This window comes from Myodes glareolus, chromosome 6 (genome assembly GCF_982192425.1).
Source record: "Myodes glareolus chromosome 6, mMyoGla1.1, whole genome shotgun sequence".
Taxonomy (NCBI): Eukaryota; Metazoa; Chordata; class Mammalia; order Rodentia; family Cricetidae; genus Myodes; species Myodes glareolus.
This window is the reverse complement of record NC_142031.1, coordinates 47,570,288-47,695,414: the sequence shown is the minus strand read 5'-3', so window position 1 is coordinate 47,695,414 and position 125,127 is coordinate 47,570,288. Positions and strand designations below refer to the sequence as shown.

The 125,127-nt window shown below is 44.3% G+C and overlaps 1 protein-coding gene and 1 long non-coding RNA gene across 3 annotated transcripts; one reads left to right on the top strand and one right to left on the bottom strand.

The window, feature by feature from the left end:
- Nucleotides 1-6,474: 6,474 nt before the first annotated feature.
- Gadd45a (growth arrest and DNA damage inducible alpha) lies at nucleotides 6,475-11,524 on the bottom strand. Of its 2 annotated transcripts, XM_048439975.3 has the most exons (5): nucleotides 11,336-11,524; nucleotides 8,599-8,784; nucleotides 8,412-8,513; nucleotides 8,087-8,324; nucleotides 6,475-7,158 (listed from the first exon to the last, which is right to left on the bottom strand). In XM_048439975.3, the coding sequence occupies exons 2-5, from the start codon at nucleotides 8,640-8,642 to the stop codon at nucleotides 7,045-7,047; spliced, it is 498 nt and encodes a 165-aa protein (XP_048295932.1). In that variant the 5' UTR covers nucleotides 8,643-8,784; nucleotides 11,336-11,524; the 3' UTR covers nucleotides 6,475-7,044. The 2 variants fall into 2 exon arrangements, with proteins under 2 accessions (XP_048295932.1, XP_085546851.1); XM_085690725.2 differs by lacking the exon at nucleotides 8,599-8,784.
- Nucleotides 8,257-70,009, top strand: LOC125404174 (uncharacterized). The gene is made up of 7 exons (XR_015002300.2): nucleotides 8,257-8,343; nucleotides 26,988-27,745; nucleotides 48,862-48,973; nucleotides 49,812-50,022; nucleotides 51,955-52,028; nucleotides 61,239-61,312; nucleotides 68,953-70,009. It is a non-coding gene; the product is annotated as an uncharacterized LOC125404174 (long non-coding RNA).
- The last annotated feature ends 55,118 nt before the right edge of the window (nucleotides 70,010-125,127 follow it).

Genomic DNA, 125,127 nt, shown 5'->3' with positions numbered 1-125,127 from the left:
GGCTTAGGTATGTGCCACCATGTCTGCCCTACGGGACATTTTTTTTTTAAAGATTTACTTATTTTTAGTTTATGTGTATAAGAGTTTTACTTGGATGTAAGTGTGTGCAGTGCCCATAGAGTCCAAAAGAAGGTGTTGAACTGCCTAGGACTGGAGTTTCAAATGGTTATGAGCTAACAATGTGGTGCTGGAAACAAGAGCAGCCAGTGCTCTTCACAACTGAGCCATATTGACAGCCCTCTACTGGACATTTTCGACACTAGGACCGGATATATTAATCCAAGGCTAAACTCTCCCCTCCCCAAAGTTCAGTGGGTAGCACTGTTACCACTAAGTTGTCTTAACTGAAAGCGCAAGAGGCATTCAGGAACTACCTCCCGTTCCTCAAACTGGGAACCAACTTATGGCTGCTTGAGTCCCCGATTGGTCTGAGACCCGTCTCCTAGTTCCTCAGTTGTTTTTTTTTTTTTTTTTTTAACATTCCTGCACTGGATGGACATTGGGGTTTGTCTTGATTTCTCCTACTTTTAGCTGCAAATGAAACTGGTTCAAGGACATCACTGAGCATCCCTGGGCTCACCCTCAGTCTAGCTAAGCTCGGCTCTGCTCTCCAGCTTCATCTCTGCCCTAGACATAAACAACCTCCATCTCTGGAGTCAGCAGCAACGAACGATGCATGTGTCTATCCTCCGAATAGCACCAGAAGAGATTCTTCTCTGGAATAAAGGTGTTGGGAAAAGCTCTGATTGGCTGGGGAGTTACATTCACTATCCCCAGTCAGAAGGATAGGTCCCATGGACATGACAAAGTCCACCCTGAGACTGGATGACTGATTCCAGAGGGTGATAAAGTGCAGGACAGGGAACAAGGCAGACAGGAGTGGTAATCAGACTACTCACTGCCTAGCAAGCCAGTCAGATCCTTGCAGCTTGTTATGGCCTAGGCACCTGCCTCGAAAAATCAAAGAGAGAGAGAGAACAAGAAAACATTCTGATTTGAACTTTGTGTGTGTGTGGTTGGAGGGAGGGGCAAGTATAAAAATCCTCAAGCCAAATGTGATAGAATGTACCTGTAATCCCAACACTTGGCAGGTGAGACAGCAGGATTAGGAGTTCAAGGCTAGCCTTGGCTACAATATTAAATTCAAGGTTTACTCAAGATCCTGTCAATAAACAAACAAATAAATAATCCCAAGTCTCCTCATTGTCTGCCTGAGAGAGCAAAGTCTACGCTGCTGTGACAGGCCTACAAAGCCCTGGATGTGTCTCTGCCTTTCCACCTTGCCAATCTCTCCTCCCTAACAACTAAGCCTGGGTCAACAGAACAGAGGGAGATCCGTGAGTACCACACCCTCTTCTCTAAGAGAATCCTAATGAGGCTTCCTGACTCAGGTCAGGCATCACCCTTTCCTGGAAGGCTTTCTGACCATCACACTGCACAGGCAAAGGGGTGCGGTTGGGAGTGTTTGCCAAGCTTGCCTTGGTGCCACACTGATCTGAAAGTTGTCTGTGTGTGTCTGGTGGCTGCAGGCAGAAACCACATGCAATCAACCTTATAGAGCAAAGACTAGCACAGTGTTGAGCACACAGCTTGTGCTCCGTCCTGGATGTTTGTCTGGTTATGCAGCAATCCTCCTGCCTCAATCTCTAGAATGCTGGGGTCATAGGTAGCAACCCTGGACTTTGAACAAAAGTGTTCTGATAGCCCAAATGAAAGGAGAAGGACTAAGGTGAGCTCTTATATAGAGACAGATAAGATGAGTGCTTCCAGGAGCTCCCCTGCTGAGGAGGAAGCAGATTAGGGAAGCACTGAGTGCATCCGGAAACTGAATGTCTGCCACATTGTTGCCTTTATTTTGACTAATTTATCTAATGGATTTTTGGGTCACTCTAGACAGTAAAGTTTCAAAAAAAACGATAGAAATTTGCCCATGTTCAAGTGTATTCCACCTGATAGATTGATTGATTGATTTATATTTGGTTTTTCAAGACAGTGTTTCTCTGTGTAGCTTAGGAATCTTTCCTGGAACTAGCTCTCGTTGACCAAGCTGACCTCGAACTCACAGAGATCCACCTGACTCTGCCTCCTGAGTGCTGGGATTAAAGGCGTGTGCCACCACCACTCGGCTTTCCACCTGATTTTTTAATTGTTAAATATTGTGTGCCCAAAATTTCAGTTGGCTGTGCTTTCTAACCTCTCAGGACCTTGCGAACGCTGTCGTCATCTTTTCCAGGCTCTCATGGTGTAATAGCGTCCTATCTCTTCTCTCAGTTGTGCCACATTAATATGTGTATATTTTGTATGTGTGTAGATGTCCGTTTTCCCATTGCACTGTACTACTGAGCTACAGCCCCACTGTCCCTGGAGTTGCTCTGATCCCAACAAGCTAGATTTAGCCACCCAGCCTCAATAGGAAATTAAAGAGACAATAGTGAAATGCGGAGAAAGGAGATTCGCATTGGGAAAAGGAGCAAATAAGAGGTTTAGTGACCTCCCCCCTGAAGTCCTGGCATGCGGTTTCGATTTAAATTGAGAGCAAGAAATGTGTAGTCCTGGTCAAGGGGTAGCCCTCCCCATCCTGGCCACATCATTCATTGTGTTGGCTCCTGCCTCCAGGTCTTTCCTGCAAGTGTTCCACAGTGTGTGACAAATCTTCCCTGCTGACTGGCGCTGCCAGCCCTTTTCTTCTCAGCATGAGACTCCTGGGGGAATTCCAGCTCCTTGGGGTCCATTGTCTGAACAGTCTGATAGCCCAAGGGAAGGGCAGTCTTACATGAGAATGTCTTCATTCCTCCCAGAATAGTTACACAACCCAACTCTATTAGTTATCTTTAAAGAGTTTCCATCACCAGATTGGAAAAAGCTTGCCTTTCAACAAAACCATGGTTTGGTGCCTTCCATCTTTCCTGCCTAGTTACCTGTCATCATGGACGTGGTACATCTTGGCTTTGCCGCTCGCTAACAATATGATCTGGGCCGTTTGGTCTCCTTTCACCTCAAGCACAGGACAGTAACAGAGCCTACTGCCACGGGACTGCTAGTGAGCTGCAATTGGTAAAGTCCTTGGCATGAGGCTGTGGTAGCATGCCCCAGGAGCTAGCCCCGAACATACCATGAGCTGTGCTTCCTCTTCCAGGAATAACAACCCCACCACCTGAGCTCCTCCTGCAGCAAACTGCTTCAGTTTCCCTGGAAAATGGTTCAACCTTAGTGTCACTGGACCTGTCTCCCCTAACCTGAGGAACCCTTAGGATGGGTACCTCACACATCACCCAGGGTTAAGGCAGCAGTCACACACACACACACACACACACACACACACACACACACACACACACACACACACTTTTATAGCCAAGTGTCTGATAGGCATTCAATAAATCCATTATAGGAATGTGCTTGACTTCCTTACAGATTATAGACTTCTCAGTGCCAAGAGCCCCCATAGGCCACATCTCTGCAGCATCTAGCAGAGGTATATCCCATCTGTCAGTCAAGCATTTTTATGCTGTTGGCAAAATACAGAGCTAACTCTGATCAAAGGATTTACAGCCTTTTCCTCCGGTCTATTCTATTTGCCCTGAGGAAACTTCTACCCTCCACACTACCACAATAGTCCTCTGTGCCTCCCCTTGCTGGGCTCTGCTTTAGGCCACATCAATGGACTTTCTGTTTCACTGGACTGTGAGCTGCCTGAGGCCAAATGTCTCTTCAGTCAAGGCTAACGATGTAGTGAACACTCACTAAATAATTCTTGATACTTTAATTCAAACAACTTTTCCCTCGAGTTCTTATGCTTACATAGGAATTGTTTAAAAGGAACAAAAAACACTAAGATTCAGCGCCTAGTTTGAGGGACCCTGACTTGGTGGTGTGTCAGTCTCATTACATTTTGTTCATTTGAAGAAAGCAGACCTTTTACTGGCAAAGACTAAAACACCTAGGATTGAAGGGAAAGGACACAATTATTTCATAAGTTACTATAGGGTCGTAAAAGCACACTCTAGAAGTTTCTAGTTAGGAGCTCTTTCCTGCAAACAACTCCTTTTTACTTTAGTTTGGGGCATAGTTTATTATAAAAGATTAATTACTTTCACGGACTCTTTTAATTACAAAGTTTTAACTTATGGAAGACCTTGGTTAATCAGACAAGGACAGAAGCAACAATGACTCTTTGGTGAAGTCACCTGTGGAAAAATAGGTATTTTCCACCTTTCAACAAATAGCACATCCTAGGCAGGTATATAAAGTTTTTGTTCATTTATAGAAGGAGACCAGGTAACTTGTTTGCTTTGGTTTTTAAGAGCGTACCAAGTTGGGTTGGTACTATGTAGCCCAATGGCCTTAAACTCAAAGTAATCCTCCTGCCCCAATCTTGTTTAATAGTTTTTAAAGAAATTTACTAAATTGACAGAAGTTAGAGGCATATTGTATACATATACTTGTGTACTTATTTACAATTAGCTCATAGATTTTTTTATGAATTTTATTAATGTGACATGCACACGCACTTGTGTGTGTGTGCGTGTGTGCATGTGCATGTGTGTGTAGATAGGTGTGTACATGTCACAGCACTCATGTGGTCAGAGATAAACTTTCAGAAGTCAATTTTCTTCTTCCTTGGGTTTCAGAGATCAAATCCAGGATGTCAGGCGTGGGTGACAAGCGCCTATTGAGCCACCACTGACTCATAATTGGATTTTTTTTCAAGCCATGTTTAAATTATGTTATAAAAGAACAACTAAGCAAAAATCAAAAGAATACCTGACTGCAGTTATTACTGAGGTCTTCAACAAATGGCGCAATTTTAAGATTGTGTCCGGCTACTTCATATCGCTAAGCACTGTGATTTAAGTGACTCAGACTCCCTCTTAAAGAATATGTGTGATAAGTAACAGATCTCTCTGAGGCCTTAAATGTTTTCCCCGATGCTATCATCTGAGCAAATACCATGTACCAGGTAGTAATTATTTTTCCTAGTGCCGGAGACTGTCAATGCTCGATCACTAAACCACAGCCCCGGGTTTATAATCACTATTTCTAACCATTTACTTATTTAACAAATATCAACCTAACACCCACTGTATGGATATGGACCAGATATTAGTTCATCCTTCTAATAGATTATAAACTATAAAAGGCACCTCTGTAGGATGGGTAATGGCCTTTATTTTACAGATGAAGGAATTGAGGCCTAATGGAGACACGGCTGTCATCAATGCTCTTTCCAGCAAACAGCTGCCTTTCTCCACTCTTCCCACTTGGTTTAACTTACTCATCTCATTTCATGAACTACAACAGTTGTGAAAACAGATTGAAAGAGCCTGTAGTGGGAAGGCTAAAGGTCTTGCTTAAAAGTCACTGCTCTCAAATCTTCTGCTAATATAAAAAGCAAATGTTACTATTCCAGTTGTTTGGGATTAGAAGAAAGAGGCCTGGAAATGCACATATCTAAGAGGAGGAAAGCAGAAGGCTCATAAGCCTGTGAGATGTGCAGCTTGAGGGATTTGTTGCTTCTCCTGCTGATCGTCATAGGAAGGGGAGCAGACAGTAGGGGAGAGCTTTGCCAGACCTTGTCTTCAGCATGCACCTTTGCTTTCTTTGGCTCTGCCTGCACAGGACTGCTGCAGTTAATTATGAGGTGTAGTTCTGAACCAACACAGAAAGATGGCAACTGCACCCTTCCTTTTGCTTCCTTCTTCTCAGCTATTTCTTCCACCTGACAAGACGGGATTCCTCACAGCAGTAGTGGAAATACAGCTAAAGGCACAACACCCCAGGAAGAGACTAAGGGCAGCACCTAACTGGTCCTTTGTCATGGTTCTACAAAATGCGTTGCTTTACACTAGCGTTGTACAGCCAGCCATTCACACTATTAACTACCCCTTACAGCCCTATGTTATCTTCCTAAAGCACTGACCAATGTCTCTTCCTTCTGCAGACTGAAGGCCTCTGCAGACTGTAGAGTTTACAGAGGGAAGCTCAAATACCTAAGATACAAGAATGCCTGTCAGTCTGAACCTAACCCCACCTACTCCTTCCAGCTCTTATCTTTCTACACCAGAGGCAGCCATAAGTCCCTGTGCAGGCTGTGATCTTGCAGACCTCCACACCTCTGCACAAACTCCTGTGCTGTTAAGCAATATCCCTTCCCTCTTTCTAGCTACAGAAAGTAAGCTCATTTATTAAGACCCCAAGAAAATGATTTCTCCTCAGCAAAAGCTCCACTCCTCTTTCAAACGGTCTTGGTAGCCCTCCTGTTTCCACATTTGCATGCATTTTTTTTAATAGTATTAAAATAACGAATTGTAGTTATTCAGACTTTGCAAGGTGAATCTCTAAACGTTATTTTTTTCCCTTACACAAGCCCCTCTAAAATCGCCCATCTTCCTGGCTGGTATAAAGCAAGGCTTCAGTAAAATGTCTCTTACCAGAGTCAGTGCTGTAGAGCAGAAACCACACATTGATAAGTGATGCAATTATTTCATACTAGTTTATTTTAGATATTGTGCTTCAAAAACTTTATCATAAATAACTTTTCATATCATAAAATAACTTAGTACGATTTATAATAAAACTTCTGAGAATTTAACCTCTCATCAAAATACATTAACCTGTGGCTTTAAAATACAATTAATCCTTTTCACTTTCCTTTTACTCGAGGGCATAAAGACAAAGAGAAAACAAACAAACAAACAAAACACCAAACTACTGCTACACATTTAAGGTTTCAACAAAGCAATATTTGGCTTATTTCAATGTAACTCGGCCATCCTAAATTAATAGTTTTCTTTCTTGCACAGTTCTTTGTAGTTTTTGTCCCTTTTGACGTAGAGTTCTGCTTCAACACAGCTTCCTTCTTTATTTTCACCTCTGTCCATCTGCAGAGTCATCTCCTAGCCCCCATGTAGTTGAACTCACTCAGTCCCTTGACATCAGTTTCTGTAATCCTTGCATCAGCGTAGGGAGTAACTGCTTGAGTAACTACAAAGGTATTTCAAAACTTCAGTGCAATTTGGTTCAGTTATTTCCATTCAGATGCCATCACCGTTCCGGGAGGTTAATCACTGGAACCCACTGATCCATGTAGCGACTTTCCCGGCAAAAGCAAATAAGTTGACTTAAGGCAGGATCCTTCCATTGTGATGAATGTGGGTTCTGAGAACAAACAAAGAAAAATTATTTCCCCATAAAAATGATCAGCTTATGCTACTAATAGTACTACTTTTGAAAGGGTCAAAACCTGAACATTGTTAAACAGCATTTGGCAAAGTCCAAACACCTTTATAATACACACTGAGCCACACAGAGTTTTGCATAATTATCTGTACCACTCTGCAAGAGGTTATCATTCACAAGTCCGCCCTAACCAAGCATGCACGCCAGTGGGGACATAAGTAAAATAGTTCTGAAAAACATTCTGTGAGCACAGCTGGGAGAGCACCAGGGAAGGCAGCTAAACACCAGTTCTTATCTTCCCTGACGGTGCAGGGCACTTTTCACTGGTAGCAAAAGTAATCAGGCTGCCACTTCCCTACAACACCGGCACCGGTCAAAACAGAGAAAAGGACAAAAAAAAAAAAAAAAAAAAAAAAACCAAAACGGAAGAAGACCAGGACAGCACATTTCTCTCTGAAAACACTATTCATCCCAGACATTTTTAAAGGGGTAGATGAGTGAAGAGGGACCATCTAAACAAGCACAAAGGTGCAGAGAAAAGAATTCCACTCTGTACACTCCAGAGTATCTCTAGGGAATTAATAAGGTCTGTCTGTCTCCTACACTCTTTCTATATTTAGCTTTGACAGCAAATGAAGAATGAAACTGACTTCTTAATGAAGGGTGAGCCGGGAATTTATTTGGCTTTATCTAATCTGTCCTGCTCAAAGAATTAGTCACGCGAGGTAGTGCAGAGGTAGGCAGGGGTAGCCGGGCAGCCTGCTGACTCACAGGGATATCTTCCGCCGCTGGAGGCCACCCACGAGCTTAGACACGCTCGGTACCATCAGAACCCCCGCGAGATCAGCGTCCAGCACGGCCGAGGTCCACCCCAGTAAATTCCGGGCTGCAGTCCCGAGTCCCTTACCGTCACCAGCACGCAGTGCAGGTCAGGGGGCTGCGCCGCACCCCCGTTCTCCGCCTGACTCGTATCGGTCTCCAGCAGTAGTAGCTCAGCCAGCCGGCCCGGGTTGCTGACCCGCAGGATGTTGATGTCGTTCTCGCAGCAGAACGCCTGGATGAGGGTGAAGTGGATCTGCAGAGCCACGTCCCTGTCGTCGTCCTCGTCCGCGGCCAGCAGGCACAGTACCACGTTGTCGGGGTCGCTAGGGGCAGGAGGCAGCGGTGAGTGCACACGCTCCAGGGAGCGAGAGATAGAGGCGGCGGGCGGACGGGAGGCGGGGGTCACTTACACATTGAGCAGCTTGGCGGCCTCGTACACGCCGACGGTGATGGTGCGCTGACTCCGCGCCTTGCTGAGCACTTCCTCCAGGGCATCTCCTACCGTGTCCATCCTGCAGATGGACGGGGCGAGAGCGGGTCAGCCGGGTCCCCGGCCACGGGAGGGGCAGCGGTCCCCGAGTCCGCAGGCACACTTACCTTTCGGTCTTCTGCTCTGCCGCCGAGAATTCCTCCAAAGTCATATTGCAAGTGCGAGTCCCTCACGTGGCGCGCGGGCTGCTCCTGCCCCCCCAGTGCGCGGCGCCGGCTCTGCGCTTGCTCCCACCCGCCCGCTTCGCTCGCTAAGTCTCCGCAGCTGACGACCGCACTGCTGCCTCTGGGCCACTGGAGGACAAAGGGCCCGATTCCCCAGTTATGGGGCTACCCCTCAGCCAATCACGGCCGGCCTCATTTGCATGCCACACAGCCATTGGCTTATGCAAATTAGCAGACTTTGACTCTCAGACCCCGGCTCCCCTAGCCGAGGCCGAGTGGAGCGGAAGAGGGCGGAGCTACGCGGGAGGGAAGCCCACGGGACGAGAGTGGTGCAGAAACCGGGTTGGTGGGGTCCTGAGCCAGCTCGGGGAGTTGGTGGAGCCATCTGGTGCGGAGGGCTTTGCAGGGGTTCAAGTGTCCTCAGCTCGGACTGGAACAGCCTGCCTATTGTTTTTCTAGTTGTGGACATCTTTTGATTGACGTTTCGTGTCGTTTGTGTGAAGGGGCTGCTTTTAAATTGTTTCCAGGGTCAATGCACCCGGGGCCTAGCCATCATTAGTAAGCGGATTATATTTTAAAAAATGTCCAGATGTGCCAGGCAGCGTTTGCTTCAGAGGTGGTGTTTCTATGTAAGTTTCAGGCAATGCTTATTCACAGTAGTATTCTTTTGGTGCCCTGATGGCTGGCTTGATTTATTTTTAGTGGGTCGCAAGAATTTGAAGCACCAAAGAGAAAACCCAGCACATTGGTGTGTAGTGATGGCACAGTCTCAAGTTGGAATCTTTGCCGCAAAAAAAAAAAAAAAAAAAAAAAAAAAAAATAGCTGGAAAAATTTCTGCCCACTCCATGTAAGGTGGGGGCAAGTTGGTGACCTCAAACCTTATGAGCCAAATTCACCTGATTCTGAAAATCTTTCCCAAAGGTGCCTTCTGATCCAGTCAGAGCTGAGACAAATGATGGTACTCACAGGAGCCACAGTCTAAATTCAAAGTGCTGATGCCATTCCCTGAGCTTCCCTTCAGAGGCAGGAGAGGATGACAGACAGTGCCTTCCTTCCACTGCCTATGATCTCACTCTGAATTACTGACGCTGAATCATGAAACTGTAACCATAGAACATTTTAGCCATGTGCTAAAATTTCACCTTTGAGATAATGGCAACTTGTAGGTTGGAAGGCAGACCTTCATAACTGCAAACAGGAGTCACACATTAAAAGCAATTCTTAATGCAGACTTTTACTGAGTAGTTCAAAAGTCCCTTTGTTTTATGAGCTTATTCGATAAATAGATAAGCTTTGCCTGAACCTACTGAAGTAGCCAAAAGTGGTGAAATTGGGTCCCATATGCTGGCATTCATAACAGCGCAGCTTACAGTTACAGAAGGAAATTTTACAGGGGTGCATGTGAGTTTTGCATCCTTAAGTTTTTATTCTTGTGGACAAAATATTTTCCAATTTTCTTGATCTTAACTTAATGGAAAAGTGATAGACTGGTTCACTTAGAGGAGATGGAATCTTGTATTCAGTCCGTAAGGGCTTTGTCACCAAGAGACAAGGTTGAGTAAAGGAACAAGTGTCAGTGTATGTCTCCTCCTAGGGTGTTTGTCTACCACATGCCTGTGCCTTAAGTCTTTACATAGGAGTTGCTTGTTGCATCATCAGGCCTGAGAGTCTATCTCAATGATAGAGACATTGCCTAGCATGCTCCAGGCCCAAGCTCAAACTTTGAGCCCTAGCCCTGCAAAATAACAAAAGGGACAAAATTTCAACATTGAAGTTTAGGCTTCAAAATAGTGGTTGTCATCTTAATGGCGATCTAGAATAACCACTAACAGAAGCCTCTGGGCATGTCTGTGATGGGTCATCTAGATTAGGTTAGCTCAAGTGGGAAGACCTCCCCTCTTAATGGACAGCACCATTCCATGGACTGGGGGGTCCTCGCTGCATGTGAAAATGAAAGTCATTCTTGACTCGTTCCTGGCTGGGGATGCCAGGTGAACCAGCCACTTCCAGCTCTTGCTGTCAAGCCTTTCCATGACGGTCTGTACCCAGGAACTGTGAACCACAATAAACCCTTCCTCAAGCCGCCTCCGTCACAGACTTTGTTCCAGCAACAAGACAAGTATCTAACATAGGCGAGCACTAAAGCATTTTCAACTTTGCAAAACTAAAATTGCACAAAACGATCTGAGTCATCATTTAGAGATAGGTGAACTGTGTTCCCTAGACTCCAAGGTTCTACCCATTAGAGATTTCTTAGAAGTTCTCTGGAAAGAATTGTGATTGCAAGCTGACAGAGAATTAGAGGATCGTGTGACAATAGAGACTATGATTTCATTAATTTTGTGTCCTCAACACCCAGCACAAGTCCTACATTCAGTAGTACAGTGAGTTGAAAAGAATCTGAAAATTAACCAAGATCTTACGATCCCACAGTCCTGTGCTTGTTCTCAGATAACCCACTTTAACATTACTTCAACAACACAAGCACTGAACAATTCCTAGTCTTTGGCCTACAAAGGCCCCATGATCTAATTGTTATACACCTTGTTTTATTCAGGATTCCTTAGAGTTGCAGAACTTATAAGATGAATGAGTGCATGGGTGTGTGTGTGTGTGTGTGTGTGTGTGTGTGTGTGTGTGTGTGTATAAAGGTAAAGGGGATTTATTAGAATGACTTACAGGCAGGCTATGGTCCATTTAGTCCAACAGTAACTGGCTGTGAATGGGAAGTCCAAGAATCCAGAAGCTGCTCAGTCCATGAGGTCAAATGTCACAGTTGGTCTTCGGTAGATGTTGGAATCTCGGAGAAGTAGGCTCTAATGCCAGTGAAGGAAGGGACTTGCTAGTAAGGCTAGAGTAAACAGTCAAAGAGCAAACACTTCCTTCTTCCACATCTTTATATAGACTTCCGGCACAAAGGTGCGGCCCAGATACGAGGTGTGTCTTCCTGCCTCAAGACCTACATTAAAGGTGTGTGCCTTGCCACCTCAAGATTCACATTAAAGGCAAGGGTCTTCTTGCCTCAGTATCTGGATTAGAAGTGACTCTTTCTACTTCAAATTAAGAAAAAAGAATCCCTCACCGGTGTGCCCCCCCATTTTCGAAGTTTAAATATAGTCAAGGTGACAAGCAATAATAGCTTCACACTCATGCTTTGACTGGATTTTTGAGACAAAATGGTGTATTCACTGTCCTCAGCCAGCTATGCTAGAACTTTCTCTTTTGAATGGAAACTGTGGGACAGCAGAACCATGGCCTGTTTACACCAGTTCAGATGGAATATAGTGCAATAGTACCCCAGCAAAATCAGCTATGCTAGCTTCAAAGTGTGTATAAAATAGTAAGATATGATATTAATCCATCAAAATTATTCTCCATGCTATGTTTATCCCTATAAAAGAAAAGCATATTCTCCAAGTCTTGAAGGAGTCTTCTGGTCTTCAGAAATAACCATGCCATGTGACTCAGCTCGTGTCATGCTTCCTCATTGCTGAGTCCACATGGAGTGTTTCATCAGGGATTTTGTCTTCTGTCCCTGCTAGAGGTGGAGGAAATGGGAGCTGCATTCAGCTTCCCTCTAGACTGCAGCTGTATATTAGAGACCTGGATTATCGTCGTAGATGTTTATAATCATTGTAGTTCCAATATGCAAAGATACTGCATTCGTTAGGGTTTCTTTTGCTGTGGTAAAACACCAGGACTGAAGGCTTTGGGGTGGAAAGGGCTTGCTGGGTATACACATCCTGAATCACAGTCCGTTGAGGGACTCCAAGACAGGAACTCAAACTAGGCAGGAGCTTGGAGACAGAGGCTGGTGCAGAGGCAATGGAGGAATGCTGCTTACTGACTTGCTCCTCATGACCTGCTCAACTGCTTTTTTATAAAACCCATGGACAGCCCAGGGGTCGTACCACTTACAATGAGATGGGCTCCCTCCAAAATAAGTCACGAATTTAAAAAATGCACTACAGACTTGCCTATAGCTCAATCTTTTTTTTATTAAAAAAAAAACCTATCTTTTCTCATTTTACATACCAATCCCAGTTCCCACCCTCTCCCCTCTTCCCGCTTCCTCCACCTTTCCCACCATTCCACCCCCATCCACTCCTCAGAGAGGGTAAGGCTACCCTTGGGGAGTCAACAAAGTCTAGTGCATTGCTTTAAGGCAGAACCAAGGCCCTCCCCACTATATCTAGGCTGAGCAAGCTATCCCACCAAAGAGAATAGATTCCAAAAGACTTGTACAAACAATAGGGATAAATTCTGGTCTCACTGCCAGTGGCCCCACAGTCTGCCCCACCCACATTCAGAGGGCCTAGTTTGGTCCTATGCTGGTTCCCTCACTGTCAGGCCAGAGTTGGTGAGCTCCCATTAGCTCAGGTAAGCTGTTTCAGTGGGTGTACCCATCATGGTCTTCACCTCTTTGCTTGTGTTCTCATTCCTCCCACTCTTTGGGAGCTTAGCTCAGTGCTCCGCTATGGATCTCTGCCTCTGTTTCCATCAGTTGTTGGATGGAGGTTCTACAGTGATATTTAAGATAGTCATCAATCTGACTACCGGGCAAGGCCAGTTCAGGCACCCTCTCCACTATTGCTTAGGGTCTCAGCTGGGGTCATCCTTGTGGATTCCTGGGAATTTATCTAGTGCCAGGTTTCTTGCTAACCCCATAATGGCTCCCTCAACCAAGATAGTCCTTTCCTTGCTCTCCATCATCTCGACCATCCCATTCCCATTTCCTCAAGTTCTCCTCCCCCTCCCCTTACCCTCTCCTCCATGCCTTCTACCTTCCCTCTTCCCACCACCCCCAGGCTCCCAATTTTCTCAGATCTTGTCTATTTCCCCTTCCCAGGGAGATCTATATATGTTTCCCTTCGGGTTCTCCTTGTTACATAGCTTCTCTGGGGTCATACGTACTCACTCATGAGTGTACTAGCTGTGCAGCTCAATCTTGTGAAAGCATTTTCTCAGTTAAAGTTCCGTCCTCTCAGATGATTCTAGCTTGTGTCAAGCTAACTAGGCAGCACAGTTGCGATTTTGTGACAGGGCCCAAGCTCCCAATCCTCCTGCCTCAGCATCCTGAGTGCTGAAGTTCTAGGTATGTACCATCACCATCATACCCCCCTAATGTTATTTTTAGACTATTCCAGGTAGTCCCAGACATTGAAGTACAGACGACTAGAGTGACATTTTAATTATATCTATAAAAATTCTAGGTGGTTATATCTGGGAGTTACATGTACTGAAGACTTATTAAGTTGTTTTGCTGTTTTGCATATTAAAATCTTTGTGACATCATCCTCAATCTTATCCTATGTGCATTTCTATTACTGGTTCTATAATAGAGGATTAGAATGTTTCCTTCTTTCAAAGAGTAACCAGTACCACTGAAAGGAAAGTGCTTGTTATTTCAGAGTAAGACAGGTCACTATCCACTGCTCTGAACTGAAAATCGTAAGTTAGAAAATCATAAAGCTCCGGCTTTTTGTTGCTCTTTTTTATCTGCATAGGATTGATTAGGTTTCCTTTCAAAGTAAGTCTCTGAGTTTGCCTCTGCTTCTCTTACAGAAGGATATTTAGACATGATTTACTGTCACCTAAAACTGTGTCTTTCCTTAGACTCATCATTTCCCCTTGAATTTGTTGTGGCTTAGATATGAAAGGTGCCCCTCCATCCCAAAGCTCAGGCATCGAAGGCTTGGTCTAAAGTTGGGGGTGCTACTTTAGAAGGCAGCAGAAACTTTAGGAGCTTGGGGCTAAATGAAGAAGTAGGTAATTGGGGACATGCTTCTGGAGGACATATCTAGTTCCTGGTCCCTTCCCCTCTCTTGCCTCCTTTCTACGAGGAGGTAAGTAAGCAGCCTCTGCCTCATGTTCCCATGCCATGATGGTCTCAGAACTGGCTGCAGTCATCAGAGTCTTAAAAACTCTGAGCTGTACCAAGTCTTTCCCTCCTTCTTAATGTTAGGTGTTCTGTTTTCTCTAGAGCAAAGATAAGTGTGTCTAAAATAGAATGTAACATGAAGGTTTTGTTTCTTGGACCATCACAGTGATGGGAAAAAGTCCAAGATGGTCATGACAATCTCTACCCTCCCTTGAGCATGAGTAAAACTTGTGACTTGATTAACTGATAAAATATGACAATAGGGTTTTACATTCCATTGCGAAGAGGAAAGGACTTTGTAGGTATAATTAAGGTCCCTAATCAGTTGTCTTTGGATGAAAGAAAGGGTAATTCTCCTGAACAGCCCTGACTCAGACAGATAAACTGTGTGGGTGCATGTTCATGTGTGTACATGTGTGTGCCTGTCTATGTTGTATTCAGGGAACAACCTGAGGATCCGGACACCTTGTTTTTTGGGATAGCTGTCTCCTTGGCCCAGACCACTTAGGGGAGGTTGGCCAGCCTGTAAGCCACAACAGACTGACTGGCTTGCCCTCCCCTATGCTGAGATTATTATGTATACACCACTGTACTCAGCGTTTATCTGACTCCTAGAAGACCAAGCTCAGGTTCTCATGCTTGCATCAGTGAAGTTCTCTCTCCAACCCCAGCTGAGGTCTTTAGAAGAGAACTAGACCTTCTCTAAAGAGAGATTGAACATCCTTTTCCATCCCTGACTTGAAAGAAACTAACTGCAGTAACAAGAAAGTTAATTGTTCTTAATAGCTTATGAAGCTTAGAAACACATCCTTCCCCGTCAAGCTTCTAGGTGAGAATATAGCCTGACCTGTACTGATTTAATCATGCTGTGACTCAGAAAGGGAGACCCAGTGATCTCTGTGGCTAGACCACTAGTACTGCTACATACTGTTAATATTAATCGATTAATTAATTTGTTTTAGACAGTTTCACACATACACAAAATACATATCGACCACTCTCTTTCCCTGCTTCCCAACCACCCCATCAACACCTGTTGTGGAATATTAGTTTAAGATGTGTTATGTTTGTTATGCTATGGAATTTTTTTTTTTGATGATGCCAAGATGTGTTGCGTTCGTTTATGTTGCATTTGTCTAACTCTGTGAAACTGTGTTGCTTTGCCTGTCAAAGTGCCTGATTGGTCTAATAAAGAGGTGAACAGCCAATAGCCAGGCAGGAGAGAGGAAATCGGTGGGGCTGCCACGCAGAGTGAATAAATAGGAGAAGAAAGAGAAGGACCCAGGAAAGTAGCAGAGGAGGACGCCAGGGGCTAGCCATCCAGCTACACAACCAGCCACAGGGTAATAAGGAAAGAAAGGTATATACCATAGAGAAAGATAAAAGCCCAGAGGCAAAAAGTAGATGGGATAATTTAAGTTAAGAAAAGCTGGCTAGAAATAAGCCAAGCTAAGGCCTGGCATTCATAAGAATAAGTCTACCTGTATTTATTTGGGAATGGGTGGCAGGCCCCCAAAGAGTAAAGAGTTTTAAAAAAAACTACAAATATTCTTCCCCACAAATCTCTGTCTTGCTCTCATGACTATTCACTTTGTTTTGTAACCCGCTGAGATTAACCAAAGCTGTCCGTATAATCATGAATTTGAAGGCTAGTGGTCTCAGCAGTGGGGACACAGCTAAAGACAGATTCCCCATCTCCCAGAGTCTATCAATAGCCAACAGTTCAGAGCTAAAGGTGGGGTCCAGGGAGCCCTCCTCTCTCCCTGTTCTTTGACTTATTGTTTCTAGAGCTGATCTTCTCTGGGTCCAGTGCAGGTAACTGTAGTTGTTGAGAGTTAGTAATTGCGTTAGTTGTATCTAGAGATTGAATTGTATTGTACTCAATTGTATTGAATCTAGAGAATGGTGTTTCGTAGCCTTGACTCTGTCTTCTGGCTCTTACTTTCCACCTCCTCTGCAATATTCCTGAGGCCTAGGTGGTGTACCTGTCTTGCTTAGGACTGGACCCATAACCACTGCTTGCATATCTTCTGTTTCTTGGATAGCCATGAGTGTCTGTACTCACCACTGTCCTTTATATATGGAGAGGCTTCCCTTGTTGAAATTCACAGTCACTCTTGTCTACATGGATAAGCAAAGATATTTAAAAGGTGGTTCTTGCTTTGTCAATCTAAACATCAGTAATAGATTCCCTGCCTACCTGAGCCTATGAACTCCCAAACCTGAGTTGTTAGCCAGGCTTACAGAAGCACCCCCTGTTCTCCTGCTTCTTTCCCATGGAGTTGCTGTGCCCAGATTTCTAACAATCAGAAGTTCTGCAATAGCAAATAGATGTAGTTTTCTAACATAATAATTTGGGGTGGGGGAATGGAGAGATGGCACTGTGGTTAAGAGAGATACTACTCTTGCAGAAGACCCAAGGGTCTGATGCCTCTGGATTCCTGGGGCACCTGGACTCACATACATATATCCATCCCCAAACACATAATTAAAAGTAAATAATAGATTTATGTAGAAATCCTTAAATTTTTTATACTTATTTGTTTTACTCTGTGTGTATGTATGTGTGTGATATGTGTGTATATGTGTCTTTGTGTATGTGTGTGTATGATATGTCTGTATGATGTCTGTATGATATGTTTGTATGTGTGATATCTCTGTGTGTATATTCTGTGTATGTATGATATGTGTGGTATGTGTAATATGTGTATGTTGTATGTGCACACACAGGCACACATGTGTGGAGATCAGAAGACAACTTTCAGGAATTCTATCCTTCCACCACATGGGTCCTAGGGATCAAATTCAGATTTTCAGGCTTGCTGGCAAGTGCTCTTACCTACTGAGCCATCTTGCTCTAGGTTCTTTTAAGACAGTAAATGTGGTAATTTGTTACCATGTACAAGCTAAGACAGTTTCCCAAGTTCTACCATTTTCTGGTTTAGGAAATACACATGACAACTCTCTTCTGCTATAAAGAACCATGGTAGCACTGGGCAGTGGTGGTGCACGCCTTTAATCCCAGCACTTAGGAGGCAGAGGCAGGTGGATCGATGTGAGTTCAAGGTCAGATTTATAATCTCATACTCAGGAGGCAGAAATAGGAGGATCACTGCTTCTGAGTCAATCTAGGCTACATTGGGCAGGAGGCAGGGTGGAGTGTGTGTATAAATGGAGTCATGGTGTTGTGAGGAGTTTGGGCCAGCTGCCCTGTGTTGCCTCCAGATGCTCAAATTTCACCAGCCAGTCAAGGGTCAAAATAAGAGTACTAGCGTCCTTCAAGAGGCATTTTTATGCCATGTCCCTACCTACCTCTTAACTAGAGAGTTTGTCTCAGAAGGCTTCAAGCCCAGGAGGAACTTTTTTTTTTTTTTTTCAAGACAGGGTTTCTCTTTGTAGCTTTAGAGCCTGTCCTGGAACTTGCTCTGTAGACCAGGCTGTCCTCAAACTTACAGAGATCCACCTGCCTTTGCCTCCTGAGTGCTGGGATTAAAGGCATGCACTCCACTGCCCAGCTCCCAGAAGGAATTTTTGAGAGGCTCTGTGAAATAGGCTTGTCCTTGGAATGAAAGGTGAGTGTTTGGAGTTGGTAGCCAACTACTGCAGGTCTGTCCCTGCTCCTTTCACAGGCCCAGAGCTTCCTTTCTGTCCCTGTTCCTCATCCAGGCTCAGAGTTTCCTCTCTGGAACCTAGGGGATGATCCTCTTTGCACATCAACTTCACTTGCAAAGTTTTCTTCTTCCTCTTAAAAGCTCCGTCCTTGAACCACTTTTCTCTCTGTCTTCGTGGTCTGGATGACCTCATCTGGTCTCCTGGCCTCTTTGCACTCCAGTGACTGTCAAATGTACCTGCAATCTGATGAGCCTTGCTGCTTACTCACCGTTATCAGTCAGCATCTCAAGCTGCAAATGACAAAAGTGGCCCTGCTGCTTGTTCTTCCAAATCTGTTCCTGCTATAGGTTGGCAGTACCGCTCCTCACACTGAGTCCTTTCTCTCTCAGCCTAGTGCCACTCTACCAGGAAGTACACTTGGTTCTACTTCAAACTGTAAAACCACGCAACCTTTTCTTTCTGTTGCTGCTAAGTCCCACTCAGATGAATGTCCCCGCGGGTCTCTGCCCCACCTCTAGAAGCCAAAGTGTAATAGTCTTGACACCTCTGTGCCCTCCATCCATGGATCTGTGAGGGCAGATCTGGCTTTTACAGCACTTCACCGCTCGTTCTCTGACACATCCATATTGCTTAAAAAGTTGGACTACCTGATTTTCCTGTCTCAGCTATCCTGGTCCTCGAGTATAAGCTCAGTGGTTAGAATTTTGTTTTGTTCACTGACTAATCTCCGAGTGACCACAGCAGACCATTAAACACTTGTTAAATCAAATCCTGTGCTGGAAAAGGATATCTCTATGGACTTAAAGTTGCAGTGATTAAACTAGAAGACAGGGCTGTAAACCCGCTCTCTCTGTTCATAGCAGGATGGAAGCTGCCTCGCTGGAACACAGCTTTGCTTGTGGTCTTGTTTAGGCACAGATGTTTGTGGGCCTAATCTGCATGTTGTTGTTCATACTCCCTCCATGCCGCACTAGTGTTTTTGTTGCATGGGTTATATTGTAAAATGTTTTCAAAGTCATCAACTGGTATGTTTTGTAAACTAAGAATTAGTGATCTCTACTAACCTACCCTGAACTCGAATAAAACTTAATAGGTAAAAAGCTGATTAATTGCCAAGTTCAAGGCTTGTTCTTTCAGTGTAGCATAAGCAGATTTTAATGATGAGGAAAGCAATCTTTAAAGTTAGTTGGGGGGTTGTTGGTTTTTATGCGGAGGACTAAATCCTTATTATGTTCTATGACTGAGTGAAATCCCCAAATTCTGAAAAGACTTTTTTGGTTGGGAGATTTTTAAAGAGCAAAGCTGGAGTACAAACTAGGAAACAAAAACAAATTAGGAGATTGAAAACTAAAGAGATGAAGAGTAAAGGGAAATTAGATCAGGGTTTACTACAATTTCAGTTTTTACCCTTCTACCTCCAAGGCTTTTAAGCAGGCAGTGAACGCTATACTGTGAGATGCCATCAGCAAACTGCAACAGTCTGGACTTCAGGAACACTGCTGTGCTTCGTGGGCCTTATCAGTGTGCAGCAAGCGATGGGCTGTGTGTAACAGTCCCATGTTCACATATATGACTTTTACTATATGTTTTGGTTCATCTCCTTAAGACCCAGGAATGAGAAACTGTCTTGTTAATACCGCTGGCCACTAAACACAAATGAGCCATGCATGTTCTCAGAGGGCGAGCAAGCTGTCCTCACTCACTATCGTAGGCAGCGTCACTAGAAATACAAGAAGAGCTGCTTGAAGACTTATTTGAGTGTTCATATCTTATGCCTGGTTTGTATTTAGGGAATTTTTGAAGTAATGCTACACATTAAGATTTGAATAGCTACTTTGTGCAAGTAACCAACTATGATCAATCTAATTTGATGTTCGTCCAAGGATGTGCATTGGATAATGCCATATAAGAAAGATTGTTTATGGCTCCATTCCTCAGTTTTTTCATTTGTCAAATAGTTAGGAAACTTTAAAAAAAAATAGAATTCTCTTTTCCCCCAAAACATAATGGGCATCATCCTCACACAGACAGAAGTGAAGATGTGGCTGTAGCAGTCTAAAGGGAATGGGATGAGGGGTGGGCATAGGCTTCTGCTCAGCCCCACTCACGCGCCCATACATTCAGCCCAGTTATAGCCCTTGAGATGCACTTAGATCACAGCTGGAAAGAAGAAGGTCGTTCTCCAAGTCCATTCCAGCTCTAACATTCTGTACTTATTAATTTTGTTTTTCTAGAATTTTCAGCAGTCACTGAAACATCTGTCTTATCACTACCAAGGGGGACACAGACAGACAGAAAGACACAGAAACAGACACACAGTGTTTTGGTTTTAAAAATCCAGTCACCACAGAATGTGTGCAAGAATTCAAAACACATTTTCCACAGCTTTGATATTATTTTTCAAAATTTCCATTCCACCTCCAGAGTTCAGTCGAAGCTCTCTGACAACGTGCTGTATTAACATCAACATATTGTCTGGTTACCAAATGCTGTGGTGTATAGTTTGGCACTGTGTCCTAATAATCAGGCCACACCTGGGAGCTGGTGGGAACTCGCGCATCAGAGAACATCCACAACAGATGGTAAAACGACCTAAGCCAGGTGGGGCTCTTGTTTAATGACCGTCTGAATTAAGTTTGGTTAATTTGGCGTGTCTCTAATTATCCCTAGCAACTGGACCCTCTACTCCATTTGAGAAGTTTGGATTTATATATGACATATAAACTATCAGCACAAGCCCATCTGTGACCCTATAGCTATACACATGTGGCCTTGGATCCAGCCAGAGCTCTCATCTCTTTGCTCTTAGCTCTAAGGAACCTTCAAAGCAGGCCTCTCCCGTGCTCCGTAGCCTACTTTTCTCAGATTGGTTGTCACCCATGACGTGAGTATTTCCCTTCACTCTTTGCTAACCTTTTTATTAAGAAAGCTTCTTCCAAACTAATATATTATTAGCACACTATTAAAAAGTCTAGACCCATGTGGTGGCACATGCTTATAATTTCAGCACTTGAAATACAGAGCATTCCTTTTCCAGGGATAAAAAGACATACAGATGAAATTTAAGGACAGGATTAACTGAGATAACATGTATTTGTCCATCACGTGTAGTAAGTACATGGCATATAGCAAAAAGCCATACATTGTTGGTGAAAAGACACCGTCTTTACATTCTAACTATAATTTGTTCTGATTTCTTTCATCTAAATAAAGTACTATGTTTATTTTTCATTTTCTCTAACATTTGGACTATCTTTGATGGTAACAAAAATACTGGGCTTCTCAGTCTTCCCACTGTAGTGAAAACATTTCTGAATTTCAGTCTGAATTTCAATATAGCCTCAGCTACAGTCAGTCTACATGGACCTTCTTGGATGAAGTAAGCCTTCTTCTTTAGAAGAGTTTTGACAATATGAATGATGTATTTCTGTGTGCTAAAGAGCACGCCTTGATGTTATGCAAATATTTCTCATCTGTGTCCCTTTAAATGTCAAACAATTTAATTTCCCAAACCCACTCTAGAGTGCCCCTACATTTTCTTTCATTCTCTTAAGCTTCCTGTTTTTATGAACTTTCAAATCGGTAGCTGCAGCCTCACCATCTGGACCCTCCCCACCTTAAGAGGCATTAATTAGCTGACAGTATCCAGTAACTAAGACAGGCCCGTGCTCAGGGAACGAAAGGGCAGGCTGAAATTGTTTAGGAATGTAGCAGCTGGCCAGCAGGCAGAACCTCAGAACAGGCTGTGGCTGACATGGATAACACTGTTGCTCTCAGAATCGGGCTGCAGTGCCAGGAACACCACCTCCCCCCAACACACACCACCCCTGGCCACTACTCTGCGGGTGCTGGAGGGCTGGGGACCATTATCAACTCCCAGTAGTCATTTGATCTCCATCTGGCTTTGTCGTTAGAGATGCCTTTTATCACTTGCCAGAAGTGTAAGCTGAAGACATTTCTGTTTCTCACAGATCTTTGCTTCTGCTCCTTGCTTTTCTACTTTTCAAATGAGTCTGTATGCATGTTTCCCATCATTGGAAACAAAGAACTCACCAGAGTATTTACCCACGAACTAGCTCATCTTAGTGGACCACACTTAGCAACAGACTTTTTTTTTTTTTCAAATCATCATGTGTGTGAGTACAGATGCATGTGGGGCCCAGAGAGCACATTGGCGTCAATCCCCTGCCATCTTTTTAGAGACAGCATCTCTTGTTTGCCACTGCATATGCCAGGCTCGCTGGCCCATGAGTTCTGTGGATTGCCTGCCTCCTTTCTCAGGGCTTAGTGGTGCTTGCTATAACATCTGGCTTTACAGGGGATCGGAAGATTTGAACTCAAGAGCTTACACTTGAACACTCACCCACTGAGCCATTTTCCCAGTACGGGCCATAGATCTTTTTAAAATAGGAGTTCTAGAGGTAGTCCTGGCTTTGTTGACTTCAAATATTGTTTTCAGTTTAGTGTGATTTTGAATTTCCTACATAGAGTGAGCTTCGCTTGTATGAACCCATGCTATGGCATGTTGTTGAGGTCCTACTCCACAACAGCCTAACCACATAACGATGTGGGTCTCCACAAATTAAACAATAAATATAACAGTAACGCGCCCTGGCCTGGGTCTTCTGACAGTGTAACCATCCAAAAGTGACAGAAAAATGAATTCTGAAGTGATATTCCATGAACTTCGTCAGCTAGAATGCTCTGCTCTCAGCCTAGTGACTCACTGTTGTGGTCATCTGTGAGCTAGGAATCAGGTCTCAGTTACGGAAGTTCTTTAGGAAGTGACTTCACATTCCACACATGCGGCTGCAGAGAATGCCAGGTATCATAGGCTGCACACATCTCCAAACAAACACAGAACCCTGGTTTAATGTAGCAAATTAATCCTTTAAGAGATAACTAGAATACCCTGACAGTGACCTATTCCACTAAGTTATATAATGCTTCTCATAACCTTTCTGTATGTTCTTAGTACACAGTTTATTTTTAAAAATTAAAAGATCAACTTTCTGTACAACTCCATTTACATATGTGTGTAGAAATAATTTGGAAGGCCACATGTTAAAATCTAAAATGTGTTCCTCCGTGAGTGTAAGATCACAAGTCATGCTGGTTTTTTTCTTCCCAATCTTTATTCATGTATTCTTAATAAGCATATTTAACCTAAGACATTTTAAAGTGAGGCTGGAGAGATGGTTCAGCAATTAAGAGCACTGGTTGCTCTTGTAGAGGACTCGGGTTCAATTCCCAGCCCTGATGAAGTGTCTCACAACTGTCTGTAATGCCAGTTTCAGGGACCATGACACCCTCTTCTGGCCTCTGTGGACACTGCACACTCTTGGTTTGTTTTTGAGATGAATTTATCTTTAGTGAAGCACAAGATGCTTGTGTAACCCAGTAAAGAGATAAGGGCAAATCAAGCTTTGACCCTAACAGAGATTTATTTCAATAAGATATATAATGCTTGGCTCATGCCAGAAGACATCCTCCTGTCTGGTACACTCAATCGCTACATCACATAAGCAACTTCTGTTTTTATTCAATCAGAACAATTAACTCAGGTCATTTTTTCCAATATATTAATGTGTGCATGCATGTACACACACACTATGTTGTTTGGTTAGTTGTTTTTGAGACAAGGTCTTACTGTACAGCTTAGGGCCCAAGCTTGTCTCAAATTCTCAATCTTTGTGCTTAAACTTCCTGAATCTTAGAATTTCAGGTAATCTTCTAGCTCACAACATGTGTGTGCGTGTTTGTGTGTGTGTGTGTGTGTGTGTGTGTGTGTGTGTGTGTGTATACACATGAGTGAAAAATAGCGTCAAATGGAGGTCAGAGGACAGCTTTATAGAATCAGCTATCTCTTGCCTCTTTTATTTTCTAGGAATGGATTCAAGTCACCAGGCTTAAGTGGCAAGTGCCTTTATGTGCTGAACCATCTTTGTGACCCTCAAAATCATTTGTTACAAGAAGTTTTTATACAGACTTCCATAAAACACACACACACACACACACACACACACACACATACCATATTTCTGCTTTTGAGGATTTCACCTTGCCAGTTAGGAAATAAGAACAATAGAAAGAAAGCTTAGACGAGAATATTTAAAAATTAAGACATACGGTTCAAGAGACCTCAGAGGACATAGAAATAATCTTAAGATGTTGTGAAATCTATTATCTTATTGCAGTAGAAAAATGGAAGAAGATGCTAGACTATGTGTTCGAGATCAGGACTAACTTATCTTTCCCTCTGTGTTCTTGTTGACATTGTGTACCATCAGGCACTGACTCAGAAAATAACTATGAACGATACCCATTAGTCAACAGACCTTTATTTGTCCTTGGGTTGTTACTTCTTATTGTGTCATGGATTTGCTCATCTCTGGATATATAATAGACAAATGATAGGCATGGTCCCTAACCTCATCAGGGGATCTTGTGGGAAAGGTTGATACTGCTTAATAACAGGCAAAATCTCACTCAGTGAGATCAAAGAGGCAGGAGAGGGGCAAACCTGAAAAAAACAGCAAGAATCATACTTTGGCTAATGACTAATTATAATGAATAAAGAATATATATCAAACGTGACTCTGGATTATATAAGCAACTGGGTTAATTAATTTTATTTTAATCATAGATAATACAAAAGAAATCAGTGGCTTCAGGGTCAACTGTGATGGGATCAGACCTGTAGCGTGCACTGGAGAGGCAAAAATGAATTGACAGCTATTGTTCAGGGTAAAATAAGAATTGAAAGGAACTGGGCTTAGTGAACACCAGCTCTGCTCTTGGGTTTCTGTTCTTCCTCTTGCCCGTTCTCTTCAACTGTGGCTCATATCCTTTCTGAGTATCTACTGTCTCATCCCTGCTGAGGTGATGGCAGCTCCTCGTGGCTCTGAAATGGGTTTTCTTTTCTCTTCTCATAACTTCATATACTGGAGTCTTTGTATTTTAAATGGAAAGGATGTTAGGAGGGTAAGATGGGTCGAAGACCCAGTTTTTAGAATTAGAGTTACTTAGCGAAAAAAAGAGCTTTTCAGGCTTGTGTGTGCGAGACCCACTTTACCTATCCTATCTCTCTTGCTCCCACATATTTTTCCTTGCCTTTCCGTGTGTGTGTGTGTGTGTGTGTGTGTGTGTGTAGTGACCTTTTTACTGATCAGTTGTTTCTGTTTGAGATTCTTGCTCTGTGGTTTAGAAAATTTGTGTATTATAACCAAATCTCAGCTTAAGTACCTTTGGTGGATTATATGAGTGTTGATGGGTTTGGTGTCTTGCATATGATGGTTACTCATCTTTGGATCTATCGCTGAGATCCTAGACTCAGAAACTCACTCTCAGACACAGTTACCTCCACAGGTAGACTTTATATACTACAACATGTATCTCTTTCCTGGTCTGTGGGGCGTGACATCTATGAGAGATGGCCATTAGTCCCATTGAGTTGTAAGTGAGGCTGTATTTTCATAGGTCATCCCCACCCTGATAAAAGCACTTCAGTGCTTATACTATGTATGTTGATTGGTATTCGCAAGAGTCTTTATGTATGGATGATGAGATTCATATACTTATGAATGAAATAATCTTCTCAATTTATTTATATCCAAGAGTAATATACATGTTTACACAAATCACTTATTAATAGCCCGACATTCATTCGTTTACTCACATACTGCTTTTACGTACCTACTGTATACAGGGAGTGATGTTAAGTACTTACTGTATTCAGGGCAATGCATCAGGTGCTATGTTTATAGTGAGGAACAAGATGGTGTTCCAAAGGAGTTGATGAGAAAAAAAAATTCAGGATTAGTTGTGGAAATTTATGTTATGTAACAACTGGAACCAAGTGGTTTGGTCAAGGTCGAGGGAGACTCCTGAGGAAATAGCAGAAGCCCTGACAGAAGAACCAAACATAGCTTGTAGGAAGGGAAAGAGGAGAGTGCCTTGCTGTCTGTAGGATGAAGTTGCTGTATCTCTGGATCGGACCCAGGGCAGTCAGTTTCAGGCCCCAGAAGTATGATGGGGTCTGGAAGTGGGGACCGCTCGAGGGTTGCTAGCAAAAGCAAAGAAACCCACTCAGGCCTCAGAAACTAACCAGCTAATTAACTTTTGTGACAGCATAATAAAGATACTAAATATTTCCCTTACCAAAATATACACAGGCTATCCAGGTGTCCAGCTTTATTGGCGGTCTAGCTCAGCACAGCTACTTTACACATCAGTGAGTTTATTCATTCTGCTACCCTTACAGTGCAGCTGTACACTCCACTGTACACCAGTAAAATGAAAGTGAGGGAGGCTGAATAGCTCATCCAACGTCATATCGGTGCCCTCCCCCATCTGAGTTGAAAGGTCATGATCTTTCTGCCGTACTCAGCAGCCCTTTGTCTAAAGAATACTGTCTAAAGAAGGACATGTAAAATATTGGATGTGTATGGTTGGGGGCACTAGCAACCGAAGGAGAATGGGAACATTACATTTAAAATGTGATGGTTGTCCCTGGAGGCAGGAAGCAAGCTGTAGAGTCAGCTGCCCTTCTTGTTTTGAGAGATTGTTTAATACAGTTATGAATTCTGTGCAGATATCTTGACCATTTCAATGTGTGAATTGACATCATAGCTTCTAAAGTTTTTTCTCAGATAAGTAAAAGGACAGTCAGGATGGTCAGGTCCCACGAATGAACTGAACCGTGAAAAGGAGAGGTAAACCAGAAGAATTTAGTTGTGAAAACCACTTTCAGCCTTCGGGAAGCTCGGCATTTGCTCTCCACACCAGTGAGTTGATATTGCCAAAGTTCTGAGCTGCTGTGTTGTTCTTACTTTGCAGATCAGACAAATAAGGTTAGTACAGCAGAGAGAATGCAGGGAGCTTCCTGAGAACAGCTTGGCACTGGAGACATCTCACTGAAAGGTATGAGCATCAGTTCAATCTCGTGGGGAACTCTGGTGACTCCCAGAGGCTATTTGGATGGAAGACAATACTAAGTAAGTAGGTTCTTCACCCATTCGTGAAAGTTATAGAGAAGGAGATCTGCACAGCTGCTTCCTTTCTTGCATTTTATGCCTTCCCTAGGTTGGGCTCCCCTAATGAAAATGATAGGATGGTGCTCAATAACTAGAAAAAAAACTGCAACATTTTTTCTAACTTGTCTAACAGAACAAAGCAAAAATGGTGTTGTTTTTTCTTGAACTTCATGACCTCTGCCCGCCCTGGCCCATGCTTCTTTCCTTGTGGCCACTTTGTGCACCTCAAGTACTAACTCTGCAAGCCACCTTCTTAGTCATTCCTCAGGACTACGTTTCTTGGACATCCCTGGTACAAAGACAAAGTTCCAGGCTGGAGCCTCTCTGGTCCTTACAATCACCACTGCTACTGAGCCAGCCTGGATGTCTTCTCTTAGCTGCCAGTCTTCTCCTGGCAGGACCACCAGAAGACTCTGCAAAGTAATCTAATCAGATTACATCACTGCTGAGAAACCTGCTGCGCCTTCTTGTTAGTTGTTGGACAGACTCCGGCCTCCTTTCATGATCTGGCCTCTACGGACCTTGCCAGGATCATTTCCTGCCTCGTAAAGTCCTGCTCAGGTACTCCTTGTTCCAGCAGTTCTGAAGCAGTTATGGTATCTCTCAGGGCTGGCTTGATGGGTGTGACACCTGCTCGGTTGCACAAAACTTGGAAGCACTTCCTGTTTGATTTAATAGCCTGCTATAACTGCTGTGAAATTGCTAATAATGTGTGCCCAAGGGTGCCCACACTTCATTTTGTGTTGGGCTGGCACTGGCACCCAAAACATGTGGTTTCATTCCTCTGTGCTGCTTAGACTTTTGTCTCTGCCTTGTGTGTCTTTCCCTTCACTTCAGTCGGAATGGTTTTTCTTTAAGACCCTGTTAGAACACGGCCTCTTAGAGGAGTCCCCAGAAACATGGACTTCCACCTCTTGTATCCTTCACTCCCCCGTTCTCTTCTGCCCCTTTATGTTGGACATACATCTCGAAGAAGAACCCTGCGTGGTGATTAATCTTCTACCTGCCTGTCTTCTTTCATGAGACTTTGAACTCCTTAGGGACAGGGTTCATGCAAGGTCTGGGCAGTAGAGTATCATGTTAAGGACTGTAGAAAATAACTGCCTGGCTGGTGTAACCCTGGAGAAACTACTCAGCCTCTCCGTTTCTTAGTTTCTTTTTTAGTGGTAAAAACATGATCAAAGAATCTACCTTGAATGGATAATTCCTGTCGAATATTCAAAAAAAAGGCTCATCATTTAGTAGGTGACAGAATAAGAATTACCTCTTCCTGGACATTGTTCTTGTCCTATTCCTTTGACTTAGTATACCCTACAATCAGCAGAACATTTATTTTTTACAAGCTAAATACGCACTGTGAATCAGGCTCTGTGTTAGCTCCATGGACTACAAAGTAAAGAAAGTCCTGGCTTTTGTCCTTGGAGAGTCGACTTTTATCAGGGAGAGGAATGAGCAGGGAAGAAACGTGGTCTGATGTGATAAAGCGCTAAATGCAGAATATTGTAGAACATGGGGCAGGGCATTCAAAACAGCCTGGGGAGAGGAAACTCAATTGAAATTGTATAGAATGAGCAAGAGTCAGCTAAACGTGGAAAGGGAGATTATTATAGGGACGGAGATTTTCTGCAGAAGCACAGGTGCACGGTTTCAGATCTGCATGGCCTTCTGTTTGACCGGAGCAAGTGAACCAAGTCATAGTCTGCAGGGGCGAGAGAAAGTGAGTCAGGCAGGAGGCATGGATGGGTTCCTATGCTGGCCTGCAGGTGGAGGTTGCCTGGAATGCCTTTCAAAGGGTTTGAAACGTGCTCTGAGTCATTCTCACTCTCCAACTGGGTGTGGAGACCTCACTGTAAGCTACTATGCTAGACATCAAGGAGACCAAGATGTAAGGATACAGTTTCTATGCACGAGAAATCTACTATGACATCACTAGAATTTTACTTCACTATAAAAATTTTATTTTATTATTTAATATGTGTTTACGTGTGTCTGCTATATGTATATGGGTGCCCATGGAAGCCAGAAGAAGGTATCAAATCCGCTGAAGCTGGAGTTACTGGTGGTTGTGAGCTGCCCAGTGTAGGTGTTGGAAATCAAACTCTGGTCCTCTCAAGAGCAGCAAGTGTTTTTAACTACTGAGTCATATCTACAGCCCTTCATTATAATTTTCATAAAGGACAAGTATGCTTGCTCTTAAGTATGTGGAATCTTCCAAAATTAATAGTGATTCATGTCACTATTGCATTTCCGGGTCCTGTATAGAAATCCTTCTCTGAGTATCTGGGCTTAACATGCTAGAATAAAGATGCTTCTTACCTTGTAGATGCATGAGTTGGTTTCTGCTTAGAAAACCTCACCAAGTTCTGGAACCCTGGCCATTGAAGCAATCCTGGAAACTCTCAAGACCACTCTCATAACTGTTAGAAAGTTATATCATCTAAAGTGTGCTTTCCAAAGCCTAGGAAACATAGACAAGACTCAAAGTCTGGCTTCTTCAGCTACTATCATGTATACTGTCTTTTTGTACAGCTATTCCTAAACCTTAAATTTTTATTTGTAAAATTGAGATAATAATATATTTGATTATCTGTTCAGTCATCCAAAGACCTCGTCTTCTTACAAATGTTTACTTGTATACCAAACATTGAACTAGGCACTAAATAAACACTGATCCATGAGAATCATGCCACTACAACTCTAATAAACATTTAACTCGAGAAGGGAGGAGCAATAAATGATCTTGGTACTATGATGAAAAATAAAGGGGAAACATATAAATCAAACATTCATTGTTTCAGTGAAATGCTGGAAGCAGGTTCACCATCCTGAAGGTACAAGGTCTAAGGAACATTGTGTGTGTTCTTATTAAGGCCTGAGCTACAGCATACGTGATAGAAGTACTTGTGTATCTCTTTGTGGTCTGTCTTCCCCCTTATGAAAAAAACACCAGGACCCAATCATAGGGCTCCACCTGAATGACCTAACCTAATCACTCCACAATGAACATAAGCCTTAATTGCTATAGTTGGTTCAGGGATTAGATTTAGGTGACTTTAATCAACTGCATTTCAGTTAAAGCAACAGTCAATCCTGGTGGGAAGTCAAAGGAGGCTTCCCTGCAAAGATCACAGCCTGTAGAGGGCAAGCTTTGTAAGTGAAGATGGGGAAAGGGTTTTAGGGGAGGAAAATGGTTTGTGTGAAGGCTCTGAGCTGGTTGAGGAGGGGCCTGTGATGGAAGAACAGAAAGTAGCCAAGTACACTGAAAACTGGAAAGGAGGGCATGCAAGAATGTTTCTTACACGAAACCTCAGCACGTTCACTCCTGTGAGTGTCCTATGGGGAATTGCTGCTGTGTGTCCACCAGAGATTGTGTGAGAATACTTTCGGGAGCGTTGGCCGTTGTTTGTGTTGGCATAAATCTAAAGTAAGACAAGCACAGAAAGAAGAAAAAGTTTTTTCATTTTTTTGAAACAGGGTTTCTCTTTGGAGCCTGTCCTGAAACTTGCTCTTTAGACTAGACTGGCCTTGAACGCACAGAGACCTGCCTACCTCTACCTCCCCAGTGTTGGGATTAAGGGTGTGCATCACTGTTGCCCAGCTAAGAAAAATTCTTATACACTCACATAATAAAAGGTTATTCAAATGCTAAATGGGGAGAGGCTCACCAAGTCCCACCCCTAGCTGAGTAGTTATTGACTACTGATAGTTCGGGGTGGGGTGGGGGGTCAGTTTTCTTCGGGGATGAGGCCCCTGCTAGGCTGCCAGTGTTCTGTTGGGTGGACCTGCACCCGTGCACATGCTGGTGGGCAGCACTGTGAGGACTGAAGGAGTACTCTGCGCAGTTTTGTTTTGTTGTTGTTGGGTTGTTGTTGTTGTTTATTTGTTTGGTTTTTGAGACAGGGCTTTTCTGTAGCTTTGGAGCCTATCCTGGAACTAGCTTTTGTAGACCAGGCTGGCCTTGAACTCACAGAGTTCCGCCTGCCTCTGTCTCCCTGAATGCTGGGGTTAAAGGTGTGTGCCTCCACCACCTCCTGGCTGAGTTTTTAAAGACTGTGTGCTGTTGGGAGGGAAAAGTGGCAGCAGAGGGGGAGTTGGAGGTAGGTGGTGTGAGGGTGGATTTGACCAAAGCACATTATATTTGTGCATGAATTTCTCTTTTTTCTTTTTGGTTTTTCTGATTGTTTGTTTGTTTGTTTGTGCGTGCGTAGTGATGTGTTTCTTTTGAGATCGTTTCTTTGTGTAGGTCTTCGTTGTCCTAGAACTCTCTCTGTAGATTAAGCTGACCTCAAACTCACAGAGGTCTGCCTGCCTCTGCCCCCAACTCCTAGGATTAAAAGTGTGCACCACCACCACCCAGCCATGAATGAATTTCTCAAACAAATAAAAAACAGAGTAAAGGGGTATGCCAGAGTGAAAATGAGTGAAATATAGTTATTTAAACCAACGTATTGAAATAGTGTAAATTAGTACTTTGCCTGGAGAAAACACACTGTTAAAAACCAGCTTATTATATTATATACAATCTTATTATATCTAATCTTTTAAAATTGTGGAATCTATCTTTGAAGTACTTCTAAAAGACAAGGAAAATAAACTCCTGGCAGGATCTTGGAACAAATGATAAATTTACCCTTTGTTAAACAACTAGAAAATGTGTGAACAATATTTTCAGAAAATGGGTAAACAGCAGCAGGTCTCTCCAAGTGACATTCAAAGAAAGGGGCCTTCCAAACAGAGTCCATCTGTCTCTTCTGTGGGAGGGAACAGAATGTGGAGTTAGAGAATAAGGTGGCCACAACTTACGCACAGACTTACAGAGTTTTCAGGGTGGGCAGCCAGATTAGAGCCCTAAGAATCTACAGGAGGATTCACTTCGTGTCTTTAGTGACGTGCTAACCCTTGGTAGAGTGACAGGGACTATCTGAAACCACGGAAAGACTTTTCAGAAATGAGAAAGCAGAGTAATTCCCAGACCTCACAACGACTGAGAGATGTTTTTGTTCCCATAATTCAAAACAGAAAGACCTCATAATGGTTGAAGTATCAGAAGGAACCTTAGACAGAGTATACCCTGGTTGTAGACTTAAATGGCTGAAATGCCCCCCCCAAATAGTAAGGCTTAACAGAAAGCTAGAAAAACCCCAACTGCGATCCAGATAGCCTGGCTATGTGCCAGAAGGAAATATATCAATGTCCAAAGAACACAAGGGAATCTAGAGATCAGCAACAAAATTACATACTGCCCAACATAATGATTTAAAAATAAAGAACTATAAATCATAATAACTATAAATAAGTAATGAGTAAAAGCGCCGTCTAGAATATGGATAAAAGTACAACAACAGAAACAGAAACAGAAATGATATCAATGGTGGACTCGTGGACAGGAGTGTTCAAACAGTCATTATATATGTATTCCTTGTGTCTCCAGAAGGCAGAAAAATATCACCATAATGAGGAAAGAATTTGAAAATGTAAAGAACACCCAAGTGGAACTTCTAGAGATGAAAACTACCATATTGAAAGTGAAAAATTCATTGGATGAGGTGTTCCTTTGATTGTGGGAGCCGTGTGCTGTCTCTCCCTTTCTATCTGGCTTTGATTGAAGTGTTTGGTTCATTCACATTGAATGTAACTGAGTAAGTGTTGAGTAAGTTGGCCTGTTTGCTCTTTTTCCCCTCTTCATTTCTACTTTTCCTTTCTTTTGTCTATCCCTCCTTTACCTTGTTGTGTGTTAAGAGTTGTTTTTTTTTGTATTCCAATTTAATTCATCTTTTGACTTGGTAGCTGTGTGTTAGCCTTATTTTCAAGTAGTCCTCTAAAACCAGAGTGCTTCTTTAGCTTATCCCACTGTAGAGTAAGTAAATGCTAGTGCATTTCTGCTACTACGTAAGAGCTTCTGGCCAGCTGAGTAGCATTCCTCTCCCCCGGTGTCATTATTGGTACACACACAATGTGATACCCTGTTAAAAGATTTGTTTCAGAGAATCGGATACCCAGGGTTGGGGAGGTGGCTCAGGGAGTAAAGTGCTTAGTGCTTACAGCACAAGTGTGAGGACCTGAGCTTGGATTCCAGTGTCCAGATAAAATCTGGGCGTGACAGTGCGTGCCTGCAATCCTAGTGTGGGGGGTGGGGTGGGGCAACCACAGGAAGATCCCAGGGGCATAGTACTCAGCCAGTCTAGCTAAACTGACAGCTTCCAGTTCACTGAACTAGCACGTCTCAAAAGATAAGGTGGAGAGCAAAAGTGGAAGACACCAGAAGTTGACTTTTGGCCTCCATAAGTGCACACAGGTGAATACACCTACCCATATAAGTGCACACACACTCCAGCACCACACATGCATACAAAACACGTGCCAGAAATGTAAGAAGTCGTATACCTTTAAAGTGATTGAGAGAAATTATATACTGTGTACATGATTTTGTATTTGTGTCAATGTTGCAATGCTAGTGTTTTATTTCCTCTTGTCAGTCCCTGTTCTCACCTGCATCCCATTCCTGTAGCCTTCCTTAATTCTGGCAGATATGGAATCGTCATCACTTGTCTATAGCATATTTATTTTATTTTAATTATTTCCCAAAAGTGTTTTAGATATATAATGATATACATTTCTTTGTTCTTGGGGTTTTATATTGCTTTGCCCCTGGATATGCCAATTCACTGTTTCCTAGTGGCCATTGTCTTTTGTGAGGTATCATTAACTGTAGAGTTTTCAGTCTTTAATCAGGTATTTTTTTCCCATGTATGTGTGTGTGTTGTATATGTATGCATTGCGTGCATGTTCATGTGTATGTGTATGTATGTGTGCTTGCATATGAGGTGTGCATACACACATTTTGTGCATGGTCACATGTGCATGTATGTATGCATACATGCGTGCTTGCGTGCCATTGTGTGTGAAGCCCAAGACTGATATCAAGAGTCTTTCTAGATGAATCTTTACCTTATTCATTGAGGCCAGGTCTATGGATTGCACTCAGAGGTCACTGATCTGGCTGGCGTGACTGACCACTTGACTGCAGGGATCCCCTGTCTCTCTTTTCCTAGCGGGGGAAATGCAAGCGACCCCCCCCCCCAACTCCTACTTACACGGTTTCTAGGGTACCTGGATTCTGGTCCCTGTGCTTACGCAGCAAGCCCTTTACCCAAAGAGCCATGTGCTAGGCCCCTCAACTCAGGAATCTCTGTTGTTCTTTCTGCTTTCCTTCTTTGGGGGATTTCAGTTAAAAGCAAGATAGACTATTCCATGTGACTTGACACAGGGCTCCAAAGTTCTGTTCAATTTACATTTTTCTCTTTTCTTTAGATTTACAGTTGGTGTAGATCCATCCTTAAATTCGCCGACACTCTTATGGCAGGGCCAACCTGTGGAACTCATCTAATACGTTCCTCATTTCGGTGACGTTCTTTGCAGCTGGGGGACTTCTGCTGCCTCTTTTTTTTTTTAACCAGGTCCTTCTGTCTCATGAGGGTCCCCCAACTGTTTTCACTCACTGTCAGCACCCAGACCTTGCTCATTTGAACATACACATTTTAAATTCCTTATACATTAGCTGACGTGGAGGTGCTCACCTTTAATCCCAACTCTTGATGGGCAGAAACAGATGAATCTCTATGAGTTTGAGCTCAACTTGGTCTATGTGATGAATTCTAGGCTCCCCAGTGCTACACAGTGAGATTTTGTTGTCTCAATTAATTAATTAAACATGAAATTTATATGTGTGTGTGTGTGTGTGTGTGTGTGTGTGTGTGTGTGTGTGTACACATGTCTATGTGATGTCTTGGTATATTATTTTCTTGAATTCAATATCTGGAGTCTTTTGGAATCAATTTTTATTAATTAGTTTTTATTTCCTGAGTATGAGGAAATAATAATCGTTTGGAAAATATAATCATTTCTGATTATTTTTTTGTGTTTAAAAAGCAAACATTGAAACAGTATACTTAAGTGATTTATGTTTTATTTATTCTACTTACAATTGTTGTTTTCTCATTAGGTATCTGACTTGTCTGCACTCAGATCTCAAAACCTGTCCCTCCCAGAGTCTGTCACCAGTCATCTCTGCCCTGCTCCCCCCGGGAGTAAGTGTACTGGCCCACTAGCGATTGGCCTATTGATGAACAAATGATGGGGTCATAGGTTAGGCTCAGTTGCTTAAGCCATGAGACTTTCACTCTCTGCTAGGTGTGTGGGTTGAAGTACGTTGAAAGGCTCAGAATTCCTCAAGTCTCTGCAGACATGCCATTTTCACTGGGTTCTTGGGGATGCACAAATAACTCAGTCCTTAGCCTGTGCTGTGTGAATTTCTTTTTATCATACCAGCCCTTCTATGACTCTCACCTGGTTTGGGCACCCTTCCCAAACCAAATCCCCTACTGCCAGCTGGTAAGGCTGTAGAGTTCACTACTCAGCATAGGGATATGTGTAGAATAAGTCTCCTGTATAGTGATATTTTTTTTTGTGTTCAATAAATAAAGCTTGCCTGAAGATCAGAGTGTGAAGCTAGTAACACTCGTCAGCCATACAGGCCAGGCAGTGGTGGCACACACCTTTAATCCCAGCAGCCACTCTAGTCAGCCATAGAAGCCAGGCAGTGGTGGTGCATGCCTTTATTTCCAGCCCTAGGGAGGACTATCAGATGGGAGGAGACAGGAACTCAGATTCTCAGTCTGAGGTTTATTGGAGAGCAGTCTACAGTAATGCTGACGATATAGGTAAGGTGGCTTGGCTGCTTTGCTTCTCTGATCTTCAGCTTGACCCCAATATCTGTCTCTGGGTTTTTATTATTCTATTTATTCTACTTATAATTACTGCTTTTTTATATTTATTATAGACAAAGAACAGCCACGCCTGTCCCTTGTCTAAAATGAAGGCCACATATGCATTTTTTATATGGCAGCGTTTTCATGAGTTTAAATTCTTAGTCTTATCACCCGTCTTTGGTCATTTTTCCAGTCCTCTAAAATAATGGTTCTTAATAATTGTGTCCAAAATTATACTCATTTGCTGTGGAAGTGAATCTCTGACCACTCTTTGTACTAAAATTATAGGAAGTAGAATATCCAATCATGTTTTTTTATTTTGTTGGTTTTTTTTCCTTTACTTTTCTTTTTGTAGAACATGCTGATGTCAGATTTGCCACATAACCAAGACCAGTCTTGAATTATTCGTTCTCCTGCCTGTACTTCCCAAGTGCTGGCATTACAGGTGTGTTTCTCTGTGTCCAGCAATTACAGTGCATGGCAACTGTAGTGGCTGAAGGCAAATAAACTTTACCAGGTGCCGACGAGGGTGTGCAGTAACTGGAAGTGTCATGCATTCGTGAGGGAGGTGGAAAACAAAACAACATAATCTGTTCAACCACTTGGAGAATGTTGACAGTGTCTTAAAAGCTAAGCACATACTTTACACGCCATCCAGCCATCTCATACCTGGGTATTCATTCAAGAAAAGTGAAAAGACATGCTCATAAATAGATTTGTACTTGAACTCTCACAGTAGTGTTAGTCATAATAGCCTAAAACAGCTAATATCTCAAATATTTCTCAGCTGATTATACAGACAATACAGTATAAATTGGGAAATAAAATTCAAAAGTATTGTTCTCTCTGGAAGAGATAAAATGGGGAAGAGCATGTCCTGTACGATTCCATTCATATAAAATGCTAGGAAAGGCAAGACGATGCTTTCAGGAATCAGTGCTTCCTAGAGGCTGGGGTAGGAGTGGAGACTGAGCATAGGCAAATGAAAGCTTTTCAGTCGTGATTGGTCATTGTTACTGATTTGCTAGCAAAATTTACTGTGTTGTGTTTTTTAACGTGTGAGTTTATTACATATGTTATAATAAGTCTGGTGTTCTTAAAACAAGTGATACCTTTCAGAGTGTTCATATGAGGGCCGCTAGGGGAAAATGGTTGTCAACAATCTTTCTTAGCCGTAGACCCTGTATGCTATCCTGCTGACCAGCTAGGCAAGATGTACCCACTGGGGTAATTGTCACATGATTGGTAAGGTGGTAACAACTTCTCATTGAACTTGAAACTTTCTCCACAAGAGGAAATTCACATGTGGTATCTGGGAAGGTCATAGACCCTAGTGGGTAACCGCACAGTTTTGCTACATAAACAGGATGTACCTGTCAAATGGCCTTCGAAATATTTATGTTGCTGCTGTCATCTTTGGTCAGAAAAGCTTCTTTTTCAAGTAGGTATCAGTTACCGCAGAGACTCAATAAGTGACTCTTGAGTGCTCAGTCCTAAACTGAACCATTATATCATTCCCCCACACCCCACCCCCAAAAGTTCAAAAAATGTCAAAGAAGAGGGGACAGAGAAATGGGAGAGGCAAAGGGAGAGTGTGGTAGAACATTGTCGTCTGGGCAAGATGTAGGCAGGGGACTACTGAACTCTTGGCATCTATGATTACTTCCAGACAATCTGGACAAGTAGGGGGCCTGTTGACCTGCCACCACAGATGGAGAAGGTCTACGGAGACCCACTATTCCTGGGGGTTTTAAGGCAGCTAATGGTTGCTAGTGTAGGAAGAGAGATTTTCTTCAGTGATGTAGCCACGGGTAAGCTGCCTGTACTCCTGACAATAACCTGAACTAAAGCCATTGGATCACACCTATCCACAGACATGAAGGTCGAAGAATGACTAACTGGGAAGAGGTTCAGTTGGAGTGGGAAGGGACAAGATGAAGTAATGGAGTTAATGTGATCAAAATAGATACATGTCGGGAGACATCATAATTAAATCCATTATTATCTAGAATTAATATATGCTGCTAAAATATTTAAAAAGAAAAAATCAAGGAAATAATTTTAAATGATATTCACAACTGTGATTTTTGTTATAGTTATAGGGAGGTGAAATCTGATGGGTGTATATAAAAAGTTTGAATATTGGTAATGTTTTCTATAATTTTTCTATATTTTAAATTAAGATGTAAAATAATGGGAGGACTGAATAAAAAAAGAAGAAATGTGAACATACATGGGAAATCTTAGAAAGTGAAGATAGCAGCCAGAGCAGAATGTGATGGCAAGATATTTTGTGTGTGTGTGTGTGTGTGTGTGTGTGTACTTAAATGTATATTTTTATTTTATTTTTAGTTGAAAATAAAGTTATTTTTATATAATATTTTCTGATCATGATTTCCCCTTCTCCTCCTCCCATATCCTTTCCACCTCCGAACAACTCCATGCCTTTTTTCTCTCTCTCTTAAAAAATCAAACAGGCAAATAAAAAAAGACAAATAACGAGGATACAACAAAATGAACAAACTAAAAAACAACAACAAAAAAGAAAGCATAAGAAGTGCATAGATACATACGCAGGTGTGTGTGTATGTGCACAGTTGCACACACAAAACACACGTATGCACAAAACACTCAAATAAATCAATACAAGACAAAAAAACTCCACAAACACCTTTGAGTTTGCTTTGTGTTGGCCATCTATGCGTGGACATGGGGCCCATCCTTAAGTGTGGTTTGTATACCCAGCTAGACTCCCTTGGAACAACTAATATTTTGTTTGTGAGCAGTTGCTAACTGGAGACAGTTTTCGTGTTAGGGCCAGGGGCTTGTGCCCACTTCCCCATCTCAGCGCTGGGACCCTGTCTGGTTTGGATCTGTGCGTGCCCTGTGCATGCTGCACGATATGTGTCAGTTCATTCATGCATCAGTCCTGTTGTATCTAGAAGGACTTTCTTCCAACCCTCTGGCTCTTAGCATCTTTTTGCCTCCTCTTCCACAAAGTTTTCTGAGCCCTGAGAGGAGGATTTGATATAAACATCCTATTTAGGACTGAGTGTTCCAAGGTCTCTCACTGTATGCACATTGTCTAACTTTGGGTCTGTGTTTTATTTCCCATCTATTGTAGGAGGGAGCTTCCCTGATGATGACCAAGTGAGAAATTATCTATGAGTAGAGTAGAATGTCATTAGAAGTCATTTTATTGCTATGCTCCTTTAGCAGAACAATAGCAACAGTGTTAGGTTTTCCCCTAGGCCCATGATCCTTATAGTCTCATATAGACCAGAGCAGTGTCATGGAGTGGGCCTTAAATCTAATCAGGTGGTGGCTGGTTACTCCCACAACCTTTGTGTCACTATTGTGCCAGCATATCATGCAAGCAGGACACCACTGTAGATCAAAGGGTTTGTAGCAAGTCTGGCATTTACCTTTCTCCTCCAGTAGTGTGAACGCCAGTAAGAAGGGGTGGAATCGTTAGCTAAGCACCAGCTCAGCTTCTCAATTTTCAGTGAGATATGTAAGTGTGGTCTTCAGCAATAAGGCCTTACCATCAGTTTGCGGAGATTAACCAGTAGCATTGGCAATAGCCATGGGGTCTCTTTGGCCAACAACTTGATTAGATGTAACCCATTCCTGGTACTGGAGGTTTCACTTGGTGTCGAGAGATGTCTAGTTTGGGCTTTTTCTCCTGTTATTTAGTGATTCCATTTAGAATTCTTTCATGTATGTGTGTAGTTTAAGAAACTGTAGTAGGTTTCTGTATGACCTCTCAAATTGTCCTTAGTGTTAGCCATCCCTCCCCATGTTCCTTCCTTTACTCCCCTCTTTCCTCCTTCTCTCCATCTAAGCCTCTTCTTTATATCTCTTTATACTATTTATTTTTCTTGGAAGATCCTTCTGATCCCTCTAGTTCCTTACTCTATACCTAACTTCTGTGATTAGGATGGTAACATGTATATTAAAAGCTTAAAAGTTAAGCCACATACAGGAGAACACATACAATATTTGTTTTTTCAGGTCTGAGTTACCTCATTTTTTTCTAGTTACATCCATTTACCTGTGAATTATACAATTTCATTTTTTTTAATGGGCATCTAGGCTGTTTCCAGTTTCTGGCTATTATAAATAGAGCAGCAATGAACGTGGATGATCCCCTACTGTACCCCTACTGTAGGATGTAGAGTCCTCTGACTGTATGCCCAAGAGTGGTTTATCTGGATCTTGAGATCCATCTGTTCCAGCTTCCTGAGGAACCACCACACTGATTGCTTCTTGTGTCCATTTTCTTGGAATACCTTTTTCCATCCTTTTACCCTGAGATAATATCTATTCTTGCTGGTAAGGTGTTTTTCTGGGATGCAAAGGAAAGATTGGTCCTATATTCTAATCCAATCAGTTAGTCTATGTCTTTCTTTTCTGAGGCAGGGTTTCTCTTTGTAACCCCAGCTGTCCTTGAACTCGTTCTGTAGACCAGGCTGTTCTCAAACACAGTTCTGCCTGCCTCTGCCTCCCGAGTGTGCACCACCAGAGCCCAGAACAGGAGGGGAACAGCAGTATGTATGGATGGGATCTGTGTCTTTTTATTGTGGAATTGAGAACATTAATATTGAGAGTTATCAATGAGCAGTGTTTTTTGAGTCCTTTTATTTTTTTGTTGTTGTGTGGGTTTTTTCCATCTTCTTTTGGTTTGCTGGTTGCAGGAGCTGGAGCATGCCATTCTACCAATGGTAATGACATCCTACGGAAAGTAAGTAGTGACGGAGAGGAAGGAACCATGCAGGAGGACAGAAACAGGTGGCTTCTGGAATCATGTGGCAGCATCAGTCTGTGATTGTGAGCGTACCCCTTCCCTCATGAAAGAAGAGAACATAAAGAGATGGGCCCAGACTTAGGAAAGTGTAGGGATTTGGTATAGGGATATGAAGCAAGTCCTTCTGGAAACATTTCTGAGTGAATTTTTTTCGGGCAAGCAGCAGAAACAGTAAGGGGTAGGTTTGAGAAGATTATTAGACATGGCTATGTGCGGACTTTAGTGGGGACTAGAGGAGCCCTGTGTTCACTGCCTGGCAGATTGACCAGCACTCCTTTCTCCTATCTTACGTGTTTACTTAGCCAGTTCAGGGGGGTCGGGGTGTTTTGTGGAGAGCTAGCGATGCTGTGACTGTGGCCTGGAGGAGTAGAACTCTGTCCATTGGCCAGAGTAAGAGTCAGCAGAGCAGGCAGCTGCCTTCAGGCAGTCTTCTTGTGGTAGATCTGCTGTGTAAACACGGTGGGAGAGCTGTTTGCAGCACTGTACAATCCTCAAGAGGTGAGGGACTCCATCCACTAAGGTTTGCGTGGCGTATTCCGGTACCTAGAGCTTTCTTGGGAAGGTTTTGTTTGGGGTATTTGCATGTGGTTGATTCGCTCTGCACTGAGCTTATTCACCTGTTGTACCCTTGGCTGCGCTTCCACTCTTTGTGTTGTGTATAGAATATACGATGTGGGGTAGACGTGTGCCCTGGAGCGTATGCTGGACTGCAATAGAAGGTTCTGCTTAGGACGCAACTCCTGCTTTACTTTTTTGTCTGAGTAACATTGCGGGAGCTCAATCAATGTGGAAAAACTAATTAACCCAGCAAAATCACACGAGTGAGTATTTACTGCAGTGCTTAGGAGACAGGCATTAGCAGCAGTTGCAGATAAACTCTGTCCTCCGTCACCCACAAGCAGACTGGTAAGACATGCAAGGTCTTATTAAGGAGACAGTGGAGTGTAATGTCAATGTAGAGAATGAGTTCCATTTGAAGTCTACAGAAGTGAGTAGATTTGGGCGTTAAGACAAGTTGTCTTACTCTCTCAGCCTATCTCCTTGATTTTAGAAAATAGATAAGGTGACTAACATAGTGCCAGGACATAGAGTGCAATAAAATTAATTCACTGCATGAAAACACCTTTTACATTCTATGTCTCCTTTGACAGCAGAGTGGTGGTCTCATCTGCTAATGCAGGTTGTATGACACATACCTGTAGTTTGCATAGCAATTTTTCCACGACTGTTATGTGCATTAATTTTTATTATTTTTCTTGATCCTCACAAGTAACTCTCAGATGTGGGAGCTTGTGTCTACTTTGCAGAAGAGGAAGCTAAAATATAGAAAGATCCGTATTCTATTCTCTCTCTCTCTGTCTATCTGGAGCAAGCATTCCCCTAGTTGTTGCTGCTGCTATTTTTTTTGGTCATGGTTTTGTCTTTTGAGCCAGGGCCTCACTATGTAGATCTTGCTGGCCTGGAACTTGCTATCTAGACCAGGTTTGACCTCAGATTCACAGAAAATTGTCTGCTTCTGCCTCTGAGTGCTGGGATTAAAAGCACTTAAAGGCACATGCTACCAGGCCCAGCCAAGATCCATTTTCTTAATGCCTGGCAACTAGTAAATGGTAGAATGAAGGTATGCAAACGTAGCCTGGCGGCTGGGTATGTGTTAGTAATGCTAGCAGATCTGTAGCACTTAGCATCAGTAGCATAGTATGAGTACAGGGAGCTTGTATTAACCGGGAATGGTGGTTCGTGCTACAGTTCCTGTACATAGGCAGTGGAGGCATGAGAACCAAGAGGTTTAGTCAGCCTAGGCTATATAGTGAGATTGTCTTTCAAGAGAGAGGGAGAGGTTACTTTGGTGACCACAAGGTTTTGTTGATCTTCAAATATGTAGTAGTAAGCTGCTTGTTTGTCCTGGCCGTCCAGAACCAAAATAACCACACAGAAACTGTATTAATTAAATCACTGCTTGGCCCATTAGCTCTAACTTTTTATCGGCTAGCTCTTACATATTTAACCCATTTCTATCAATCTGTTTATCACCACAAGGTTGTGGCCTACCAGCAAGGTTGTGGCACATCTGTCTCCAGTGTCAGCTCCATGGCTTCTCCCTCTAACTCTTTTTTCTTTCTCCCAGCATTCAGTTTAGTTTTCCCCGCCTACCTAAGTTCTACCCTATCACAGGCTCAAGAGAGGTTTTTTTTTTAATTTATTAATGGTAATCACAGCATACAGAGGGAAATCCCACATCAGGAATACAGTAAGATTTCACTAGGGGAAGAAGGATGACTCCTTTCTAATGCAGGGGGTGACTGTAAGCAAAAGCTCAGAGTCTGGACCAAGTCAGCCAGTGTTGCTCCCAACACTGGCCCTGTCTGACCCTGCGAGGTGCAGGTGTGGGTTTCCCAGGGAAGCAGTATAAAATGAGGCATCAGAAGATAGACTGCCTTGCCTATGTCAGAATTAAATACTGCAGCATGCTGCTGCTTACACATTTATCAGCATCCGGTGTGCCTGTCTGTACCTAGGGACAGAAGCTGGGTTAGAAATAAAGATTTGGGATTTGTGTTGCAGATGGTGTTAAAAAATACATGTTGTGAGTCTAGGGGATGACTCAGTAGATAAAACAGTTGCTGCACAGTTGTGAGAACCAGAGTAAGGATCCTCAGCACCTATGCCAATGCCTGGTAGGTGTTGTGACTCTCTTAGAATCCCAGTGCTTGGCATCCAGAGATGAGATCCTCGAAGCAAGCTAACTAGCTAGACTAGACAAACTTCAGGTTCAAGTGAGAAACCGTGTCTTAATAATAAGACAATAAGTAAAGAGGAATCAAGGAAGACACATGATATCATCTTTGGGCCTCCACACCCATGTGTCCACACACATGCAAATACTCATACATGTATACATACACACATAAACATGCAAAACAATTATAATGGACATTTTTACAGAGCTTTAGAGTCTGTGCATTGTTTCATATCCAAAGCTTTTTGCTGATTCTCATGATAAGCTTATCATTGGGCAAGTCAAACATGCCTACTTCAGAATGGGTACTTAGTCAGTGATCATACCACCCTGAACACTTCCAATAGCATCAGAGTGGGCACTGAATCATGGTTGCCTCCTCTTGTACAGTCTAAGCAGTGCAGGTCAGCAGTACTCCTCAGGGACCTGTCCTGTTCACGAAGCCAGTGTGTGCCGTGGCTAGAACTGTGATGAGTTCCTTGCTCCCAGCTCACCCAGCTTGGCATGTTCTTGCAGTCAGCCCAGTAGTCTTTCCTATGTAACTCTTCCAAGGAATGACTACTGGGTGCCTACTACCTTACACATCATTTGTATCTGGCTGCAGCAATGCAAAGACAAGAGTGTGTACAAAGCCCACCAATCGCTGGGGAAACTATACTTTCACATCTTTTAGATAGATAGATAGATAGATAGATAGATAGATAGATAGATAGATAGATAAAACAAAGTAGAAGAAAGTGTGGCAAGGCCAGAAGCAGTAGTGAGTGTGCAAGCAGTAAGGGCCAGGGTGAGCAAGAGAGCAGCTTCACAGAGAAGGCAGTGTGAACATGTTCAAATCATATTCTCACAGATGGCCTGGGTCTCACCCTTGAACACTCCCAGGATATCAAGTGTTAGTGGACACCCTGGAACTAATGAGCCTCATAAAGGGACAAGCGGTACCAATGAGTGCAAGCCAGTACAGGTGTGCCAGCGTGGGAGCATGCGGAGATCTTCCAGGGAACAGCTGGCAAGGGTATGGTCGCTGACAGCCAACAGCTGCTGTCTCCCTGCAGCCCACTGCAGTATTCACACAGGGGTGACACTCCCTGTGAGTCCCAGATCAGAGTCAGAGGATGACGAAGGCACCAGAGCAGGGCCATTGCTGTCCAGCCTAGGAGTTCCAGTACCCATAAGCCTGCTAACACCTTCTCAGAGGTGCCCTGCCTCCTGGTATTTCCCATCCCGTCCCTTTCTTCATTTTCCTTCCATATCACTGTGCCTTGTGTGCCCTCCCTACCACTCTTGATTCCTCTTCTTTGTGAACTGGGGAAGCAGAATGGAGAAGAAGGGAGGGAGGGAAGTAGAGGGAAGGGGGGTGCAGCAAGAGTAGATATTTTGGGCAATGCCTTTGTTTTGTAAGTGAGGAAAAACGGAGAATGAAGGACAGAGGGCATGGTGGGGGTGAAGTACCAGGATGCCATGCAATCGTGATGTAGGGAGAGTAAATTCCAGGAGGACAATCCTCTCCTGGATTCTAAAGAGAAATAAAAAGTGGTGAAAATTATTCAGCCACATGTTTGGTTTTGGAAAAACCAACAACAAAAAATGTTAAGCGAATGTATAAACAGAGACAGGGAACCATTCAGGAAAAAAAACAAACTAGTTCTCAAGCATTTTATCCCAGCAAAAGTAAGTTTCTTTATTTGTCCAGTTATTTACTTGCTTTTTGATACAGAATCTCCCTATGTGGTACAAACTGACCTCAAATTTTCTATGTGTGCAGACTGGCCCCAGCCTCCCTAAAACTGAAATGACAAGTGTGTGCCTCCATGCCTGGTGAAGCTTAGTGTTCACTCACTGCAAAACCAGTCATGCAGGTCTTTTCCTTACGGTTTGACCATCTAGAGCAAGCGTTTCCGTGGGTGCCAGGGAAGGGCATGATGTCCACGGGGGCAAAGGGGAGCAGAGGAGAAGGAAGCGAAGGATTTTTTCATCTTGATTTTTTTTAAGTTACAATAAAATAATGGGTTTAGTTAAGCCATTTTCATACAAATTTGACCTCATCTCATTTATTGCTCGCACCCACTGTCCTCGGGGATTTTTTTCTGAAAAGCTCTGACTGACAAGACTGTGATGTCCATGACTTCTCACACCTCACTTTGGAATCTAGGTATTTGGGCAGTGAGGGATGGGGAATAGGACTGCTCCTGAGAGTGTGGAAGAGGAAAATGGCATGAAACAAGACTGGGTAACTCAGAAGACTTTCTCTGCCATGTGGCAGTTAGGAGCCCTGGGTAAATCTTCAAAGGGAGGGGCAGGAACAGGACCTACGCCTCTCCAATGGTTGAACTTTGTAGCGAATTATAATGAGGGAAAAGAAGCAGGTGTGGACCACTGGAGGAGACTGACCTCAGAGCTGCTTTAGGGATCCTGCCCTCTGACCCAGGAGTCAGGTCACCCGACTCCCTTGAGTCCTTCGCCTTTACTAGCCTTGCTAAGTGCGTGTGGAGTCTATGCTGCTGTCTTATCTGGGCTATGAGCCCTTTCAGGATGGCCTGCCATGTGGTTAATATCGGAATCCCTGACTCCAGCATGGTGTCTGGCACTAAGCCACCGTCTGTTGGAAGCAAAAAAACAAAAACATTCAACACTCTGGAAATTTTGATCTAAACATTCGGGTGAGGAAAAAGAACCTATTATATTTTTTAAAAGAAAAATCTTTATTTCTAACCCTTTTAAAGTATATAATTCAGTGGTATGAACGTGCTCACCACCCACCCACCCACAGAACATCTCCCACCAGGAAAATCTTCCTTAAACACTAGCTCTCCATTCACATTCTCCCCATTCTCCCCCAGCCCACAACAGTCCCTGCTGTGCTTCTTGTCCCTATGACTTGACCAGTGAAGGTGCCCTTATGACTGGGCCGGTTCTCGAAGACTTTATGTGGCTCATCCATGATGTAGCATAAATCACAACTTTTTCCTATTTCTTACTTATTCATTTATTTATGATGCATGCCTGTGTTTGCGTGTGTGTGTGCGTGCGTGTGTGCGTGCGTGCGTGCATGTGTGTGTGTGTGTGTGTGTGTGTGTGTGTGTGTGTGTACATGCCCAGAGGCCAGAGGAGAATGTAAGATGTTTTGGTTTATTCCCTGAAGAGACTCTCACAGGGCCTGGAACTAGGCTGGTGGCCAGCAAGTCCTAATCAGCCTTCTATCTCTCCCACCCCCAACATTGGTAAGGTTGCAGTCATGTGACCACACTCGGGGTTTTGTTGCTGTGTTCATTTGTTAGTTTGGTGAGTTTTTTTATGCAGGTACTGGGAATTCAAACTCGGTTCCTTCTGTTTGAATAGCAAGTTCTCACCCTCTGAGGTGAAGAACTTGTCTTCCCAGGCCCTTTCTTTCCTCTTTAATAATATCCCCCAATAGAGTTATACCATATTTTGTTTATCTCTCAGTCAGTGGAATTTGGGTTGTTTCTACATGTTGGCTATAAATAATGCTCCTGTGAATGCAGATTGCAAACATATCTTAAAGATCCTGTTTTGAATTCTTTTGGGAGTATCTAGACTTCCCCCTCCCCCGCAGCTCTTGGAGTAAAAACATAAAAACACAGTCAGATCTGAAACCCTCTGTCCTGCAGAGGAGACAGTATGGTGAAGAATGCGGGCTTTGGGGAAGGCACAGGTTCAGGAGGAAGATGAAAAAAGACATAAGATGACCTGATTCCTTAAGTAGAGGGGGCTTCATCTGCAGACCAGAGCAGTGGCAGGAGAGAGTTGAGTCTGGGCTTGAGGGAAGGGAGGAGGCATAGCAGCTGCTGAGGGGACTGCCGCTGGAAGATGGCAAGATTTGGGGTCAGACTTTAAGGACAAGCCAAGAGCCCACTGTCTGTATGTGTTGGAGGAGATGGGGTGAAAGCATAAGAACCCCCTTTTTTGTATCCTCGCTGGCCTCAAACCTGCTGTGCTGTCTAGAATAACTTTGATCTTCTGGTCCTCCAGCCCCCACTTCCCAAGTGTTGGGATCACAGGCCTGCCCCACCATGCCTTGTTTCTGGGTTGCTAAGGATAGAGCCTAGGGCTTTGTGCATGCTAGGCAAGTCGTCTACCAACTGTACTATAGCCCAAGCCAACTTAAAATCCAGCCCTTTGTGGGTAGGGAGTAAAGAAAGCTTGTGGTAAGTGTGCTTAGAAATGATCCTTACAGAAGGCTGTGAAAGTCTGCCAGGACCCAGGCCGAATTGACAAGTGGTGGGCTGGGTCACAAGGTAGGTTCAAGAGTTGTAGAGGAAGGTGGGAAAAACGTGGATACTGAAAATGATCCAGCTTTAGAAGTGGGCCAGTGGCAGAAGGCCAAGGGAGGAAAGGGAGCTAAAAGCCTCAGAAGTGCTGAGTGTGGCATCCCTAAACAAACCCCTAAACAAACGTAGGTCCCTACAGAGACTCCCTGAGAAACCAGGAGGGGCACTGCCACAGCCATCAGATCATTATCTGTTCTACCAAACCACTCCCATTGCCTCCTGTGAGCCCACCTTCCCATGCTGCTTCGCTACTCCCAGACTGCCCATCTTCCTAGACACGAGGAACTTCCCTCACCATAGAGATCTCCTTACTGAGCTGCCCCCTTTACGCTGGCCTCATTGCTTCATCCCTGCAGTCACTGTCTGGCTCAAGGTCTGCCAATAACAGACATCTAAGACCTCAGAGAGTCCTGCTGGTGACTGCATGGGCTGACGGCACTTCTAAAAGTCCTCTACAGTCCCAGGTCATTGTGTAGCTGTGAGCTGAAGGGAAAGTTTCCAGGAATCTCTTCCTGAGCTCACTTTTGATCTTTTATTGTGAAGGAGGTGAGAAAGGGAAGGAAGAAGGAGGAAGAAGAGAAGGAAGAAAATGAGGAGGAGGAGGATGGGGGAGGAGAAAGAGAAGAAGAAATTGTTTTTAAAGCTATTGTCTTGAAACATCCACTTCCTCCATCATCTTCTCTTCCTCCTAGATAACCAACATGTCTTATGAACTGAAACTTCCTCTGTCTAATGGCAAAACTCCGTTCTTTTCCCCCTGGGATGTCCTGTTCTGCCTTGGTCCCTTCAGTGTTGTTCTTCTCTTCCCATTGCTCCGTGGGTCTCTGCTTTATTGGGGACATTGTTCTGTCTACTTCCTGCCCTCTCAAGGACATCTGTCAGTTGCAACCTGCTCTTTGCTATCTATCATCCCTTTTCCTTGCTTCTCTGGGCTTTAGGCTGCCCCCACCCCTGTACATTGCTGATGCTGTAACACTATATAGGGACCTGTTTGTTTTCCTAGGCAGCCTCTTACACTAGCATTTGCTGAGCACTTTTTATGGTCTTCCTCGCCCCCTTTTCTCTCCTTGCAGACATGTTAGAGACTCTCCCACAGACTGTCCACTTCAGAAAACCACTGCTTTCCTGAGGCCTTGAGCATCCAAATGAATAGTGTCGCACACTTGCAAATGTGCTGACAGCCAGGTAAACAGGCAGATTTCTGGGGCAGTGGGGCAGTGCTCAGAGGGTGTGGAGGGAACTAACTGTGTAGTAAGTCAAGTAGACAGTGAGCTGCAAAAGATGGGCTAAGGAAAGAAAGCAGTTATAAAAGAAGATGTCCTCTCAGTTTTCCCTCGGTCTGGAGGCGAGGCAACCATAGGCTGTGCTCAGAACCCTGCTGGCTCCGTTTCCAGTCTTCTACTTTAGTCAGTTCCTGCCAAGCCCATGCCTCCTGTTTGTCTCTGTAAACTCGTGAGATTTGCTGGCTTCCTGTGTTTGCACTCTCAGAAATCCCTGGGGACCTAGATTGTTTTGACTCTTGCCTGCCCCACATAGAACACCCCTTGCTAGCCTTGGTCCCGTCTGAGACTCACCAACAGGAGGCATGGTAGCCAGGCCTTCCCTCTCTGTGCAGCCCTTCATAAGTGGTCCTATTGAACAGGGCAAAGGGAAAGTCGAGCAGAGTTCCCAGGAAACATTTGAAGGATGCTTGTCCTTATGTGGCAGAAACAGGAGGATGGAGACTCTCCAAGAAAGGAGTGGAAAGATTTAGAATCAGTTCTTTGCAACACGAGCAAAAGAAGTAGGAGAGTTAACATGAACCCCAGTCGAGTAGTTAAGGACCCTGTGGCGTGTGCCTTCCAAGCTGACCCACTTGTTAAGAAACAAAGATAAAGCTTGGAGTCAAATACTGGAGCAAAGCCTAAAAGTGTGGGTGACTTGGTGGCCACCTAGACCCTCAGTTCACCGCTGGTTTTAATGTCACTCTCTAAACAGGAGTGCCCGTCTCACACTGTCATTCTTTTACTGACGTGTTGTACAGATATTTTTGACTTCAACTCCATGCCTGCTTGGTGCTAGATGCCACGGGGGTTGCCAAGCAGCCCAACCCAAGGACCTCCTTCGGATAGCTGCAGTCATCACAGAAGTCAGGACTCTGCTCCAGAAGGCACTGCACAGGAGCACCGGCTCCCACAGCTACTCTCCAGCTAAGACTCCAGAATCATAACTTCAAGATCTATCTGAGTTCCAAAGTGAGTTCAAGGCCAGCCTGGGTAATTCAGTGAGGTCCTGTCTCAAAATAAAGGCAGAATAGTTCTGGAGCCCTGTCTCGGCGGTAGGGTGCTTGTCTGTAACACACAAGGCCCCATATACCCAGGATCACAAGATGAAGGAAGGATGTGACCGAGTATGAAAAAAGTTAGTGTATCTTGGGGAGTCCCAGGCAGGTGGAGGGATTGCGGAGGGTATGTGACAATAGGCCTCAAAAGGAGCATGGTGGTAAGAAGACAAAGGAAGAGACAGTCCTCAGTGTGTGAGTCACTGAGTTCTAATCACAGTGACAAACTACACTTTTTTGTCTCCAGTTAAAATCAAAGGGTAGAGCATTTGCTATCTCTGGTGACCACCAGAGACGACAGCAGTTTCAACAACAACAAAAAACACAAAAAACCTGGTTTCTGGTTACTAGGCCAGGGCTAGGTGTGGTGGGGTGTATATACCATCCTTACCATAGTACACTTTTATTCTGAAAAACCTATTGGTTATAATCCATGAGATTAGTGAGTGAGGAGCTGAAAAGATGGCTCATAGGTTAAAGGTACATTGGAGTGCATTTTTGTTCCCAGCATCCACATTTGGTAACTCACAACTGCCTGTAACTCTAGCTTCAGGGCATCTGGACTCTCCTGACCACCATACGGGCCCACATGTATGTACACAGAAATAAATAATGCACATAATATAACATAAATAAAAGCAAAATAGATCTTTTTTTTATTAATTTTTAACAGAATCTCACTATAAATACTTGTCTGCCTGACTGGACTAGAACTCTCTATGTAGTCCAAGCTAGTCTTGAACTCCCAGAGATCTGCGTGCCTACTGGGACTAACGATCATAAATCACACTTGGCAAGATAAATATTTTTTAAAAAATTGGTAAATGAATGTTTCTTTATGTAGAAAGATTATTTATATTAGATACCATTTTTTTTTGTCTCCTCTCCTGAACTAAAGTTAACCTACAAATGTCTGGTCCCTGCTGTTTTTAACAAGAATACTTCTTTTAATTGTTGGTTTCTTTCCTGCAGGCCCTGTTTGGTTGAAATCTCAAGGGCAGGGTTTTGTGTTCCCTTTTAAGCTCTCGGACGTGGGGGCAGGGGTCTACAGTAGCCATGAGCCATGTGCACTCACTGAGATGAGTACATAACTCATGTACGGGATACATGAGTTAAACTTTTAATCTTGTTAAGTTTTAACTTATTTAAATTTAAATTTTTATTCAATCTTAACTACGCTTATAATAATTCAGATATGTGAATCTACTCTTCGGCCACTGTGAAACCTTAAATGTAGTTCAATCTGCACAATGAAGGTAGACTAAGTTGGCTGAGATTATCATACGTGTAAAACTATCAAATCCTGAATACCTGTGTGGAAAACAATTAAAAAGATCAATCTGTATAAAGGTTATTTGTTGAAATGGCAACATTTTAAATATACTTGGTCTATAAAATATATTAAAAATAATTTTACTTGTCTTTATTGGTTTGTTTTTTTGATTGTTTTTTGGGGTTTTTTTGTTTTTGTTTGTTTGGTTTTTTTTGTTTTGTTTTGTTTTGACCAGGTCTCTCTATGTAATCCTGGCTAGCCTGGACCTTGTGTAGACTAGGCTGGCATCAAACTTACAGAAATTTGCTGGCCTCTACTTCCTGAATGCCATGATTAAAGGCATTCACACAACCATGCCTGGCTTCTTCACTGGCTTTTAGAGGTGGTCAATAGAAAATGATAAATCAGTCACACATGTGGCTTATTTCTCTTTCTCTTGGGAAGCACTGCCAGAATACAAATGGGTCACTGCAAATGTTTGTGAAATAAATGCATGACTCTGTCACATAAACTCCAGACTGAATCACAGAATTCCTGATTTCTGTGTCCCTTCTTTCCCATCATTCCTTGCAGCCCCTGATGTCGCATGTTAGCTTCCTGGTTATACGGGCATATTCATCTACAAGACAGGAACTTTGCTTCTAGGGGTAAGCTTTGAAAATTCTCGGAGAGGGGCGAAGGAAGTGGGGTGCTGGAGTCTGGGGAGACGTGCCTGTGTTGAAGGCCTATAAAAGGCAGGACTTGCGGGAAACTGAACATTTTGCTGGAGCAAAGTCAGGAGGTTAATTCTCGGGTAACCCTTGGTTTCAGAGTTTGCTGTTTCTGGTGACCACGGTGACAGCTGCAGTCAGCTCCTTGGATGTGCTCATTCTAATAAGTGTGTGTTTCATAAAAGGGTGGGGACTGTATTTCTGGGCAGATTCTTGCTCTTGTTCCGCACTGTCCCCAAAGCAGACGAACCACCTTGGCTGTGTGACTACATGTAGAGAACAGAGAAATGTCACCACACAGCCTGGGCACCACGAGGTGTTTCCTGGGAAGATCTGCTCTGTCTGAGCCTGCAGAGGTCACACGCCAGCATCCAGGGTCAGAGCAAGCCACTGTTCCCGATATGTGGAAAAAGGATACTATTGAAATGCTAATAGTGAGTCACTGTTGGTGAGGCTAGGCATGGCTTTATTGTCGTCTTTATACTGTATATTGTAGTCTTAAGATGTGTAATTGTTTACTATTTCTAAAACAAAATTTTAGGAGATATTTGTGCAGGTGCACCATTTCCCTTCATGGAGCTAATTTTGAGGTGTTCTTAACCCAGCCCCCCATTCAGCCTCTCTAGATTTCCTTACTCATTTTAACTTTGACACAGTTGACTCCATCTCAAAATGTGAGCCAGTTTATAGCTGTTTAGGAGCTACTGGATGGGCACTTGGTTCCTGGTGTCACGTGGATAGAGGATGTTCCTCCCCTCCCAAGCTATTGGGAAGATGTGTAGGGAGCCTGGGTGTGTGCTAGACCATGCATCAATGGGGTTGTTCACTCTGGACTTAACCCTCACAACTCTCTGCCTTATGTAGTGTTGTTGCTTAATATAATTAATTTAATGTGTTAATTATTTTATTTTATGTGCGCATGTACAGGTGTGTACACTGCACACCATACCTCTGGTGGTCAGAGAATAGCTTTGGGAGTCGGTTCTGTCCTTCCACTGTGGGTTCCAGGCTCAGACTCCAGCTGTCAAGTTTGTATGTCAGGAGCCTTTAGCTCCTGAGCCATATTGCCATCAACATTTCTTTTAAAAAAAAAAAACTTTATTGTGTATGTTCATTGGACCCATATGGCACTGTGTTACAAAGGATGCTCTCATACAAGTATACATGCTATATTTGGGTGTACTTCCTTCCCCCCTCCATTTCTGGTTCATCCCCTTCATTAGTCTCCCCTGGATGGTTGCTCTCCTCCTTTCATGTCATATGTCCACATATGAACATTTCCTTTTTAATTATAATAAACTATGTGTACCATTAAATGCCTGTAATCCTAGCACTCCAGAGGTGTTGTGCAGGAGAACAATGGTCAGAAGTTCAAGGTCATCCCTGAGATACCTGATATTTGGTTTCAGTAATGATAATAATAACCATTTTCGTGATTTAACTGTACATTGACTCAATGGCATTAAGTATACATACATTGCAACCATCACTACCCATTTTCAGAACCGTCTCTGTCTACTGAAATATAACTCTCTATGCTGTGCTCCTCCCCCAGCACCTGGTGACTACCATCTTTCTTCCTGTGAAATGTATCTACTCTAGGTCCCTCAAATGAGTGGAATCAGTGTCCTGTAGCTGGCTTGTTGCCTCTCAGGGTCGTCAAGGTCCATCTGTAGCCTCTGCCGGAAGTGCCTTTCTGCCAGCCACTGAGCACTGGTGTACAGTTCTTGTCTGCCCACTGGGTGGAGGAGTACTTGGGCGGCTTCCACCTTTTTGGCTTCTGTAAACCGTGGTACTCTGAACATGGATATATAAATATCTGTTTGAGAAATTCTTTTTCTCAAAGCAGACTCGCTGGGTCATATGATTCTATTTTTCTAACTTTTGAAGACTCATCATATTATTTTCCATAGAAGCTGCATAATTTTCCCCACGTGGTGTTATTTTAATTAACACTTCTTATTTCGATTGCCGTCTTCCTGAGATCAAGCAGCCTTCTACATTCACTTCTCAATCTCTAAAGTGCTGTGAATGTTCATGTGTCTGTGAATGAAAACCATTCTTCCCAGGCTCCTTGGATGGTAGTTCAGTCTCAACCCTCTGGGGGTTGAACGGCCTTTTCACAGGAGTTGCCTAAGACCAGCAGAAAACACAGATATTTGTTTACATTACAATTCATATCAGCAACAGAATTACAGTTAGGAAGTAGGAACGAAAACAATTTTATGGTCGGGGGTCACCACAACATGAGGACCTGTAAGGTTCTGAAGATTAGCAGGGGTGTAAATCAGAGGATCTGAGTGCTGAGCCCAAAGATGAGCTCCTGGATAGTGGTTCTCCCCTTCCTAACGCTGCAGCCCTTTAATTCAGTTCCTCATGTTGTGGTGCCCCAACCATAAAATTGAAGAAGATATCATAAAATAGAATGATCTCCCATGCTTATTGACCATTAGAATTAATAATGGGAAAATTACCGTTCTACTATAGGCAGATTCAACACAATCAAAGGCAGTCTTCAGATTCAAAGCAATCCCTAGCAAAATTCAATTCTTAATTCAATTCAATTCTTCACAGACATTGAAAAAAAATAGTTTTCAGATTCATATGGAAACATGAAAAAAGCTAAGATAGCTAAAGCAATCCTGAATGGTAAAAGAACAGCCCAGGAGAGGGATCGCTGTCATAAATTTTAACTTGTGTGATAGAGCTATAGGAATAAAAACAGCATAGTATTGGCATAAAAACAGACACACTGATTAGTGGAATTGAACACCCAGATGTAAGTCCACACACCTACAAGACATCTGATTTTTGACAAAGAAGCCCGAAATACACACGGGAAAAAGACAGCATTGTCAACAAATGGTACTAACCAAACTGGATGGCTGCATGTGGAAGAATGCAGATACATCCATGTTTGTTTGAACAAAACTTAACTCCAAGTGCATCAAAGACCTCACCGTAAGGTCAGGTACGCTGAACCTGAAAGGAGAGGAAGTGGGGAACAGCCTTGAATGCATTGGCACAGAAGACTTTCTGCACTGAACACCATTAGCACAGGCACTAAGACCAACAATAAATGGAACCTCTTGAAACTGAGAAGCTTCTCCATGGCAAAAAATACTACCACTGGATAAAGTGGCAGGCCACAGAGTAGGAAAATATCTTTACCAATTATATATCCAATAGAGTGTTAGTATCTAGAATATGTAAAAAAACTAAAAAAAAAACCACTGAACGTCATGAAAATAAATAACCCAATTTAAAAATGGTGTATATAACTAAGCAGAGAGTTCTCAAAAGATGAAACACAAGTGGCCAAAAAAGGCTTTTTAAGATGGGAAATGCCGATTAAAACTAATTTGAGATTTAATTTTATAACCAACACCATGCAAAATGTAAGAGCTAGCCCAATGGGCTCAAGGAATTCTAATGAATAATGAAACAGTCAATGTTTCAAGCTCCAAAGTTCTTCAATGTTTTGTTATTCAAAGTATTAGTCAGAATTCTCTAGAGAAATGTAACCAATAGATGAAAGAATATATAAGTATATATTTATATGATATTTATTAAAGTGTCTTACAGGCTATGGTCCAACTAGTCTAACAAGGGTCATCTACCAATGGAGAGTCTAAGAATCCAGTAATTGTTTAGTTCGGGAGTCTTAATGTTTCAACTGGTCTTCAGTATGTGTTGTGATCCCAAAGAACTAGGCTCTAATGCCAGTGAGGAAATGGACTTGGCAGTGGGAGGAAGAGCTAAGAGACAAAGAGCAAATGCTTCCTTCTTCCATGTCCTTATGCAGGCTGTCTCCAGAAAGTGTGACCCAGATTCAAGGTGGATCTTCCCACCTCAAAGGATCCAGAATAAAGGTGGATCTTCTCACTTCAAGGGACTTAGTTAAGAAGAATCCCTGCTGGGGTGGTGGTACCAGATATCCCTAATCCCAACACTCAGGGGGCAGAGGCAGGTGGATCTCTGAGTTCAAGGACCTCCTGGTCTATAGAGAGTTCCAGAACAGTCAGGGCTACACAGAGAAACCCTGTCTAAATCATCCCCCACACCACCCAACCCCTGCACACAACAAAAGAGGAAGAAAAAAGAAAAAAAGGAAGGAAGGAAGGAAGGAAGAAAGGAAGGAAGGAAGGAAAAAAAAACTCCTCATGGGCATACCTAACCACTTGGGTATTAATTTCAGATGTAGTAAAATCAACAACCAAGAATGCCATCACATCAGTGACAAATATATCTGAAGCATGAGGTTAGAAGATAGACCAAGGCCACCCATTTCCTAAGTGGAGAACCAGGACTTAAGGCCAAGACTTTCTAAGTATATTGTCCCTCCTCTGATGCTGCATGACCAGTCTGTAAGTTTTTGAAGATACAAACATTGCTAGCAGGAGTGTAAATCATTGGATCTGAGTGCTGAGCACAGGAAATGCAGCAGCCTATAGATGAGCTCCTGGGACAGAAGAGAAAGATAATTATCAACCCAGCTAAAAATCCTGTGACCTACCAAGGTGACCTCCCTGGGAGATATGTTAGTGCAATAGTGTCACAAACATTGTAGGGGTAACCAACCCCTTTCTGATTGTATTTAAGGCCCACTCCATGACATGAAATTCATTTCTGACATTGCTAAAGTGACTGAGAGTCTGAGACTAGATAGGCCACGGACATAGGGAAAAACAAATACTACTGTTCTCATGAATAAGCGTCACAATAAAATGGCTCCTAAGGACACTCTGCTATACCCATAGATCAGTATCTTGTTCATTCATCAGCAGAGCTTTCTTTTAGAGACCCACATCTAGGCAAAATTCAGAGAGTGGGAGACTTTGAAGGACTCAATCCTAAATGGGATGTCTTCATCAAACCCCTCCACTCAGGGTTTAGGGAGCCGTGAAGAAGAGGAGACCAAAAGATTTTAAGAGCCAGAGTTGATAAATGACTCCAATGAAAAGTGTCTTCCAGACACATGACTGATGCACACAGGAAGTCACAGAGACTGTGGCAGCAGGCACAAGTTCAAACAAGATGATGTCCTGGTGCCGAGAGGGAGAAGTCAACATGTGTTCCCACCCCTAACCAAGAAGCTATCTGTAAATAATACCCACAGAGAGTAGAAATGTGTTTTTCTCCAATAGACTCTCACTGGGTATATTAACCACATACTACATGGTAGGTCATGTGCTCAGGCCAACACAGAAATGAACATGGTGGTATTTGCCTCATTTTGCTTTGTTTGGACTTTTTTTTTTGTCTTGTTGGTCTTGTGCTTGTATGTTTTGGTTTCTGTTTTGTGTTTTCATGAGGATTGTGATTGTGATTTGTGCCTTTTCTTTCTTTTTGAAAGAGAAATAAAGATGTTGTTATCTCAGGTCTGGCTGTGAAAGTGGCCCAATAAGATGTTGTTAGAAGCCAGGGATGGTGATGCACAATTTTAATTCCAGCCCTCAGCAGGCAGAGGCAGGGGGATTTCAACTAATTTGAAGGTCAACCTGGTCTATACAGTGAGACCCTGTGTAAAACAATAAAAATAAAAAATACTTTGTTATAGCTTTCACTGTCTGGGACCAGTCTGGCTCCTGAATGGTGATGTGCTCGGAGTGTAGATAGCTGTCCTCATTTCAAGGTGGCAAGGTCTGTTCTTAGGACTTTGCTAACCCTGGCATCCAGGGATAGGACTTATCTCTGCGCCTTCTGCCTTGAAGGGGAGTGAGTAGGTCAACTGAAGAGTCGCTCCTTGAGTGATTATCACGCCTATGCAAACAAGCAGGAGTCTGGGCCAAACAAAGGAATCAGACAGAAAATGAACTGAGCTAAACGAGAAATGAGAAAGCGGTGGTCAGTGGTGAGAGTGAAAAGCGACCAGCGTTCAAACTGAAGAGAGGCAGCATCGTGATAAAGCGGAGCACAGCATGGAGCCACAGCCAGGCAACAAAAGTTGCATGCGGTCCTCCTTGTCTACATAGCTCCTTGAGGGTGGACTCTGAGGAAAATGTTTAGAATTTTCTTGCCTCAGCTTCCATTTTAACAGTGGTGTTAATTATACTGGAAAGAATTTAGCTCTGGTCAGCATATGTAAGAACCATTCCCTTGGAAGGACAGGCACAGGTGACTCCATTTTTATTTTGGCTTTCAAATGACGTCTTGCCATGTAGCACAGGACAGCCCCCTTTCACAGACCTGTTTCAGCCTCCCAAGTGGTAGGACCGCTTGCAAGTGAAGTCATCATTCCCAAGCATAACTTCGTTCTGACAGTTCCTCCCTTGTTGCTTTCCCTGAAAAACGTTGCTGACCTTTTGGGGTTTGTTGGCTCTTCCATTCAGCACTAAGATCTGTCCTTGCTGCTCTGGTCTGATCCCAGGGACGGGGCGGGCAGTAAATCAATACCACACTCATCAGTTAAGAGACCCATTATGGATTCTTCGTTATTTTTGCACAGGCTCGAAGGGGATGCATTTAAGCTAACACTTCAGTTTGTCTAATGGTCATTACTTTATTCATAATTCCTACTTCTTAGACAGATTTCACTTAGTTATATTTTCTTAGAAAAGCCTTCTTTTTTCTGGGTTTCAAATCTAGTAGTAAAAAGTTATATGTGGTGTTAGTTTTTAAAAATTATTTATTTATTTTTATTGTATGTACATTGGTGTTTTGCCTGCATATATGCCTGTGTGAGGGTGCTGGATCCCCTAGAACAGGAGTTACAGACAATTGTGAGCTGCCATGTGGTTGCTGGGAATTGAACTCAGATCTCTGGAAGAGCAGTCAATGTTCTCAACACCCAACGCATTCTCCAATTTGGTGTCAGATCTCCTGGAACTGGAGTAATGGGTAACTTTGAGCCATAATGTGGGTGTGAGGACTGAACCCAGGCCCTCTGTAAAAGCAGTTGGTGCTCTTAACTGCTGAGTCATTTCTCCAGTACCCACCCTACCCACAAATAATTTTTAACTTTAAAGAAAAAAATCTGTTGCAATTTTTTTTTCCATTTTAGCTTTCATAGTATTTGGGTTTTTGTTGCTATTGTTCTTGGTTTGGTGGCTTTATGTGTCTGTGTTCTACAGAGTTAGTGTTCAAAGTCAGGAGCTTGTGATCCTAGGCAGGGGCTCAACCACTGAGCTACAGTCCCAGCCCAAGTTTGTGGTTTTCTCATTGGTTTTACTGAGTTCCCTTCCTCTACCCCAATCACTAATTTCTATGTCTGTAGAAATTAATTCTCTTCTTACCACTTGGCCTTATTTTGTTTTTTATCCACTATTTTTATGTCCTAAAAAGTAGAAGTAAGGACAGAGTTGGTTTTGTTTTGTTTTGTTTTCTGGAAGCTGCTCTGGCCCCATGTGTTCTGTTTACAGTGTGGTCCATTTCCAAGTAGTTTCATTCCTCCACAAACTAAGAGCTTTCTAGGAGTCTGTTTCCATATTTTAAAAGTGTACTTTTCCTTTGGTTTATTTGTTTATTTCTGACTTTATTGTATTCAGTCAGTGAATGTGCATATAGGTTGATAATTTGTTTATGTGTGACTATTTTCTTTAGGCACATATGGTTACTTTTAATGAGTCATATATATATTTGTTTGTGTGTGCACTTCTACTATTGTTAGCTTTTGAGAGAGGCTGTAATTTAGTAACATTCAACATCAAAACTATTACTGATTCATTGATTCAACAGTCTTTTTTTATTTTAGTACCCATGCATTCTGAGAATTTGGGAAATTCTAATATTGGGGGACAAGATTAGCGAAAGACACATTCCTGTCCATATGACTGTACAGCCTGGTCACTGAGAGAATGGGTAATTACAGTCCTATCAGTGAATCACTGAGTCACAAGATGAATAAGTTCTGTGAAGTGCGTGCACAGAAGCTGGGTCCCGGGGAGGCCCTCCTGACCAGAAAGCCGAAAAAATGGAAGATAAAAAAGAGCTGGGGAGAAGTGTCTGGGGTATAACAACATACTGTGGTCCTTTGCAGAATACAAACAAGGTTCTCTGAGATCTAGAAGCAGGCCAGGCTCCACCAGCACCGGTAACTGAGCGACACACAGAGGTCTTACCAAGAGTCTTTGTTTTATTTTTTAAAAGGCACGGAGCCAGTGAAATGGCTCTGCTAGTAAAGGTACTTGTTACCAAACTTGACAACCTGAATTCGATCCCTGGAGATCACGTGGTGGAAGGAGATAGCCAATTCTTGCAAGTAGTACTCAGACTTCTTCATGTGTGAGTGCGTATGTGCACACACACACAATGAATGAATGAATGAATGAATGAATGAATGAATGAATAGATGAGAAAGGACTGATACAGGTAATGGTTACAAGTTATGAATGAGGATATAGTTAATTATTTTCCTAGTTGTATCAAGGATTAGGGGGATTTGTTAGTAGATAAGTACATTAAAGTGTGTAGTGAAAATATAAAGTCCAGTATGAAGTTTCATTGTGAACTTCAGAATGTCTATTCTGACTGAAGCTCATTAAGATGGATGGCTAATTTTTGTAAAATTTTTATTCGCCTTTTTATAATAAAGTATATTAAAAAATAAAGATGTAGTAGTAAAAACAGACAAAGGCACATCATTGCAGTCACAAATCCTGGGCAAAGTATGCACCCTGCACACCCTGCGGCAGGAGGCAACTGCATGGCTGGTAAGGAGACCCAGGGACAAGTCTTTCCTCAGAGCAGGGAATCCTTACAGAGAAAATTTAAAATAACATTTATGTCTGTGTCTGTGAATTACCCTGGGAGCAAAAGGGAAGAGAGGAGAGACCATTCCTATTCCTATTGGCTCATCTTCCTCTCTCCTCTCTTCCCTGAGTGACCACGTATGTCTTCAAATGAAATTATGTATCTATGTGGGTGTGTGAACATGCAAAACAAAACGAAAGTAACAATATAATTAAATTTTTTTTTAAGTCACTAAGAATGTAGATGGGTTTCCAGGATACTGTTCGTGGTTTGAAACAGTAACTTTTGAGAACGATTGTTTGCCCTGAAGAGTCCTTATGTCTTGTGCTGTTCCCACAGGGTTCTCTTCCTTCCCTCCTCCCTTGACTGAAGTTAAACATAATATGTTAAGGAAAGAAGCACCCAGTGTCACGCTTAACAACAGCCTAAGTGACCTCTATGTTATCTGAACTACAGTTCACCTGCATCCCTCAGCTGACTGCACTGGTGACAGATGACCGTGAGGACAATACCAACAGTCTCTCAATAAGGTGAGGGTTGAATACCACTTTTTAAAGAAGTGTTTACTTGTGGCCTGGAGAGATGGCTTAGCAGTCAAGAGCAGCACTTTCTGCTTTTCCAGAGTTCACTTTCTGGAACCCATACCAGGCAGCTAGCAGCTGCTTGTAACTCCAGTTGCAGGGGATCTAACTTCCTCTCCTGACCTCCTCAGACACTCCCACATACATGCACACACTCCACTCACACATAATTAAAAAACAAAAAGGCATAAATCTTTAAAAATACAAATTACTATGTGTTCTAGTTCTGTGTTGTTTGCTACAAATGCTCTCATTTAATCTTTTTTTTTAAATATTTATTTATTATGTATACAATAGTCTGTCTGTGTGTATACCCGCAGGCCAGAAGAGGGCACCAGACCCCATTATGAGATGGTTGTGAGCCACCATGTGGTTGCTGGGAATTGAACTCAGGACCTTTGGAAGAACAGGCAGTGCTCTTAACCTCTGAGCCATCTCTCCAGCCCCCGCTCTCATTTAATCTTAACATAAACCTCACAACATGTTTTTTTAACTCACGCCTTTCTGTTGCCATGACTATGACTGGTGTTTGTTCAGAGGAGCATTGCTGTCGCTCGGTTGAGTGCAATTTGCCTCCTTTAGCCTTGATCTGCCCAGGATGATTGTCACACACACACACATATGCACACCCTGCTTCTTCCTGTTATCAGTGTGGGCTTTGGACCTAATAGCACAGACATGCCAGTAGTTTACAGAATATCACAAGAGGAAACATTACGCCCAAATATGCTCTTGCTTTTCAGCATGTCATGTTGTAATATATACAAGGAATCAGTTTATTGTAGAAACTGAAGTTGAAAGATGAGAAGATGGAGAGACCCTGATAGGTTTGAGAGAGTTGAGAGAAAAGGCATGAAGGAGGCACTGTGTAGCACAGAGGAGGTACAGGGTGTGTGAGATGAGAAACTCTCACAAGGGAGACTCAAGGTGAGCACCATCTGCCCTGTGTAAGCAGAGTCCCATGGATGGTGGATAATGGGGGAATGAGCCACAGCTCCGGCACAGAGGCCCTAATGTAGCCTCTGAAGTCTCTGTTCAGAGGGTCCCTTCTATCAGCTCAAGAAGGATGTGTCTCTCATTCTCAGACCTTACCAGAACCTGGTCGTCTGAGTGCATTTGCAAGAGTGTCTATTGGCTCTGGGAGGATCGGGGAGGCTCAGCACCCGTGTGCAGATGAAGAGACCAGCTAACTGCCTAGCATAGTTCAGACTCAGGCTCACCAAAGAGCAAAGCCTGTCCTCAAGCACGGGGACCTTTCTATGCTCCCAGGTGCAGGGCTAAAGACAGTGAGTCCAGAAAAAACTCACTGAGTGTCCTCTGAGTGGGAGGCCTGGTGGCCACAAAAAGTCCAAAGGACAGAGTCCAGGTACGTGGGCGTGGAGAAGGAATGCTTTGCCACAACAAAGCAGAATTAACCTCACAAACCTCCCCTCTCCAGACCCCTCTCACATTCTGTGCCTGTTTGCCCAAGCAATTGCCTCTCCCAGCTATCCACAAGCCAGTGCTGGGGACAGCCGGGTCCTTGGCTGTACTTACGGGAGCTCTTATGGGTTCTCATACTAATTCCTCTGAAGACACTTCTTTGCTGACCTTTACCCAGTCACCTTTTACACTATTCCTAGTGTCAACACTGTCAAATCCCTGCAATGACCCAGACACCAGACAGACCCACAGAGGTGAGACTGATTAGGAACAGCCCAGACCCCCATCTGGGTATCATCAGGAAGCACTGTGACAGAATCCCAGGGGCCAAGATCAAAGCCAACCCTGGGGGTTCTGCAAGACTCATAGCAGCTACCTGTGTCCATCTTCACTCCCCTGTAGTGTTACATACTGAGCATTTTTATTTTAAATATTCACTGCTCTGCCTGGTACTAGTACATGTCCATAATCTTACTGCTTGGGAGACGGAGGCAGGAGGATCATCAGTTCTGGGGAAGCCTGGACAACATAATGTGCTGTGGATCAGTTTTTGTGCACTGTAAATCCAAATTGCTCTTGTTGTCAATAAAAAGCTGAATGACCCATGGTGAGGCAGGATTTTCAGGGCAGAGAGAATGCTAGGAAGAAGAAGAGTGGAGTCAGAGGAGTTGTCAGAGAGACAAGGAGAGGAAACAGGAGGTGCAAGATGAAAGAGAGGTAATGCCACATGACAGAATGTAGATTACTAGAAGTGGGCTAATTTAAGTTGTAAGAGATAGTAGCAAGCCTGCACTATCGGCTGAGCATGTATAATTAATATTAAGTCTCTGTGCATTTATTTTGGTGCTGGTGGTCCAGATAAAAACTCAGTCTACAGTAATGAGTCTCCAAAAAAGAAAATCACATTTCAACATTTTAACCTAAGTAGGAATATGGCATTCTAGGAAATGAAAACCTGAGGATCACGTGTCCGGTAGAAGGAAGCCTTAAACATACTTTTAGCTATTTTATTAGTATCCTGTCCATGGTTCCAGCTGATACCACAGCTCATTGGCATCAGGGCCTGTCTGGCCCACCTCGGCCCAGTTTGACCTGACTTGTGTCACCTGCCTATAGATCCTGTTTCCACCACTGTAGTTAGGAGCTACAGACAGACATGTGACTTAAGCCAGTCAATTGAGTCTTATTTTCTTCTCTGACTTCCAGTGGTTGGCATAGCACCTGCCTTGCAGGGGTGTTGCAAGGATTGGAGGAAAACCTATAATGAAGGTACTGAGGGTACTTAGCAGAAGGCCTGGCATGCAACACACCTGTCCCAAGTCCTGGCTACTTTCAAGTCCTTCCTGAAAGCAAGCTTGTGACTTCCAGACACCATTGTTATATTAGTTTGGGAAATGCACTTTTTTTTTTTTTATCAGAAACAGGTCAAAGTTTAGTGTGAAATGGAAGGTACCTAAGAGAATGAGAGAGGTACAAATTTAGAGCTATTGTTGCTACAAATAAGGACCAAGGAACTAGAATAACAGCCTGGGAGGGTCAGTGGGCCAAGGTCAAAGACATTTTTATGTCCTGGGTCTAGGGATGTTTTAAAATGGTGTGTGTATTGAGTCCATAGTGCTCACTCAGCAGCACCTCAAAGACAAGGGTGCTAGACACTAACTCTGGACTCTGGGCAGCATAGGCTGGGGGCAGCTCATTCTGAGTCCAGACTGCACAGTCCTTAGCATGGCCCTCATTTCCCAGGCATCCTTGGCTCTTGCCAGAGGTATAGCTCACCTCTCAGGGGAGTCAAGATGCCTCAGCTTGGGTCAAAAGACACCTGGACACTGCACAGCCATACACAGACATTTGTAGATGGAGAATGACCTCTCCAGCACAGCAAGACAGAGGTCTTGACATTCTTTTGTTTTAACCACTTCCTCTCTTTCTCCATGCTCTATCTTTACGCTACACACTCCAGCTTATTCATAAGACCATTTCACCCCTCTTCTGGAAGACTAGCTACTTTCTCCTCTCCTCCCTCCCCATCTCTCATTCCCTTTTCCTTCTCTCTCTTCCCTGTTTAACCTCCTTTCTTGTTCATCTTTCCTTTGCTTCTTCTCAAATATTTATTGAGCCCATTACTCATGGACTAGCTATTGGGGCGAGAGTTACAGTGGAAGCAGGATCATTATCCTTCTGTGATTTTAGTCTGAAAGGGAAGACAGACTAAAAATTACTGCCCACACAATTGTTTAAACATACCTCCAATTGTCTATTAATAAGGCGTCCATTTCTATGGAACTCATTTGGCATTTTCTGCATCTGGTTGACTTGTCATATAAACAGCATTAGGAACATCCTGGAGCGTGAGGCCTGCAGTGTCTTGTTCACATCGAGCCTGGCACTTATCTAAGGTGCATTCAGTAATTGTTTGTGAAGTAAATAGAGAAAGGATAAAATAATTCAGAATATAATCTGTGATTGAACACATGACAAACAGTTGTGCGACAGAAAGCAAATCCCTTCCTCTGTCCCATCTTTCTCCCACTCTACCAACAGACAAAAAGACTCCAAGAGTACAAGATGCCAAAGAATGGATGAATGTCAAATAGCTTAGATTCTTGACCTTTTAGCTCTCCTTGGGAAAACCTGCCTCGGACTATCCTTCAATGACTTTCAAACTTTGTAGTGCTTTAGTATGTTTTGTGTCATTACAACAGGACACCAGAGACTGACAAGGCTCACTTTGGAATCCTCTTAGTTCTGGAGGCAAACAAATGAAATATCAGGGTGTCAGCATCTCTTGAGGGCCTAATACATCATCCCATGGTGGAAAGCAGAAGCCCACTCTTGCTATAGTCAACCCCCACCACCAAGATAGGACCTCCATCTACCCACAAAGCCAGAGGCCTGACCTAGTCACCCCATACATATGCGGCCTCCCAACACTATTGTCCTGGGGATTAAGCATCTGACACATGAACTGTAGGGGATATATTGAGACCAGAGCAGGGAGAAATAAAGGGACAATCACTGTCCCCAGATTCATGACTTTGGAGCATGACAACATTTGTCTCCTGTCACTATGGACAAATAAGTGCTGTTTAGTTCATACACTCTTTCAGAGATTTTTATTCTGGCTACTCCAAATAGATGGTAAGCACAAAGCTATTAAAAATCATGTACTCAGGGGCTGGAGAGGAGAAGACTTGGTGACTTTGGGCACTTGCTGTTCTCGCAGAGAACACACTTTCATGGTTTATGATTGGTTTTAACTCCAGTTCCAGGGGATCCTCTTGTGGCCTTTGAAAGCACCAGGCACACATATGGTACACATGTACACATGCAGGCAACACATTCATACACACAAAGTAAAACAAAACTTTTAAAAATATCATTTAATTAGGGTCTGGAGAAATGACTCAGAGGTTAAGAGCACTGGCTTCTCTTCCAGAGAACCAGGGTTCTGTTCCTGTACCCATAGTGGCTCCCAACTGCCTGCAACTCTAGTCCCAAGGCATCTGCACATAGACAGTACATGTGTGTGTGTGTGTGTGTACATGTGTGCATACATATACATATGTGTATATATATATACTTAGATACACACATTACACATATAAAATCTCTAAAAATAAAAATGATTTAAAAAGTTATGAAAAGGAGCTAATTCAAAGGACAGTATGACAATATGGCTTTATTTATCCCATTTTAACTTCAAACTGCACAATGAAATAACAGTGAAGCATGAAGGCTAGGAGGAAAGTGAGTGGAGCTGCACCCCAGATGTTATCCCAGAGGCGGGCAGAGAGAGCAGTAGCCATCTTCCTTGTGTCCAGACCCAGAAGTTGGAAGAGGTGATGAGATGTCACGTAGGGAGACAATGGCCCTTGGGACGGACCTGGATTTGACCTGGGTCTGACAAGAATCTATCACACTTTGCAGTCATATGACAGTAAATTCTATGCATTTGAACAGGGAGCTCAAGCCAAAAATCTAGATTGCTCTTTTGGACAGAGTTACCCTCATTGTTATAGTCCAAGAAACACAGCATCTCTAACCTTCTGGCTCAGGACACAGTCAGCCTGTTTCTCCTCAGTCCGTGGGAGAGGGAGGCTGATGTAAGGGTCAGTGATGTCATCTTTGGTGATATGTGCCCTGGTGAGCACATTCAAGGGAAAAGGAGATGCATGCTCACACCACTTTGGGGCAAGCCACAGTTCATAAACCGGAGTTGCATTGCTGACAGGAGACTAGTGACAATGAGTCTAATGAATCTGAACAAGCTCAACATCATTGCTTCCAGGGAGAGCAGAGGTCAGGATATGGCAAATAACTTCCTCAGAGAGCCTTTCTAAGAGAGTAGCAGAGCCATGATTGCTCACAAAGTGCCTTCATCTGCTGCCCCCAGTCCTCATAGAAAGTGCTCGTCATGTTCTGTCCATTCCTAACACTGAGAAGTCAGAATTCTAATCCTGGAGCAATTGCTCCAGCTTGTCCTTGGTCCACCCTGGGGGACTTAGATGGCATTTTCCTACTTCCAAACACAGAGGGATTACCCGGGCCCACACAGCTGACAAGTGTCAGAGCAGGTATGCAACCTGATTGTCGTCGCTCTACAGTTGTCCTGACAGCTCTGTCCACAGGACTGCTGTGGTGTGGGGATGGTGTTGAGGACAAAACAAAGACCCCAAGAGGAGCCTTTCCTTACACTTCCACTGTTAGTGCACTTCTGGGAATGGGTGGAAGATGAGAGCAGCTTGCCAGAGAGGTGGGCAAGGAGCAGGCTTCAGGAGTCCTGGGTCCTGGAAAAGGAGCTGCACTTGATCTTACCCATGGAGCTTGGTAGCTTTAAATGAAGAACTGTGGGAACTTAAGGAATTTCATGACCAAGGATGAGCATGGGCTTGAGAGGGATGGGGAAGATGCTAACAGGAAGGAGGGAATATCTGCTGTGCAATGATCAATAATAGAGGTTTAAACATCAGTTCCAGGGCAGGCGTAGAGGGGCAAAGAGGCAGCAGCCGAAGTGAGGCTGAGAAGGAGGGAAGAGCCAGAGCCAGGTCTCCAGTTTCCAGCTTTGATGACTGTGGTACCGGTAAACTGCAAGCAGGAAGAAAAAGCAATGGGAAAGGGCCTGCATCTTTAGAAGCTCACCTCTGCTGACGTACTTTCTCCAGCTGCCTATGTCTGCACAGGCAGAGCACCACTCACTTGAGACCTAGTGTTCAAATGTGTGAACCTGTGGGGGACATTCACATTCAAACCACCCCCCAAGGACTTTACCATTTTACACCTATGAGTCACTGCAAGGCGTTAGTGACTTGCAACATATCGATTATTGCTGAACTCGTCACAAGAATGGGGAAATGGAATCCTACAATCCGATCAACAGTTGGAAGGATAATGAGATGTGGCATTTTATGTCGCTGTAAAGAAAAATGCATTTGTGAAATCTGTAGGAAAGTAGATTGGATGGGAAATCATTGTGTTAAGAAAAATAAGCCACTTAAAAAATATTTTTCTATGTATTTTTCTGTTATATGTGGAACCTATATTTAAGACTGTAACTGATCAGTATTCTTTCAGATATTAATGGGTATTCTGAGAAAAAGCTTTATAGTCCAGTAAGCAAACCCTGGTACCTAACACACTGGTTTTCAGGGTACTACACCACTGGAGGTTGAAAGGGGACTTTGAAAGAGAAGGAAACGATCTTAAAGCCCTGGGGGGAATGAAAAGGTCATAAGATGAGCGTGAAAGCAAAGGAGAAACTGTCTGGAGAGAAGAAAGAGACTAGCAATAGGAGGAAGTGGGGACAGAGAAGAATAGGAACAAATTATATTGATTCATACATATGAAAGTGCCATAATAAAATTATCCTGTGTGCAGTTTAATTAATTTAAGGGGCTAAAAATGGCTCAGTGGTTAGTTAAAGGCACTTGCTGCTCTTCTGGAGAACTCAAGCTCCGTTCCTAGCAGTGACATAGGTGGCTCACCATTGCCGGGAGCTCCAGTTCCAGGAGATCTGAGACTTTTTCTGGATTCCATGGAATGGCATACACTCACAGAGACACAAACACAAGTTAATGTTTTTAATTAACTTTTTAAAAAAGATACAGTGTCTTAGCAAAAAACATTCTCACTTATTTCTCCTTTGCCTAAAGTCCATTATATTTCTCCAGGGCAGTTGTCCTCCTCATGCATCATGGATCCAGGAAGCATCACCATCTCTATCTGAGGCGGCTTTGGTGGAAGAGGAGAAAGACAATGGAGAACGTCCTACAGGTTTGTCAATAGTGCAGCATGAAATGACCCACAACACCGTCTCTCAGGACACATCGTGGCCTCACCCAATGACAAAGAGACTAATAAATCTGAGGTAGCCTGTAGACCATTTGGACATTGTTGTTTATTGAGAAACTGCTGTAGTCCATAGCCACCTGTCCAGAAAGATACTGTTGTGCTACACAAGGGACTTCTAGTCCATTGGTCTTTGCCAGGCTTGTTGGGTATCTCTGCATTGTGAACCACACACAATGACCACAGTCCGTTTCTTATCCTCTTCATCCTGTCCTTCTTCTTCTTCTTCTCACCGTCCCCATTCATCATCATCATCATCATAATTATCATCATCATCTTATCTGTTCTACAACTGCAACAATCTCTAGCTCACAGCTTTTGATCTTATTAATTGGGGAGCCAATTAAAATTTATTAAACAGACCTCCAAAGCAGTGTTTCCTAGGAACTATTCTGAGAACATTTATTCTTTGATATATTAATAGGAATTCTGAGAAAGAAAGCTTTATTGTCAAGTAAATAAATCCTGGCACCTAACACGGATTTTTACCACAGTATATTTTAAAGACATATGCTGTTGCAAGGGCTTTCAAAGGGTGCATCTGGAAGAAGGGTGCTAAGAGTTGAGTTAATGTCCCCAAGTCCCATAAGTACTCTAGACAGATAATAACGTGTTTGATGACTCCTCCTGATGGACCTTTTGTCCTTTATCCATGTCCTGTCTCCATCCTTACAAAAGAAAAACATATGCTGATGCTGGTCCTCTGCTCACAGTGCAGAAGCCCCTGTCTGACAAAGGGACTGTTGCAAACACCATCACTGAACCGAAGTCGAGTGACAGGGAAGAAAGGCAGTTTCAGACTCTTGACTTTTAATGGAACTGAAGGACATCCTAATGGAACCATCACTGGATAGACCATTAAAATATTTTCATGACAAATGACTGCATGACCTTTTTTTACATCTCTGAAATAGACTTGCTTGACGGTGCTAGTAAATCCATCCCCTCCGACTTATTGATATGAGTAGATTCTCCATGCCTGTCTCTGTAAACAACATAAATAGGAACAAAAAGGGTGCTGTACCCTGTCACATTCTAGCAGTAAACACTTCACCATGGAGAAGAGAAGCACTCAAGAAAAAGCCACTTGACTTATTACTTTCAGCAATTCTGATAAAATATGTCCTTCTGGTGTTGAATTATTATGCATCAGCTCTAGGTGGAGTCAAGTTGACACTAAAAACTAATTGGAACACGTGTATTCATTTATTTATTGGCTTTTGATACAAAGGGAAAGAAATGTGACACAGTGACCAATAAAAGACTTTCAAGCCTTAAAACATCATTTATTTTGGAATATAATCCTGTTGTTAAAAAAGAATGGAGAAAAATGCTGAAAACATTTACTTAGAAAAACAACAACAACAAAAAGCTTATTTGGGCTGGGTTTGCAGCCCAGTGGTAAAGCACTTGCCTAGCAGGTGAAAGGCCCAGACTTCAGCCTCTATCACTGCAGAAGGGAGAAAGAACAGCCAGCTCTTCGAATCTTCACTAGCAGATGATGAACTGCATGCCTCCCTTCAGTAGCAAACCCCAGTAGGGCTCCTTAGGAAGCACCGATCAAAGTAAGAACTTTGCTTCCTAATGTAACATTTGCCATAGTCAGACACTTCCATGCACTGCCTTAACTTAACATAAAACTCTTATGATGCTTACTTAACAATGGACAAGGAGAATGCATTTTCAAATATTTTTAGAGTATGCAGGTAAAAATAAATGGAAAATGACTGCCTTAACATAATGTTTCATGACTAGATGAAATAAAAATGTGAAAATGGTGCTTCCACAAATAGTCACTTGTTGTTTTTATGTATTTGTTTGCATGTTTATGTGTATGGTGTATATGCACATATCTCTGAATGTTTATATGTGGAGGCACATGTACATGCATGGATGTGAACATGTATTTAGAGATCAGAGACTGATATCAGATGGCTTCTGATTTAGCTGTAGGATTACAGGTGGGGTACCATCCAGACCGACTTTAAAGTAGGTCCTGAGGATCTGAAATCTGGTCTCTGGTTGTGTGTGGCTAGAGCCTTTTACATTGAGTCATTTTCCCAATCCCTTGTTTGTTTGTTTGTCTGTCTTAAAGCTAACAAGAGCATTTGGGTGGCTAAGGGTAGAGGCTTTTGAATTTGAGGCTACCCTGAGGTATATTGTGAAACCATCTCTTAGAAGACAGAGGCTGTTATATACCTCCCAAGTCTAGTGCTTGGACTATATGAGAAATGTTTTAAGTAGCTAAGTCAAAGCTAAACTTCACACCACCTCCCTTTCACTTACTTCAAAACATGGCATCAGTCCATGATGTGGGATTCCCCTCTGTATGCTGTGAATACCACTGGTTAGCAAAGGAACTGCTTTGGGCCAATAGTAGAGCTAGGCAAGGAAAATCAAACTGAATGCTTGGAGAAAGGAGGTGGAGTTAGAGAGAAGCCATGGAGCCGCCACCAGAGACAGACGTGCTGAAACTTTGCTGGTAGGTCATGACCTCGTGGTGATGCACAGATTAATGGAGATGGGTCAAATTACTATGTAAGAGTTAGCAAATAAGAAGCTAGAGCTAATGGGTCAAGCAATGATTTAAATAATATGGTTTCTGTGTGATTATTTTGGGTCTGAGCTACCGAGCTTCTGGGAACCAACAAGCAGGCTCCTTTCAACAAATCCATGAATAAGATCTCATCTAAATGGCAAAGAAGAAGACATTATGGTTCACAATCAAACAGCTTGAACTGGAGATACACCTGAGGACAGAATTCAGAGAGGTGGGAGAGGACAGTTCTCATGACAAAGCAAGTCCAGTGTTATTGGGAAAGCAGGGTGCAGAGAGTAGGTCATCAGGGATAACAGGTCCACTTTTTGTCTCACTGCTTCTTGGAGACTATGTTTCCCTGTAAAGAGATTAACATGTTGGGGCCCAGGAGCTCTAAAAAAGAGATTCAGGAAGGACAGACTAGCAATGAAGACTTACTAAGAGCAGATTGTTTTTAAAGACCTGTCTACACATCTGTTTAAAACCATGTTTGTGTAGAATGAAACTGGAAGTCAAATGGGAACCCAAGGAGGCTTTAGAGAGAGCCAGACCCTGAGAAAGGGATTATTTAGGATGTATTAGTGATGTATTAAAATTTCAAGGGATTAATGGATTTAATATAGAATTTTTGGCAATCAAAATTCCAGCTTAGATTTCCCCCCACTATGAAAAATAAAACTATTTTATCTTTTACTTAACTTTCATCATAAAACTATGAAAAAGTAGGGGAAATAAAATTGGGCTAAAGTGTCCTCCCTAACCATATTGGAACCTTACATAATCCTAATATCTAAAATCAATTCTTGGTTGTTAACGATTGATCTCACAATAGCACTCTATCAGTATCCCCAATTGCTGAGCAGTAACATAGTTAACAACTGAATGCCTTATTAGGATTTGTACCTAAGAGTCAAGCTTCCTTTATGACATCCTCTGGTGAGATGACCAAATGGTCCAAACATGGAAAAGGTGAAGGATTCCCAGCAGAGATTCCTGGTGTCTAAAGACAGTGAGCCAGAGGAACGTGCAGGAACGTGGACCTCTCCGCTCAGCCACGTAGAATAGAAACTCTCTTTTGACGTGAGAAAATAGTCCACAGACTCAACTGAGCAGGGATCATAGGGGCTCAGAGACTGAAGAGGCAATCACAGAGCCTCCATGGGTCTGCATGAGGTCCTCTGCATATACCTTATGGTTGTGTAGCTTCGTGTTCTTCAGGGACTCCTAACAGTGGGAGAGGGGATGTCTCTGACTCTTTTGCCTGTGCTTGGGACCCTTTTTCTCCTACTGGATTGCCTCTTCCAGCCTTCATATGAGGGTTTATGCCTAGTTTTATTATAACTTGTTAGGCCGTGTTCAATGGATATCCCTGAGAGACCTGCTTTTTTTTTTTTTTAAGAGAAATGAAGGAGGAGCAGGATCTTGGGGGAGAGGGGAGATTAGGAGAGGGACTTGGAGGAATGGAGGGAAGAGAAATTGGGATGTACTGTATGGGAGTAGAATAAAAGAGAAAAAATGGGGAGAAACTCTCTTTTGAAGAAAAAGGAAAAGCACATAATTCTCCCAGCTGCCGTCTCTTGCAGTGTTCTGCACACCGCCACTGCCATGGCGCCAGCACCAGCTGACACCCTTCCTCCTGCAGGGCTCGCTGTGGTGAGGGTGCCACCCAGCACCAGCCGGCTCCAGTCTCCCATCTGTCTGTGTCCTAAACCGGGAACTCAGTTCTTCTGCTGTTCCTCCATCCTCTCCCCCAGCTCTCAGGGGCTACTTCCTACTTTTCAAACTACATCAAAGCAACAGTCCTTGCAAAGGACTCAGTAAACATGTAGCATAAATGACCTGATTTGACATGATCTATGAATGACCTCATTCCTCATGGAGTGTTCTGCCATAAAATGGGAAATAGATGAGAAAGCTCCTGTCCTGTGGGCCGTTTGGGTGCCTCCTCCTCTGGGAAGCCTTCCAGGTAATCTATCAATCAGACTAGAGTATATGGCCTTCCTTTGATCTCAAAAACCACTAGTATTTACCTTTACCACAAAAAAGGTAGAATTCTTCCTTGTAAAAATTGGTGTACTTTTTGGAGCCCCCTCTATACAGGAACTTAGTTACCTGGTTTCCCGGGACTTATCATATTATTTCTACAACGTGGAAAGAGAGCAGATATTTTTCAGTGAATAGATGGATGTGTGATATGGTGAATAAGGACCAGGAGAGACACACGCAGGTCGTGCTGTGAAGAGTCAGGTGAAGATGCTTTTGCTTCTGCTGCTGGGAGGAGGGATAGTGTGAGGGACCCTTGGATCTATCTTGAGAGATGAGTTTGGGACACTGCAGTTATAGCTTAGTGTTAGAGTACATGGCCAGCCTGTGTGACATCCTGGGTTTCATCCCCCAAATAACCAAAAAACTAACTAAATAAATTTTAAAAAAAAAAAAGCAAAAGCCAAGTTAGCATTTCCTTGAGGCTGTTATATAGAAGAGTATTCTGAGATGAAGGGACGCCACGGGCAACAGCACAGAGGTTAGAAAGCATGTGGGGCACTGCAGAGGACAGCACTGCAGAGGACAGCACTGCAGAGGATAGCACTGCAGAGGACAGCACTGTAGAAGATAGCACTGCAGAGGACAGCACTGCAGAGGATAGCACTGCAGAGGACAGCACTGCAGAGGACAGCACTGCAGAGGACGACACTGCAGAGGACAGCATTGCAGAGGACAACACTGCAGAGGACAGCACTGCAGAGGACCACACTGCAGAAGACAGCACTGTAGAGGACAGTACTGCAGAGGACAGCACTACAGACACTGCAGAGGACAGCTCTGCAGACACTGGAAAAGACAGCACCACAGACACTGAAAATAACAACACTGAAGACACTGGAGATGACAGCACCACAGACACTGGAGATGACAGCACTGCAGACACTGGAGATGACAGCACCACAGACACTGGAGATGACAGCACTGTAGGGGACAGCAATGGAGATGACAGCACTGCAGAGGACAGCACTGCAGAGGACAGAACTATAGAGGACAGCACTGCAGAGGACAGCACTGTAGAGGACAGCACTGCAGAGGACAGCATTGTAGAGGACAGCACTGCAGACACTGGAAAAGACAGCACCACAGACACTGGAGATGACAGCACTGCAGACACTGGAGAGAACAGCACTGGAGATAACAGCAGTAGAGACAATAGCACTGCAGAGAACAGCACTGGAGGCAACAGCACTGCAGACAACAGCCTGGAGAGACTCCAGAGCAGCTCTGAGTGGGAGGAAGTGGGGCAGGTGTGTCTGGAAAGATCTCAAGTTTCAAAAGACCTGGAACTGACACCCAGGAGTCTGAAGTATGTCATTGATGTTTGTAAGCTAAGTAATAGCATGACCAGATCACAAAACAGGAGAAAAATATTTGTTTCCTTTTCAGTAACTAAAAAGCCCACTTCCTCTATTTTTACATGTCTTGACCCTTCATGAACATGAACAAACACAGCCCAGCTGCAGCGATCCTCCCCGCAAAGTGAATTTGGGTTGCTCCTCTTGCTTTCTGGCAAGTGGCTTGGTGAAGCCAAAGCATCGTGCAGCTGGGAAAACAGGAGTTTGTTTGGCTCTGAGCAATGTGGGGAGTGCTGGTCTGGGCAGTGAGTCAGCTCCTTCCTGAAAGTCTAGGTCAAGGGAGTCCACACCACAACCTTGTTTACCGACTCTTGCTCTCGCTGTCCAGAGCATTGGTTCCGATTACTACAAAGGTGTATGTGGTCACTGTTGGCCTAAAACCCTGTAATTCTGTGGACACGATGATATGACCAGGACAACCGTGACCCCATTTTAATATTTCAGTTCATTTGAAAGAGCTGGATGAAGAGCAGAGTGTTGTTTTCTCGTGGCTTATGTTCCTGGTTGACCACAGTCATGTGTGGGATTGCTGGGGATGATTCTGCAAGCTGTTTGCTGGGCTGGCAGATTTGGAGGGGAGATGATGAGTGACCTGTCTGAAGCAACTCCTCCAGCCCAGACATGCGGGGTGACAGCTAATCAATCAAGCCTGCTGAGGTCTGCTCCCAGCCAAGCTCTGTAGACACCAGAATGCCAGGGTAAATAAGACAGTCTCTTCCAGAGTCTAGGAACTAGGCTGAGAACTCACTGAAGGGAGTCTTTAGCTGCTAACTGTTTACATCCCCCAGACTGTCTAGCTTAACATAAGTACCAAATGTCTAAATGAACAGGTATAATTCAAGTTTGCACAGGCACTTACAAGCACCTGTTATTAGCCAGTGTGTACCAGGTACTTGAGAAGGATGGCACCCATATTCTCAAACTGCCCCCAGGCTTGTGAGGAGAAATACTGAAGTACTGTTCTGCCTGTATCACTGAGAGCGTCCCGAGAGCCCAGGAGCTCCCACTGAATTCCTCCACCTGGATCCTCCTCTGGAACCCATAGAGCTCACTACTAAATGCTGATCAGCTGGCATCATAGAGAGTTTCCAAAACTTTCCTCTATCACCACAGCCATTCTGACTGGTGCAGTCTCTGTTTTTCCCCTAATATTCTCTCTGCTTCAGGCAATAGTGGAGGTACAATCCATTCTTCATGGGGCCGGAGAATCCACGGAAGGTGGCTCTTAGATGCTAAAGGAGAATCTGTAGCCTCCCCGAAAACCCCAGACGTAGAATTATTCCATTCAGTCTACTCTAAGCTCCTCCCAACTAGCATGAGCATTGCTCACAGTCAGGACTGAGGGAAGCAAGTGAGGCTAGAGGCTCCAGCATCACCTGCTGCCAGAATAACTAGAATCTAGAAACAGAAAATGAATTTGATGCATTTCCATTTTAAGAGTTGATTTAATATCTTGAGAAGATGATCTGATTGGAATGGCCTCTATTTTATTTTAATACTTTCATTAGTTTGGAATAGCAGTGCAGCTGGTTGCTGTCAAGCAATGCAAGTGCTCTGACGTCAGATCACCTGTGGTTAATTATGATCCAGGCCTGCTTTAAAAATCACCTAGGGGAGGCCTCACAGAGGAGAGGGAGCACTTCTGTCTCTGTCCCTTGTGAACCTGCTGCTGAGAATGTGGGAACCCTGCGGGATCTCGGCCATTCTGAAGAAGAGAAAGGAAGAGAGGGATGAGGCGGGGTGAAAGAGGAGAGCAGTGCGGGAGGGGGGGGGAGGTGTTCTCTCAGATTCTCCTCAGATCTTCAAAGTGCAGATCTGTCTAATGCTTAGACTGGAAGGGCAATTTCCACCATGAGTGCATCAGACTTTTCCCAGTGAGGCACGCCCCATCGGGCACTTCCTCAGTGAAAGCCACAATGGTTTCCTAGATATGTGTGGACTATTCTTGGCTCAAATTTTATGAGAAAAAAGAATGAAACAAATTAGAGATGTCTGTCAGTGTCCTACAGCTGTGATTGACTTTGGCCTCTTCAAATCTCGGCTGGGCTGATGAGACCTTGCTGGCTCTGCTCACACCTCCTTGCATTCAATTCACGTCTCGTTTAGAGAAAATGCTTGGCATGAGAGTACCTGTAAGGGCTCATCAACTTCAACCTCCTTCTCCTCTTGATTTGCTCAGTTCCCAAATACACCCCACACTGCTTCCCAACCAGGTATCTCCCATGCTGTTCCTCCATGGAAGAGCCTCTGCTTTGTTTTCCTGTCCTGGGAAGGAAGGTCTCCTCCTCTGTGTGGTTTTCCTCTTCTCCCCTCCTCCACTAGATAAGGAGCCTTAAATCCTGACCAGAATCTGCCTTGGAGAGGCATTCCTCAGCCTCCTCTGGGAAATGTGTGCAGGTGGAGGTTTCCTGTGAGCATTTGGCTGTCCCTGGAAGGGAAGCCATTGTCTGCCGAGCTCCTCCAAAGGCCAGCGCCCCAGTGCCTGCACTGCCACTGTTGTCATTGTGCTTCCTTCTGCCCTGATCGTAGAGGGCCCCTGCCTCATTCTGGAAGCAGAGGGGACGCAGGCCTGTCTGGATGATCATTCCATTTGTGTGCTCTTATTGTATGTAATTAAAGGTCACCAACCAAATCTCTCAAATGAAAAAAAAGAAAAAAAAAGTTTCCAGGGTCCAAAATCTCTGCTATAGACTAGACTGGTGTTCCAGACTGATGATGGAAGCTTGACAAAACACAGAGCACAGAAAGAATAAAGCAGGAATAAGGGTTTCTTAATGATTGAAAGCCCTGTTAGGATAGTAATATACCAAGTACAGGGTTGTTTAAGGTGTATCCTTTTTATATGGTAAAGTAAATTTGGGAAGCCAAAGGAAGAAGAATGCAGATTAGCAGTCTGGAGGGCATATTTTGAAGAACTTGCCACCCCAGAACATTGGAGGCACCACGGAGGATGACCGTGTCCATTGGCAGTAAGGATTCCTAGTTGGTGAAACTGCTTTTTTAATGTTACAGTCTTGGAGAAGGGAGACCAGAAGCACCCTGGAGCTTTCTCGGTGAACACAGAATAGCATTTCAGATAGGTATGGAATGGCAAGACCCACACCCAGAAGTCTAAGTATAATGTATAATGCTGCAGTACTCAGAGATGTGGGGGGAGGGGAGATGGGGAATGACACAGAGGCTTGAGTAGTATTTGGTACAAAAAGTAGACATGGCTTCAAAGGAAAGTGTGGAGAAAACAGTATGAAGGAGAGGGGAGGCAGAGAAGGAGAGTGACCAGGGCAGTCAGAGGACAATGGAGTCTGGTCTCTAGAAACTAGCAGCGAATTGTTCAACAGAAGTGCTGTGTGACTAGGTGGATTAAGTCATAGGGTGTTGAGTCAGTGTCTTAAGGGGTCACAACAAAGTACCACAAACTGGGCAACTCAAATGTCAGAAATGTTTTGTCTCACTGTTCTGGAGATGGATCTAAGATAAAAGTCCTGGCTGGGTTGGCTCTGTCCGGGCCTTTGGGAGAGTGTTCCTGCTTCTTCTGTGCCTGTCAGCTTTCTGGCAATCTCTACATTTATTGCCTTGTCGGTGCTTTACAAATCTCTGCCTTCCTCTCCTCACAGTGTTCTCCCAATCTGCTTGTCCATCTCTGCAATGATCAAACATAGCCATAGCTGGATGGTGTCGCTGCACCTTTAATCCAGCACTCGGGAGGCAGTGACAGGTGGATCTCTGTGAGCTCGAGGCCAGCCTGGTCTACAGAGTGAGTTTCAGGACAGTCTCCAAAGCTACAGAAAAACCCTGTCTCTGTAACATGATAAATAAAAACCCAGAGACCAATATTGGGGTTCAATCTGAAGGTCAGAAAAGCAAAACAGCCAGCCACTGGCTCTCACCTCTACCGTCTGAAAATGATGATCCTGACTCCAGGAATCTCAGAATGAAACTGTGTCCGAGAGTTTCCTCCTCACGTCTTATATTCCTCTCTAGTGCTGAGATTAAAGGTGTGTACCACTACCATCCGGTTTCTATGGCAAATTAGTGTGGCTACTGGAATGAAAGGTGTGAGTCACAACTGCCTGGTCTGTAAGGCTGACCAGTATGGCTGTTTTACTCTTTGATCTTCAGGCCAGCTTTATTTATTAAGATACAAATGAAATATCACTACACGCCTCAAAAAGAAAAAAAATTAACCGTGTGGTCTTCAAATATCCTTTTTCCAGATAAGATCAAATTTGCCTGTGTTGAGACTTCCACATCTGTAGTGGAGGTAGGGGGTACAATTATACCCATAGCAGGCATTTGGGTGGATTCCTCTACTTATCGGCTGGGTGAGTCTGGAAGCATTGCTGACTAGGTATCCTGAAAAACTTTTTTTTTCAGACAAGTTACCTGTCTACAATTGAAGAACAAATGTTTCTTTGTTTTGAGACACTGTCTTACATTGTAGCCCAGGCTAACCCTTGTGCTGTCTATCCTGCTTCTGCCCACCTTCACCCCCCCCCAATACCTACACATACTAGTACTACAGGTATATACCACCAGGCCTGACTCAACAAAAAATTATTTATTTATTGTCAAAGATTAGCATGAAGTATCTAGTGACCATCACTGCCCCAGTTGTGTACACAGAGCCAAGGGAAGCCACACCCTGGCACCGCTTCTGAGACTGGAGACGAAGGCGCCCCTGACCCATCCTCACCCGGCTTGTTTCTTTTCTCCTCCTCCACTGCTGAATCCTAGCCTGGCTGCTGACATCTTTAGACCCAGTGAGTGTTTTCTGCAGTTTCTAGCTCTTAGACGTACTTTTTATGGACTTAATTTGGGGTGATAGAAAGTAAAAGCTCTCGGCCTAGATTTCCTTCATCCTTTTGCTAGCACTGTGGTAAATTTACTGTACCATGGCGTGACTCAGAGCGCCAGCATCAACTGTTGTTAATTCATCCGTCTCCCAGGTTTCTTGTGAGACATTAAGTGACCAAGCAGAACTCCAGGCGCCAGTCCCCATGGGCTTCAGTGCCTTGTCGCAGTAACAACCGGGATCTAGCAGGGGCTCTACGACCTCCATGCTTCCCCAGGTCACATGGTACCTCCTGCGTACACGTGCTAGGATGGATTATGGAGCTCTTGCTGGGTTCCTCTGAGGATTTGTCTCTGTGAACAGTTACTCCTGGGGGTTCCCCACTTCCTCCAAGGGTCTGTGTGGGAAGGGGGTGTAGCACCTCCATCCCTGGGTTTCCCAGAGTTTCTGGGCAGTTCCAGCCCCCCAAGGAATCCTTGTTCTGAAGTCCCATGGCTTTTGTTTGCTTTCATTTTTTGAGACAGCCTCTCACTGTGTAGCTCTGGCTCTCCTAGACTCACTGAGCGGATCAGTCTGGCCTCCAACTCCCTGAGAGCTGCCTGCCTCTGCCTCCTGAGTGCTGGGATTAAAGGCGTGCCCCATCGTGCCTGGCCTCTTGTTTCTGTTGTTATTAACCATTCTTACCTGTCTATGCTCTCCATTTCTGACACAGCTTTGGGTGGAAAACAGCAAAGCCAGGAAGGAGTTTCAGACTCTGCTCCACCCCCTGAGGCCTGAGCAGTCTCACTGTTGCCTCGGTGGGAAATAAAGAAAGTGATGAAATAAGTCAAAAAATTTTAAAAATTGTATCATTCTAGTTTGTTTCAGTGAATACATAAACAAGTAAATGAAACATGCCCAGGTCACTCGGGAGATCCTAGCTATCTTCCTGGAAAGCCACACCTCTGTTCCCAGTAGGAGGATGGGAACCCCCTGGACTTTTCTTCATGGACAGCACAGTGACTGTGCCCCTGGTCCCCTACCTCAGCTGGAGTCCCTGATTTCTTCTCTGTGCTCTCAAGCATGGCTATGGTTCTAAAGAGCACTCATTCGTGCCTGTAGTGATCATAGTTAATATTCTACATGGCTGACCTCCTTGCTACCTGGAACTGGTTCTTCATAGCAGTGAAACCTTTGTCACTTACTACTTGGGTAACCTTGGCTGACTTTGCCATTCCCAGCCTCATTTTTCTAGTAGGTAAAAATGAAATTTTAAAAAAATATATGACACCATCTGTTGGGTTGCTATGAAGACTAACTACTAGGCCTTTAAGCCTCGGCTAGCCCGACTGTGGTGGCAATGGTCAGTTAGCTGCAGCTGCAGCTTGCTTGAGCAGGCTCACCTCTGTCTTACCTTCCTAGAGAAGAGAGTGCATGTATGCTAACAAGCTTTGCTACAGAGTGGGGCCCACGGGTAGGACTCACCTAGCAGAAGAGCCTCTTTTGAGGCTCATTTGTATCTTCAGCCACTGCAAATTCAGAATCGTGTTAACTGTTCACCAGAACAATGTATGGGTATCAAGTGGGACAGGTATACCCCAGACGTCTGCTTGAGGGAGGTAGACAGGAATAGAGTACAGAACGGTAACAGCAAGGGCTAAGACTGCTGAGTCCAAGAGCACAGAATTGGGAAGGGTGTTGTTTCATTATTGGGTCATCTGTGTGTTACTATCACCTTCTCAGTCTTCTCTTTTTCCAAAGAGGATTTAAAGAAACCTGGTAGAAATGAGGAATTCTGCCCAAGAGGTCATCTGTGACCTTGACACAGATAGGACAGGATTGTTGGGACTCAGGGGGTAGCACGTGCCAGGACAGAGCTGTGCGGATGCCCAGGTATGGATGTCTCTTTCCCAGGAGAGGACACAGCTGCTTGTTCAGAGCTGTCCTTCCACCTTTCCCCTCTCCCTGCAGGTTCCTGCTTAAACTTACCTCTCAACAAGGACTTGTTTCCTAAACACCAGTGAGTCTCAGAGCAAAACAAGGAACTGCTACATTTCAGGAAACTTGAGAGATGAGTAGGAAACATGGTTATGCCATTAATAAAAATGAAATTTTTTATATGTGTACTTTATATCAGAAACCAATATTTTAAAACACTCCAGATTCTGGGCTAGAGAGATGTCTCAACAGTTAGAAGCACTAACAGCTCTTCAAGACAGCCAGTGTTCTGTTCCCAGCAGCCATATGGCAGCTCACAACCATCTGAAACTCCAGATCCAGGTTATCAAGTGCCCTCTTTGGCCTCTTTGGGCACTGTATGCATGTGGCACACAGAGAGAGAGAGAGAGAGAGAAAGAGAGAGAGAGAAAGAATCATTCAGGCAAAATACTAATGTACATAAAATAAAAACAAATAAAATATTTTTAATTTTTTTCTTTCTTTTTTGTTGGTTTTTTTGGTTTTTTCTTTTATGGGTTATTTTGTTTTGCCTTCTTAAAAATATTTTTATGGTTTATTTAACTTCTATTTTATATGTATTGGTGTGAAGTGTCAGATCCCAGACAGTTATGAGCTGCCATGTGGGTGCTGGGAATTGAACCCAAAATCCTCTGGAATAGCAGTCAGTGCTCTTAACCACTGAGCCATCTCTCCAACTCTGCTTTGTTGTTTTTTGAGACAGGATTTCTCCACATAGCCCTGGCTGCCCTGGAACTCGCTCTGTAAACCTGGCTGGCCTCAAACTTACAGAGATCCTCCTGCCTCTGACTCCAAAGTGCTGGGAGTAAAGGTTGGCCCAATCATGCCTGCTCCAATAAATATTTCTAAAGTTCTCACACTGATCGTTTCCCTTCTCTTTACCATTATCTTCCCCAGGGTATTACATCCATCATACCTGGTAGAAACACTGTAGCGTGCTACGCCACTCTGTACTTCTTTGTAATCCCTACTCGATGCCAGGTTCACAGCTCACAGTCTGCCAGGGTGGGCATATTTACACCATTGAAATTGGTCATCGGTACAAGCCAAACCTTTGCCAGCTATTCCTCTGTACTAGCACACTACTGAAAACCACATTGCCTAAAACTGTGACCACCTTCTGCCCCTCCAGCCCCATTTACTCTGATCTGTTCTTTCCTACCTACATACTGCTCTCTTAATGTGCTCACTGTTTAATGTCCTGATTCCCTGTCTCACTCATTGTAACGTAAGCTCTATGAGGTCAAAGTTGTTTTTCTTTTTAATTTTGGTTTGGTTGTTTTTTCTGTCTGTGAGGCAGGCTCTTCATGTGACCCTAGTATCCAGAGGAGTGACTGAAATAGAGATCCATCTGAATCCCATGAGTGTTGGCAAGGCCTGAGCCTCTGTGTCTAAAACTGCTGGGGTCAGACTTCTTCCACTGTCTTCCTGTGTTTGTGGACTTTTTCCTGACTCATAGGCTGATGCCATTCGCAGTCACTCTCTCCTCATCCCTCCACCTTCAGGCACAGAGTCAGGCAGACCTTGTGTGAGTTTGCTCCATGTCTAACCGGGCATAATGGCCCATCCTTGGAATCCCAGCACTTAGGAAGTTGAGGCACGCAGATGTCTGTGAGTTTGAGGCCAGATTTCCAGGACAGCCAGAGCTACATAGAGACACTGTCTGGAAAAACAAACAAATAAGCAAACAAGTCAATGTCTGCAGGATTCTTGCCGCTCAGCAGCTTTTGTCTCCAGCCAGGAAGGACTCAGCACATGGACATAAATGTTAGTTACCAAGATCGCTGTCCTCCCATGGTACTGGAGCAGTAGTCTCAACACCTAAGATGAATGACAGGGAGCCTCTTGGACACCGCTGCAGGCACACGGAATCGGATCCACTGGGAAGAGGTCCAGGCACCTGTTTTTTGAGATGCCTTCTGGAGGTTCCAGGGCACAATCAGTTTAGGACCCACTGATCGAAGCCCTAGGTCATTCTAAGGTAATGCTTCTCAGCTGGGGCTACTGCATACTCCAGTGTCGTTCGACAGGGTCTGGAAACATTTTTGGTGGTGGTAACTGAGCAGGAGCCACTGGCATCTGGTATATAGAAGCCAAGAAGGCTACTGGCAGAACAACCTCCCTGTCCCCAAGAGTAGCTATCTGGAGCAAATGTCAGTCATGCAGAGCTGGGGCCCCTCCTCTAAGGTCTCTGTTGCTGCTTCTCTGCATGTGTCTAACCCCCCCTTCTTCCCTAGAGCAGTTCTGGGCACCTTTATGACATAGTGTAGTGAGCATCACTACCGAGAAAATGTTTGAGGAGGTGACCCCATGCTTGAAACACTGTGGGGAGTGACGCCTGTGGGTGAGTTGGGATCCATCAGGGTGGGTAGACAGGTGGCGCCTTTTATGATGGTACGTGCTGCATTTTGTCTAGTGTGCTATCAATACATCTCATGCAATCTCCGAAGCTCCTTCCAGTGGGCACTGTTCTCTGCGTTTTGCAGACAAGGTCACTGAAGCTCAGAGAGGTCAAGCAACTTGTCTGTGTTTCCACAGCTAGGAGATGTTGAAAGAGGAATTTGGATCCAGATCTCTGTATGCCAAAATCTCCCAGGAAGTGGTTGCCACTTACAGACAGCAAAGGGGGTACCTCGGAGGTGTTTTTAATATACAGTTAACCTTTGAGGCATGGGCTGAATCGTACTCTGTTCCTAAAGTCATGTGTTAAATCTCCAAACCTCTATTACCTTAGGATGAGATCTTGCATTTGGAGGTAAGGTCTTCAAAGAGGTGATTAATCGAGAAGAGGCCTTCGAGGGAAGCTCTCCTCCAGGAAGTGCACGTGTGCACACGGGTGTGTGAGGGCAGAGTGGGAGGAAGGCCTTAGGAGAAATCAAACCCATCAACAGCGACCTTGGAGTTCCATCCTCCAGAATAGGCAAGGTCTGTTGCTTTATTTCCCTCCAGTTCCACGATGCTTAGTTGTGGTGGCCATGGCAGAGCAATACACCTTGCTGCTACTTCTCTGAGAACATCTTTTGTCTACAGTGTGCAAACTTACAGAATGTTACTACCTACTGTGTTGTTTCCTCTGCTACAGAACAAAAGGGAATGGGAGATGCCAACTCTGTCCCTCGTTTGTATTGATGCACATCTCAAGTGGACCCCTATAATTAATATTCAGCTGAAAGACCCCGATACTGATATGCATCTCAAGAGGACCCCTGGGCCCTTCTCTTTCCCCTGTTGGGGGAGGCAATGTCTGTGGCTTTGGTAAGAGCCAGCATCCATCCCAGAAACTGAAAAGCAAGAGAGAGCCCTGGAAGGGTTAAAGTGTGGCAGATACCTGAGGGTGACACCAGCAGACTGGGACATGCTTTCTTGCTCTTTCACAGAATGGATATTGGGCTAGATGTGGTGGCATATGCCTTTAATCCACCATCCAGGGCGCAGAAGCAGGCAGACCTTTGTGAGTTCAAGATCAGCCTGGTCCACATAGTGAGCTCCAGGGCAACCAAGGCTCCACAGTGAGACTCTCTCAAAAGAGGGGTGGGGCCTGTTGGACACCTGGTCAGGCTAATTACTGAACTCCTGCTTATTTGAGCACTGGGCCTGAAGGCGTGGGTTACTGGCGTCCCAGAACCTGGCAATAGAGACCACAGCCACAGGGAAGTTAGCAGGTGTCTCTGGCTCCTAAATACTGACAGAGGATAGTCAGCTATAGTCAGTCAAAGCTGAGACTGGTTCTGCCACAAGCCCAGAGAGATGGAAGACTCATATTAGACAGAGATGAGTGAAAAGCTGAAAAATAAACTATGGCATTTTTGCACTCTCAATTTGTGCATGAAGTGCTTTGAGAGTCAAAGCAACCACAATATATTTTCAGAACAGAGATGCCAAAAGGCAGTGTGGAAGGAAAGGGGGAAAGGTAAAATCACTTCTTCCAGGAAAAGAGGCGCACAAGACAGGAGGCAGACTAAGGTCCAGTGTTTTTCCTTTGGTTATTCCCTCTCCCACTAGGACTAATTATGCTTGGCTTCTGCATTAGAAGGATGCGGTAAGATTAGCAAGTCAGTCAAGTGGGGGGAAGTGCTTGAAGCAGAGAATGAAATAGGATTTAATTAACGAGGCCAGCGCTGAGAGCAGGGTGCTGCTACAGTTTCTGCAAATCCCACCCAAGCCTCCAGCACTGAGAGAAGAATTTGCCCCATTTTCCCCCAGCCCTAGAATTCTGCGATGCTTCCTGAGTGGAGGAGACACTAATGCAAGCTCCTCATGAGTCCCTGCCAGAAGGGAAAACTGGGGAGTTCGTAGCTTTTTCCTCCTCGCTGGCTGATCTGCATGTGCAGAGGGGAAAGGACACACACAGCGGAGCCTGGAAGTCAAGCAAGTAGGTGATGGGACAAGAGGACTTAGGTTCAAATCCTGGCTCATGCATTTCCAGGCAAGGAGAATTTAGGTAAAGCAATGCATACGACACCCTGATTCTTTATTTGCTCAAATAAGGGTAACACTTGTAAGGCTTGAGTAGTCTTGGGTTGGGCACATACCACCCAAGTAGGAGTCACGCTGCTGTTCGAATGGCTTGATCCATAACGGGTACTTGAAATACTGGGCTGACTCGAACGCCTTTGTCCGACACATGCTTACTGCGTGGTTTGCTGTGGACCAGGGAGTATGGATGCTGCATATCCCGGATGTGGCAGCCACAGAGACTGCCCTTACAGAGCTGACTGACTTGGGCAACAGATGATGGTCATCATACACACAGTTCCTCCCTTGCAGTTTTTTTTTTTCTCTTAAAAGGTGTCGCTTGGGTTGTTTTTAAAAGTGAATTCTGGCTCAGATGTGTAATCCCAGAATTTGGGAGGTAGAAGCAGGCTGGGAAGTTCAAGGTCATCTCCTGTTTGCCAGTTCCACACTAGCAAGGGCTACATGGACGTTCCAACCCTTAACCCACACACTCAAAGAAAGAAAAAAAGCCAGCCAAGATCCTGCTCAGGGGCTTCTACCCGTGAGAGCAGAAGGTTATTGTTTTAGAGTGGCCTCATCTTGCTAAGAATCAATTGAGAGCAGTGTACAGTGTGAAGGATGGAGCTAGTCTGGGCCTTTCCCTCCAGTGCTGCAGTTCAAACTGTTACATAAGTGGAAGACTGGTGCAGAGAAAACGAGGCTGGCTGGTTCAGGGAGAGGAAAGACCGGTTCCCACCAGCCTTCTCAGCACTCACCTGGGCTGCTAACTGACTGAAGTTGGTGAAAACATTGAGTTAACTTCTTTGTAGTAAATTAGATTATGAGGTGCCACTGTGAATGGGCAACCTATATGCCAGGGTCGATGTGCTAAGGACCCCTTCCTGTGCAGTTCATGGGATGTTCCCAGAAGCCCTCAGACGGGCGCGCGCTTATCCAGTCGATACTCTTTTCAACAGAGGAATAAATTCAGGCCAGCAAGGGTTGTGAACGGACTTCCACCGAACTCTACAGTCAGCGAGTGGTAAAGCGGCAAGACAGAAAGAGATCCGCTCCAGAGTCCCCGCGTGGTATTTCCACCATTCTGCCAGAGAGGAGCCTACAGAACGCTACAGAAGGGGCAGGAGCTGGCTGCAGACCCAGGGAGAGATGGAGCCGGTAGAGCAGGGCCACACTACCTGTGACGTCAGCTGCTTAGCGCCAGAGCTACCCCAGGAGTAGTACAGTGCAGGCTAGCCTATTGATTAGCTTGGGCAAATTACTTTCTCTTTTTAAATCTCGGTTTTCTCTTCTGCAAAATGGTAATTGAACAAATCTGGCAAGGGGGTAACAAGCTGTGATTCCAGAACTCAGGACACAGAGACGAGGACAAGTTCAAGGCCAGCATGGGCTACGCAGTAAGACTTTCAAAAAAAAAAAAAAAGTGCACAGAGTAAGTAAGTTATGTAATCTGTGGTAGAGTACTTATCTAACGTGCATGAGGCCCTGGGTTCAAACACTAGTACTGAAAGAAAGGAAGCAAGGAAGAAAAGGGAAGAAAGAGAAAAGCATGGATAAGGATGCAGAGAAATTAGGATCTGTACATTGTTGGTTGGAATGTAAAACGGTACAACCACTGTGGGACACAGTTCAGCTGTCCTATAAAAGGTAAAGGTTGAGTTACCACACAATCCAGCAGATTCACTTCTGAACTGAGTATATACTCAAGAGAAGTAGAAGTCGAGCCGGAAAGCAGTGTCTGTGGTCATTTTCATAGACGCGTCATTACAATAGTGGAAAGGCCCACCAGTGGAAGAGCAGATGGATCAGGGGTAGACAGACAGACAGACAGACAGACACACACACACACAATGCTGTATTTACCCTTAGAAAGGAAGGAACCTGTGAAACATGCTACCATATGGTTGAGGCTCCTAAGCAAAGTGAAATGTACCCGACGCTAGGAAACAGAAAGGATGGCGGGTAGGGCTAGTTTTCCAGTATCTAAAAACTCTGGCGTTTGGTAGCTGTGACGGGGGATACCTGCATTTTACCGTCAGCTTGGTTCATAATGAACTGAGCACTTGTAAATGGCCAAGGTGGTAAACCTTCTGTGTGTATTTCACCATCATTTAAAACAAGTCTACGTCTGAGGAGCGTTGTGTCAGATGAGATTGTGACTGCCACCCTCAACTCTTCAAATGCCCCAATCAAGAGGCCCCTGTGCTTTAAGAGAGGTTCCCCTTTCCAGACCAGAAGGGAGTGGAGAGCACCCAGATTTCACCCAGTATGGGGGCTGCATGGAGAGCTTGGTATTAGGGTTAGAGTTGGGGTTGTATTAAATCCCCGGAGGAACTTCACCGACTTCAAAGCGGTCACTTCTCACCACCCACAGCTCCAGAACAAGCAGCCTCCAGGCCAGGCTGGATGAGTAAGGCCCCACTTGAGGCCTCTACCACACACAGGTGCTCAGTTGCTACTACGCTGCCCAAGGTTCCAGTGGGGAAGAAGGAGTTCTTGCCCTCCCTGAAATGTCAGGCTTCTCTGTCCCCACTGGTGTTTGGCCTGGCTCTGTGCAGACAGGAGCAACAGCTTCTCTCCAGGGACACTTTGGTATGAAGATATCATCTTATTTAATCCAGTGGGTGACTGGCATCTACTTTTCAGATGTGAAAACAGAAGTTGAAAGAGCCACAGTGGCTAACTGAAGCTTGTGGCTGGGGGGGCGGGGCAGGGCAGGGGGAGCCTGGCTCTGAAGCAACCGCTCTGAGATTCAGTCACGGTGAGCCACTGCACTGAAAGCAGATAGATGAAAAGATCCTGAGTTGCTATTTCACAGTGTGCTTCACCTGAGGATTCTAAAGCATTTTTCCAAGAATTCTCCAGTCACATATTGATTATTTGCTCTGCAGATACCGCAGAGGGCTGGGATTATAAAACAGCAGGCCACAGTTGTCCCTGTCCCTGGGTTTGCAGTCAACTGGGCAAAAAAGTGCTAGGTGATAGATAACGTTTACTGGTGTGGCTGGGGCCGTGCTATTTAATCAATGCAAAAGAGGGAGGAGGAGGAAGAAGAAAAAGAAAAGAAAAAGGAAAAAGAAAGAAAAAAGTTAACTTGTGAAGTTCTACTATTTTCCAGTCAAAATTCCATGGCTTACACAGGGTTCACACTGATCTGTGGTCCATTCAACTCTGACGTCCCTAGGCCACAATGGCTTCTCAGAGCCTGCTGCAAAACAAAGACAGAATTTGAGCAGACACAGGCTGTAGAACTTTTTGACAACTGGATAAAATTATTTTTAAATTGATCTTGTAGGGTCAGAAGGGTCAGTTCAGGAGGTCCAGGTACTTGCTACCAAGCCTGAACCTGAGTTCAGTCCTTGGAATATACTTGGTAAGAGGAGAGACCTGACTCCTGCAGGTTACCCTCTGGCCTCAGCACTTTGCACACCCTTCCCCCACAATAGGGAAATGAAATTTAAAGTTTTGCCTAGCGTTTTGTTTGTTCATTTATTCCTTTGAAGTGACTCATTTGGTTTTGTTTTATTGCTCTGTAGTGAATTGGGATGAAGCAGCAGTTGCCTTGCCACGGACAGGTTGAGAAGCATTGAAAGCAACAGTAGACCTGGGCATCACTGGGCAAAATCTAACGCCACACCTGCCCATGGCTGTCCTCGGTCACACTACTCTTATTCTCACCACCCGGCTTCCATTCTGATAGTCTTCTCCAGTACCCATGAGGCTTGCATTTTACCATCCTTCTCAGCCTCCCTGGCTGGCCAGCCACCGACCTTTCACCTACCATCCTTGTGCTGCTCAGGACAAGCAGCCAGAGGCCGCTTCTGCCTACCGTACGCTTGACGTCCAGCAAGCCAGATGGGCAGGCCAGGGTAAGCGTGAATACAATGGGCTTTAAGGACTTATTCAAAAAATAATTTAAAATAGTTCCTTAATAATTTAATGTTTATTCTGTGCTGAAATGATGCCCTGGCGTACTGTATTCGTTTAAGATATCTCTATAAGATTAAGTATAACTGATTCTCTTTACTCTTTTAAGTGAGATTGATAGGACATTATATGTGGGACCTTCCTTCCATGCCTTTTTATTTGAAGAGAGATGGTGGTGCGTCAAGTTTCAGATATAACTTCACTATGTAGCCCAGGCTGGTTCTAAACTTGTAATTCTCCTGCCTCCGCTTTCTGAGTGCTTCAATTATAGGTGTGAACCCCTACGTTAGGCTCCTTATATGTTAGTTGTTGGTACAGCTTGACGTTTTCCATTGGTAGTCTCAGCACCAGACATTAGGTGGTCTGTCTATGGTGAGGTTGTCATCAGCTTTGCCCACTGCGTGTGTGTTCCAGATGACAAGGACTGCGTACCTAGAGCAGTGCTGCCAGAGTGGACACAGAGACCGTCTGGAAATGCTGCGTGGGAGGGTGACAACAGACTGAGAGGCTCCTTTTGCCTCCTTCATCTTTGTATCTATACAGTTTTGCATGGGTGACATTTGCTTTCAGATAGTCTATGTATGAAGCACAATGCTTGGGGCTGAGGGGATGGCTCAGCAGGTAACTGCACTTGCTGCCAAGCCTGATGAACCAAGTTCTATCCCTGAAACCCACAGTGAATGGAGAGAACTGACCACTGTTCTCTGACCTCCATACATGTCCTCCCCCAACAAAAAAGTTAAACAAGCGTAATAAAGAGAGAGTGTGTGTGTGTGTTTAAGCTTGATGCCTATTTGTAAATTCACGTTAATCTTCCCCCTCAAGGCATTTAGGTACGAATCAAGATTTCCCACTCACAAAATGCACACTCTGGAAGAGGTTACTTAACATCAAGAGATTGGAAAGTAATTAACCATGCTGAGTAAAAAGGCAGAGTGCAAGGTAGCTTGGCCAGAGAGACTACACGGCTCAGCTCCTGCACCAGGTCAGGGGCTCTGAAAATCGGGTAGCATAATGTCTTGGTGCATCCTGGAGGTTCAGCCCCCATCCCCAAGAAGCCTAAGTCTTCACGCAGGACTCTGAAAGCATGAAGCGCTTTACCTAGCGGAGGGAAGCTAGTCACCCCTGAAAGGGTTTTGGGGGGCAATGTTTACTAGATTTCTTCTTTGTATCCCCACACTCAAAACACTAATAGAGGGTTTATGCCTCACTTAAGAATTCAGGACCTGGCATTCCACCAGCGTCTACCAGGTAAGGGGTTGTGTATGCTGCGGAAGGATTAAAACTCATTTGATTGTGTGACCAAACTTTGTGTCTCTGTGTGAACTGGTGAATTCTACAGGAACAAAACCTACCTGGGGTCCTCCTTCTTGGGCCTGGGTCTTCTGGATCAGGTGCCTGGGTGCTGCTGGACCCACTACTGCAGCCCTTGAACAGGAAGAGCGCAGCAGGCTCCAAACTGGCAACTGTGAACATGTCTGGGGTAGAGTCTGTGTACTCTAAACAGAAATCCAGCTTCAGGCCTGGCGGTGGCTGGGGTCAAGAATGCTTACTGTTTCTTGCAGAGGACCCGGGTTTGGTTCCTAGGACTCAGGTCAGGTGACTCATAACGACCCATAACTTGAGTTCTAGGGAATCAATACCCTCTTCTGGCCTCTGAGGGCACCTTCGTAAATGTGGTAGATATGAACTCAGACCCATATTTATAAATTTTTACAAATGAATAAATCTTAAAATAAATAAACAAAATCTTTTTTTTTTTAAAGAAAACACACAGCAGGGCGAGGTGGCACACACCTTTAATCCTAGCACCCAAGATTTAGAGGCAGGCAGATCTCTGTGAGTTGGAATGCTGGTCTACAAAGCAAGTTCCAAGACAGTCAGGGCTGTTACCCAAAAAACCCTGTCTCATCAGAAGAATACTCATACACGTTGAGTAAATTTATTATGAAATATGGATTCTACATTACAGAATCTGGAATCTAAACCTGTAATCTAGAATCTAAACCTATATCTAGGGCTACTGTTAAAGGAGATATTGTCATTTAAAAAAAAGTCTTTAAAGCAGTTAGAGCTATGATTATAAGCTGTAGGCAAGGTTTGTTAAGAAATGGAACAAGGATTCAGGAACTACTACTACTGGCAGGGTCGCTTGGTGTGATGTTCATTAAGGTCGAACTGGGTTTGAGTGCTGTCTCATACTGTCTCAGGTGACTAGGGGCATAGTCTTACCTTCTGAAGCCTCCATTAGAAAAAAAATCCATGGAATGTGGTAATGCACCCTCATGGACCGAAAAGATGAAATCACAGGGCACCTACCTCCTTAGCCATAGGACACAGAAACTCGCCAGAGGCCTCCTCTGAGTAGTGACTCCCTCCGCTGAGCACCTAGGGCAACAGTGCACTATACGCAAGGACCCTGGGCAAGCAAGGAGCTTGCTTCTCCTTACACTGAACTGTTAGGTTCATCATCAGCTGAGTAAAGCTTGCTCAAGTGTGCACAAGCAGGGGCTCGCACAGCAGCAGTCCCTGTGCGGAGCACAGAAGGAGGCAAACAAGAAATATATTCCTGTTTTTGAGTCTTCGGGAAAAGCCAAGAGCTATTTTTAGCTGCGGTAGGTTTGGGTTCTGGGAGGGCACTGTAGCTGTGTTTCTGTGTTTGCAACATTAAGTTTTAACATAATACAGTCACCTGACTCATGGGATCTGTGTCAGTGTTGTTTTTATAAATCAAAGAGTGTTTTTTTGCAAGTTGAGATGTTCGGATTTAATGACTAGCAAGCAAGCAGTGCCCAGCATTCAGATTTAACCTATTAAAATCAAATCCTTTGCTGTATCAAATTTCCATGAGTTGTCCTAAAAAACGAGGTGGAGGCAGGGAGTCATAAACACATCATTGCCTTTGCTTGGGTAAGACATTCTCTTAGATAAAAAGAAATGCTTTGTGATTATACTCCTGTGTGTCTCATGGAAACAAGTGTTGGAAGAGTCAGCTGTGACTTAGAACCCAAGGCAGGGCCTTCCTGTGGAACAGTTTTTGAGCTTTTTCAGGTACAAACTTTTGTCCCCTAAGGTGGCAACAGGCATGAAGCAGCAGAGGAAGGGAATTATGACAGTAGCTACAGCTAATTTGGATTTGGGCAGATTGAAAGAAAATGTGAATGGGAAGAAATACACCATGTCCCTCAGGACTGGACTCAATGTGTTCATTCCAGAATCATTTCAGAAACATTCTTCATGATGTGGGGACTTCTGGGTGAGGTGACAGATTAGAAGCCTCTATAATGTGACCAGATGCCTCAAGCTCTTAATGCTGTAACTTCCCCCACAGCTCCCATGACGGATTACAACCTCACACTGTACGCTGAAACAAACCCTTCCTTCATTAAATTGCTTTTGTGAGGTATTTTATCCCAGCAATGACTCAAGTAACGAATACACTTGTCCGTTGATGGCCCAACAGTTAATAAGTCAAAGGGCCATCGTTGTTGGTTGTCTCGTAGGAAATTTGTCCAGATGGTATTTCCAGCAGCTATGATTTCTCCATAGCTGATATTCTACTCTGAGAGTTACATAGAGGGCACCAGTACCCTGAGCGCCTAACTAGGGATCCACATTCTGAACTACACACTGCCACTCTTCCATGGCCCAGTCCCGGGTGAACACTGCAAGTCCTAAAGCTGAAAGCATACAGCTGATCAAAAATCTAAGCGATAACCTAACCCCCAGGTGTATAAATAGCAGTGCTGTAACATAACAACATGAAACCCCAAGGTAACATAATCCTCCAAAAATATTGAACCTGTAACAACAGCCTCTATTGAGGGTGAATTACACAAAATCCCACACAAAGAATTCAGAAGAATGAATGCAAGCATGTTCAAAGAAACTTAAAAAGATGAAGAAGAAAAAAAAAAAAACAAGCAAACCACTCCTGAATGAATCCCAGGAGAACATAAAATAAAAACAAACAAACAAACATACAAGCAAGCAAAAATAGCAAGAAAACTACAGAATTAAATAAGGAAGACAATTCAAGATATCTAAGAAAGGGGTGGAGAGATGACTCTGCAATTAAGAATACTTGTTGCTCTGGCAGAGGACCATGGTTTCCATTCCCAGCACCCACATGACAGCTCACAATTATCTGTAACTCCAGTCCCAGGGGATCTGATGCTCTCTTCTGATTTCTGTGGGGGCTAGATATGGGCATGGTGCACATGATGCAGGCAAAACACTCATATACATAATAAAATAAAAATAATTCTTTTAAGAAAGAAAACCATGAAAGAAAAATTAGTAGAGACATAAAAAATAAATGCCAAAGACAGATAACACTGAAACACTGGAAATGATGAACACAGTATATCAAATAAAATAATAGGCTCCATAATTAGTGAGAGGATGGAGAAGTCAAAGTGAGAGAACTGGAACATTCCAACAAAGACAAAGGTGAATTAGTAAGAAGGTATGAGAGTACCGGGCAATGTTTGAGACACAGCAAAAAGGCAACATCTAAGACTAACAGGCATTGCACAGGAGAGGATCATTTTCAAAAATTAAAAACAATTTTAACAAAATAATACCAGAAAGTTTTAAAAATTAGGGAAATGAATGCCAATCCCAATACAGATAAATTCTAAAAAGTTAGAAAAGAACATCCATAAGGTCATGTTGTAATTAAACCCCTGAATATACAGAACAAAGAAAGAACGTTGAAAGTCATAAGGGAAAGCGCGTAGTCAGAGCTGCAGGCAAACCAGTCAGTACAGCAACAGAGTTCTTCACAGATTCTAGAGGCTGGCAGAGTTTGGAATTGTGTATTTCAAGTCTAGAAAGACAACTGCCAACCTTACTACTATACCAGAAAAGATATCTGTCATATTAAAAAAAGAAATAATAATGTCCCAGATCAAATAAAATAAGTTAAAGAAACTCAAGACCATTAAGCCAGCTCTACAGAACTTTTCAGGCTGAAGAAAGGCAAACATATCTGTGAGTTCACAGAAAACTATAAGCCATACTTGAATGATTCAAACAGGAGAGGACTGTGACACCCCAAACAGAAAATCAATAGAAGTGGCAGGAATCAGTGCCCAGCTTTCAAGAATGACCCTGAACGTGAATGGTCTCAGTTCACTGACAGAAAGACAAAGACACTCAGAACGTATTAAAGAATGAGATCTCTTCATCACCTCCTCAAAGTGCACGTCTTTGTAAAAGAAAGTCACTGTCTCACGTGAAGTATGGAAAAGGTATCCCAAGTGCTGTCCGTGTTCTAATATCTAAAGAAAAACAAAAACCAGACTTCAGACCAAAACTAGTTAGAAAAGGTAAAGATGACATTACAGTACTAAACGTACACACACCAAACATGGTGTGCCACCCAAAGCCTGTAAGATAACACAAAAGACAGTCTAGGACAGAAGGGTAGAGCTGTAAGTCCCCGCATGAAAGCCGTCAGAGAGATCTTAGTGACACACTCTAGCATCTTGGATAAATAAGAAGAGTCAAAACCTGAATCAGTAAATGAAAAGAAATAATTGAGATCAGGGGAAAATGAACTAAACAGAAATGAAAAACAAACAAACAAACAACAAAACCCAAAGAATCAATGACACCTGTTGGGACAGGGGCAGAGCGCCATTACTTACCACACCAGGTCAGGAGTTTCCAATCTGCTTAATCACCTGGCTCCTTTCTGATAGGAGGCAAAGTGTTCCTGATCCAAAACAAAACAATGGGTTAAAAATGGGTTAATCATGGTTGATGATGTTAAAAGGGACCTTCCCATGTCTCCTTTCCTACTCTCCAAAATGGAAGGATAATCTAAAAAGAGAAAGAGTGTGACTCAGAAATAAGGTGTCTTTAAGAGAGAGGGCTAGGAGCCCTGGATGTCAGTGAGGGGATCCTGGGCAACTGCTGAACACTTGGCAGAGAGGCCTGCTGATTCACACTGGCCAATTAGAACACCTCCAGAGAGAGTGGGGTTGTGGGGGTGAAACCAACAGAATATTAATTCTACTTTAAAATACTAAGGAAGTATTTATGCTTCTGCAGACATATTTGTGGCTGAAGCAGCAGAGAGTACACAGAAAATGAAGACAACTTTCAAAGTAAGAGAATAATTTCAGAGGCAACAATAGCAACAAAAATGCACAGTAAGCTTTCTGATTGTTTGTTTGCTGTCTGTTTGTTTTTAATTGAATGTGTTCAGTGACTGACATTGCTGTGAGAATACTGGCTGGCTGGAAAGACAAAATAGGAAGTGCAAAGAGGTATCGTGTGAGAGGGTACTGAGACATGTGTGTTAGCATGATGTGGCAAGTTACAAAACCAAAATTGACTGCTTAAAACCAGAAACCACTGCTAGGCCCGGTGGTTCAGGCCTGTCATCCCAGCTACTTAGGATGCTGAACTGAGAAGATGAGAAGTTCAAGAGCTATCTGGTCTACTGAATGAGTTCATTCTAAATAACTCAGCAAGGCCATCCCAATTAAAAAAAAAAAGGTAGGGGTGGAGGAGGTCACTGTAGCTTGGTGGTTAAAGTCCTTGTCTAGGATATGTGGAGCTATGGTTCAAAACCCAAGGAATACACAAAACAAAAAAACTGAGCAATTATGAACTTGCATTGTATGAATTTGGGGAAAGAGTAAAGGGCTGAGACAAAGTTGTTTTTTGCACTGCAGTGTGTAAAACTTTTGGACTCTTAACCACACACATAAAAGTAGCATCGACACAAGGCCACAAAGTGCTGGAATCCCTAATGTGTTTGTCAGCAAACACGAAAGCCATGGGTACATTCTATGAAAGTCTGAGAAAGAGCTGTGTCACATGGCATGTGAGGCTGCCTGCCCCTTCACGTGGTTAGCAGGTCTGCAAAACTGCCTTGTTGATAAAACATCATATGCTTGAAAATGGGAGGGGAGACACAAGTGTCTCCCTGCTCAGCGTGGCTCAGAGGCACAAATAAGGAAGAGCATGTAGTTAGCTAGCACTCCATGAACGCTGGCAGGTTTCCTGCTGCTCCCCTCCTCTGCCATAATCATAGATATCATAGGATAGTTCTGCCTATCCTATAGTTACTTTATAAAGTAAGCAACAGTAAAGTCTCTGAAGCCATACTAGGGAGCTTTGACTCCAATTCAAGTATAAAAAACTGATGTGACCCACCCACTTGGGGGGGGGGGGTATTAGTGGAATGGATAACAGATTGAAGACCAGAGAAAGAGGGCACGGCATCTAGTAAGAAGTCTGCTAGTGGGGGGTGGGGGGCTTTGGTCCTGCCTCAATGTGATGTGACAGGCTTTGGTGACTCCCTATGGGAGGTCTTACCCTCTCTGAAGAGTGGATGGGGGGGAGAAGGTGGGTGGAGCAGGAGTAGGGGAAGGAGGAAGAACTGGGCTTGGTAATAAAAAAAAAACATTGTTTTAATAAAAAATAAAGAAGTCTGTTAGTAATTTAGCAACTGGCCAAAGGGAGTGGGAAAATGGTCAAAGTTGGGGGAAACGGATAGAGTAGAGGTGCTGTGGACAGATCCAGCTGGCCTGGAGCATCAGCTGACTCTACATGAACAGACAGTGGGAAATGGGCATCGAGGTTGATGCCCAGGCTGCTTGCTCTTCCTCTAGGAGGATGGCTAGGTGGCACAGGAAGCAGAGAACAAAAAGAAGAGGTAATTAGGGAGAAGGACAGTGGGTGCAGATCTCAGTGGCAAGCTTGCAATGTGGGAGTAACCTGTCCGATATCCCCAGGCAGAATGAAGTTCAAGGTGCTAGACACCCAGAGAGAGTCTGGGACTTACCAGGGCTCTGTACTGACCCGAGAATTCGGACTTTAAACTACGTGTTCTAAACAGTGAATTAGTGCACTTCTGAACAGCCATGTGCAAGCGGCAATCATCAGAGCAATCATTTTGCATTAGAGGGCCTCAGGAACCCAAAGGCCTACAGCCTGCAGCTAATTGCTTAGTCGGATCCAAAACAAAAAATCGACATCGAACAGTAAAACACATGATGTAACCTTTGTCAATTCCTACTCTAAACACCACTTAATTCCCTCATTATGTCAACCATCCACTGGTCACACAATAGCTAAGGACCTTACTGTGAAGGTGTAGGGGTTAAAAACATAAGGCAAACTGATAAAGTCATAGGTTTTTTTTCTCTTTTTGTTTTTTAAAGACGGCTGTTCAAACAAATAAATCAACTATCCCTCCTCCACCTAGAGAAAGTCAGGTAGTGAGCATTGGGGACCACTGAGGAAATAAAGCCAGCCGGATACCATCAAAGGAAAGGAGGACATAGCTGAGACTGGATGACCAGGAAATGTGAAGATGTGTCCTAAATAACAAGAGCCAATTATGTAAAAAATCTGGGAGAGCATTCCAGTGGGGAGCCCTTGTTAGTACAAAGGCCTTGAGATAAGGCGATGTTGGTGTAGAAGAACAGTCAGAAGGCCATTGGCCAGGGGTGAGGCCGGCAGGAGTGGAGACAGAGTTTGGTTGGGGTAGAACAGGGCCTCTCTCAGATCAGAATTTGGATCTGATTCTTTGTACAATGGGAAGTGTTAGTTATTAACCTGACCAGTCCCTCTGGGTGTGGTGTGACGAGCAGATTCGGACTAAGCGGGTGGGCTGTACTGGGAACAGGGAGGAAGCCTGCAATCTCTTTCTGCTTTGGGTCTACCACTCTCTCCACAGGGACTACATGCTCACAATAGCCATGAGAAGTTGAAATTATCCCTCCTGCCTCAGATTAGCATCCTATTTGAGATTTTACATTAGCATTCTACAGACCCATGCACAGTCTGGTGCATGTAGCTGTCTCCTTAATAGCTCTGATGCTTGATGAATAAGTTAAACAGCTCATCAATTCCATTTATTTCAAGAATCGGGCAACCCAATTAAAAGGCCTGAAAACAAAGACTGGACATGCCATCTGGTTGCTGGCACTGGTCAGTTGCTGGAGCGGGAAGCCTTGTCAAACTCAATCAATAGGGCAAAGCCAGCAGCCCACGATGACACAGTCACCAGGTCTGCCATTGTTCTCTGCCAGTATGAAGCTGCATCTCGGTGCCTCTAGGAATTGGGTGGAAACAAAACATTCTTTTTTAGCCCAATGTTTTCTTCGGTGACTTTCCATCATCTAGCGATGACCAAAGTACCCAAACTCAAGTGGGAATGAGCAGGGAACCCTTGAAGACTGATCTGCTGTCTCTCAGATTGTTGGTCTAGTTTAGCACCTTGGGGCTTTCCTCCCAAACAAGACTGAATCACTATAGTAGCTGAGGGAAGCACGGTTGTATGTCTAATCCTTAGCTAGCCCCACCGTCAAACTGTGGAGGATAACCATTGGATCACTGCCAAGTTGAGGGATAGCTTCCTCAACTAGCTTCCTGGGGGATTCCCACCCAGTTCTGTTCGGAGAGTGTGAAGTCCCATCAGCGCGCGGCCTGACAACTCCTGATCTAAGAGCTCCAGGCAAAGCATGGCCTTCCATTTACAGCCTGACATGAAAAGCTGAGTGAAGTAAATCAAGTCACTCTTGAGGATTCAGAAGCAAAGCCCCAGCTCCAGGATTCAGCCCCAGGCCTGCTGTGAGTGAGGCTGTGCACGTGATGTGCCAGGGACTATGCAGGGAGGCTGGCACCGGCAGAGAGGGAGAAAGCAAAGACCCAGAACAGTGCCGCGCAAAGCAGCAGCTCCAGGCTGGAAAGATGATTCAGGGGTTGGGAGCACTTGCTGCGCTTGCAGAGGACCTACATGGTAGACATAGCCATCGTGACAGTTCCAAGAAATCTGATGTCCTCTTCTGACTTCCATGGATATCAGGCTTGTATGTATATATATATGTGTGTGTGTGTGTGTATATATATATGTATGTATATGTATACATATGTATATGTGTATGTGCACATATATCCATGCAGGCAAAATACCCGTACACTTAGAAAAAAGTCAGTTTAATTTTTAAAATTGCAGTCACATGTGCCTATTTAATTTTCATGTAAATAATAATTTCAACGAAAAGTATTATTTGTTTAAATTTAAATTTTAAAAATTATATGAGGGCTGGGGAGATGGCTAAGTAGGCAAAGTACTTGCCCTGGACATAGGGACCTGAGTTTGATCCCCAGCACCTGTATAAAAGCCAGCACTGGGGCTAAAGAGATAGCCAACCAGTCTAGCCAATCAGCAAGCACCCTAGGTTCAGGTGAGAGCTTGTCTCAAAAATAAGGTGCAGAGTCATTGAAGATAACCCTACCTTGACCTCTGACCTCCACATGTGCATGTGTGTGCAAGTGTGATACACATGGGTGCTTAGGTAGATGCTCATGCACTCACAAACACACACACAGCCTGAACTGAACACAGTGGCAGAAACCTGTAATCCCAACACTGAAAAGATAGAGACAGGAGTCTAAAGCCAACCTTGGGTGCTTAACAAGTTAGATGACAGCCTGGGCTACAGGAGACCCTGTCAATAGCAATAGTAACAGAAACTAAAATTCGAGAGTCAGGCATGGTGGTGCCTATCATCCCACTACTGGGAAGCTGAGGCAGGAAGATCATGAATTTGAGAATGGTATGGACCACACAATAAGATCCTGCCTCAGAAAAAGAGAGACAACTCCGTCTTCTAGTTTTAGGATGCAAAGGTAAACAAACCATCCCTACCACCTTTAGTGGATTGGGGAAGGTGCAAAGGACTGAGAATAAAATCTGGGCTCCAGGCTCCCAGCTCAGCTGAAGCTCAGCTCCACCAAGCCCTTTCAGTAACCTAGCACCTGCTCGGCACTGAGCTGAGCCGAGCCCCTGACGTAACCTGTCATGCCACTTCTCCACCCAAACCTCTGCCAAACTAGTAGTTAGGTCTTAGTAGTTTAGGTCTTCAAAATAAAAAAAAAAAAAGGCCCCAAGAAAGAACACATATCTCCTGATCATGGAAATAAAGAACACTGCAATCTCTCAAGGGGTTGCAAGCTCAGCCTCGGCTCTATAAGTTCATGTTCTTGTTTAATCCCTTGAAGAACCTGGTTATGTGGACAATCGTCGTCTTTGACAGAGGAGGGAGTCAAGACAGCAAAGCTCCGCAAGCTGTGTAAAGTCAAGTTATCCAGAGCTGGTGGCTTGTAAAACAGGAGTGCAAACGACCTTCAGCTTTCTCTGACTGTTGCATCTGAACCTGGCCCAACTTCCCACCACAGAATTGAGATGGGAAGAGTACACCCCAGACCTCCCCCACCTCACAATGTTGGCAGAGGCCCCTAGTTCATTTCCCAACCACCCTGTCTCGACATCATCACACAGAAACTATATTATTTGCAGTGCTGATTGGCCAATGGCTTAAGCATATTTCTAGCTAACTGTTAGATCCCAAACTAACCCATCTCCATTAATCTGTGCATCACCACGAGGTCGTGGCCTACAGGCAAAGTTTTGGTGGGCTCCAGTGGAGATGTCTGTCTCCCACAGGTAGCTACTCTCTCTCTCTCTCTCTCTCTCTCTCTCTCTCTCTCTCTCTCTCTCTCTCTCTCTCTGTCAGCCTGTTTTTACTCTGTTAAGCCATTGGCTGAAAGCAGCTTCTTTATTAACCAATGGCAATAAAACATATTCACAGCATACGCCACCTCCCACATCATCACACTAAGTATCAACCCAAATATGGAGCTTCTTCGGGGACCTCTGGCTTCAGAAACACCTTCTTTGAGCTGATTTGACACTGCTTGGTCTTTCTCTCCTCTTTGGTAAGGAAGTCTGGGAAATCACAAGGCTCTGAGCTCAGACTGGCCTCATTGAGAGACGCCCCCTCATTCAAACTTATGCCCCCTGAACTCAGGTACCTGACAGCCAAATTCCTTCATGGTAGAACTTTGGTTAGAGGGCCTAAGTCATGTGCTGATAGGCACCAGAGGCCAAGTCCATGTGGGTGTTGGGGGAGGGGCGACTCAGCACATACTTCTCTGCTGAACTTCCCTTCCCACTTCGGCTTGGCAGCAGCTTTTAAGGACATGAGACCAATCCAAGAATTCCATGTCAACATAGCTCCTTTTACCGGAACCACAAATTCATTCCTGTGGGACCCAGCTCTACCTCCGGGCGGACATCAGAAACAACTCTTTGCTTCAAAACTGCCAGGCTCTTCTGAGAGTCACCCACTTCTACACCTTTTTATCCCTGCTGAGGAAGAGAATAAGGGCCAAGGCTGTAGGAAGTACTGTTGGCACAGGCCGCTCCAGTCCTGCCAGGTTCTGGGGGGTTCTTCACACCCAGCTGTTGGTTTTGCCTTTCTTGTGCTTCCAGGGCTCCACAGCTCCTTCCTGCCTCCTTGCTCCTTCCAGAACCAGCTGGAGGAGCAGGCATGGCCTTTCCCAACCAGATCACTTAGCCACACTTGCCCCATGCTGGCATTCAGAGAGAGGGCCATTTTGCAAAAGATTCTGTTGCAGCCAAAACCCTTTCCTGCCTATGAGCAAAGCCCAAGCCGACATCTGCAGGTCTCTGGGAGCGCTTCTCACTTCCTGGCTACTTCAGCTCCTGAGGAAACCAGCAGGGGGTCAGAATGAAGGAGGCAGGAAGAAAGAGGTCAGCCACTAGCTGACAGTAAAAAGTTGAACCAACTAGGAGAGTAGTGGCATTTACCACATGCAAGGTTCACTGGGAGAGAGAAGGGGCAGCCAAGACTGACTGGCACCCTCTCCGCTGCTCAGATGACCTGGCTTCAGAGCTCCTTCCTCCAGGAAGATCTTGATACATGATGCTTCCTCCTCGGTGTCCTCAGGGACCTCGTACATCTCTTTGGTGGATCTAACCATCGCAAAATTCCCTCTCCTCTCCTCAGTCTTCTTCTGCCTGAATCACCCTTGTTTACTCTTTTCTCTCAAACTCACAGCACATGGACATGTGGATGCTGATGCAGACTCTCGCCTACACGATACCAGCTTCCCCTTGAACTGCCAGTGCAGACTAGAGGGCAGCAGGACCATTGATGCACAAAACAAAGCGGAGGTTCCAGGTCAAGGACAGATTGTGGTTAGGAGTGTGTGTGGACCCAGCTGCAGTCTGCACCAGCTGGGTGCCTGGGCAAGTTCCATCTGCCAGGGTTTCTGCCTCTTCACTGTAAACAGGGTGATAAGGGTCGCTCCCTTTGAATATTTGTGAGAAGTACATGAGTTAATGCAAGTTAATGATTCGTTATCCAATATACTTGGGACAAGAAGTCTTTGGGATCTGAGAGGATTTCAGACTAGAAATTATCTGCAAATATTACACATATTGAATATCCTTTATCCACAGACCATTAAATCTGAAGTGTTCTAAATCCAAAGGTTTTGGGGTCTCGTGCCTATACTAAAATTTTTTCGTATTTTGAATCATTTTGAATTGTAAATATTATTATTATTATTATTCTCAACCTACATGTTCCATATTACTGGTTTCCTTCCTTAATGTTAGGTCCATTCTTGTCTCAAGGCCTGACATGTCTTTGTTCCTTGACTGGTCTACATTTCCCTGGCTAGTTCACACAGGTTTCTCTCAGCTTCATTTAGGTCTTCGCTCAACTACTGTTTTCTCAGAGGCCTTCCCTCCAGACCCTTGACCACTGTAGGCTTCATCTCAGAGCATGGAGGTGCATGTGTCCTTTTTCTAACTTTTGGTTATCACGCTTAAATATCATCTGCATGAAGATGGGACCTTTGTTTCGTCCCTGTATCATTCCTGATGCCCAGTACAATGTCTCCCACATAATAAACGTGGAAACAATTGGATGGAAGGCTCTACAGACCTTCTAGAAGAGGCTTCTGTGTCCATGCCCGGCAGTATCCTCCTCCTCAAACTTCCTGTCATGCTCCCTTAAGTGTAGACCCTCCTCAAACTCCTTTTAATACCCAACTTTGCTTTCTGCCCCTTCCCTCTCTGTTGGCCCAGTGTGACTCGGCCATTCTCTGTCTCTGGAGGTTTCTGGTACAAGCAGTTTGGGATTTGCTGACAATTCCAGAAAGATCCATTGTCCCAGTGTCAGCTGTTGAAGGGACACAGTGAGCAAGACAGACAGAAAGGCAAACAACAGAGAGAGATGATTAGAGTGACAGAAGCCTGGGCAGGGAGGGAGCACAGAGGAAGGTCTGTGACTGTGTGACAAACAGAACTCTACCCTAGAACCACAGGTAGAGCCCATCCAGCACAATATCTTAGATAACACACACAGGAATGACACATGGGTGAGCTGTTGCATTTATCCTAAGTTGAAAAAGTACCTGGAGAGCCAGAGCCTTGGGAAACAGCTCTGCCGGCCCAGGAGCTCAGATTCTGTATCATCAGAAAGGTATTTCCAAAGCCCCAGGGAGTGCAAAGAGATTAGATGTGGAGAGAGCACCTGCTGCTATCATGGGGAAACTTGCTTTCCAGATGCTGTGGCCCCAGAACAGGGTGATAAGCAGCTGGTTCTCCAATCCCTGAGCATGGGATAGCTCATCTGCCACAATCAACAGTGAGTCACACAGCTTCAGAAAACCTCAAGTGGTCACCATTCTTTGCTGTGATTTTATAATGTTCTTCCGAAGGGAAATGTTGAAGGTTGAATTGTAACTCCCCCAAACCTTATGTGTTGGTCCTAGCCTTAGCACTTCCAGTGCAAATGATGCCTCTGCTGTGATATCATTCCTTTAGACAAAAGGGACATGTGAGTACTTCCTTGTAGGAATAGGTAAAACTGGTAATATTGTTGTTTTGAAGGTCAAGGAATGGAAGTAATTAAAACTCCAAATTTTATTCTACTCAGATCAATATTCACTTAACCTTTTACAGGAAAGTTTTTAGGTAAACAAGGGGGGAAATATAGACTATCTGTTGTGTGACTGACTAGTGATCTCCCTGAGCTTGAAGCCTTGGGGATCTGCATAGGGCACCTCAGCCAACTATTGGGGAACTCACCTCTCAGACTTGTCCTTTCCTGGTTTGGATCCCATTGCTGTGTTCACCCCACTCATGTGGCTGTTTTCACAGTGAACCTATTCCCGGCTCCTTACAGCCAAGTCCATGGTGTTTGCACATTTATAGCCAAAAGCTCAATCCCAGGGCAGCCAGACCCCTCTGCAGATATGAGATTTTCTTTTGCATGAAATTGTGTGACCTTGAAACATGTACTTTAATCACTGTTCTATTGTTGTGATGACTCACCATGACCAAAGCAGCTCTTATAAAAGAAAACATTTAATTGGGGACTTGTACACCAGTTCAGAGGGTCAGTCCATCATCACCTGGGCAGGAAGCAGACAGGCATGGCACTGAGACAGTAGTTGAAACCTTTACATCCTTATTGCTTGACAGGAGGCAGGGAGAGGGAAAGTCAGTGGGCCTGGATCAGGCTTTTGAAACCTCAAAGCCTAACCCCAGTAACACATTTCCTTCAGCAAGGTCACACCCCCTAATCCTTTCTAAACAGTTCCACTGACTGGTGACCAAGCATTCAAACATCTGAGCTTAGAGAGAGGAAGCTCATTCAAACCACCACACCCCATGTCCTCTGAGCATCAGTTTCCCTATGACAGGTGACTGCAAGAATTAAGCAAGCAGATCAGGTAGTAGTGGTGCACACCTTTAATCCCAGCACTTGGAAGGCAAAGGCAGGTGGATCTCTGTGAGTTTGAAACCAGCCTGGTCTACAAAGCAAGTTTCAGGACAGCCAAGGCTACACAGAGAAACCCTGTCTTAAGAAACCACAAAAAGGGGGGGGGGGAGAATTAAGCAAGGAAATGTTCATTAAGTGTTCAATAAATCATAGCAGAGGTAAAAAGGGGAAAAAAAAACAATAGCAGGACTTGTTTGTTGACTGTGTTCCATGAACTGCTCTGAAACCAGAGCAGTCTTTAGGTTCTGAGCCGTGGCCATCTACTAGACATCTACATCCTAGTCTGTCAGCTTCCTCCACCCTAACAAAAACAGCCATCAGATCAAAGCAGCAGGAAATACATTTGTGGATTTGGTCAAAAGTATCCAATTTCAGTAATCACAGGTTCTGTCTGCCCCATCTCACTCACACACTCACTCCTCCTAGGAGGTTCTACAGAGCTAGCTGCCTAGGAAGAGAACCCAGTAGGACAGATGCCACTTAACTGCAAATGTCTCTCATCTTTTAGCAGAGAAGACATCAAGAGAATTTTTAATAGAATTTATTATGGGCTACATAATAAATACTAGGCATGTTTTCAGTTTTTACAATACAAAAAATAAAGCTGTAGCAGTTCCTGGCCAGTGTTTAAGCCCATTTCCTGCTTTAGGAGATTCCCTCATTTTGCAGGCCTGAAGTAAAGGGTGGGGGCTCCTCTATCTTTGATCCAGGCCCGGTCAAGGAAGTCTATGGCCTATGTGCTGCACTCAGCTGACTGCATGCCTCTTTGTAGGAAGTGATTGAAGTCCTGAGTGAATGTGTGTTGCTGGCATCGACAGAGCTATGTCAAAGGCCCCTAAGGCATCAGGCCCATGGGAACCAGCCAAGTCTTCCCTCCTGGTCCATGTGGGATTGTTGATAGTATGTGCAAAAGATTCCCTCCACAGCTTTCTTCTCCCGATGTTTATGGCCTGAAAACTGCTCCCCTAAAAAAAAAAAAAAAAATTGCTAAACCAGGCCTCCATGTTTATCTGTATACCATAAACTATGCCTCCCTGTTCAACTAGATGCAATCACCCCACCTCGCTGTTAAACTGTGTAACACGCACCATTCTGTAACATGAAGGGGCCTGCTCGCTTGTTGGGGTATCTGTCCCTCCTAGTACCCCACAGCTGGCAAGCCCCAAAGAAAATCACACACAGGACTCCATAAGGTTATAAACTGATTGGCCTTTAGCTCAGGCTACTTATTAGCTCTTATAACTTATGTTAGCCCATTATTTTTATCTATGTTAGCCACATGGCTCCGTACCTTTCTCAGTGGGGCAGCTTATATCTTGCCTCTCTGGTGGTCTGAGCAGAAGTGTGGAGGGAGCGTCCTGCTTCCTAGAATACTCCTGTACTCATTGTCCCACCTCTACTTCCTGTCTGGCCAATCAGTGTTTATTTAAAATATGATTGACAAAATGCAGACAATTCTCCTGCACCAAAACTGTATATAATAAACATGCTGATCTTCCAGGACACCCAGTCTACCCAATCCGAGTTTTCTTTTCTTTGTCTGTCTTCTCTTTATTTTCTCACTGCCCTGGTCAAGAAAAGTCACTGGAGTCTCTCTGGTTGAGCTACCCCTCTCTGGAAGTAAGTGGTACAAAGATACAGGGTTGCTTGTGGTGACCGCAGCAGAATAGAATGGGTATCGAGTGGCTGCCTCAGCAATGGGTCTCTAGTGTCAGAAAAGCCACACAAGATCCTGACCAGACAGCTCCAGAGGCAAGGCTCGGGCCTTAGTTAAATATGCTTGATGTCTATTTGTAACAAAGAACTCAAACCAGATCTAATAACTAAAAGTTATTGAGCAGTTATGGGCCAAGGATTATTTAAGGTCTTCCCAGAAGAATTAAACTTCACCCTAACAATCCCAAGAAAAGTGACTTGTTACTCCTGTCTGACTAAGCAAAATCGAAGTTTGTCAAAGTAATACAATTCATTCAATGTCAACAGCCTCAAAGAGGCAGAAGTGGGGGAGTAGTTCAGCTCCATGTGACTGAAGGGCTCTTTCTCCTGGTCACATCCCAAAAATGTGGATAGTTTACAAGTTAGTCAAAGTATCTTATGTTTTGTCTCATGTAATCCTCACCACTCCTTGGGGTTGGAAATTTTAATCCCTCTTTAACAAATGAGGAAACAGGCTTGGAGGGATCAAAAGTAACTTGCACAAATATTTATCATCAACCTTAAAACTGTACCTACCCTTTGGCTTAACAATTCCTAGTCTGAACATTTATCCCATTGAAATAATCACAGATATAATTAAAGATTACTCATGGGGTTGTAATTTAACACAGGCAAAAACAGAATGACACCCTATGTTCAATGATTCAGAAATGAATAGAAAGTCAGGGATTGCCTCCACACAGAATAGAGTGGGCATTAAAAGTTGGGGTCTAAGAGCTGGGAGTAGAGCTTCTGGGACAGTTCCTGCTTAGCATATGCCAGGCCTGGGTCAGTCCCCACCACTATGCCATATAAGAAAATCAGGGTTTCCCCCTGCCATAGCTAGTAAAGAGTTCATAGGGTTTTCAGCAGCTTTTAAAAGCAGTGGGAATAGTCTAGATCTCAATTATAACAAAGGCTACATGAGTACATGCAACTGACAAAATTTATCGACATTTACTATAAATGGGAGTATATAAGTTATTCCTCAATCAAATTTCAAAAACTTCTTCAATAGAAAACATTTTTATTAAGGCCAATAAAATGCTAAGTAAAAAGGGTTTCAAAACATGAATATCGATTCTTCCAGGTATGGTACTCCATGGAGATAAGAATGAAACAATCTAGAGTAATCGTGGTGACAGGTGATTGAAATGAATAATTAAGTCCTTTATATTTATTTTTAGTAATCCTTAGTAACCAGAAAAAAAACATTAAAGATGCATTAATGCCTTGGCTTCATGGTAAAAGCATGGAAGCAGGAGGCTGGAACTCAGATTTGGTAGCCAAGTTGCTTGTACTTTCTATGATGTCTCAGAGTCTTTCCCCTGTACAGAAACTGCTGAGTTGTGAGCTTTGGGGGGGGGGGCTATAAAATGTGTTCTTGCCCACCAGGAACTTGAACTCTGTAAGGCAGGGTCAGGAGAGTGGTTGCTTCTGGTTAGGGGAAGCAGAACCAGGCAGAGGAGGGCATGGTCATAAACCAAGGTGGATGAGTGAGTGGGAGGACCCAGCAGCAGAAGGATGAGGATGTGGCCTCTGTGAAAATCCAGGCCGAGGAATGTATTGTGGAAGGCTAGCACATGAAGGGGATCCCATAACAGAGGCCTGAGCTATTGGACCCCAAAACTCAATTTACAGATAACAAGACTGAGATCCTCATGGGTCTACAATGCTTAATTCTGTCTCCTGATAAAGAGTGCTAGAGTAAGAGTCTTTGAGAAACCAAAACACAATACCCAATTTAGGGCCACTTTGGGAACATACAGAACAAGTCTGCCTATATTATACCAGCCTACCATGCTGTGAAATGAATGAGGTTAATGTTTATGCTTTAAAAATAAATCTGCAGAGCCAAGTATAGTACCACACATCTTTAATTTCAGCATTCAGGAGAGGCAGGTGAATCTCTGTGAGTTGGAGGTCAGCATGATCTACATACCAATTCTAGGCCAGCCAGGGCTACATAGTAAGAGCCCATAGGGGAAGGCCGCTTGTTCGCTTCCCTGCCACACAGACTCCCAAAATAATCACACAGAAATCTGTATCAATTGCAATACTGTCTGGCAAATAGCTTAAGCGTATTTCTGGCTAACTCTTATATCCTAAAGTAACATCTCCATTAATCTGTGAATTACTGCGAGGTCGTGACCTACCAGCAAAGTTTCCAATTGGCAGCTCATGTATTTCTCCTCTGGCGGCAACATGGCTTCTCCCTGACTCCACCTACTCTCTCTATATATCTCTTTCAGCTTTACTCTGTTAAGCCATTGGATGAAAGCAGCTTCTTTATTAACCAATGGCAATAAAATATATCCACAGCATACCTCACCTCCCACATCAAGGACTTGTCTCAAAAGACAGACAGACAGAAAGGAAAAGAAGAGAGAGAGAAAGAGAGAGAGAGAGAGAGAGGGAGAGAGAGAGAGAGGAAGAAGAAGAAGAAGAAGAAGAAGAAGAAGAAGGAGGAGGAGGAGGAGGAGGAGGAAGAGAAGGAGGATGAGGAGTGGGGAGAGGAGAGGAAGGAAGGGAAGGGAAAGGAGAGAAGGGGAGGGGAGGGAAGAAGGGAAAGGGAAAAAAAGGAAGAAGAGGAGGACCAGGCATGCAATGTAATGATTAGAGAATGAACTTCAGAACCAGGCTGCTCAGTTTTGAATCCAGGTTGCTTTCTGGCTTTTTGGTCCTGGGAAAGTCTTTTAACCTTTGTACTTTGGTTTCCTGTTTCCATAAAATGTGGTCATAAAAGTAGTTGCCTCTTAGGGCTGCTGTGAGGATTCAATGAGCTACTCTGATCAACAGTAGGCCTTCATGTTGATGTTAGAGACAAAGATTTTAACTAACTGGCCCAAGATGACAAGGAACTAGGAGGAGGGATTGGGTGCATCTGTCAATCAATAAGTCTAGAATAAAGGATTTACTGGTTGGTGTTTGCAATGTGCCTGACATTGTCCCAGACACTGTCTAGGGAATGTTTCCAGCCTTTGGTGAGGCAATACAATGTGCACACAGGAAACCAGAGGCAGGAACCAGTGCCATTGGTCAATGTAGCGAGGGATAGGATGTCAGACAAGGAGAGCACCCAAGGCTGAGGAAGTCGACAGGAGCCCCTTCCAGAAGCAGGATTTCAGCACGGGATATATGAGAGGGCAAAGACGACAGTAGATTTCTTCTCATCGTGTACGGAAGGTAGTTAGGAACCACCCTTCAACTCCACAGTGAGAGAGCTTGGATTGGAACCTCAGCACCACTACCTAGCCATTGAGTGACATTGACACAGTCACACACTGTCTCTGAGCCCAGTGTCTTATTCTGTAGAATGGAAGTCAAATCCTCTGTTTGATGAACTCTGTGAGACCCAGTGAGTAAGTCCATGGGAGGCCACACCACTCAGTGATACTGAAACCTTTCTGTATTTGACCTTTTCTCTGGCCCACCAGACTGGGGAGTCCCTCCGGCCTATAAAAGGAAGGACAGGTTACAAGACAGAGGATAACTCAAATCATGCCAAGAGTTTAAATCACTTGGTATAGGTTGGGTGTTAGTCAGGAAAGTTGTTGAAGCTGGAAGAGAAGGCTTCAGACAAGAATAAGAAAACAGCAGAAAGCCTACGTGGTTGATATTATGGTTGATATTATGAGGTAGTCACGTGGAGTTTTGAATGAAATATCGGAGCTCTTTAGGAAGTCAATCTAAAGAGGGGGGAACGGCATACTGCTCAATTCTGTGTAATAAAATGGGGGGACATGAGCCTGAGAGGCAGTGGGGAGGGGTCTCGATGACAATGCGCCAGGCTCACCTTTACCCCAGGATGGTGGTGGCCACTGCAGGATTTTGGAGAGCTGGAGAATTTCGCCAATTTACTAGTTAGAAAGACCCTGCTGGCAGCAACTGGTAAGGTGCATTAGAGTCAGGGCAGTCCTGGAGGCAAGATGCTGGTGACAGCGTTTACTGCAGTCTGGGAAAGACAAAGGTGAACCAGGAAGACAGATGGCTATTTTCTGTACGGCGTGACTCCCCGCGGCCTTGTGATTCTGAACCGTGTGGGGTAATTGCCTATTTGTTTCCTCTTTTTCTCTCTGCATCCCTGAACCCAGGAGAGTTCACAGTTGGCACCTCTGCGCTCTGAGGAATATGGAGATCAGGATTAAGGGATTGTGGAAACAGTTCACCAGCCAAGAAGCCCTACAAGCCCTCTGCTTCCTCACCCCCTTCTCTGTCCATGATCATACCATGCAAAGAAATGTTTTAGATGCTTGATATCTTGTTTTGTGAGTCAGCAAAATCTAAACCTTCCTCTTGCACACTTACCAAGCAGAGCTTTAAGGAAATACATAAGCAAGGAAGGAAAGGGCAGCTAATGGGAGGCAGAGTAGGCTTGGTCGGTTGTCTCCTCTCTCACGGTACAACTGAGAGAAGTTTGCCGTTGAGAGCAGTTTTCTGGAGGTGAACTGCAGTGTACATGGACCCTTGCAAGCAGCTTTGCTCTTCTCTCACTCCTCCACAGTCTCTTGCTGTTCTATTGTATCTGTGTAGGTACAGACAGGGAGGGTGCAGAATCATCAGGGCACAAATGACCTACGTTATCCCCTGATGTGGTGTCAATCGCTTATAATGTGAGCTGATTCCATCAGGCACACAACCCGAGCTGGTGTTGTGCCCGCCCCCCACCATGGCATCTCCCTGGTGCCTGCAAGCTTTGTGCGGCCAAGGGCCAACGAGAAAGCAGTGCCCAGGGCTAGAGCTTCACGAGGCGCCGGAACGAGCTGCCTCCGAGAAGGGCTGGTACATGTGGGCAGAGAAGCACGCCAGAGAGGACTGTGAGTCCCAGGCAGCACCTGTTCCCAGGGAGTAAATAATACTTTGCCCTTGTGTCGTAACCCCTGCCTGTCGCCGAGCAGGCATCCAGCTCATCCTCCCTTGCAGCCTGCCAGTCTCACGCCAGCATGTTACTGGTGTAAACTGTGCTTTGGAAAAAAGAATCAAAGGTCCCAGTGGCTTTTACTCCCTGCTCAGCTCAATTTTGCTCTCAGACTCCTATTTCACAGCTGCTGCCCCAGCTACATAGGGAGCCTACCAAGTATTTGGATCTGGCACCCCCTGCCCCTAGCTGACTGAAGCTGGGTGACGGGGCCAGAGCGCCTGAGATTGCATTAGGCTGCAGTCCTGGGAGAACAGGTGTTGGCAGCTGCCACAACTCTTTCCCCCTGCCTTCTTCACCCCCTCTGCCCTCCTGTCTGTTTACAGGGTGTTTTCCTTAGACAATATTTGAAGCATTCTAAACATGGGCATCGTGGCTGGAGATGGAATGTCAGACTCATTGTGTGGAAGGAGAATTAGTGAGTTTAAGGCAGGGAGGACTAAATCTTGTGTTTGGAAATGAATCAGAGATCCGCAGTTACTCTGTTTTGAAAGAACACCATTCACTAGCTGAGGTAATAGCGGTGGTGGTTAAGAAAGCCTGTGCTGGGAGCAAACAAGCCTGGGGGCAAACTGCAGTTTGGCCACCGGCCTGCTTCAGGACCTTGGGTAAACTCCCGTGTCCTTGCTTGTTGGGTTAAGCAGCTCCTCCAGATGTGCTAGGGTTTTCTGATTTCAAGCAAGCCCTCTGCCTGGACCCGTCTGGAAGGAACTGATGGCACTCGTCTTTACCATGGCGGGAGCTGAGCTGGGCAGATGTGCTTTGACCATTTCTCATGACACCTGACACACAGCGAGCATGTCTCCAGTGTGCTCCGTTTTGAGTGCCTGGAAGTCCTAGTCTCCCCTAGCGGCACTACTGTGAAGAAGAGAAGCCACAACCCCACTCTGTGCAATTATTGCTGGAGCCTGCCCCACCCATCTCTCAGAGAGAGAGAGAGACCTGCCATAGGTTAAAAGGTAAAAGTCCTCTCCAGCTCAGCTTGGCTAGTCAACCCCTGAGCTCTTTTGTTCCAAGCCTATTCCACCACCTCTCTCATTATACGTTGGGCAATGTATAATTTCCTGGTGCTGCCCTCAGAGCCAGGCCCGCCTCCCCACAGCAGTCTCAACCTTCTCCAGGGTTTGTACTACCTTCTACTGTCTCTCTGCTGTCGGTGTGCCCTTTATACGTACGTTTCTGTGTTTTCTTCACATTTTTGTAATAATTTGCCAACGGATCCAGGTCCTGTGAGCTTCCTTCAGGAAAAGATTATGTCTGTCTTTCTACGTCTCCCAGAGACACTCAGAGCTCCTAAAGCAAACTCAGTTCTTCATACATGTGGGGCCAGACTGCATTCATGAAGGTGGTGGTGCGGGAGAATTATCTGTATTCTGTCAATCATATTTTAATAAAACGCTGATTGGCCAGGCAGGCAGTATAGGCGGGAAAGCCAGACAGGAAGTAGGGGTGGAGCAAAGAGACTGGGAGAATTCTGGGAAGCAGAGAGGTTCCTCTGGCATTCCTGTGCAGACCACAGAAGAAGCAACATGTAAGCTGTCACACTGAGAAAGGTAATGAGCCCATGTGGCTAACGTAGATAAGAATAATGGGGTAGCATAAGTTATAAGAGCTAATAAGTAGCCTGATCTAATGAGCCAATCAGTTTATAACCTTATGGAGTCTTGTGCGTGATTTTTCCTTGGGACTTGCTGGCTTGTTGGGGTACTGGGTGGGACAGAAACCCCAACAAGCCAGCCCTCATACTACAAATGGCGCCAACGTGTGGACAACTGTATCCACATAAAGCCTGAGACAGTTTGGGAAGTAATTCTAGAACAAAATGACAGCATTGCACGTGGTTTCTTGGTAGCAGCAATTTCTCGCATCGGCTCTGCTTGCTAGAGGCAAGCAAGGCTCTCATCTAAGAGAGGCTTCCTGACTCGGCTTTAGCTGCAAAACCTTGCAGCTCTTTTAGGAGGTCCTGCCACGAAACACTTAAACGGTGTTGGTGAAAAGCTGAATGCATGCTTCTCAGGGTTTTAGCCGTAACAGGAAAAAAGCTGTGCTGTTTTAAAATGCCGGTTTTCTGGGCTGTCCTGCCAGGGCAAACCTTGACTCTTTTAGGCAGGCAGTCCGACTGAGTGTGGTCTATGAGCAGAATGTTGCAGTTTGCTTGCTGGCAAGGACCTTGAAATACCATAGAGTTGTGGCAGTAAAAGGCTCCAGTGGTACCTCTACCATGAGTCTGGCCGTCAAAGCCACGGTTTTAGGCTCATGTGGTCAGAAAAAGAGAGATATACAGTAAAAAGAGATTCAAAGAGGAAGAAAACCTCTAAATGGTTTACTATGAGTTAAAAATATATGCAGGCTAAAAGTTAAAGTTCTTAATGTAAAAAAAAAAGGAAGAAAGAGTAGTTGGGTGTGGTGGTACACACCTTAAATCCCAATGCCTGGGAGGCAGAGGCATATTGACCTCTGTGACTTCAAGGGACAGAGGTAGAGATTGACCTCTGTGACTTCAAGGTGTGGTAGCACACACCTTTAATCCCATTGCCTGGGAGGAAGAGACAGACAGATCTCTGAGTTCAAGATATGGTAGCACATACCTTTAATCCTAGCAATGGGGAAGCAGAGACACGTGGATCTCTGTGAGTTCAAGGTGTGGTAGCAAACACCTTTGAGCCCAGTACTGGGGAGGCAGAGACAGGAGAATCTCTGTGAGTTCAAGAATAGCCTGGTCTACAGAGTTATTCCAGGACCAAGATATATACAGAGAACCTGTCTCAAAAAGCCAAAAATTAAAAGTAAAAATAAAGAAATAGAGGTTAAAATAAAGCCACATAAAGATGGAAAATGCACAGAGAATCTTCATACTGTATGCTATTATGCTCTCTTTAAATTGTTTGAATGCTGAGGAAGGAGCAACAGCTGCTAAAGGACTGCTGTTTATAAATGCTGCTGGACTAACTCAAGATAGGTATTTTGAAAATACCTTGGCTTCAAAACTGAAGTCAAAAGGTTTGTTACTTTGGAGAAGAGATTTTGCTTTTGTTTCCACAGAAAATGAGAGGCTATGGGTTCATTCTGAGTTAAGAAAAATCAAGTTCCATCAAGGGAGGCCACCTGAGAAATCTCCAACAGGAACAGATGGCCCAAATGTCTGAGTTATACATCCAGAACAGATTCAAGACTGCTGCCTGAGATGATCAAGATTCACAGGATACTTCAGTCAGGACCTGATTGTAACTCTAAATTTTCTTTAGGTCCCCTTAAGACTATCAGCGCCCCCAACCAGCAGGAAGTAGCCTGAAATACTACGCCCACATTCCCAACAAATGGATTATGGGTATTTTCCTTTGTTTAAAAAAAAAAAAAAGAGGGAAATGGTGCGGGAGAATTATCTGTATTCTGTCAATCATATTTTAATAAAACGCTGATTGGCCAGGCAGGCAGTATAGGCGGGAAAGCCAGACAGGAAGTAGGGGTGGAGCAAAGAGACTGGGAGAATTCTGGGAAGCAGAGAGGTTCCTCTGGCATTCCTGTGCAGACCACAGAAGAAGCAACATGTAAGCTGTCACACTGAGAAAGGTAATGAGCCCATGTGGCTAACGTAGATAAGAATAATGGGGTAGCATAAGTTATAAGAGCTAATAAGTAGCCTGACCTAATGAGCCAATCAGTTTATAACCTTATGGAGTCTTGTGCGTGATTTTTCCTTGGGACTTGCTGGCTTGTTGGGGTACTGGGTGGGACAGAAACCCCAACAAGCCAGCCCTCATACTACAAGGTGGTATGGCTGTTTTACACTTAATACTGCTAATAGCTGTGATTATTTGAGTACTCCTGGTGGATCAGACATTACACTGGGTATGTCTTTATTTAATCTCCTACCAAAGCCATCAGTCCTGATAAGTGGCAAATGGAAAACTGAGGCTCAGAGAGATCAAATAACCTTGTTGAGTTCATACTGTCTCTCGACCTCTGACTCTTGCCTCAAGCATACTAGGCATTTGGTCAGTACTAGCTATCGGTTTAGGTGAAGGTTGTGGGACGGGAGCTGAGGAGCCTTCAAGGAGGGGAGCACTGGACATAGGGCCACTGTCCTCGGGCCCCTGAGGGCCAGCTGTCACTAGTGTATTTGCAGGGACTGCTGGATCCCTGTGTCAGCGTGGAAAGCTTTCCTAATTCCAGGAGCCCGTTTTCACACTCACGCCTTCCCAGCCTTTCTCATCCTCTCCGGGCAAGGTGAAGCAAAGGAATTACCTTTAGCAGATTCTTTGCCGATAAGAGCCAGGGGAGTTTCCAGACACTTTCCTATGACTCTTCCAGCTGAGGACACCGCACGGAGCAGCAATGACTCAGCAGAGAAAAGCAGGGGCTGCTGAAGGTTCCCAGGAAGACAAGCAGCTGCTGTACACACAGCCTCATCAGGCCAGGGCAGGAAACCACAGGTGGCCAGGAGAGAGAGCCTGGATGTGGAAAACCACGAAAGGCCTTGGAGTCAGGTCATGGGGTAGAGCTCTAGACCTTGCCACTTACCAGCAATATGACCACATAACCAGGCAAACTTCCCAAGATTAGGGCTCCTCTCTGCAGAGTAGAGCAGAAAAGCCAGGGTGAAATGAAAGAATCGAAGTCTATGGTGTTTCCCATGGCAACAGTAGATGAGAATGGGGGGAGGGGGAGAGGAAAAGCCACCTTGAGCTGGACAGTGTGGCATCTGTGGGGCCAAAGATGAGCAAGTCACCTTGATGTGGCTGTGTCCTGGCAAAACAGTGTATCCTGATCCCTGGCCCTGGAACTCTGAAGCAAGTTTTCTGCAGGTTGCTATCTTCAGGAAGGGCTGGATGGCTACCAGCTCATTGTGTTTACATCATGTATGTTTTGCTTTGGCCAGCAGGGAGTGTATGGCTGTGATATTGTCTAGGAGACTTTCCCTCCAGTGGTCAAGCTGGACCGGCCACTTCTCCCCCACGGACTTTGGCTGTGGCAAATCTTTAAATGCATAGCACTTCAGCTCGTGAGCTCTGCAGTCACTTGAAGCTTTCCCTTCTTCCCATCCCACCCCACCCACCGCCCTTTTAAGGGAAAAAAAATGTGTTTACAAGAAAGATGCTCATATCACACGACATCATTTTTTTTCTCTGAAGAAGTGTGACAAGGAAAAGCCTAGTGGCCTTATGCTATGTATGGGCATGGCTTTTTGTCAAGCTCACAAGTCTGTATGACATGGAGTGTCTGGAGCCAGACTCTCAAAACCTTTATGGGCAGACAGGGTTGGGGACTGATTTAGTAGTGTCAAAAGTAAAGTCTTCAGAGGCGAGGAGACATCCAGATGAAGAAGTGTCATATCCAAGGACAGTAACCAGGTTAGGTGCCGCCTGCCCTGGTGCTTTTCCTGAAAGTCAGACAAATAAGGTAGTGACTGGGTGTGTTGACTCTTGGTCTTTCTTTTTTTTTCTTCCCCATGCTGCGGTTTGAACCCATGGCCTCTCATATGCCAAACAAATGCTGTACCTCTGTGGGAATTCAGAGCATCGCATCATGTTTAGCCATTTTATCTCAGATGTCTTTTGACTGTGACAATATCCTGGGGTTCTATTGTTTGTTTTTTCATAGACCATCGTATCCAGCCAGGTTGAAAGGCGCAGCTGTCTGGGTTCAATTCTGGCTCCACTGCTTATTACCTCTATAACCTTGGTTCATAGCAATCCCTTACTAACTATCCCATAGGCTTTTCCCAAGAGTCAATGAATGCAGTGTTTTCTGGTGTTCCATATGACGCCAAGAAAAGTTATGAAGTTTATAGTCTATGTTAGTATGATAGACAGCGTCAAGTATGCGGGCGTAAGTAGGTGATTCCACTCACAGCTAGAGATGAGGGGATGAGAGGCTGAGACACGCCTTTCACCTGCAGCTCTGGTAGCCCATGCTAGGAAGCTGCTGTAGGACTCACGTGAAAACACTTAGATTCTGCCATTCCTTGGCATGAGCCGTCCATAATGTTTGCCACAAATACAAAGATATGAACAGCAAAGAGTCCTGCAGAAGGGGTCGGTGATAGTGACAAGCGCCAGGTGCCTCAGGGATCATGTGTGTGTGTGTGTGTGTGTGTGTGTGTGTGTGTGTGTGTGTGTGTGGACACTTGGTGGATGGCTAGTGAAACCTCACAACACCTGACTGCACTATGAGGAGCAGAACAGCCAGTGGTTGATACCTGAAGAATGTGGAAAGTTCTGTATTTCGAAACAAGCCATTGCAAGAGCCTTGTGTGCTGTGACTGTCCTGCGCTTCTGCACCCAGCTTCTTCTCTGGCGCCATCGTCTGGTGTCAACTGGGTGGTTCCCATTGCTTGCACCTGCTAAGGTGTACGGGCACCTACCTGCCTTCCCTACTCACAGAGACTTAATATTACCCATTGAGTAAATCAGTAAATCCAATCTCTTAGAGGGGGACAATCAATAACCACAAAAGGAAAAAATTCAACACTGTATTAGTCAGAGCATAACTTAAAGGATACATAATAGAAATTCTGGACACTTTGTAACTGATGACATTTTTTTGTAAAGATGACATTTTACATTTGCACTTTGTTATTTATGGTGATTTGGTTCATAGGGCCAGTTAAAAAGTGGATGTGGGTTTTTTTATTGTTGTTGTGGTTGTGTGTGTGTGTGTGTGTGTGTTGCTGGGGAACAAACCAGGACCTCAAGTGTGATAGGCAAGTACTCTACCACTGAGAACATCTCCAGCTGTAATCAAATCTTGATCTGAATTCCATGAGATTATGGGTTGTTTTGTTTTTGTTTTTAATAGTGAAGGCAGAAAAACTAGATTTATTCAGTGTGACTACACAGGGAAGAATCAAAAAGATCCAGCAATGCCCACAAAGTTTACTTTCAAGGGTCCTGATAGGGAGGTAAAGTTTAAATAAGAAAGCAAGAGGTTTACATAACTAAATAGGCAAGATATGGTCCTCTGTCCACCCTTGTCTCAGCTTCGAGTCCCTCCAGCAAAGCCATTCTTTCAATAGATCTATGAGGTTATGTTTGTCCCTGAATCAGTTTCTCTTGGTCTCACAGGTAGCCGGGACAAGAGCACCCCTGTCTGGGGGGTGCCTTTCTCCTTTTGATGAGCTTCCACAGCATAGACACTTGGAAAGTCCAGAGTCTGCACAGCTAGGAGTAGTGGGCCTCCAAGCATAGCGTGGATCTTCCCACCCACATTTCAAAGCAATTCTGGGCTGAATGGAGAGGACCATGCTACTAGCGTCTACCTCTGTTCCTGCAATGAGGGTCTGCGGGTAGCAAGGAGTCATTCAGTGGTCCTGGGACATGCTGCACTACTCACCTGCAGAGGCTGCACCACACACTGAAGGTGAATTGTAGGCACCACACTAGCCATTTGACCCCTTCTGAGCTCTATGACCTCCAAGACGATAACAGAGTCAAGCTACTGGTCTGGCCCACAAGTTTACTTGGTTCATATTCACAAAGTGCACATTTCCTGAGGCTGAGGAATTAGAGCCCTGAAGGGTTTATTCTCTGCCCTTTACCTCCAATGTGCCAGCACCACCTCTGTTCAAAGAGTCTGATGCCTTTAAGACTCAAAGGGATCTGTAGGCGTTAATACTATTAAGGCTAGTTTCCGATTTTGTGCTTTTATGGTGAGTGTGCGTGCGTGCATGTGTGTCTCTGTGTCTGTGTGTTTCTCGTGCTTCTTTTTTCCTTTGTTTTGTTTCATTCATTTGTTTGTTTGCCTATTTGTTTTCTAGAGAAAGAGAAAGAAGATGTAGAGTCCCTCGATCTTTAGTCCTTAGTTCCTCAGGGTGCCTGGTTCTGTCTCTGGATTATTCCCAGTATAGAACATTAACTGAAAGAGCAGTCACAGCTGTTGAATTTGCCCTCCATGCAAATGCTATACTAGCTAGTCAGCCAGAGTGGCAACATCAACTTATAGGACTTCCGTCACTAAGGCTGGGAGTGGGAGGAGAGCAGGCTGGGTCTAACGATAGGGGCTAGTGTCAGATCAACTTTGAGAAGGATGTAAATGGAGATCGTAGAGAAGGAAAAACTGGGATACCGTCCACAGATTTTAGAGATTGTTAAAGCTCTGGAAGGCTGTGGTTAAGTGGTATAGAGGATAGCAGGTAAAGAAGAGAGAGAAAGAGACAGGAATGAGAGGGAAAGGATATGAGTTGTATGGGGGAAAAAAATAGAGTGTGCCTAATCTTAGACTGGGTGAGGAAACAGAACAATCCTGAAATGTAACTGAGCAAATGCAACCCAAAGCAAAGCCATTGTGATATATATATATGTGTGTGTGTGTGTGTGTGTGTGTGTGTGTGTGTGTGTATACATACATACATATATGCAAGGGTTTAAAATAATAAAAGATTTTAAGTACTAAAAATGACTAAGTTAACCATATTATAAAATTAGAAAGGGGCGAATATAATAAAAGTACATTAGGTGAGACTATTCTTCCAGTCATCATTTCTTCCTGGGTGTGAAGGATTTTGAATTCTTTCTCTGTGATGTTTCATGTAGTAAACTGCCTGATGCAGGAGGGATGATTTGCAATTTCAATTGAAACCTCTAGAACCAGGTTTGGGATACGTGCTACCCCAGTGTTGTTCAGGTCAGTTACCTTTTAAAGCAAGTTTTGGCACAGCTGCCCTGAGTCAAGCAGTACCGTTGCCAGGTGCCTCTCCTTGGGGCTCAGTGCTGTGGGTGTGGGAAGCGGCATTTGACTTGAGCAGCAGTCTGAGTGTATAACACTGCCAGCATGTGTGTGTCGGGGTGAGCCACTGCCTGGTGGTTCCCATGAACCTCAGCTTGTCCCTGCACTCTATTTCAGTTTCTCTTCTACGTGCAGGACCTATGTGTGAGATAGACCACTTCTAGACCTTTTCCATGGTGCTAAACACAGTGGGAAAAGCAGCTGGATTGGATTTTTGCTGATTCACGGCTCCTGCACTGGAGAGCTCATCTGGGTAAAGCTCCCTTACAGATCTTGTCTCTTATAGGAAGAGATTATAGTGTATTAGCTTGTGTGCATGCATGCAGAGGCCAGGGGTCAACATTGGTCTCCTTCAGTTGCTCTTCACTTGTCTTCTACTGAACCTGGAACACACCGATTGAGCTGCACTGATACTGGCAAGCCACTGAGCTCCAGAGATCTGCCCAGACCTGCCCCACCAGTGCTGGGGTTACAGGCTGCACCGCCCCACTTGGCTTTACCAAATGAGCCATCTCCTCATTTCCTAAGCACGTATTTTCTTGGCTATTTTTCTTTACATGGTTTTATTGCCAAAGCTAATCTGCCTTCATTCCCAGAAATCCTCTGCACATGTTCTTCACCATTGAACAAAATTGAATGCACATGGCATGAACACATACAAATCTAAGGCTTCATGAGACAAACTCATTTTTAATATGTCATTCTTAAGTACAAACATAAATGAAAAATAATTAAGTAGCAAGCATAGATTTCTTAATATTCAAATGCAGCATAAACTATCTCAAAATGTTTAATTCAAAGCTGAAAATATTAGTCTTGATCCTCTGCCTTAATTTCACAACTATTAATGGCTTGCAAGACCTGATTAGAAACACATACCTGCCATGCACAATGGTAGCTGCCTTTAATCTCATCATTTGGGAGAAAGAGACAGACAGATCTCTGTGAGTTCAAGGCCAGCCTAGTCTAGGTCAGTGAGGGATGCATAGTGAGATCTTATTACAAAAAGCAAAACAAACAACAAAAACAACCACACACACACACACACACACACACACACACACACACACACATACACTCAAGCACACCTTAAGCCCTGGGTTCCATCCAAGGCACAAAACAAAAACAAAGCACAGGTCTGGCTGAAGTGTTGACGAGGATGAATAAGTGTGATGACAACAGAGTGTGGTAGGAACACACAGTAAGGCAGCCCAGGGGTAACCCAGGAAAGGCCTTGTAGAGAAAGCGGCTTTTGATCTGACATGAAAGGGTGAATGGCAAGGCAGGGTTCGGATGGAGGAAGATAGGCAGTCAGGCAATGCTACTGGCAAAGGCCTGGATTTTTAGCATCCACAGACACCTGGTCTCTTGCCACTGTAGCAGGAGGAAGGAATGATTTTCCTACCTTGCATGCCATGGTGAGAAGAAGCCATTGGATGGAATGCTTGCAAAATAAAACATGAAGAAAGAAACACAACACCCTTGCCAACAAAATATAACAGCAACAGCAGAAATATGTTACAAAAATCTAAGACACAAGATAATTGCAACCAGGATATGTGCTGGATGGGATGAAGTTCAGGGCGATTGTTCCACACTTACTTAGAGACAATTAAATTAGGTACTATTTATCTAATTGCTCATGCTGTGAAAATGTGGAAATGATATTGCTTAACTTGTACAGGTGATAAAGCTTGGAAAAGTGTAGATAGGTGTGGTTTCTGGCTCCAGAAGGCTTTCTCCTCCAGTGGGTCTCTCCTCCCCTCCTCACCTCTGGGCTCCATTCTGTGCTATCTACATTCCTTGTACCTGACCTGAGACTCTGAGTCCTGTGCTGTGGCTCCCAAGGGAAGAAAGGTCAGGACTGGGGAAACTGCCTCCGCCATCTTACAGCTGACTCAGCCTCCCACTTCACCTGTGAGTGTTCTAATAAGCAGGCTTCTGTTTGACCTGCTGTTCCCCTCCCTCCTGCCAGGACCTGGCTCTTGCTGTACCTCACCCTCTGGTATGGACTCTGCAAAGCTTGCCCTTTCTTTGCTTGTCTGGGGCCTCTCACTTCTCTGTGTGATCCTTCCACATACCTGCAGCAGGGCTCTTATACCGAATAGCCCAACGTGAACCAAAGGACAAAGGATAGCACATTAGCTTCTCCTGTCTTTTGTTTGTGTGCTTGTTTTGTTTTCGTTTTCAACTTTACTTTAATGGACATTTGAGAGATTTTTGATCAAGTTGTTCTATTTATAAGTACTGATTTTTTAAATGAAGAGATAAACATCTCTCTTCCCTTCTGTACTTCTCTCCCCCTGTCACAGAACACACACACACACACACACACACACACACACACACGCACGATGATCCACAAAACATTCTCCATTCCTTCTAAAGGTTTTAGGATATCACTGACTAGCTCTTTACTATTAAATATAGGTGACCAGTTGAGACAAACAGCTCTGAGACCATTCTTCTATCATTGAGTGGCTACTGTTAGGGATCATATTCCTTAAGCTTTCTGAGTTTTCTGTACAGACTCGGTGACCATGTCAGCCCCAGCAGCCTTCTTGCCCACAGCTTTGCTGATGCCCACACCAACCAATTTCTTTCAGACCACAGACGGCAAAATGACCTGGTCAGAAAAGCTCAGAACATGCAGGGACTCGCTTGGAGCCAAACTGATGGTGGCTGCATCACAGATGTCAAGGACTTAGCATCCTCTTCCAGCCTGTCTTCCTCCTCCACCTTCTTCTGATGCTCCCTCCTTCGTGTGTGCAACGTGTGTGAATGAGGATGTGTGCGTGCCATGACACACATGTGAAGATCAAATGACAAGTTTTCAGAGTCGGGTCTCTTCCGCCATGGGTTCTTGGAATCAAACTCATGTCGTCTGGGTTGCACGGCAAGTGTTTTTGTCCACTGAGCCATCTCAGCAGAACCATCCTCTTACCAGAACGGCCATCAGTTTTTCCTCTCAACTTAGTAGACTAACACACAGTGGGATGTAGCATGAATTTTAATTGGTCTTAATAATAAAAACCTGGAGTCAGGTGTGGGGCGAAAGCTGAAAGGTCAGAGAAGCAGAGCAGCCAACCACTAGTTCTTCCGTCGACAAAATCCTCAGAGCAAATGGGGTATCCTGTCTCTACAAGTCCTCAGACTGAACCCTGAGCTCCTGTCTCTTCCAGCCTTATGTTTCTCTCTCCATCCAGCCATATCACTTCCTGTCTCCACACACCACCCCCCACCCCCAGTGCTGGGATTAAAGGTATGATGTTCCACTGCTTGGCTCTTTTTCTCTTTTAGGCTCAGGGTGGCCTTAAACTCACAGAGATCTGTCTGCCTCTGTCTCTTGAGTGGTGGGATTAAAGGTGTGCGCCACCACTGCCTGGCCTCTGTGACTAACTGGTGTGGCTAGCTCCACACTCTGATCTTAGGAAAGCTTTATTGGTTAAAGCACAAATAGAATATCACCACAGGGGGAGGTGCGAGACAATCCAGCATAGTAACACAGCCAGCACTAGTTGGGCCTAGATGGTTCAGGATAATCACCGGAGTGGTGAAGCCAGCTGCTTCCACTGATGCACCATTTTGGCTGTGGCCAGCAATATTGCCGCAATGACCATCTTTTACAGATACGTTTTTGGCAATGAAGTCCACACTATACCCAAGATGAGCTTGGCCCAAAGCCTTGTGCTACATTTCAATAGACTATAACTGCAGTTGTGATATCGACTAGATCAAGCATGAGCACACCATGTCAGGTTGGAGAACGCCAGGCCCCACTCAATCTCCAGGCACGGTTGTAAACCTCTAATTGTACAACTGTCTGGGAAAGGCTAGTGGTGGGAAGCAATCCAAAACTTACAGCAGTGTGGTTCCATCACTGCCATCTTCAGAGGTGACGGCCTGCCCCTTCAACCAAGCCGTATCAACATGTTGTCCTCATTCTAGCCAGAAACTGGCT

What these genes read in the sequence shown, in the direction of transcription:
- Gadd45a (XM_048439975.3), bottom strand. Translation starts at nt 8,642, where the DNA reads ATGACTTTGGAGGAATTCTCGGCGGCAGAGCAGAAGACCGAAAG. An exon ending in GCAGAGCAGAAGACCGAAAG is followed by an intron (nt 8,514 to 8,598) that starts GTAAGTGTGCCT and finishes GTCCATCTGCAG; the next exon opens with GATGGACACGGTAGGAGATG. An exon ending in TGCACTGCGTGCTGGTGACG is followed by an intron (nt 7,159 to 8,086) that starts GTAAGGGACTCG and finishes GTTTGTTCTCAG; the next exon opens with AACCCACATTCATCACAATG.